We start from the raw sequence: 144,179 nt of genomic DNA on the forward strand, positions 1-144,179 counted from the left end.
TTTTTAAATTCAGTAATATTATAAAGATGATTTTGGCTTGTCTGGTGTAAAACTAATATTTAATTGATAAAGTCTATTATCAAATTTGATATTTTGAAATTGAATAATATACAAATTTGATTGGTTATTTATAATGAATAACTTTGATTGGTTGATTTGAAATAATGAACAATTTTGATTGGTTTCCTATTGGCAGCCATCTGATAGTGAAGATCCTGATTCCCGGACTTTGTTGGCAGCAGCTATTCGACATATGGATGATTTTACTCGTCTTATTTCCGCTGGATGTGACTCACTTGTCAGTCAACCCCAAGACTCCACCCACTGTATGTTTTCATTGGTTCATTTAACTTTAAAATAAACCTCCTACCATCCATGCTACTCAAACCTCATCATTCATTGGTTTATATTATTGATGACCTTTGATCTTGAAAATTTGAATTTTTTTCTTAATTTGATTGGATTTTTTAAATGATTGGAAAATTAAACTCATTAAAATTTTCACAAAGGTCAAGGTCACAATACTATCATTATTTCATTGGGTAGATCTAATTTTCTTAGATAAAGTTATATTTTTGCTTTTTGCTTAATTTACGCATCTAATTTTTATTTATTTTTTCATCCTTAACCAATGTTTACTTTGCTTAACTAGTTTATCTTATTCAAACTACTCTTTTGGTTTTCATTTTTGAAGAGTACCAATTTTTGTTTTTTACTTTTATTAAGACAAGAAAGAATTATTTTCTCTTTAATTTTTGTTCTCTTCTTTTTTTTTTTTTTGAGTTCATGTAGATATTGATTTTTTTGCAGTTACTTTATTTTTTTTTTTTATGAATATCCTTTTTGTGATTATTTTTTTTGCAATGGAATTATGGAGTTTAGTAGAAGGTGGTTTGGAGGACAAATTCCTTCAAAGTCACTTTATATTGAAAGTAGATTAATAAATATAATTGATAAAATCAAAAAGATTTCTCCTTACTAGAGAAGGATAGATTCCGCAAAAATACAACAGGGAAGTAAGACATGAAAATTTTGTGCCCTTGCATCCATTAAGGTTGCTAAAATCACTTCGCAATTTGCTAGATCATGAATTAACAGAAAAAAAAAAATCTTTTGAGGCGACTTTGATGGAATTGGAATTATGTCTGATATAATTATCTTAAGTATGTGCCCAATTAAAAGCCAATATTTGCATTTTAGATTAGATTTGAAGAATTTTCAAAATACATAATCGGTATAAACTTAGTGAATAGTTTCCACTAACAAACGCATGTTCGTGTTGTCCTACATTTTGAAAAATTTCTGTGTGAACATGAACGACAGATGTTGATGGAGTAAAATTTAGGAAAAATGTTGAGGAAAATTGTCCCAAATTTAGAAAAGCAGAATATGATATATTTATAAGTCAAGTTGTCCCATATTTAATCTTCCCATAGGATAGAAACTTGCACTTAAATCATGCTTTTAGGATTAGTCCCTTTATCCAAACTGCTTTTATTTTTTATTTGGCTTTTTTTTTTTTTAATTGCAAACAATTTATTATGAACTATTTAAGTGCAATTAAAGCTATGTGCAGTCTCTAAAAAGCACACAAACAAAGCACAGTAGTTTAAAATGTGTTATACAAGGCAAAGCTAGGCTTATAGTTTATACAAATCACTTATGTCAGTTACTGGTATCCTTGTTATCAGTCAGTTCTGTATTCTGACTGATTCTGTATCATGTCCTGTTGTCCTTTTCCCATTTTATATTAGCCCTGCTTGGAGTAAATTTTAATGATTTTTTGATAATTTTTGTAGCCAATAAAGGACCTGGTGTAAATGTGCCCATCCCAATGTCACAGTTGAAAGAAATGGCAGCAAAGATGAATAGCATATTAACAAATCTTTTGGTAAGTTAAGACTTTTTGGATTGATGTTAATGAGTAATGATAAGATAGAAATTGTGTATTATAACAGAAGTACAATACAAGATTTGCAGAAACTTTTAAGTTATCCAAATGTTTTAAGTTATGTATGATTTAATAGATTTCTATTAGAAAATCTTGCAGAAGCATGTCTTTTCTCTGCATAACTCCATGTTATTAACTCAAATTATATGTTTTTGGTATAAAACTCTCTTCCATTCGCTCAGTTATTAGGTATGAAACTTTGTTTTATGTATTGAGTATAAAATCTCTTCAATCAGCCCAGTTATATGAATTGGGTGTAAAACTCCATTAACTGTATTTCCAGTCTGCTGTGGGTAGTACTGAGGAAGAGAGAGATAAATTACGTGTGGAACTAAAAGCAGCCCAAGATCAACTGAATGTACTGCGAGAGATACAGCGTAGTGCTATGGCTGGTGAACAATGTTCTACCAGTAGACCAGCCAGTATGGTGTCTGTCGCTTCCTCTGTGTCAGAACATGGGGAGACAACTGAGGGTGAAACTGATGACGGTAAGTCACATGGGTCTTATTGGTATAAATGAATGCTCTCTGTAGAAAATCAGAAAATCTTTCACAGTAAAGTAAAAGTGAAAAAGGTATTCCTCCAGGGTTTAAAGCCATTTTAGTTGTTTGACTCTTCCAACAGAAACTGCTCTGGTCTCTTGCACAATAGTTGCTTTCTTGAATATAAGCACTCCATGCTTTGTGAGCGACAACTGCTTCTAGTGGAATTCTAAAAGATTTTGTAACTTCGATTTTTTAATTTGCAATTGTGTATTTTATATGTTGGTATTTCTTTGCTTCAGATACAGCCCAGGAGTCTGACCAGGAAATGATTGAACATCATCATGTGGATCTGATGGAAGCTGAGCAGCCTGATTCTGATCATGACCTTGACCCAGATCCAGACCCTGACCTTGAGAATCATGACACTGACAGCAAGCAGACTGGTAAAGATGATGACAGTTCAGAGGTGGACCCAGTGTATGAAAATGCTGTTGATAAAATAGAAGCAGATAAAATAGAAGCAGAAACAGTACAGAGTGTCAATTCTGCCCCAATAGATTCCAAAATGGAGGACAAGAAGGAGACACCTGATAAACAATCAAGTCATGTGACCAGTGATGGTCAGGTGATCAATCATGTGATGGAAAGTGAAAATGAGGTTGTTCTAGAACAGGTGACAATGAGTGAATCATGTGATTATGAAAATGACAAGATTCTTCCCAGCCAATCAGAATGTCTGGATAATTCCAGTAATGATGAAACTGTTGTCGAGGATTCAAATCAACCAGACATAAACTCTGAAAACCTTAAATCTACGAACTCAGAAAACCCACAAATAAATTCAATTGTTGATTCCATTGAAGGTGCTAATTTTTCTGATTCTGACTCAACTGTGACTCCTGTACCCTATTTCAGTGAAATGGGTGATTCCGAAATTGACAATATGGCAAAAAGTGATGCAACTCTTGTTGGTTCTATTAATTCCATTCTTTCCGATACAGACAGTACCCAAGACCCTCCAAATTCTTGTGATTTATCATGTGATTCACAAAGGACCAATGAAAATGAAGAGCAAGTTCAATCCGACCAATCAAATAAACCAAGTGGTGGAATTGAACTTTGACCTATGTATTAGCATCAAAGAGAAATTTTAGTACAAATCTGGTTTTATTGTTGCTAAGTGAAAATAATATATAACCTGCTCTCTAAGTGGTTAATATTAACTTCCATATAAGAATCAAGAGTTCTGTTCTTTGGTAGTTCAGATTAAAAGTGCTGAAAGATTCTAAATGGGTGTTGCCAAAACTTGGTGAATGCAAATGTAAAGTGCTATCATGACTTATGGTTGAAACGCCAAAAAAATATGGAAAGGTTCAAAGGCGACAAAATAAGGCTCTGTATGTCCATGTGATTGTCTGATATCTCTTATAATGATTCATATGTTGTACAGTAAAGAGGTCTCCGAAAATATCAACTGAGAACCTCATCATGTGACTTCTTTTACAACTATAATGTGATCCAAGGGATGGATGGATGTTGAATTTGCGGGCATTTCCCTATTCCATGAAATATTTTTCGTAAATCGTCCATATCTTTGAGCTAAATGCGAGGAATACCAGAAGGGAACCAACAGATCACAATAATTCCATTAACCTATAACTAAGTTTTAGATTTTTTTCGAATTGTCTGAATATCTGAATAAGGTCGTTTCCATTAAGTTTTATACAACCATATTTATTTCGAAGAGTAAAAAGAAGAATTGTATTAAAGCAATGGTAATTAACAGTTTTTATGCATATCATTAGTGGCCATATTAATTGAGGCATCTTCGTTTCAAATTACCTTTCTGGTTTTTAAGTTAATGGAATATAATTTACTTCATATTTCTGAATTATTATTTATCTTGAATTCATATGGTAATATTCAAAGTGAATTAATCTTATTGCTGCTGGATTTCATATTACATGTATTTAACACCCCTCAACCATTAAATGAACTTTTCTACTCATGCATGCATTTAATTAAAATGATACTGTCATGCATGTTTGGAAGAGTTTATTTGCAAAAAGGAAGGGTGACTGACATATTACCAACTTTGCCTATATAATATTGATTCAGGCTATATTCTTATTTCAAAATGGAAGATCTGACTCAAATTACTATTGACTATAACTTTTATCAAACAAGTTCTGTAATGTCATTGACCAAGTCTATAGGCAAGATTATCTGTGAAGAAAGTTGTTCAGCACGGCTATGACATCTGATTCTGTTTATTGATGAGAAATAGAGAAAATGTTAAGTAAATGTCAAGGTCAAAAGTTATGACATGTTTATTTGTTATTGTAATAACAGTATTAATTATACAGTGTTATTATATGACTTGACAAATGCTGGATATGTTTGGAATGGTTTGACTAGTATATGCAAAAAATGTTTTCGTACAGTCAGAACAAGAGTGAGCTTAAAAATGCTATCAGCTATTTTGATATATTTGTGGTCTTATTTCTGTTTCTTACTCTGACTACTGCCCCTACTTTTATGACCTCATATGCAAATTGTACAAAATGAAGTAAATCAATCAAAACCATAACCATTTTCAGTTATTATACTTCAATTTTTCCTTGTCATACATGATATATTCTTGGTTTTCTTAACTTTTTCTGAAATGTCTGTACTTTTTTAAATTGCCAATGAAATCAATTACATTTAACTTTTAAGTTTCTGTCCCCATGGTAACCTTGATTGGATTTGGTAGTTATATAATTAGTCAGATTTTGAAACTTATTTTGAAAGGAAAATATTTGCTGTAGTGATTTTAAAGTCATTATATTGAAGAACTAATGATAGCAGCAGTCCTTGTATGAATTTCCTCCCTGATGTTTAAACATGTATAAATGAAACTTTGTATGTGAAGTGTTTGCAGCAGTTTTCTTTTGCATTGCAAACCAAACATTAATATCAAGGGTGGGTAATGTTTCAAAATCTGCAAACCTTTTCAACCAATCATAAAAAAGGTCAAAGTGTAAATAGTTGCTATATATATATATATATATGGAAAATAAATATATATATATAATTATAAAAAAATGTATATATACAAAGCCTAATGTATAGTTTATATTCCTATTAGAGATGTGCAAATGCATTGAAATTATGCACTCTAGACATGTGCAAGATATAAGGTAGAACCTATGCACACCCCTATTTAATTTAATGTAGTTGCCTTGTGAATATGATTTTGATACAAATGTTATATTAGCTTTTTTATACCCAGGATATTCTCTTACTTTCTATTCTTGAAGAAATTTAACACCAAACTAGCAAAGTCCACGCTAGACTAGTAATCAATATTTTATATTCAATCATCAAATAAGTAAAAAACTTAGCATGCCTGTATACATTGATGAGATCTCAGTCAAGTTAGAAATTAGTAATAATCGTATGAACATTTTCAGAGTTATTGCCCTTGACTTAGTAAAAAGTGTAGTGATTCTTTAAGATGGAATTTGGAGCTATTTTTTGATCCTATAATAGTTTATTTTGTATAGCACTTGAAATAGATCCTCCCTTCATCAGGCTGAAAGAGATTGTCAATTCAATATTCCTGTGCAGTTTTCTACTTTTGAACACAGTGGATTTTTTGATGGAATATTTTCAATCATACTTCAAGAATAGAAGTAAAATGAATATAAAGGGGTATAAAATTGAAACATTGTTTTATAAATACACTAACAAGAAATGTAGTCTGTACAGATTTATTATTATTATTATTATTAATATGAAAAGATTTGTATCATAAACTGAAGACTTATCATATTATTTCATTATTTATAATCGGAATAAAAACTCAAATATGATTATTTTCCTTTAATTGTCCATGTTGTGAAGACAGATTATCATAATACAATTAACATTTTAGGTCTCTTGGGCATTTAATTGTCCATATGGGTGAAATATAATGTCACCATTCTTTATAATAAATGCAGCAGAACTTCACCACATCATAATACACAAATTCCCATACATGCAAACAACACAAAGACAAATACAACTGTATCAAGACCATTAAACAAGGAATGGAGGCTGGCTGTTGGCGTCCACTTTGTAGTACAATAGGCCGACTGAGACTGTTTCAAAGAAATGTTTGGTCTACAGTGTTAAAATAAAAATATCCTGCTGTCGAAATGTGTAAGATAAACCCATTCCAAGGACCAATCCTGTGATTGGGAAAAAAAATTTATCATGGAAAATAAAATAATCATGGCCATGAGTAAATTACCAATACCCTTCCTGATTGATTTGAAATAGACCTACACAGTGGCAGAGCAAAAGAGGGGAGCAGAGGTGGGGCCGCCCCCACTTGCAGTCCTGAATGCAAGTTTTTCGGGCATGACTATCATAACTAGGTTAAAAATTCGAGCAACCTCAGATTTTTAACCCCCCCTCAGACATCCAACCTGGCTCCGCCACTGGACCTACATTGTCCTTCAGGACCAGTAAATGCCCCTTCTTTTCCTATGTTAAGTTAATTTCAAAAATAAAAGTCGAAAACAAGATTTGATATCTAAAACTGATGAATGTGGACAGTATAAATAGTTGTTAATGAAGGTGAAAAGGCAAGACAGAAAAATAACCTACTAGAATTTTTTACATAAAGATATTGAAACACTCTTCTGTGTAAAATTCACATCAGAAACACTTTATACTGTGGTTTGTCAGATACATGCACTCCCCTTATTTCCAAATGGTAATATTTACTCTGCGCATTACACATGCGTATTATACACGAAAATGTACGGAATAGGGCAGCCTAAGAAATCAAAGGGAGATAATTATTGGTAACCGGAAGTAAACGAAAGTAGAAAAATCCAAGATGGTTGACGAAGCCACGAAGAAATCATTAGCACAAATTCCTTTGCTGAAAACTAAGGCAGGACCTCGAGATGGTGAATTATGGGTGACGAGATTGAAAGAGGAGTACCAAGCGCTTATAAAGGTATTAAATTTTTCGAGGATTTCCCCAAATTAATCGAGAAAATTACATATTTTGATGAACATCTGTTACTTCATTTTAGAAATTTAGAATGTGACAATTTTGTGATAACTTACAAGCCTATCTTTTATCCTGGTTATCATAATCTTTTTTAATAAATATTTCCATTGAAATCATTACAGTAAATGAAAAGAATTTTTTAAGAATTTGAATTTTTATCACCAACTATATCTTATATTTTTAAAAAACCTGAATCATCTTGTTGCAAGTAGAAAGTCTGAAAGTGAGCAGATGAGGATTATTGTTGACTTGTATTCATGGGTGAACCCATTTATGGTTTGATACATGGTGAAAGAACTATCCATATGCTTGAACATTATATTTTTTCTTAAACTATCTGAAGTCAATGTAGAATATCATCATTATTACAGTATGTACAGAATAACAAGGACAGTGATAACGACTGGTTTCGGTTAGAATCAAATAAAGAAGGTACCAGATGGTTTGGTAAATGTTGGTATGTTCATGAACTTCTCAAATATGAATTTGATCTGGAATTTGATGTAAGTATTAGATTCAATCAGTTCCGCAGAAAATTTGTTTCTTGTCACTGGACACTCAACCTCACTAATTCTTACAATTTTAATTTGAAAAGAATTTGATATTTGGAAACAGCCGAGAGTTGTATTTGAATCTGTAAAACGTTTCCTTTGGAATTCTCCTATTTGTTATAAAAAAAATTAATCAACCCTTTTTTTATTTAAAACTGTATTATATATCTGAATATTTTGAGGTTTGAATGGTGATGGTGTTTTCTTCTTTTTCCTCCAGATACCTATTACCTACCCTACCACAGCCCCTGAATTAGCACTTCCTGAATTAGACGGTAAAACAGCTAAAATGTACAGGTATGTATGTAAAGAGTGTACATGTATTACCAGTAAGAGGGATAAGAGGGATAGTCAGTAGCTGGTTGTATTTTCAGTTTACAGCTAGCTTTGAATAGTCATGAAGTGAAGACTTAGTCTGCATGTTATCAGCACAGTTTTTAAATCTCCTACTGTGATATTTTGATCTAGATGGATTTTTTGCATATAAATTATTGATATCACACAGCCACACCAAATGGTATTGTCCTATTATACTTCACTGCAGAATTGGGCAGTAAATGGCACCCCTGGTATTTACTTTTGGAATTTACCTGTAATTGCATGACGGTAAGGTAATGCAGAGTAACTTATCAATTTATTTATTTTAGGGGAGGAAAAATATGTCTGACAGATCATTTCAAACCTTTATGGGCCAGGAACGTACCTAAATTTGGAATTGCTCATGCATTATCTCTAGGGGTAAGTATTAAATACCTGGGTTTAAATAGAGCAATCATACAACCTTAAAAAGTTAATATCAGTTATTTGATGAAACTTACATACCATGACAAACACGGCACCTATGTACTTATTTTATAATGCATGAAATTTGGTTAGTGAAGATTGGAGCATAATATTTTGTATATAATGTGTATCTTGGTCATTGAGAGTGAGAAAATGATTTGTGAATCTAGAATGCTTTGGAGAGTTCACACTGGTATTTATATGCAATACAAGTGTTCCTGGTAGAGAACCTTCATCACTGACTGTTAATTAGTGCATTTAAAATACAATTTATTTTATGTTTCAGTTGGGACCATGGTTAGCTGTAGAAGTACCTGATTTAATACAGAAACAAATAATAACTCATAAAAGTGAACAGGCTGAAAAATGATGATCATTTCATTCTTAGAATCAAAACTTAAAGAACTTTTTCAATATACTGTGCTGATTTACTTCACAAATTTTACATCAAATGTTGAAATATGAATCATAAAGGCATCGTCATATACTTTTCCCTATAATCTGCTGATGCAACTAAGATTTAGTGTCCCGTGACCATTTTTCAGAATTACTAATCTGGCATCTAACTTGTGTGGTCAATACACAACAACAATGAAAAGTGACAACATTAAGATCAGATATTGGCTATATTTTATTTTCTTTCCTCATTATAGCAGTAAATCAGGAACTGGTTTTCCTGGACAGATCAAGAGGTTTAATGGCAAGAGAGATCCTATCCTGAAACTTTATAAAATTTTCTGTCTGGTTATTACCATTGTGTCATGTTTTTTCAATATATTTACTTAGTGAATTTTGCTAATTGTAATATTGGACTTATGCCAACATGCAAGCTGTATCATTCTTGGGTTTACTGATGTCATTTAGTCTAACAAGAAAAGAATATTAAGTCTGCTATGCCTGTTGTTACTTAGAAATAGCTTGAAATCAGGTTATAATCCAGATTTGACTCTGAAATATGGTCAATCAACCATATTTGTTGAGGTATAACTCATAAGTCTTGCATGCACATTTTCAATAACTATTTATTTAGCCTCAATTAGACTGCTCAAAGACTCTCAAAATGATCTTAGTACTAGGATATCCTAGGGTATTAACTTCTATCACTGTTTCTAGGATATCCTATCGCTAAGATCGTTTTGAGAATACATGTCCTGGTGTTTATGTGTTGTTCCCACATGTGCAGAATGTATTTGCTGGACAAAATCAGCAAAAAATATTATAAATAAATAAATTATTGTTTTATTATTGGTGGAGAGGGATTTTATTATTATTAAACTGTCTTCTTTATATATATTATTTTGACTGGCTTTTAATAGACTAATGCAAATGATGCCCCCTTTACACTACCTTTAACTCTTTCTGAAATAATCCAAAAAGTATTCACACCACATAATGGATTTTATTATCAATTTGGAGTTATAATTATATATTGATGTTATAACTGTGGTCTTTAATCAAGTAGTTTTCTTTCAAAATAAGAAGGAACTTGCATCATTTGTTTGGTCTTTCATTTCATTCTTTTACAGTGGTCTGGAACAGAAAAACAATATTATTTATCATTTAAATCAAACTGATAGATGTCATCCTGTAAGCTTTTATATATTTACATTTAATATGAGATTTGAATCATTTTGACTAACTGCTTACATTCAGTGAATACCATAATTTGCTAGTCTTTTGTATATTAGATGTCATCTAGTTGATGCCAGGGAGAAACCATGCCTTATTTAATATTCTTACTCAAGAAATATTGTATGGTTTCAATTACATATTTTTAGTTTTCAAAGAGATACAGGGAATATTGTTTTCAAATTTAACTCCATGGAATCTCTATAATTAGTGTTGTGCCAAGAAATGGTTTTCCCTTCGTTGAGGATATTTTTAACCTTTTTAAATATAATAAGTGAAATAAGGTTTCTCACCCTGAACATCGACAGGTATAGTCTTTAGTTTCTCTAACTCTTTCAATGGACAGTCTCTGATTAGCCAGTCGACAGCAAACAGTGATACCATCCAATATCACACTGGTAGGACTTGGACAAAGAGCACCCTGAAGACAGGCCCCTGTGATCTCTGAAGGATAGCAGTAATAAGGGTTTAATCAATTACCACCAAGGAAGAAACCGTCAGACTCAGTACTCAAAGGTGATAGCGGTCTTGGCTAATGTTCTCAATCTCAAACGAACCATCTAACTTACCCAGATTCTACCAGGACTACCTAGTCTCTCTCATTGTGACCAATCGTACAAACTAAATATATTATGATCGTCCCCACTAGAAATCAGATACTGACCCAGGTCACCCAAGAACTCCTGATTAGCACCAATAACCCTTTGATAAACTAGGCTATACCATACCTGGTTTCGGTGGTGGACACATCATTTCTGTACATTGTGAAATACCATTCATGCAGATACAGGAGTTGCAGTCAGCTTTGTAAGAGTCGCCGTTATTATACATGGTTCCATTGTATTCACACGTACCTTCAACAGAGATTAATATAATAAATCGACGGTACCAGTATATCGCGTGGAGTTATTGCTCCAACCTATTGATCTACGGCGGCTTAAAACATGGGATCTCTTGTTCTTTGTGTTAAAATCTTTCAAACTCCGAACAAAAACAAAAAGAGAGAGAGGAGCTCATTTAGGTAGGTAGATGACAAGTTAACGTCCGCAGATAAAAGGAAAACCACTTACCAGCCGGATTACAAGCCATCTTGGTACAGGACTGTATACCATTCTTACACCAACATGTATTACAGTCTATTTTATATACGTCCCCATCCATATGGACTACATCATTTACTTTGCAGTCTCCTGAAAGAGAGGATTTGTGGGGTAACGAGTCATTTATTGGGGCATTGGAAGCGTTAGTGATTGTGTAAGAATATGGCCTTTCATATTACAACCCAATCACTTACATGCTTAATGTGCCCGTGGTCCTCAAGATATAAGTTGAATAGTAACTACCTGTCAAGAATATATACCCATACATAAGATGAATACCTATCCAATCGAAACTTATACCTACTTTTAGATTTACAAGCCATTTTAGTACAGGCCTGAATCCCACCTGAGCACCAACATGTATTACACTCAACTTTGTAAACTTCGCCATTCTTGTGGACGGTACCGTTTACGACACACGTCTCTGCAAAAGAACATACAATAAGTTCCATTGCTCGGAGCTCCCTGGATGATATATTTGATCAATAAAGAGTCCGAGACAGTTCCGTCATTGTATCACGTTTTTCAAATGGCCTTCCAATGTGTTCAAATTGTGTTCTTCTTATCAAATTAAGATCACCAAGAAAGTATCAATTGGTTATCAGGAACATTTTTTCTAGAATTTTTAGAAAAAACTGCTGATGCATCAACACAATCCAAATTCGTTGACGTTAAAAACATATATTCTCAATACACGCTTTCCAGCCAAAAAATCTTCGTCCAGGGTAATATAGCATAAATTGTGCAAGTGCAACGCAAGATCAATTCGCCTACAGGATAACTGCAACTTTTCCTAATAGAATGAATGACTTACTCGAGGGTTGTGGAGGACAAGCCTTCAATGTACAAACAGATAAACCATTGTTACAAGAGCAGGTATTACAATCTATCTTAAATTTTTCACCTTCAGAATAGGATGTTCCATTATGGACACATTTTTCTGGAAACAAAATAGAAAAATATAATACAAGAACATCATTTAATGGGAGGTATATAAGTCAATTTTGAAAAGTCTTATGGAAGTTAAAGCGATATATAAGAGTGTTCTTACTTGGACAGATAAGATCAGTACATTGAAGATGTCCACTTCTACAGATACAGCTGTTGCAATCCATGTTAAACTGTTCACCTTCTTGATAAATCTGACTGTTATATCTACAGGTATCTAAACGACAAGTATGGTATATATTAGAAGATTTATGTTGTATATCAGAAACCTTCAACATCATTGAGAAAGCTCAATCTTTAAGATTTCAATGCGGTTTCCCCAGATCGGAGGCGCTGACATGTAAAAGGCGTTTAGTCCTTCGATGATTTGATCGATAACACTTCAAAAGTTCAAATCTCGATATACCTTTCTTACCTGATTTAGCACAGAATTGAGTGGTACAGATCGGTACACCATTTCTACATGTACAGTTATTACAATCCACCTTAAAGCTGGCTCCATTCTCAACTAATTCTCCATTGTGTTGACACCGTCCTACAAACAATTGATACATTGGAATCACAAAAGCACCTTATAAAGACACGCTTCTTTATTTGACAGTTTACCGCAATAAGGATCCAAGAGGCTAAGTCTACAAATATAGGCATAATTGTGTTCATAATGTGTCCGATGGATGGCTATAAACAGCACATACCTGTCATTCAATATTGAAAGGTAAATTTGCAATACCGGTTTCCCTTTCAAAAAGGAACAATTTCACTTTACTTTCTCAAGGTCAGGTGCGCGCAGGTACGTATCTGCCCACAATCGGATAATGTCGCCTCAGAACATCAGCTCTATGTTGAGGTCCTTACCTGGTTTACAAGCTCTATCGTTACATAGTATTTTACCATTTGAACATCGACATGAGTTACATCCCTTTGAAAACAATTGTCCATCAGTGTACCGTGCTCCATTATCTACACAATACGCTGTAAGATAAAGAGTGGGTCATTGGTTTTTATGCACGTACAGGAGCTTTACAAGCACACACAAGAGCAACCATGCAACTTTCTCTTGCAGTAGAATAGCTTATAAACATTCACTCATTATACCTCATTGTTTCAGACCGAACAAATCAAACATCTAGAATTGTACGTTTATCAGACTGACATTTTCCAGAGTTGATAACCAGGTGTCATTAGTTAAATAAGTGTTACCATTAGAACAAGTTTATATATTCATCAAACAGTTAACTTACGTTCACAGATACAGAGTCCAGGACAACCATCTAGAGCCAGTCCACTGGGAGAGCTGTACAGTTTACAACTGAAGGCACATATTGACTCACAGAGACTTTCAGACGATGCCGGTGTTTCTTGTAGAAAATTTTGACCTGGAATAAAATGCCAAAATTACTATTTTGAAGAGCAATTTTAAGATCATGTTTGGTTTCTGGCAGAAATCTCTGCTTGGTGAAAAACACTGCTATAAATTCTGCTTACCATTAACGGCAATGAAAAAGGCTAAAATGACAAGATATTTCATCTTTCGTGAATTGATTAATAAATTCCTCAGGTTTAAACTGTTACATTCGTTATTTTCTCTCGAACTAAGGACAGATTATAGAGTGTGGTAATGTTTTATAAGAAATACTGAGCAAACACAAGGAATAAAAGATAATTGGTAGTTTAACCACGAAAAATAGGGTGGCTCGTTTCACTGCAACAGGTCAAAAACGTGGGTTATTATTCATTTCATTTATATCAATATTTGAATTAACTCTTAATGGGCTTTATATCCGTCTTTAAAGGAGGAACTCCGCGGATTTTTAATCTGTTTTCAGATCGGTTCGACATTTATGTGGGAGTTACCAAACTATCATATCATGTTCCATCTAATCCTATAGCTGGCTACTCACCCTTATTCTAGCCGATGAACGTCTTACATACACATCAGAGGCTGATACTGATCAAAAGACTTAATTCCTAATGTCTAATGTCTACAAATGGTATCTGTTTTTCCTATGACAAAAGACTACTTTGTTGATTTTTTGAATTCTGAAAGAGGCTTTCCAGCTGTAAAAATAAAGAACTTTAGGCTTGGTGATACCTTTGAACTGTATATAATGTTAGATTTACTCTAGCAGACAAAGTACAATCTGAATTTTGGTTAAAATAATAATAAAGCTTACTCCTAACAAATACAGCATAATAGTACACAATTTAAAGGGCTTCAGAAGAGCTTTACCAGCTTTTGTATGAGTATCAGGGATATCAGTTACCATGACTCGGATTCCCTGTCTGATATCTGTGTTTTCTATAATTCCAGAAAAGCTATACAAGATTATAACGCCACTATTTCAAGCACCATGCGATATTGATGTCTGGGCCAAAAAGAAAAGAAGACAGGTTAGTTATCGAAATGGTGCAAATAGTCCCTGTCTGGCTTGTACACAAGATATCTCTTTTGAATCCCTTTAGACGAACACGTTCATCTTCGTATACGCTTTAATAATTGATACTCGTAGTTTTTAATGCACTTTTCCACAAATCCCTTTAAATATCAAATTGTCCTTGATCTACATAGCAGTTTATGTTACCACCACCAGGGTTTGCAGAGTTTGAATTGCTCAGAGATTACACATTGTATACAGTTGAAAATACTCTCACATCCATTGTTTTCTCAATGACCAGCTTCTCAGTGGAAACGTAGGGTGGAGGAGGGGGTTGACTCTTTGACTAGAATCTTGTTATTTGGGCGAGAAATATTAGGCTATGGATTTTAGCCTTGAATGAAATCGTAAATAGGCAGTTTGTAATGGATTACTGGACGCCCACGACGCTAAACGTCCAGGCTACTTGTTTATTTACTAATATAAGATAGACCTATACCCATCAGGGACGGACAAGAGTATTAAAATTATCACATTTTTCAACTCTGGGAGACAATACGATCTGTCATCGTGTCATGGTTTGATGAGTTAAATATTTTATAATTGAATGAAATTTCTGTATCGTCCTTGAAAAGTTTAGATTTGATAACAATTAACCCCCAAATTCGAACTGTTGAAAAATAGAGGTAAACACAGATTCGGGTGGTGCCGGAGAACATTGAGATCATTCTAACCACGGCAAATCACATTTAGATGTGATAAACGTCGTACACCAATAATTAATGAAGAAACGAGCAAGGTACCAAGCAATTGTTACCTCAGCAGTGCTGACCAGTATCATCCAACGCCTATTGTGCCTTCGCCTACAAACCTTCACACACCCTGCGTGGTACCAAGGCTAACTTGTCATACAAGGTAACAGGTATATTCACCCAATACGTATTGGGTGGTTTATTTGTATGGAATGGCTGGCTCTATAATGCAAAATATCACTCAAATAGAGGTAAAACTAGGATACTGGGAGATGCAATAAAAATTTCAAACAAAAATCATGTTCAGATGTTTAAGAAGAGTGAGTAAATTTCAGATTTCTTTCCTTGTGCGTGGTATCGTAAGGCACCAGATTCCAGTATTCATATAAAGGGTGCCAATAAGCAGGGCAAAATAAACAAAAAACAATTCATATATAATAACAGATTTATTGTATAACAACATCAACATCAATATGGTAGATATCTAGAAAATATTTACACCATTCAACAATGTAATTCATTACAATCAATTATAGCACTGGAGGATTCTAAACGAAAAAAATAGCACTTAGTCATTTAAACAATTCATATGGCACACAATCACAACTTGACACCAGTAGTAGAGAAGTGACGGGTGAGGTAGAATTGATTGGTCCTTTAACTGGTCCTGCGGGCTTCCACAAAGTCATAGCACTAATGACAATGCATCAAACACATACCACATGCCTATCACACGAGGATAGATTCGGACATGTAACCAGGTCCAACACCAATCAAAGAATTGTCTTCATCAGAGTCAATAATCTCATAAAAACCACTACTCTCACTTCCACCATCATAAGTGACGTCATCATCTGCTTCACGTCGTACCGGAAGTTCTGGAAGAGGTCTTCGTCTGATATCAGAGCGGCTTCTAAACAACTTGCGTTTCTTCTCTATATTTATACGGGAGTACAGCTGGCTAGATATTGGACTGCTGGTTGGAAGATCGTATTCTGCAAAACATCGTGGCAATACGGCGTATGAAGAGATGGCCGTAGCCTTACTGTAGATCGGGTCAATGGGTTGTGCATAACAGGAACAAAGTGAATCATTGGCTTTTTGGACTTGTGTGGAGCAATTTCTTCTACATGTTGGACATAAATCGACGTTGGACAAGTCTGTAACCAATTCCTGGGTAAGGGAGGTAATTTCTTTGGCTAAGTAGTACGTAGCGTATGACTCGGGACTGCAATCTGGAACCTCTTCGTAGTCATGATCGCTTAAACTGTCGTCTTCTAGCTCGAAATAAAATGGTGGCGTGACATCGGGATCGATGCAACTTCTACTTTTCTTGTTAGAACCGGAAGGAGCTGAGTTTCGTCTACAACGTTTCTTGAGCCAAGTAAGCATGATGGCGATTTCTGAAAAATTAAAAAAGGATAATGTTAAATGAATAATTCGAATGTAAACTAAATATTTAAAGATATTTGACCCGTTTGACTTTCATACTACATGTATGACCTTTTCGCGGTGAATAGTTGCTCATTTGGTCTTCCTTACTTATGTCGTGAAGAATAAGATGTTGTGAATCACGAACAATGTACAAACACATCTTAAAGCACATTTTCACATGGTGACACATAATATGTAGCGACCTATTTAGTCTTCCGAAGAACAACATAAGACTATTTGAATACAGTCGTTGGATGCTTTAATGTTGAAAAGAATAAGGTGTTGTCAAATCACGAACAAAACATATACAAAGTTGTTGAACAAACTTTAAATTTAAAGATCAGAGGGAAAATGACAAATGTACTTACCAACTAAGGGTGTGATATCAAACTTTGGTAAAAAATTGGAAAAAGATTATCGACAGTTTGCTAGATTGTTGAAGGAAGGACATACAAATGTGAATGATAGTTTGAAAATCTGAGGGGATTTTATATATCTAATATGACATTGTCACAGTTTACTCTTGTCATATTGGAGGAATTCAAATTGAGGCAAGGACATCGCCGTCATCGAGTGACAGGAGCTTAAAAAAACAGGGATTATTGCGATTATCCTTAATCGGATAATGATTAACTAAGATTAGTGCAATAATGAAGAATGGCACAATTTTATGACAAATTGACTAATTACGACAATTAATGTAACCTATAATGTACGTGGATTAATTAAAACAATAGTCTAAGCGAGACAAAGGGGAGGTAATGCTGTGATAAATGAATAATTAGATATTTCAAACTATTCAACTAATGGGTATTCAATTATCCTCTACTATGAACTGTTATGACTGCTAAAGAGGTTGAGACCTCACCATGCTAAAAGGTTTTTACGCCATACCCCAGATATCAGAAAACTATAGAATTGGTCATATTAATTAATAATGTCCTTGATTAACAAACAATGGTCAAATTGAGGATTTCAAATCCCTTAGGCCAACCATCAATCCAATTCTCAGTTTTATCGTTTTAGTATGATAATAAGAAATGTTTTATTCTTTTAAATGAAACGAATGGAGTTTTACGTCCAACGTTTTAATAATCAGAAGATTTAATGCAAATTACTATAACTCCGTATAAGTTCTCAAAACATTATCATCTTTAGTTCAATTACATTCACCACTGAAGTCTTTATACAGTATTAATTTCAAGTTGACTAAATGCTTTACAACGGCAATCACTATGGATTCATACGCTGTATCAAGATAATATCTACCGTTGCTAAAGGAACATGGCTGTATATAGCGTTTTACCGTGCTTTATTGTATTTTTAACAACTAAGAATTCGAAAATCTCGAGCTTTGAATAAATAAAGTTGTTCTTTTTAGAATTAATCAAATTGTACAATTCTGTTGGAAAAAAAATATCTCGGAAATGTAGTTTTCAATTTTAAAACTGACTGAATAATCTAATGTTTATTTAAGACAGCATCTTCGTAGCCTAATCGAATAATCGATTAATTAATCTGATTACTGATTAGATCCATCATTGATTGATTGAATTTATTGTTTATACAATCAACTGTCAGGTTTTGAGGAAGAGCCAAAAGTGACAAAGTAGGGATATAAAATGATGACTTTTGTGAACAGATGTCATCGAATATCGAGTTCCTTATCCAAAGCAATTACGTGAACTATCCTCAGATTTCTGAAATTAAAACAGTCAATATCAATCAAGGTGAGTACAAACATTGATATTGCTATGATATCATGTGAATGAAAGGGGCTGTTAAACAATAACACGGCAACAATGAATACATGTAGGCCCTATATAGTGTAATATTTCGAAGCCTTGTGCACAAAGACATCCAAGCACGATAAAATTGTGTTCGATGATTTATATCAGCCTAATTATATTACTTGTCCCTGAATTTGTTTTCCCGAAATAGTTGGATACTTTTGAAGTTTCTATACGAAACACGAACTAACTAGATTACTTATGCAGACAGCGTCAAAATATTTTATTAAGTTATATGGACAATTAGAACTTGCCAAGTCACTTGACAACATTTTGTGAAATATTTTCCATGTAAAACAAGTTTACTATATGGCTGGTTGGAAGTAAACTAGGTCTCAATGGTGGACTGGACTTTTATTTTGGATATTTTTCTATTTGTAAATATTCATTTGTTTTTTATAATTATATGCAATAATTTTGTTTGTAATGTATCACTGCTTAATTGACAATAATCAATTCCTTTGGAGCATTAATGCTTTTCTATTATTTGCTTTGTTAGCATATACTGTATAATAATATCCTAATGCCTATATCTTTGTTGTTGAATTGTTGTGGTGTCTTGATTTATAATTGGTGCCATCGATAAATTCACAGCAGACACCCAGAAGCATAAACACGTTTCGAATAATTAGATCACAAAAATCAATGAAGGCCTTCAATAATTCTTAGAAATAATGTTACAGACATACATAGTAACTTTACAATACAGCTCAATGGTATTTTATATATCAATGAGTTTCAGGATATATTCTTCCGCTAGTTACCCCGGTATCAAACAAGCGACTACACAACTGAGATACCACTTGCTCAAATTGGCGATGTGACGTCATATCCGACTCAATCGATAGGCTATAACTAACTATATTTTTGTTTCTTACAGATGTTTCGATGGATCAAGAAGAAATGTATCAAGAAATCACAATGTAAACATAACCACCCATTACAAGACTCCATCGCCTGTTCTGGTCTTTCATCTTCCCTCAACCAGACGCCAGAGAACACGGGGTTACTGGAAGAACATTACTACTGTCTCGGTGATCAAGACTATCACATTTACACAGAGATTCCTGAAACAGCCATTTGTCACAGGTTATCACGTGATCGTGTTGAGAACTCACCACTGACACCAAACGACTCCATTTTGTCAGAATTTCTTTCGAAATCGTCAGTGGAAAGCGATAATATCTCTCTATGTTCTGTTTGTAGAGTAACGGAAGCCCATCTATGTGATTGTACGACATCAGACTTGAATTTGACTTTAGAAATGGAAAACCTATGGTCAGAATATGCAGAAACTATTTTTCAATCGACACCGAATTCCAAGAGTTGCAGAAAATCATCAACACCAGATGGATACGAAATTGCTTCCAGATTTGTGATTTCCAAACTTGATATGAGTCGCAGACCCCTTCCGCCTATTCCAGGCACCGATGACACAACTTCCGGTGACGACAGCAGTGGGTTCTATGAACCAATGTATTCCGGAAGTTCCCTGACGCCAGAACGTTCTTAATATCATAGTGAGAGCCTTGATGACTTGTTGATTTTGTGTATTATAATTAATCACCTATTTATTGTAGATTAGTTGTGTTTATACTCTTTGTTATGTAATGTATTCACAGTGCTCAGTAAAATATCGAAACGTGCTATCCTTATTACAAATATGATTGACTTGAGATGGTGAACTATGTCCCCTATCACACACCTAGTTCAATGCAGCTCCATGAATATAGACCCTTATATAGTTTCTGTATCTGTATCTGGTTGCAACTTCTCTTGTTCAGTTTGAAAATAAGGCAAGATTCAAAAGAGGTGTATGGTGGTCAATAAGGGACATTTCTTCTCCAAAGCATAAAATGTGCTATTTATTGTAAATATAATGTTATTTATAATGTATTTATTAATATACAATAAATTAAAACGTCGAGTTTTTTTATCATTTATTATTTATTTAACACAATGTTTTCTACAGTCGGTCATCACTATTAACTCTGAAATTATATCGATTTGAAAGCAAATACATCGAGCCAAAATAACAAAGCATTGAATAAATATATTGATTCAATCGTTTTCTAGTTCAACTTAACGAGAATAATGAATGTTCGCTTTAATTTGCCATGGTTCCATTGTCCTGCAGTAGATACTTCAATTGTAGTCTGAGTATATCTTGTATTATCTCCCTTTACAAGTTTACCTTATTGATCGGCGTTATGTGTCTCGTGATTGTCAGACCTGCAGTGCTTTATCCAATACAAGAATGGGTCATAACGGTTAATTTAAGATGAATTCCAGAGAATTCCAGGAATATTTTGAGCATTTGGAAGAATAGTACTTTTATGGTAAGAATCGGGGTTTACTGGTTTTACCGTTTTAGGGGCTACATTGATTCTAATGAGGATATTGCAATTGATTTTGCCAGTAAATTTGCATTTTTTGTAAAATGCATGATGAATTCTGTTTCCTACGATATGTTAGTAATATGGTCAGTGGCATGGAATGTACTTTACACTTTACATATACATAGGCGATAGTGAACGTTTCTGAGGGTTTCGACTTGGTCCTTCGGCAATAGCATATTATTCGGGTATATTTTTGTGCTAATACTGTGGTTAACTATTGAATCCACCCGTTCACTCAATGATAAATGAAGATGATCATGATGCCGGCTTCTGTATTTCTTAAATAACAACGAGAAGCTCTTCCAACGTTAAGTCTTAGCTGCCAAATAACGACTTACCTGCCAAGTATTGTATTCCACGCCTTGAGGTCAAGCAATGTGGAAATAATGCTCGTTTAGGGACTAAGAGGGCAACAAGCTATAGACTGTAAATCTCTCCACCGTCGGAAAGGTAAAACATATTGCTGATGTAAAATCCATGGCACAATTTCCCTCATTGCACACTGCATGTCTACCCCTTTTCACGAGCTCAAAATATGAAGAAAAAAGTAAAACTAAATTTCAATATGCTTGTGGCGTCAGCAAAACAATATCATCGCGACCTAGCCAGTTAAACTCTGTAGGTTGGTGAATGATAAATTATCTTTTGTAATGCCAGACTATCGATTCTGTCTGTGTGTTACACATTGACTACTGCCGTATCTTACAGCAGGTCTAATGTTATTGGATTAGTATATTGGATATACGGAGTGGTATGATTAAATAACTCAGCAGGAATTTAGCATGATTGGTTCTGCATTATAATCAAATTAAACATGGATACAATAATCCAGATGCTGTTGTAGTTAACATACGACAGAAAAGTTGTTACGACATTACTATTAGGCCTACTATACTAATATGAATGTCAACTTGAACTTGATATCTCTCAGCTGAAAACAGTGCCATTTTGACGATTATCTCCCAAAGAAATCGTAAGAAATTCAATCAAGATACATCGTTTTAACTATCATATCTGTGGATTTGCTCATATATTTGTCTGTTGTTTTCCATTTAGAAATAGATTCCTGGCCATGGATCAACAGCAGGATAAATAGTGTACCAATAGTACTATCACCCTATTGTAGAATCTGTAGTTTACCAACCAACCATGATGGAACTTGAAGAAGAAGTAACATTGGTTTACGACCAGAGGACCTGTTGTCTGTGTCACAAGTTCTACACCAGACCAAAAGTCCTGCCTTGTCACCACTATTTCTGTGAAGTATGCTTATGTGACTACCTGAAGTCACGTTTAGATGCCTTCGAGAGAAGTTGCTTTCCTTGCCCTCTTTGCCAGACGATTTGCTCAGCACCTGATTTCAAACGACACCAGACGAAGTGGGCGAGTTGTTTCCCTTCTGTGGATGTGCATCACATCATTGTAGAAGCTCAACACGGAGTCTCATTCGGTAAGTTGATTCATCTTCTCAATGGATCTTCATTATGATTGCTCCTCTCCATCGTGTCCAAATCAAACCCCATTCGTCATACTTCATAAGAAAATGTCAAAACCCGTATTCGTGATACGATGCCTCCTCTCCTACTTCTGCCCAAAAGAGTGTATAGCCTACATTGTTATGAGTTTGAATACCTCAGAAGATAGCTACAGAATTTTCAGCTCTGCTCTTCTTTCAGATAACCGCGGAGAGTAGTGGAGATGCCGTCAGTATGAGTTGCATCCCGAGACATTAATTTGTCAGAAAAAACTAGGCCGAGAAAGCGACAGAGTCAGCATTTATTCAATGATTAACCTTTACAGAAGGGAAAAAAGAGCATCAATTCAGAAACCACCAAATATTTACCAATGCCTTTTGTTTTGCAGATTGCCAGAACTGTAAACATAAATACCAACGTCGACAGTCAGTAGCTGACAATGGAGTATGGTGCGACACCTGTAGGTTAACTCTTTGTTTAGATTGCGAAAGGGATCACAGACGACAATTTGAGGATCACGTGTTGCTGCCAGTCATTGATGGTTCTAATGCAAGAAATAAACTGAATTATCGCCGCGCTTGTGCAATACATCACGATAAATTTAACGACTACTATTGTGTCAAATGTCGGTTAGCTATCTGCTCAAACTGTATAGAATTGTCGCATTATCGCTGCGCGGAAATCGACATAATTCGTGAAGATTTGTCCGACATTCTCCCCAGTGAGACGAGTCAGTCTACAGTGTTCCCTAGTCGCACTCAGAGCCTATATTCCAGTCCTTACAAACATAGAGAAATCTATGAGACAAGTTCTCCGAAAAAGACGTCTACAGATCAAGACGTAACCCTTCGAAACGTCGTAAGATTAGACACAAAATTCTCAACAGACATTTCTCCATGCTTATGTGAAGATATTCTTGTGATAGAAACCGTTACCCTGGTAACGATAATTGTAGCAGACATCAATAACAACAGTTTAAAAGCATTTAGCAATAAAGTTGGAAAAGATGCAAATTCAGAACTGAAAATGCCAAGCAAACCTTACAGGATAGCGAACATTGGAAACGATCACATCGCGACGACTTTGCCATTGACCTCTAAAATATTGATCATCAAGGTTGCTTCAAATCTAGAGGTCAAGGCCACAGTAGACACAGAGAAACGCTACTGTGGAATTGTGGGCCTGAAAGGAAACAAACTTTTAGTTACAACAGCCTGGTCGACCCCGGTTACTATAGATATTATAAACAGTGCTGGCGAAATCCTCGTTTCCATGGCAGAGGATAAAATGGGTCATTCGTTACTATCAGCGTCCTTGACCTACATCAAACAACTTCCGTCGGGAGAAATACTTGTTTCTGATTGGAGTAAAGAGACAATTTTATGTCTTACTCCGGATTTGAAAACGGTAGTATGGAAATACCATGACACAGAGCACAGACTCGATCATCCATTAGGATTTGACTGTAATCGCCAAGGTCAAATATTTGTAGCCGATTTTGATGAAAATTGTATTACTGAGTTATCTTCTCATGGCAAATTTCAGCGTAAACTGATAACTGGAGTTGAGGAACCAAAGTCCGTTGCTATGGATAAACGGGGCAAAATGTACATAGCCACAGGTGATGGTAATATTAAAATTGTTTCGCTTGAAAAATAGGAATCTTTATATTACAATCTTTGTGGCATTTTGAAATAACACTCATATAATATAAACAATGTGCGTCTTGTATAAAGAGCGCATTGTGCTAAGCTATATATGTTTAATCATGAATGCCAGTTTCGTGGTGTTTTAGAAATAATTCAAAGATTTGTTGTAGAACCGATGTACCGGATAGAATATTGTTATGTTGTCATGAAGACAGAGACGCCCTATTTTGTTATCTTATTAACGTAATATATAAATACTTCATGCACAGTGGCGTTTCCAGTTGAAGGGCCTAGCAGAGACCACAAATCTTGAGAGGGGGTGGGGGAGGGGCAAACCCGTAGAAACGCCACTGTCCATGCATACTTGATTGATCTATGTATGTCTATGAACTTCATTGGTGCCCATCCAAATAGATTAAGTATAACTCGCACTATGGTATACAGTCTACATGGTGCGACCTCCAACCAACATTTTCCAGCTTATTTTAGTATCCACATAGATATAAACTCACATTCACTAATTGGTTAGTTTTCACTCAGATATTTGTTTGTAGGTTAGATCATTGACTTCCTTGAGTGGCATTTAGTAATTGATGATATTTTTTATCATGACTTGTATGAGTTTTCGATTATAGGCAACAACCCCGAGAAACATTCCTTTGAATTATAACAATGCAAATATCATTAGAAGCCTTACTCTTGTTTAGTACTGCACAGCTTCGACGTATATATTTAGATGTGCCTTTATTTGGAGAACTGATATGCATCTATCTTGCCTTTTATTTTATTTTTATCATTTATCCTCTGGGTCTTTATGCTAAGATATATATTTAAACCGGGTGGGCATGTATTACAAACCAGTGCTGCAATTCGAGAAATAAGTTGTTGATCTCGTTGAAAAGTTGTACGAAACATCTGCCTCTATTCCAGCCTGATAGCTATTTTGATAGTTTTTGGCCAGGCTGCTCCATTTGACAACCGTCTAGATATCAGAGGCTGAATAGAGTCAGATGTTTTGGACTAGCTGAAAAGAAACCCTGTTTTATGACTAATTATCTAAAGATGTGTTATATTGCATATACATAAACAATATTATAAGATTTGAACGACATATAGAAACGAGGAGCACATATAACAAAACACAGGACAATATTATGTCATTACATCTGATGACGACACGTGTATATTGTGTTGAAACGTTGTGTGCCGAACCTTATTAAAAAATGTGTTATATTCCATAATATTGTCTTGTGTTTTGTTATAAACAATATTGCCCAGTCGTAATCATATATACCAATTTATTTTTGCAAGGTGCGTCAATTTGCAGTATATTGGTTTGTAGAATCATCTTTGCTCAAAAAGTTACAAAAAGCATGTTGAAAGGGCTATACATAAAAGGGATTGTAAAGAGCTTTTTAACTTTTATGTGTACATAATATGTGAACACTGATAGCATCAATTTGCACTATTCTAATTTTTCAGTCGATTCTCGCAATTCCACTTAAACTAAGCTTAGTTTTTGTAGATTGCAAGAACTGCACGACGTAAAATTAGAATGGTGCAAATCGACAATATCAGTGTCCCCAATAAAACGTCTTTACAATACTTGTAAGTAAAATATTAGACCCAAATTTTAATCCATCCATTAATTTCAAACTCTCATTTTTGTTACAAAAACAAGCTTTATAGTTATATATTTTTATTTGCAAAGTTTCAATAAAATGATTTAGAAATTGTTTTTCTTTACTGATTTCCATATTTGTGTTTCCCAGTCAGTTCAGTCTAGCATGGAACGAAGACGGTTTTCCATGGACCATATTCACCATTAAGCAATATCTAATTTCCTCCATCATTCATTAGAACCAAAATTGACAAACAGAATGTAATTATCAGTAGAGAGAATGTAATTATCAGTAGAGAGAATGTAATTATCAGCAGAGAGAATGTAATTATCAGTAGAGAGAATGTAATTATCAGTAGAGAGAATGTAATTATCAGTAGAGAGAATGTAATTATAAGTAGAGAGAATGTAATTATCAGTAGACAGAATGTAATTATCAGTAGAAAGAATGTAATTATCAGTAGACAGAATGTAATTATCAGTAGACAGAATGTAATTATCAGTAGAAAGAATGTAATTATCAGTAGAAAGAATGTAATTATCAGTAGACAGAATGTAATTATCAGCAGAGAGAATGTAATTATGAGCAGAAAGAATGTAATTATCATTAGACAGAATGTAATTATCAGCAGAGAGAATGTAATTATCAATAGACAGAATGTAATTATCAGCAGACAGAATGTAATTATCAGTGGACAGAATGTAATTATCAGTAGAGAGAATGAGTTGATGATAAATGTCTGGATTAATTGATTAAGTGCAACTTAACAGTCATGTGCAACCACTTACAGGAATACAAAATTTCAGACACTGCTGAAAGAATAGCGACTTATTTTCATGCATTTTGTTCTAATGGCAAATGAAATGAAATGAATGGAGTTTTATGTTCTTCTGCTCTAATGGCACATCTATCAAAGGTTAACCAAGCAACCATATATAAAAAAGAAAACTCAATTATGTTTCCAAAATTATTACAGGCCAGTTCATTGGATAATAAAATAAATATGAAGCAATATGATTGGTTGATAAAATAAAAAAAATACTGGTAGTAAAATTGATAACTAAATAAAATGGAGATAACATTGATTTGTTAAGACTTTCATAATATCAAGGAAAGTAAGAAAAACAACATTGTTTTGTAAGGATATAACTTAGTTCTGGGATTATCGGTACACATTTACAGCTTGGTCAAACGGATTAATAAGGAAAGACAATTAATGCAAGGTGACCAAACTATCAAGGTTATGTATGTATAAGTGGAAGATTATTTTATGAATTTCATACAAGAATTTAAAATCTCTATTCCATGAAGCTCTCTTAATCTTTCTAAATGCCTGAAAAAACAAACAAAACAAGTTTGTTAAAACTTTTGTTTTTGGGCCCTATATCTGTGTGCTTTTTTAAGAGCTATTATTATGCAGATTTCCAGAGCCAATCTAACTGTTGAATTTGAATTTTACTGGAAAGGTGCAGGTCTTCATTATCAGAAACATAAAATGAACAAAGAATCAAGACATAATCGTTTTATTTGTACCCTTAGTATATGGAGGATAAGGTTGGGAGTAAAGGGTATCCCAAAGATGCCATAAAAATCTTTTTAATGGCCTAAGGCTTTCCAAATTGACCAGCATTGGGAGAAAACTGCAGCAATCACCAGACTATTCCTCAGACTGGAAAGCGAATAAATTGTGGAAATCATCTGGTAATTTCTCAACCAGAATGGATTGCAAAAGCAAAACCATCATTTCAGTTCCTGAGAGTTTCTATCACTTACCTTTTATCATTTTGAGCTAGTTTTCCCAGTAATATTGCACAGTTTTGTTTAACGTCAGTGTTTTTAACATCTTGTATAATAACTAATAAATCTTTTATGATGTCTGTTTTAGTCAGGGCTGCACCAGATTTCGGTACCTGTAGACAATGACTGAGACTTAATGCTGAGTTTCCTACAACTAATTCATCTTCGTGTTGTAGCAGTTTTACTAATATTCCTAGACCTGCAAAACAGAAAAGTTCTTAACACATTATTTACTTGGGATCTTTTTCTCAAAAGCTAAAAATAAATAGGGATACAGTAATGTGGTTAATATATCAAACTCAATTCTAGTAATTGACCAATAAGATGACTGGAACAATAAAGCTGTCAGATTGCAGTGCCTTTGCAAATGTTTTCATATTTTCTATTGACCTTTAGGGTTTTAAAAAATTGATCAAATGGTCCTTTGACAAGATTCTTCCCCATAATAGAATTTCAACCTACCTTTCTGGTTAACAATATAATCTCTGGCTTTATCATTACTCTGTGTACATGATGTTAGACATTTTACTCCTGTCTTAATATTCTCACTTTCATCTCCCTACAATAGATAACATATATATCAGGGTATCAGAAGAGGTATAAAGTTACTATATGTCAAGAAAGGCTCTTGATGTTCAAGCCTCAGTAAGATCTTAATTTATTTTTATTATTTATTGTTTCAATGAAGAATTTTCCAGTCAATTATCTTGTATTTTTATTTTCATCCACAATATTATTAAAGGTTCATTAGCAAAATGAAATCTTTCATGAAATCAAAAACTACAATACCTTGACAAAATTCATAAATAAAGAATACGCTTCATGATTACAAGCCCAGTTGACAGCTTCTGTAGACTTAGGTAAGATGTGACTCATCAGTTTCATGGAGTAGGTTTTCAGGTTGGAAGACTCGGGAAGGTCTGAACGGATGAAAATGAGACAATGTTGACAGATCTGGAGAGAGAATTTGTCCATGTGACTACAGTCATCTGTTGATAAGTTACACAATAATCCCACACAGGCTGTCAGTGTCTCACAACTTATACTGTCGGCCATATTGAATTTATGAGAGTTCTGAAATGGAAGAAGACAGAAGTTGCAGTGAAATGTAAATCAAAAATTTCTAGTTTTCAAAATTATGATTATTTACATTGTCTTTATTGCTCAGTAAACCATTGATTGTTGACTGTTGATTTGGCTCTAATTTCCAGACATGAACATGACCGGTAAGATACATCAAATGTCTGTTTTTGGCAAGGGTCTTGGCTGATCAAGATTACAATGACAACAATGAACAAAATACAAAATTTAATTATAATCATCTTTACACTCTTGGTCTTCTTTCCTTTCCGTCAATCATGTTCTACGTGTCATGTGTTACTTTTTTCTTTCAACTTTGCTGACAAATCATTATCAAAATATTATATTTGGTTTAAATTTAATGAAGAGAGCTATATTTTACAGAATCTTACCAGTATATTGTAACAAATTTCCCAGAGTTGTGGTCTGCTTGTGAGTTTCTTACGTATAATTTTATCAGCTGATAGGTTGGTCATAAACGTTAAACAGGTTGGAAGGACAGATGCATTACAGGAGTTGTCTTTCTAGAATAGATATTTATACATAGTTATAGTGACATCTGTAGTAAATCATTTAGTGAGTGGTGAGTGTCTGTTATAAACATTTAATATTGTTCATTTAAGAAACTTACAAATATGTTTTAGAAATATTTTTCAAATATTGATTTTGTTTGTATTGTATGTATTGAAAAATTTTCAGAGACTTTATACAAATGATGGTAGTAATAAATGAATTAATAAAGTAATAAAGTAATAAATGCTCAAACTGTGAATAAAAACTTACTATTAAAGTTTCAAATGAAGGAATGACTTGATCTTCTATAGTTTCTCTTATCCTAGCTTTAAACCTAGAATATAGAAAACATTCAGCTGATATATGGAAAATAAAGTTACTGTAAAAACATTGACCAAGGGCAACCAAGGGTATCTCAAGGATCTTCTATACTATCTGACATTTGGCCAAACCTCTTGACATTGATCTCTAATATTCCAAACAAATAAAGGATAATGTTTCTATCATAGTTCTAAATTTCTAATTCTATGACTATTTTCAGCTTACCTATTATCAAGAGCTATGTTGTTTATCAATGCTGCTGAGGTTCTGGCTGTAGTGGAATTACTTTTTATCTGATGGAAGATACAAGTTAATAGCCTGAAAATATAGAACATGATATACTGGCAATGATAATTCTGACAAAATATCCATCGATATCTAATGGACCAGTTCTTGGTAGGATGTATATTCTTTTCAGGATTTAAGTTAGTCATTGGTGTGAAAGAGAACCGATAATGTAACTCAATAATTGGCAATGAGAGAATCACTGAAATACACCAGGATTGCAAGTCAAACTGTCAACTGCCACCCATTTCCACCAGATTTTCAAAAACTTACTTGGACAAGTCCATCTGTGTAACTAACAATGTTTGTCCGATTTTACTGGTAGATATCACATGTAATAACTTGATATACGACCATTTTATATTACGACCTTGACCCTTAACCTTTGACTCTAAAAACTGTATCACACTCGATGGAAAATCTTTGGATTTTAACAGATCAGACTTGTTAGAATCTGAAAAAATGGGAATTCAAGATTTCTAAATAACATGGAATATGAATAGTAAAAATTAACATGAATATAAATTGAAAGTATATAGCTTCAGAAAACCTTGCCTTGTGCAATGAGGGAAATTTTGCCAGATTTTCATTTCTTACATTCCAACTTTTGACAAGAAACCGTAATTCAAATCAATAGCTAGGAAAAAGAGGAAATCTTTAAAACCACTAACTGACTCATCCACATTAAGATGTAAGGATGAGCTACTGTGAACAAGGGGGGTGGGGGTTGTCTTAAGAAACTAGAGCCCTACCATTATCAGTACAGGCTATAGTATACATATTAATACTGGAGTCTAACATATCTAGTTCTTCTCGGTTTAAACTCATGGGTGAGGCTGTTAAACATTTATGTAGACAATTGTGTGTTTGAATCAGCTGAATTCCACCTTGGGTTCTAAATAATGTTTTATCATTTTCTGAAAAAGTAAAACATTAACACTGTCATTTTAAAAACTTTACAAGCTAGATAGTAGTAAACCTTTTTCTCAAATAGGTCTACAGTTTTCTCACAATGCCAAATATCTGACTGACTAGGAGAAAAAAATTTAGTAAGATTGAATCCATCCCAAAAATGTATGAATGCAGACAAAAAAGACGGTGAACCCACAGTTGGTTTCATTTCAGAATACTATTCAATAACAGGAAGCACAAATAATTTTATTATAAACACAAGCATTAAAAGCATAACAGATTAGAATTTCAATGTTATCACGCCCTAACGCGCCCTTACCATTTGTTAACAAGGATCCAATAACTCTAAACCCTCCACTATAATATAGAGGTAGTTGATCAGGTTTTTTCACCTTCTCCAGTATCTCAACCAGACTCTGAGCTTCTTTATCTCCTGTTTCGAAGAGTTCCTTAGCCTTCACCTCCTGTTTGTCTCTTGTTTCTTCCAACTCAACATCAGCTAAATAGTCTGAAATAGATAAGAGAATCAATGAAGGGGTATATTGGAGTCTGGGAATGTCTCTAGCAATGTTTGCAAGCTTTGTCTGATTGCAGCCCAAAGTTCAACAAATACTTATAAATTTGTAAAATATTTTATCAATATTTCTTCAATCAACGAGTAAACTTAATTCATACAATGATAAATTTCTAAATAATGGTATCTTCAACTTACCATCAACTAGTTTCTGTTTTTTTAGATCTATTTTCAATATTTCATTGAAGCAATCTCGAGCTTTATCAAACTGTTTCAATCCTAGTTGAGCTCGTCCCATATGAACATGTGCTTTTATACAGTCTTTGTTTATCTAAAATAACACAGATAGTAATAAAAGGTATTTAGATAAAACATGGGGAAAAAGCATCCTGAACGCTGAAATCATCTTCTGCATGCATTGCTATTATAGAAAAGTGTTGGCAGATCATCAATCACCATGCTCAACTATTTTCTAGCAAGCAATATGTCGCTTTGTCCATCTGTATGCTGTACACTACTTCACACGATAATTGAGCAACTATAGACTAGCAGAGGGTGAGATATCAAATCCCCTTTTCTCAAAACATGTAACCATAAATTTTCAATGTTAGTGTAGTCTTACAAAGTAAATTTTTGATACATTTAAATAAATTATGAGTAACAGAGTCCAGATAATACCTACCCTTAGAGCCCAGATAATACCTATCCTTAGAGCCCAGATAATACCTACCCTTAGAGCCCAGATAATACCTACCCTTAGAGCCCAGATAATACCTATCCTTAGAGCCCAGATAATACCTATCCTTAGATCCCAGATAATACCTACCCTTAGAGCCCATTTAATACCTATCCTTAGAGCCCAGATAATACCTATCCTTAGAGCCCAGATAATACCTACCCTTAGAGCCCAGATAATACCTACTCTTAGAGTCCAGATATACCTACCCTTAGAGCCCAGATAATACCTATCCTTAGATCCCAGATAATACCTACCCTTAGAGCCCATTTAATACCTACCCTTAGAGCCCAGATAATACCTATCCTTAGAGCCCAGATAATACCTATCCTTAGACCCCAGATAATACCTATCCTTAGAGCCCAGATAATACCTACCCTTAGAGCCCAGATAATACCTACCCTTAGAACCCAGATAATACCTACCCTTAGAGCCCAGATAATACCTACCCTTAGAGCCCAGATAATACCTACCCTTAGAGCCCAGATAATACCTACCCTTAGAGCCCAGATAATACCTATCCTTAGAGCCCAGATAATACCTATCCTTAGAGCCCAGATAATACCTACCCTTAGAGCCCAGATAATACCTATCCTTAGAGCCCAGATAATACCTATCCTTAGATCCCAGATAATACCTACCCTTAGAGCCCAGATAATACCTACCCTTAGAGCCCAGACCTACCCTTAGAGCCCAGATAATACCTACCCTTAGAGCCCAGATAATACTTATCCTTAGATCCCAGATAATACCTACCCTTAGAGCCCAGATAATACCTATCCTTAGAGCCCAGATAATACCTATCCTTAGAGCCCAGACAATACCTATCCTTAGAACCCAGATAATACCTACCCTTAGAGCCCAGTCACAATCTGTTATAGCCTCTTTATACATGCTTAGTTTTATTTTAGTTTGAGCTCTATTTGTATAGATCACTGGATTATCTCGTATCTTATCCATTGCCTAAAATGAACAATAATATTTGTTTATAAAATCAGAAACAGAAAACTAGAATTTAAAACTCCATTTTTAAAGATCCATTATCTGCCATTTCATTTTGAGCACTGGGGTCTCTGTAGTCAGCAATACCAAACTTGTATTTCAAGGGACATTTAGCAGTAGCAACTGATTTATGGAGAAATGAATTTTCTTCTTTGGGATGACAAAAATGTCAGTGTTGAACGGTATACAATATATTGTAGTTCTTACCTGATTATAGAAGTCTAATGCTTTTTCAAAATTGTCATTTTTAAACTCAATATTTCCAAGCTCTTTCAATTTATCAGCTTCCTTTTGGTTGACTTTTCTTTTTTCAGATCTTTCTTTGGCATCTTGTTCCATTACCGCCATAAACCCAGCTGAAGTAATACAACATCAATCAATTTTTCTATGATTTAACACATTGTTGATCACTTAGATAACTTCCTTCAATAATTCAAAGTCATAAAACATTCACAATTATTTTCCTAACATCACTCTGGAGACAAAATTTGCTAGATGACTGGTGCACAGTAATACACTAATAAAGGATACAACATGATAAACAGGGCATAGAAATCAACAGAAATCATCAGAAAACCTCAATTCCATACCAAATCGGCATCAAAATTAAATTACAAAATTATTTTACCTTGATCAACTCCCTGTGTATCAACTGCAGATGGTGGTTGTGTTGAAGGTAGGGTATTAATAACTGTTTTGTTAAAACCAACTAAAATAGACATCATACATATAGAAATCAGCAGTCATTTTGTTTCCGAAAGTAACCAACAGCTGTTTGATTAGCAAAGATAACATGTTCCTATACCAGGCTAAGAATTTATGATGTAAGATCAGATCAGAACTGGCACATCTGATCTTCAAGTTTTATCCTACATTAATTGTTCATAAGGGACTTTGACACATCAAAAGCATTTGCAATTAGCCACACTTTCATATTTCATCTGGTGAAATATTCCTGGAGAAAAATTATGTCTTGTAAATGGGGAGAAAATCTGTAAAATGTTTTATGTAAAGCATTTAAAGTAGTATTTTATAGAAATCTTTGTCCTTTAAAATCATTAAAAGCTTTACAAGGCATGCTTGCTACAAACAATGTCTTTCATTATTGTCATAGACTTCCTTACCATTTTCCTCTTTTTTGTCATCTTTTATTTTTTGTTTCTCAAGATATTTATCTGCCTGTTCCTCTGCTACTTTCTGTTCTTCTTCTGTTGCTGAATTTAAACCTTTTATCAATGACTCTAGAATAGTAAAAGAAATAGGCTATTAGAGATGTATGATTGAACATCAAGCACAAGTAGACCCATATAACAAAAGCTAACTTATATAGATATCATTATTGAATACTGAAAATATGCCATAAAAAGAACAAATCGCTTAAATTGTTTTTTTTTTATCTACAAGTCCACTCCAAAGTCAAAGGCTGCAGCTAACACAGTGAATAAATTACAGAGGGACTGGACTAAGACACCTGATTGGATCATTATCTAACACAAGTGGGTTAATTCATTTTAATTTTAATGCAGCCTGTCACTGTCAGAGATTTCGGACTAATCTTTTTTGCCACGCTGGTAATTTAATGTAAACAAGTTTACGTTTAGGCCAATATTTAGTGATCGAATACTCATTTGGGGTGAGATCATATCACAAGTTGAAGACGGGTCATTTAAATGGCTACACAGTACATTTACCTATTTCATCCACTTTGGATAGAAATTTTTTGACATCTTTCTCATCTTTGGAAGAAGACATGTTTATTTGTTGATGGCAACCTGCCCAATATCCGGGGACTAGTTATTAGATATGATCTCTATCATTCAAAAAGCACCGAAATTTGTATTTGGAATACAAACACAAGATTTCTTTTTAATTCTATGTAAAATAAATACTCATTCACTTCAAATTGAATTCCAAAATAACAGTTTGAACTGAAGATCAATCATGAAATTTATAAAACAATTCACTATAGTAACTGGTCCCTGTTTATACGGAAGCGGAAGTTTTGCTCGCACCTGCGTAGTAATGACATACCAGAAAACAACAAATAAAGTTAAAAGTAAGTAATTAACAGAATCTAAGTCAATTAATGTAATTATGCGCTGAAACTTTGCTTGTTTGGTCAGAATAAATTGTTGATTACAAACACAGCTGTTTGTGGCAACTATAGACGTAAGAATTATTCACTTGCAAATAAACAACATATTTTTTCTGAAATTCCTAAATAGAAAAAGTATAAAAAAGTAGTCTGTAGAGGGCCGAGGATATTCGCCGAAAGAAACAATTATATCAAAAAGGCTGACATTTCATGAATTTTTAGAGATTTTTTCTGCCACCAGGATGGCGAATAGTCAAATGAATGGACGTGGACCCTGTAGAGTCTAGGCAGGGAAGGACGTAAAACTCCCATCATTTAGCACATCAGGCATAATCTTGTGATCTGAGGGCACTTACCAATTCCATATCAATCATCATGTAAACTAACCAATCCCAGAGTAATGTTTTTGCATAAATTGATGGTTTTCAAAAAATCAGACCATATTGCTTCCATTGACCTGATTTCCTGAAGAATAATTGATGAATGGCCTAAAATGAGGGATTCTGAATGTTTGAAGTAGAATATTAACAACCCTACACAAAGCAGGGTTTTTCAACATTAAGCAAGACAATTCGTTGAACACATAAATAGCTCTTTGTCAAATTGAAATTGTAAATATTTCTCATTGTTTTTTCTTGATTTCTAGATGTCTGAAGATAAAAAACGAGGGGGTGATGAAGCTGAGCATGGTGGACCAGGACAGTTTTATGAACCATTTGTACAGAATGAAGAGTTGATGGACAAACTTAATCTCTTAGACTGTGGCAAAGAATTTATTCGTAAAAATAATTTGAAACCAATCTCAAGGTACGATGTCTTTCACATCAGTTCTGTGCATTATGGTTACATGGCATTTTTAAATGCAATTTGTAAGAAATATTTGTGATGCCACAACTTATCTTTTGATTCTCAAACCAGTGTATGCTCTCTCCTACCTATCTCATAGAATTTGGCTTTTTGGAATTTGTGTTATTTAGAAATAAAAAAATATTCCTTTTTTTTTAAGATGATTTTACCTGACTGTCTATATGTTTTTTTTAGACATTATTTTGCCATAGCCACGAATCCAGGAGAACAGTTTTATTATTTTACCTCTATTGCTGCCTGGTTGTTAAGAAAATCTGGTAAATCATTTGAACAACCACAAGAGGTAAAGTGTGTTTTAATCATTTGAACACTCAGGTATATATCAAATGTTTATGTGGCCAGTAGAGTGGCTGATTGTGTTGAAATAGTAAATAGGTGGTACATTGGGGTAAAAAGTGAAAGCCCAATTATTATAAACAAGATGGCGTTTGCCATTTTTTAGTTTTAACAGTCCTATGAGTGAATTTGACGACAGGTAAAACTGTGACCATTGAGAACTGTCTCATTACAGTTTGAAATTAAACAGAGGCATCAATATACTGGAATTTATCTCTGAAGTGGGGAAAGCATATTTCACATGTGGGGTACAAGTGCCTTCAACACCTTGCTCCTTTCAACATTTAGAAAGATACAATTTTAATTACTTTCTTAGAATGGTACACTTCATAATGATATTTTGTTTGTCTAATTACAGTATGACGATCCAAATGCAACAATTTCAAGTATCTTAGATGAGGTCCGGAAATACGTAAGTCTTATTTTATTATCAACCATTCATTAGTTTCTCTAAACTTATATTTCATTATATGGACGGGTCAACAAATGTTTGCAAATTAAGTAAAATTGTGACTGGTGTTGAAAGAGAAATGAATATTTGAATTTACATTCAGTGCCATTTTTTTGTGATTATATTATTACTCTGATTTCCTGCTATTAAATTAAACTGAAAAATAATTTTTGTTTCAGAATTACACCATAGATTTTCCCCCATCTAAATTAAAACAGGGCTGTGGAGAACATTGTTTATATGTTTTACAGAGACTAGCTGATGAAGCTATCAAATATTCCAACTTTAAATGGCGCAAGTAAGAATATTATTTGTTATTCCTTTATAAGATTTGTATATCACACAAAAAGACCTGGCCTAAATTAATCTGGAATATATCAATAATATTTGATAATATCAACACCAAAATACCACTTTATATTTCTACCAATTTTCTAGGACAAATAGCATGCATATATGAAATTTTTATAATGAATTCTATTATGTTGAAATCTTACTCCTGTATTGGTAATTTCAGACCAGTGTACCCAGAAGAAGAAGCTGAAGAACAACATGTGATAGAAGATGATACAGAATTAACTTTAAATCGGGTTGATGATACACCAGGGGTTAGTAGTATTTCAGATATAAAACCCTCATCAGGACAGCTAGTGTTACAACCCTTATTTTTTCCTTTTAAACTAAGGCTGTGTTTGGTATAAATAACAATCAGTGACACAAAAAAAAACCGAATTCCAAAGGATCATTTTTTTGCAAATTGTCAAGAGGATATTTAAGGCAGTTTAATGTATATTTCAGAATATGTAATGGAATCTTATTGACCAGAGCTCTTATATGCTCTTGTACCTACTCCATGTCCAAGGACTATTGATCTTCAGATATTTGAACGGTCACATCCGTGAAATATAGCCAAAACAATGGTTTTGCAGACAACTGATTTTTGTAATTCATATTCAATGTGCTCATGATATTTTCACTGTAGTTTGATGATATTGATGAAGATTTTGAAGAAGAAGATGAACCTTTAATGGATTTAGAAGGAATGAAACATCTCAACAGAAGAAATGTAAGCCAAACATTTTTGTCTTAAGTTCCCAAAAACTGCAATAAGTTTGGTGAATCTTCATTTCGAGAAAAAAAGACTTCCAAGGTAGTAGTGATGTAATGGAGGCAAATGAGACAATGCCTCACTTATGAAACTATGAAATTATTGTATTGTAAATCCACCAAGATTCCCTTCTGCCTCATTTTAACTTGGATTGTGCTATAGCCAGATTTCAGTCATAATTTTACTTTCGCTCATATAATCATTTCCTTCGCTGTAGCAGATGGAATCATCTAAACCAGAAGAAATTCTGCAGTCTACAACTGATGCTGCAGATTGGAAACTGGAAGTAGAAAGAGTGATGCCACAGTTAAAAGTTACCATCAGAACAGATAATAAGGTATTTGAAATTGTTATGCTTTTGGTCTGAACTTGTTTTCTATATCTAAACCAGTATAATATGGGTTAGTTGATATCTGGAATAGTGTAGACAAGTGGTATTTGGATATATTTGAAAACATTGGACAATAGGATGCAGAGAAAAATAAATATCATACAGCATTAAGTAATTTTTTTTATTTTTTTACAATCTATAAACGAATTTAGGAATTGAGATTTTATTACTTTCATTTATTTGATTCTTTTTGTTCTCTATTTTTTGGTCATTGTCAGGAAATTAGTGAATACTCCAATCAAAGCTGAAGATTCTCAATATAAATCTATTTTTCAGGACTGGAGAGTTCATCTAGATCAGATGCATCAACATAAAGATGGTATAGAAACATCACTGACAGAAACTAAATCATATTTAGACAAGTTACATGATGAGATCAGCCGAACCTTGGAGAAAATTGGCAGCCGTGAGAAATATTTAAATAACCAATTAGAACATTTGTTACATGATTTCCGTAATGTCCAGGAACAGTTATCAGAATCTAAAGAAAAATATCGACAAGCTAGTGGTGGTGTTACAGAAAGATCTCGAATTTTAGCAGAGGTATGTTTAATTGTAGTTTTTTCATGAATATTGGAAGAATACCCCTCTAAGAATGAACATAAAATTGAAATTCTCAAACTTGGTCAATAAAACCATATTTTTCATCATTGGTTTAAATATCTCTTTTTTGGATCCTTTTAATGCTCTTAATCAGATATAAAATATTTACAAGATGTCATGATTTCAAGAACTAGAATGGAACTAACAGTCAAAGGAGTTCAGCTTAAATTTTTTATATTTCCTTATGAAATCAGGTGACAGAAGAATTAGAGAAGATTAAATCAGAAATGGAAGATAGGGGAAGCAGTATGACTGATGGAGGTAATTAACTTTTATAATTCTTTGTGAAGCTGTCTATTGGACTGGTGATGGCTCCAGAAATTCTGTCTTCCTTATAAGAGACTTCTAACCTAATGCTCTTGATTATTGCCAAAAACAATAACCTTTCATGCATACCAATAAAATTTGAATTTACAGATTTGCTAACTACTTTTTTCAGCCCCATTGGTTAAAATCAAGCAAGCTATCTCATCATTAAAGAAAGAGTCAACCCAGATGGACATCAGAATAGGAGTAGTGGAGCATGTTTTATTACAGGCTAAACTTAAAGACAAGGCTACCCAGAGCAAACAGACCCATGATATTTAGTTCTTATTGTTGTTTGTTAAAATTCATTATTTATTAGGAATCAACAAGGGTCTGTGGGGGATAAGTCAATAGGGGAAAGGTGAGGGGGCTGGGCGGATTTTATCACTATTGGTTTGGTGTAAATGTGAAAACAATATCAACATATAAGAATTTAGGCACTAATTCAACAGATATAAAGATATCAAAAGGCTACTTAATTGTACAGTTGCTGTAAGTCCAACTAAATGTATCAGGTATGCAAATTAATTGAATTTCTGATACAAGAAATGGTCAAATTTTCCATGATTTGATATGAAGTGGGGGATAATTAAAAAGTTTAAAACCAATATAAAATTGTACATTCCGTCCATTATATTTGTTTTGTATAGTATTTATTTACAGTCAGTATAAAATATTAATGTTATGTTTTATTCTTTTTTTTCTTTTACAATAACCTGATTTACGTTTTCATGAGTTCATATTCTCTGACTAAATTGATTAGAAACTAATTGGACCTATGTCAGGATTGAACCCTGATCCTTCAAGTCATTGAGCGACAGAGTCACCTGGAAAACTCTAAGAGATAGATGCCCTTATACACTCGGCTCAGATTAGAAGCACCCATTTAAAAAAACAAAAATCACACAAATTTTATAGTCAAGTTTAATAGCACTGTGAAATCTTTCAACATTTTAATTAGACAAGAAATTAATTGATTAATTTAACATGAAAAATTCATTCAATGACTCACTTCAACTGTAAAGTGAAATATTCTAAATTTGATAACCAGGATTCATTTGTTACACATGAGTACTTAGACTGAACAAAGTTAGTAACTTTCTCTAAATTTCCACAGTAACTTCCTTTATCTGTGGATGAACTCTCCATAATCAAAGTTTTAAGACTAGAAATCTGAGTCAGAACATTTATCATTTTAGTCAAATTAACAGCAGTTTCCTGGTCTGCAGAATTCAAAATCATTTTAGCTGTTGCTTCAATAAATGTTTTCAAATATGGCTGACATACGGCATCCTCTAACAAAGTATACAAAGATGATAAAGAACTTTCTACAGTTTTTTCTGTTGAAAATAAATTACATGCAAATGTAATTGTCAAGTCTGTGAAATCTTGAGAAATGTTTGAGGTTGGAAATTTTATCAAAACTGAAAGTAAGCACAACACAGTGTACAAATTGTTCTTTTTACGTTTTTCTAAAGAACTCCATACAACATCACTGACCAAGTCAGCATATGGTAGAAAATCTGCTTGTAAAATTTTGCAAATGAAAGTGTCAAGTGATAATTGTTTTTTCCAAAAGTGCTGTTCAATAACAGACCAATCAGTTACAGGTTTGCTTACATCGGAAACAATACCACTATGTTTAGGGCCAAGCATCACCAGCATTAAAAATCCTAACTGATCAGCGATGAGATCCAAATTTATCTTCTCACCAATTATTTTATTAAAACGTTCTTGCAACACTTGAATCAGATATTTTCCCTCTTCGAATTCCAAGCCTTCATGGTGGATCAAATTCACAAATAATTTCAACTGATTTTTTGTTAAAGCTGGTAACCAGTATAAAATTTCAATCATGGACTTTTTCAGAGGTTTGGAACTGGTTAAAAACACTCCAGTGTCAATGTTGTACACAAGGTCAATGTAACTTTGCCATTTTTTCAAAACCGGGGTAATATTTGAAGTCACAGCATTCTTTATAACTGACATTATCTTTGTAGAAATGGCATCATTTGACTGACCAACTTCCAAAAGCAAATCGGGCAACGAATCCAAAAATGAAATCAAAGGCCTATCAAGATCTGATCTACCCTCAGATTTAAATATAACTTTAGCAAAATAGTGGATAAACATTTGTTTTTCTTGAGATAGATGATGAGCTCTTTGATATCTGTAGACACAATCTTCAAATATTAACAGCTGATCATTGGGTCTCATTGCATAGATAAGAGAAGTTAAGACCTGTAGTAAATGTCTACGAATATCTAATGCTAAATCTGGTGTTTTAATGTTATACCGAATATATTTTAGAATTGGTTGAATCCAAGATTGCTGTTGAAAATCTGATGGAGTTTTGATGAATTTGGTCATTACACTACAAACTGCTAGGTTTAAATTTTCTGGAGAAATATTGACTTCAGCAACTTTCTGTTTCTTATTCTTATTCTTTTTGCCATGAAGTAGCTCAAAAGGGAAACTGGAAGTAAAATAGTTGACAAATGTTACCTCGAATTGTTCGGACAACCAGTTAGACCACAAAACATCCAAAGAATCAGAGTTTTTGGTACCATATTCTATTAATAGCAGGATGATGTCCAGAACAGTGGTTCTAATTGAAGTGGCTTCTGAATATAAGAGGCTGCCATCATTTTTCTCAGAATCATGAGCTTCCACCCAACACTGAATTAACAATGGAAACAGATTCAAGACTAGTTGTTTAATGCTTTGAATATCTGTTAGATCAACTGCAGAAGTTTGAACCATTCCTGGAGTTCTCACAGCAAAACCAGGCTGCAACCAATTCTTCTTCATAAAGTTTTGAAATGGCATAAAATGGTTTTCATTTTCAGTTACTCTTAAAACATTTTCTTGACTTTCAATCCCATTGTCTTCATCTTTCAAAACAATTGTAAGTAACTTTAATAGACGATTGAGAACTTTTGACTGCCATTTTTGAGCTGAACCTTGTCTGTTTGGTGCAATTGATAAACTTAATTTTGAAGAGTCTTTGGTAGAGGGTCCAAACCTCATGCCACTGCTAGAGTTCTTGAATTTTTGTTTAGAAATCTGCTCAACAAAGTTTGACAACAATTGGTTGGAGCTGTGGACAATCAGATCTGGATAAGCTTTTAACAAGAGGTCAAACAGCAGCAAGGAGTCTTGTTGGATCTCGGCATTGATGTGGGTCATGGCACAGCAAAGGTGAGCACATAACACTGGGAAGAAAGGGGTCATTCTCAGAGGTGAAACTGTGTTGAATAAAGGCTCAAATAATTTCAGTACTGCCTCTCGCACAGTATAATCCTTGTCAGTCATGAGAGACCCTGCTCTGTCAATGACTGTCCCTAAATTATCTATCAGCGGCTCTTCACTTACTGACAGCAATTCCTTCATGCCTTGAGCAGCCCCCAATCTGACAGTCATGTTGTAATGCATGCATTGTGACAGCAAATCTTTGATATTCAGTTTCCGCTTGGTAGTGGCTTGGTCCTGGTCTTTTTTCAACTGTTGAATGATCTGAATTGTTTTGGTTTTGAAACTGGTTTTGGTAGCATTTGCCGCTTTAGGTAGCTTTTTTCCAACCTTGACTTTCTTCTTCTGAAACGTTTTATCCGCTCCCTGGCGATTTTTCTTTTGTTTTCCCATTTTTATCTTCGAATTTATATTCTGACATGCATAAGAAACACGTGTGATTTCCAACCGGAAGTTTACAACTGGACGATTATTTCTGACTTCTTCACAGAAGATCACTAAAGCTAAGGGAGACAACTCAATAAAAACATAAAATTTAGGTTGTCTGAAGCTGCCTTACATCAAAAACGGTTTCTTTTGTTCAAAATCGAAAGTTCATAAAATAGCTAAATAAATTTGTGAACATTTATCACAGCAGAGAGAAGATGAAAGTTTGAAATATCTTGTTATAATGTCTAAAGCATCCACTACGACGTTTATTGAATCCATATTGGATTTTTGCAAATGTACGGAAGCCGAATTTTGTACGGTAACCTTGCTACGTTGCAAAAATTAAATTGTGGCTACTTTGTATGACGATCCATTCCACACTGCAAACTGGAGGAAGCCATTGATTAATCGAAGCCGGGCGAAATGACTTTTTTTCATTTTGGAAACTGCGTTGCTCTAGCATATATTCCTTATGCTATTGTTTACAAGTGTTCGGGACTGTAAGTATTCTTCTTTACTAATTCCCTCATAATTGGGTCGAACTATGGAATAGGTAAGGGTTGAAACGAATTGAGATGATGATGGAGGTCAAAACTGATATCTTAAAAAAAAAAGGGGGGGGGGGAGTGACTTACAATATAGTTACACTCTAGCATAGCATCATTAAAATGAAATATAGCCAGTGATTAGTATTGTATAATGTTAACTATTTATATTTTTCAGGTCAGAATACAATGCATTTTGGAAATGTGTGAAAGCTGGTGGAGCGTATTTATTTACTCAGTTATGTAAAATGATGGTGTTGGCTACATTTTTTCCTGCTACAGATTCTGGTGGTGATGGTTTAGATGTTACTGGGGTAGGTATTAACAATGTACCATATATTTTAGTTGAAATAAGACTAAGTCTAAGGGTTAACATATCGTAGGCATATATTTGTTGTTTCTTTAGTTATGTTATATATACCTTTGCTGACAATGGTACTATTTTTTTAAGGGAATTCTTATCAAATATAATTACATGTCCCTATTTCTATTTCGACAGGAATTTTTAAAATGTACAGTAGATTTGGCTGATTTGGTCGGGTTACATCTCATCATGACTAGGATAGCTGGTAAAAGTCAGTTGAAGTTTATGGTGGCTGGAATGGGCTGGGCTACTTCAGAACTGATCATGACTAGGTAAGCTGTTTAAGAGTAATTATTTTTTTTTTACATTAGTCTGATACCATAACTCTTGCATGGAACTTCAGTGGACAAAAATTCTCAATACTTAGGAATTTTCATGGACACAGGAGACATTGATGGGGGATAAATAAACTCCCCATCTTTATCCAGCAAACATAGCAACTGCACTTGAAGGATACAATAATTTCAGACTTTTGTTGCAATCTTTTAGTTGTTATTAATGATCATTCTGTCGTTATCAGCTTCCCTTTGGAACCAGGGTATAAAGTTTATCAATGGGTTAATTTTGGTTATTTTTAACATTATTTTAGAGTTATTCCACTGTGGGTAGGAGCTAGAGGTGTAGAGTTTGATTGGAAATATATCCAGATGAGTTTCGACTCTAATGTTAGTTTGGTAAGTATACTGTAAAATACAGTGGTACCACTAAAACAACTGCAGATAGAGATAACCAGCCAACTTGCAACCAATTTCACCTCTTTTCCACACCAAAAATGTTCAAATTTATATTTTTAAGCTGTGTATTACAGCCTAATCCATGCCACCTTAACCACTGTATTCACACCCCTCATCTACATATTGAACTCATCTACACAATATGCATATCTTAGGCGTTTTTGTGGGCCGATTCGATTAGGTAGATTAGCTATTTTGTGTGTTTGTGAGCCAGGACGATTAGGCTAATCGGTACATTTGTGAGCCAGTTTACCCCAGGAGGTGGTTAGGCGATTCGATTAGGCTTTTCCAAGATGGCGGCATGTGAAAGTTGCTAATGTAATCAGAATAGTGGTCTTTCATTGGTTGTCAGCAGAGGCAGCCATATTGCCAAACCGCCGATTTGAATTTCGCATTTGTCGACCACTACTAAACCCAATTGCACCAAATCGTACTACCTAATCGAATCGGCTCACAAAAACGCCTCTTGTATTGATATAAACTGTGTGGGTATTTAGAATAAGCTCATTAGTTAAATTAGAGGTGTTTGTTGTTGCCCGCAAACTATATCCAGCATTCACACTATGCTTAGTGTATCACTTTTGTTTTATTCTTTAGATTCACCACATCAGTACAGCTATGCTAGTGTGGCTATATAGCCGTAATGACCTTAATAAATCCATGTTACCAGTTGTTACTAGTTTATTATTGCTGGGTTGTTATAGACCTTTAATAGTAGAGTAAGTATGATAGTTATTTATGGATATTGATGTTGTGGTGACTTTGATTTGAAATGGCACACAGGAGAACTCTAACTCATTTTCCATGTTTGCCAATATATTTTGAAGCATCTGCACTTCATTGAACAGCAGATCTTAGATGTATTTGCCAGAACCAAACAAATTGAGTCTCTCCCTTGTGCTTCTTGTTTATTTTAAATATCCAAATATCCATTGTCAGTTGGTTATCAAAATAGTGCTCAATACGTCAATTGTAGGCTATATCGAAGTATTAAAACTGAAGCTAATAACATTATTATTTGTGTATTTTCAGGATTTTGATTCATGCTGTAGGTCTGGGATCCTGGATGTTATTATTAGCTAAAACATTATTTACATTATGTGTGGGACTAGTCACGTTACAGATGTACCTTAGAATTCCAGCCCAGTTACAGAATTCTTACTATTAAAAGTACACACTCTGAAGTATCAGAAAGATGGCATTCTTATTATAAAAAGCCTTCAATCTCATGGACTGTATCAAACCTATTCATTTCTTGTGTCATACATCTTATTCATTATTACTCCCAAATCGTATTAATATGGCAACTATTGAACTCTAAAATTTGATGTAAAAAAAATCATATTCATCATTCCTTCACAATTTTAATCTTATTGACCTAAAGGATTTGACACAAATATCCATAGATAACTGATAGTAATAGGGAGAGGGGAGGATGTGTGTCCAGGCTTAATTCTCTGAGGTTATGTTTATAGTTTTAATTTTAAAAAACTGTTTATGGAGCCTTGTTGAAAGGAAAGCAAAAACACCAATATCATATAGACTCTTGAAGGTCTAAAACACATCAGTCTGGCATTGGCATTTAAAATTTAATAATAGCCAGTGTTATCTGAGAGATTGTGTAAAGATTTATTGTTTGTATTTTGAATGTGTTTATGTAATTTAATAAATTTTATATTTATCTTACACAATAGTTTTACTACTCACTTTATAGCAGGTTGAATCATTACCTTAGCAATTGTATTATCTCATATGTCTCCATTAAGTCTTATAATGTCACAATCAAATCAAAACTCTTGATAAATATTTAGTTGACCAAAGAATATAATTTATAGATTCAAGCAAAGATATTTCGCTTATCTGGTTTTAAATCAAAATATAATCCTGAGTAGTCCACTGAATTTTTAGCAGAATAAATGGAAATTCAAACTTAACTTTAGTTGACTACTTGTGTTTATGATTTGAATTACACCCAGATTTCTGCAAGTTTCTGTGCTAGACTATTATAAAGGCATTCATAATAAAACCAGGACTATTGAGCACAATATGAGATCATTAAACACATAATTATGGACAGTTTTCACATTTTTTGGTAGAATAAGTACCTTATATTTACAAAGTAAATGTATACTGCATGACACTTTCCAAAGTGGTGGTGTACATTCTAGACAGTAGTAATTTTAAGAAGAAGACAGCATATAATATACTTTCTCTAATGTACACACATTTTAAATTCAAAATATTTAAAGTATTTATTTCTCTTCACAATATAAATAGTCAAACTATTTCAATACACACAATTATTTACATGTCAGGGGTTGGTTACCAGAAACATCTTAACATACAACTCTCTTTATCAGACTAATTCAAATCATGGATTGGTTGGAAAGAAAAAGTTTCCAAAACAGGCTAAACACAAGGTTTTCTTGTCTTAATGTTAGTCCAATCCTACAGAAATCTAATTACCTACCAATATATAGTTTGAATAATTTTTTAAGTTCCTCATCTTTGCAACAAGAACCCTTGAAATTAAAACAGTAGGAAATGTGGGCATTTTGCTACCCATAGGGGCCCGCTTGATTGGTTAGTTTTGCACATTGATGGAATCAACAGAACGTTCAATAAAACAAGTTGAAACAGAGTTCAGAACGCATTCCATGTGTGCCAAAAAATTAGTAGGAACAGACAGAATTTATAAAGTTGTACAAGAAAATAGATGGGAAAATTTTGAATGTGACATCTGCTTTCATACTGTTCGACTGGGGGTAGAATTGGAATAGAAAGGGGGATAACTCACAGTGACTATGGTAATATCTGTTCAATGTACAAAGCTTAATCTATCATTTACAAATTATCCTGACAATATCAAAAGATATGGTGCCAAAATTGATATACATGTTACAGAAAAATAATTTACATTTACATGCATTTTAATTATTTGGCAATATAATTCAAGGCATGGTTGTCTGATAAGAAAGATATACATGCATATATCTCAAAATACTTACATTTCAGAAAAATGTTAACTTTCCAAAAAAATACAGTATAGTATATGAACGCTAGAACAAAACACAGCAAATTTTTCTTTAAGTAAAATATTCTCTACAATAGAGAGAACCCTTCCACATATTAACAATGTTACTACGAACCTCACCTTATACCTTGACTTTAGTAATCACCTCGTATCACAGAATGCAGCAATTTGATTGGATTGTTCACCAGTGAATACCGCCAAATGGAGACCTTGACAGAGAGACTGATATTGTTTACAGACTTACTACCGAAAGCTTTCATTCACAGTATCAGCTGATGTGCAATCCAATGAAATCGCTGCATTTACATACTTCTGTGATACAAGAATAGTGGCTATTGCAGTCAAGGTATAAGACGACGTTCCTCATAGCTTGACATTGTGAAAATGGGTCTCCAAAGAGATAAAATATGACATGAATGATTTACATTAAGTATTGAAAATACCGTTTGATTCAAAAAATAAACACAAGCAGTTCACTATATTTACAGGAAGAATAAATAGTAATTGAATCTAATCTGACCAATATTATGAATATTAATTCTTACACAACTTAAAAATAAAGATGACTGCTTGTTTTTATTAGACTTTTACAAATATTTTGGTATTTTAATAAGATTTTAGGGAAATTTGTATTTCAAAATGATATAATGCAAGGTAAAGCTGCATTAAAAAACTTTAAACAATCAAATACATTTTTTTTTAAACTATCATCACAAAGCATCACTAAATAAATAAAATCATATTTTTCATTTTTTTTTCTACATAATATTTACATATTTTTACAATGAAAGCACTCATATTTATTGGGTTGAATTTGATAAGGGGGGTAACACTTTAATAAGTAGATCCACTATGTGGGTGGAAAATTAATTGAGAGGGTACTAAATTTTCCCAAAAATAATCAAAAAATCGTCTCTTGAATAAAGGGGATGAAAACTTATTGCTATTGCTGCCAAGACATGTTGAAAAGAACAAGAGAATTTCTTGGACAACAAAATAATTCGAAACGCAATCAAAAGAAAAAATTTGCTTCAAAACTTTTAGAAAATAAATTCACACTTCATATCAAATTTATCAGCAAGGATGTTTACAGTTATAAAAATCTCACTGATCACAGTAATACTACTCAAGCTTACTATTATCTAACTAGTTACGATATTTCACTTGATCATCACTGTCAATCATTTTATAGAGATCTACTCCTCTCTATATTCTCTAAATCTATTAGCCTATCTTAGTTTTAGCTTTCAAGAGCTCATTTCATTACTTTGGTTTCATCTAAATTGAATAAACAATAGAAAAACATACTGAATCGGTTGAATTTCATCTAAACAAGATAGATATTTCCATTCCTGTGATTTGGGTAGCTGAATTGAGCACAAATTGTGTAAATTTACATGAATATTTTTAAATATGTACTTAACAATTTGGCACAATTGAATTCAGAAAAAAATTGAGTTGAAATTTCACTCATAATCTAATACAGAGGGCCATCAAATTTTCAGAATTTTTCAAAAATTCCAAGCGAGAAGGCAACTGACAACTTAAAAAAATAGGAATTCAGACAGGTATGTCCCTTTAAAATGGAGCATATTGTATGTAATCCAAGTAAAGTGGACTATACAATTGCCAAGGAGAAGACTGTAAAGCAACCAGTTATGATGGAGCACATTGTAGCCTGTCAGCCTCATCTCCAGATTCTTCTTCACCTGACTCTATATTTTCACTGGAACTCGACACATCACCTCCTTCTTGACGCAACTAAAATTAAATAATGGTTTAAGGTCAAAGGTCACAGGTTAAGTTGGTTGTTAGGGGTTACGACTGGAGAGAAAGGAATGGAACCAGCAAACACTTGAATTAAACTGACCAAGGCATCAAATTTAGAATTTTTAATCCGAATCAGTTTCTAAATTCAAAATGTCTTCCTCACTGGAACTGGAAATATCATCATCAGCCTCTCCATTGCCACGCTAAAAACAAAATGGAGTCCAGTCAGAAACCACAACACTACATATTGTAATGAAATGATATTGTGACTATGATTTAATGAAAATATTCTGTTGTAGAAAATGCTCAACTGCTTTTTTTTTAGGTACAAGCTCAAGTTTTTTTTAAGATAAGGAATTGAAGTTTTTGCCTGGGTAAGCTGGCAAAGAAAATACTAGAGCCATGCAGGCTAGAAAACTTATTGTCTGAATAAATACAAGACAGAATCTCAAAATTTTCCTTCTTTAAGATTCAATTTAGCAGACAAAACTCTAGAAAATAAGCCTGATACCCAGCCACAAAACTTAGGGCTATCTGTCTTGATTTTCTAAGAAGATAACCTGATGAGAATACCCAACCAGAAATCATGGCAATTATAAAGTTAGTAAAAATGTTATTCACCCACCTGCCTACGAGCTGTACGTCTAAAATGATGCATAACCAGCCATAACATCTGTCCATCAATCATTTCTGGTTCTGAAGATCTCTCTTCTTCTCGTTCCTTACGATTTCTTCTAACTGACTGAATTACAAAATAAAAATAATCACAAAGCGTTCTCTTGCCACTAGGGCGACGCTCAAGGTGAGTTCTGAACAGGTTCCATCTGCTCCAATTCTGTCCTCAATCGAAACAGTACGGAAGCGGATATGTCAAAATTTTCCCATGTATTTCCTGCCATTTTGATTTCTGTAAGCACGTACTATTTTTTTGGCACACATGAACAACTTATTTTATTGAACATTCTGTTGATTCCATTAATCCCAAACTTGTAGACTCACCAATTGGGCAATTCCTTGCATTTCTTAGTCTACACAACCTTAATTATTTACTCTCTTTCCTAGTCCTTACCTTAACTTGACAGCATGAGAAAACGTCATTTTATGTAGCATCTGCAGCTACTGTCTGTAATCCCTTAACCTTAGTCACATTAACCGTTACACAAAACCCTTATCCTTCTCAAACTTTACCCTTAGAAACTAACCTTTTTGAGACCAGAGAGTCCAGTAGCATCCTCAGCAGTAGGAGACCAAATTTTAACATCGTGATCCAAACCACTTGTAGCTAATATTGGAGCAAATGGATGAGGTTCTAGAACATTTATCTGCAATAACAAAATTTAAGACTTTATATTATGAATCTTGAAAATATAAATCTCGAAATTTCACTGATAATTACATTCCTTAAAACATAATGAACATTTCAATTCATAGAAGTTGACAGATTCTATATTCCTTTTAAAACAGCTTTACACCTGGCTCAAAGACGTCTTTGTTTAGAATCTGTTTCCTAATTTTGCCCTTGATCAAATAGAAGCATAATAGAAACAACAACAAGAATTTGGGAATAGATGTAAGTTTTTTTCAGCAAACAATGTAACCTGGCAAGATCATGAGAGTTAGTTAAACATATACTTCATCAATCTTTCTCAAGCACATTTTGTTTTAAAGGATGCTTCAATAAAAATCTGTGAATGTTTGTAACCAATAAAAGGATATAACCCAAAAAGCTAATGTGTTATTGATGCATTGTCATATAAATGTCTACCTACCACTCCACCCTCATCTCCTTTCATAAACTGTACAATATTTTCTGTTTCTTTATCCCATAAAAATACATGACCACAATCACTACCACTGACTATAAACTCACTTCTCGGACCGTAAAAATTTACACCTTTTACTACAAAATAACAACAATAATATCAATTTTAGGAATTCATCTAAGAACAAGGAGAACATTTTTCAACCATACTACAGTTTATTTTAATTCATAATCTAGGGTTACATCATAACTTAAGATAATTGAAAACGTCTAGTTCTTAGGACTTTGATTAATTTCTACAGAGATATTATCTAAGGATATTTCTAGGAGATCTTTACAGGAATTGTAATCTACAAATATAAGTTTCAAGAATATTTTACAAAAAAGAAGTAAAGAAAGAATCTGAGTACATTATTTGAGAATATGCGGTTAATTTAATAATCACGTGTAAGCTATCTTTCGTTCAGTAATACTTGAATTCAATTTTTCGTTCAGTCATACCCCAATTGTATCATGGCTACGGTACACATCAAACATTTTCGCTATGATGATATGGAAAGGTAATTTATGATTATAAATTAATGAATCCTAATTCTAAGGAATGATATTGTTATTATCATGCTTTGATAGTGAAATAAAATGAAATATTATAAACAATCGGGGTTCTTCACAACGTATTGGCCCTATAAAGTACACACATGTCTATCACATGGTGCGTACGTGACAGGAAGGGATATAACTCTAGTTATGGATGGCATGTTTCAACTATCTTGATTTTCGTTAAACCGCACGATTTTATCGGCAACGGGAATTTGTGGATAAATGAGGCTCCACTGTATAAAAATTGGAAAATAGGGAACATATTAATTACAACTATCAGCATGTCTAAGGAATTTTACAACAAATAGTCAAACAGAAAGAAACGTTAAGGACAAAAAGAGCTCAGTTCTCACCTGTAGCATTATTGCGGTGACCTTTATATTTATGTATATATTCAGCACCATCTGAGTGTTTGTTATTAAATAAATATATATCTTCATCATTATACGACCCTAGTACCTCTACAAAAAGATAAACAATATCCTAATGTTAACATTTAAGGAGCTGAAGGTTGGGGCTTGTGCTGATTCGGGAGGATTCAAGTGAGAAATCCATTTTGAGTCAGAATGTTAAGGATCCAAAATTTTGAACATTAAATTTTGCATTCAACGAAATATTGATTTCAATAATGTTAATTTGTCAGTCACGTTATATCCAATCCAGATATATGTCTCAAAATTTACATACCTGTACCATTGTAATTATAACAAGCACAAGTTATATTGGCTTTAGTTGTACTATCAACCTGTAAATAGATATTAGAAATATTAACACAAAACATGAAATATATTGTCACTCAGTTGATGCAAGATAATTGAACCATGACAACATCCCTAGTTCCTACTGAATAGAAAAAACAAACGGATACATTATCATTATTCACCGCATTCCTAAGGCAGATGGGATTGCACACAGAAGCTATTTTACAAAATGGCCTGCAGAAAAACTATCCAAACTCCCTGGAAAATTTGTGGCCCTTGCTGGCCCTTCATCTAATGTTTCCTGGAAATGCCACTGGCCACTACGGAGCCCCTAAGGCGCAATTGTAAACATATTTATTTATCATTTCGTTTAAACGAAATAAATGATGTTATTTCGTTTAAAGGAATTAATTATACTGATTGTACATAACTCTTAAATAACTGTGAAATAAATAAATTGATACTTACCAAATGATGTGGACAATATTTCTTTAACACTCCATCTTCCTACAAACAAAAGAGAAGAAACTGTATTCTTTATCTATTAAGAAAATTTAATATCCTTATCTAAAGTATAAGAAAATAAATTCAAACATCCTATGTCAATTTTAGAAAAAACAAGTTTGTCTCTGTAATACTCGACTCCAAATTGAATAAATTTTGTCAGGCATTATTTCAAATTTTGTAAATGTGAATCGATTTTCAAACTATACTTTCCCTGACTTTAAACTTAAAAAAAGATTGTTACTACTTACTTCAGTTATCTTTCTTTTATCATAAATTCTGTAAAATAACATATGAATGAATTAGAATGCAGGGTCAAAAGAGTACTTAACAATAGAATGTTAAAGTAACTTACCAATCATTGAAGGATTGATATTTAGAAACATTTCTTTAATTTTAATAGTAAGGGGGAGGGAGAAACTTTCCAAAAAAATAAGAGAAAATTCTATAATTTTTGAATGGAGATAATTATTCAACCTTTGTGTTAACAAATATCGTGTCCTTTTTAATTTGAAAGAAGAATAACTCCATTTCTTTTTTCTGTCCACCAGGTGATCCTTGGCTAAATCGTTTAGTATGATCCATCCCCAGACCTATTCATAGCTGGTTGATTGCAATAATGAGGAAAAATGGCTTATTCACTTTCAATATAAAAACAAGTAATCAAGCCTTAAAGTTTAATGCCCCAACAGACAGTGCTACAGTAGCCTGACCCTCATCTAAGAGTTTAAAATTGAATAAATTCTACCTGATATAGTGATCACGTCCTCCGACACAAAATTCATATGAATTAACAGGATTAGAGTGAATAGAATATAATCCAACTTTCCTCTCATTTTCTTTAGTTATACATAATCTAGAATTGTATAAACATAGCATTAGTAAATTTTTCATGAAAACATATAGTGGGGCAAATGAGCCAAATCCTGGCTAAAAACACAGGTTCAAACGTAGCTTACATTCCATGTTGGTGGGCAAAAATCCAACGCTTAATAACTTCAGCTTTTCAATCATAGAAACAGCCTAATTTGACAAATAAAGAAAATCAATTGGCAAATAAATCTTGCTTTTTGATACATCTAATAACTGAAGCTGGCTTTTAAAACAAACTAATCATGTTTACAAACTTACTTATTTGGTTTTTCTTGACGTAAATCTATCTCGAAAGTAACAGCATCTTCACCACAACTGAGAAAGATATGTGGAGAGTCTAACTCTAGAGCTAACTGTAATAGAAAATAGCAATATTAAACATTAATGTCACAAAGCTTCAACAAATTGTTTTTTTATTAAACCTGGTAAATGATCTAGTTATCAAATACTTTGGTGAAATCAAAAAATGAAAATACGAGAAAAGTAATGAACACCTGAACAAAATAATTCCACAAAGATTCTGATATATGATTCCCAAAACACTTTACCTTATGTGCAGCACCTTTATGTTGTGCTAATTTCTTAGTTTCTTTACATCGACCAGTCAGTGATAATTCAGCTAATCTAACTTGACCATCTCGAGCACAACTAACCACATGACAATCTCCACTGTAGGGCATAAATTTAGCTTGAAAGACATTACTCCGATGACCACTGTCATACACCAAGGCTGGTTTATTCTGCACCCAGTTCCATAGAACTATATTTAAATCATCGGAACTACTCGCCAGTAGGGTACCTTTAATACACAAATATAATAACCTGAGAGTTTATGGATTGTATGATTTTCATGTTTGAAAGGGATTTGAACCTACGGCACCTAATTGCTAATAAGAAATTTACTCAGTTTGCAACTTAGCAATCTTAATCCAATTTGATATTTAGCCATCTCAATTTGTAACAACAAGAAATATACATGGAATATCAAAATACATATCCTTTTGGATGGGTAGCCTGAAGTTTCTAACAATTTCAGTGAAAAAAATTGGTATTTCATAAACCAAGTTATAAAAATCCCAACTTTTGTATGGAATCGTCAAGTATCGATACACGACATCCTGATCTGATATGCGTACTGTGGCATGTTGTATCGCAATACATTGATTCACCGATATAATTATCGTGCCAGTACTAGTAGCCAGAGTGCAATAACTTTAAATGACACCAAGGTGGTAAAGCTCAGTTGGTTAGATTTCGTTTACTAGGCAATTAGGATAGGGCCAGAAAAGTTCTGATGTTTGTACCCCCTAATACTAAGGTAAAAGGGTTAAATTCCTACCTATTCTATTAAAATTCAAGGCATTCACACATCCATCATGACACTCCATTCTGAACTGTAATTCCAATCTCTGTACCATAGAAACACTTCCTTGTACACGTTCTCGAAACAACGAGGGTGGGGTCTTATTAGAATGACCTAGTTCACGTTGACGCAAATCGTGTATTGCATGCCAAATTTCTTTCGGTTTACGAAGTTGAATTTCTGTTTCTCCGTCTGATGACTCTGAGGATTCTTTTTTCCCACTTTGATCATCCACTTCATTGTCACTATCACTATCACTATCTGTGTCACTGTCACTTTTTAGCAGTTGATTCCGAATTCGGCGTATGTAGCGCTTTCGTGATTCAGCACTTCGCAACAATGTCTCTGCATCATCGTCATCCTCATCTCCATCATCACCGTCATCTGCCTCCACATTTAATGCAGGACTGTCAGAACCTTCCTCCATTAATTCTGATGGAGAATCCACAGTTATTTCGATTTCACTCTTAGCCTCAGACACTACAGATTTGCCCTCATTTTTAGCCTCGGATGTTCCGGCACACATAGCACTGTCATTGAATATTGCACTTTCATTCCCATCTTCATCAGAGTTATCTTTCCCTCCTGCTAAGGGAGATAACTTCTCAATGGAAATTCCACTATCGTCCTTTTGCAAAGAACTTGCATCCAAATGATCCGAAGCAGTTGAACTCAAATCTGCTTCATCTATGTAACCATTATCCATGGACAGACAACTGTCGTTCTTATTAGGATTATCCCCCTTTTCATCCAAAAGATTTGAAGATGAGGTGAGGTCATCATTCATTTCTTCTGCACCTTCAGCCATATTTGTTTATCGAAATCTGATATCGGTTAATCAAATAAATGAACAGATTTATTTCTTAACAACCTTCATTTCCTGAAATAAAACCGTTCGAACGGTTAATGAAATAAGCAAAAATGAAATTCTATCTTGAACATATTTTTAACCATTATTTTCATGTAAATTGGAATTTCAATTTCAAAGAGTTTTGATTGTCCTTGAATCTCTTTGCATTGATGAAAATATAAACATGAGCACAAATTATCACTTTGATTTTTGGTTTTACAGAAGTATTACAAGAATAATATTGAGTTGAAGCACACTGATTTAAACTAATGATCAGAACTTGTCTTGAAGTACTTGTCAAATCTAGTACAGACACAAAATGAAATAGATCAGTTGTTTGAAGAGTATCACAACATGAAACTCTTTAGTAACAATGTGTTTCAGGTTATGTTTAAATATTTCTATTATGTTGAGTTTTACCAGCTACTTATGCAAATATTTAAACAAATATGTTTCCTTATGACTTATACAGCTATTATTATTTCTGATAGTGATAATTGGTTTTCCCGACGCTCAAATTTCAGACTAATTTGGGTACCAATACTGCAACATATAAATATGTATCGAATAGGCCTCCACAACCTATCTCTAGAACTGAGACCAGTGCTTTCGAGACTGTGGTTCTTATAGGCTTTCAATCCCAATCGACCCCGACCACAGTGTTAAGCTTTATGATTTGCAAAATATCAACTCCAGAAGCATACTGTTCTGTGTTCAGAATCTGGCATTTTTTTCAAAGACAGAAATTCTTTTAACTCTTGAGTTCACTAAGGTTGTTAGTAAATGGAGTCCATAGTTTTAAACCAATAAAATAGCACTGTAAGTTAGAGATATATTGCTGTAAACTCAAATAAATGAAATGAAGATACATAGGCAGCAGGTGCTTGATTTGTTTTGATTGCATGATGATGTCATTGTGAAATCAAAACAAACATTACGTCATAAAAAATACAGGACAAAAAGTAACACAAAAACATTGTAACTTTCACAAAAAGGGCATAGGGGCAGAATTATGTCATTGATTGGGGTGTAAAGCAATAGGATGTACAAATAAGTATGAGATCAATCATCAGATTACCATGCCAACGTACGCAAAGAAATTTTAAGGACGTCTACGAAACACTTCCAAGTACAGTTTGTTTTTATTTCCACTTGCCCGTATCACCTATTTGTGCAATTGTAGACGTTTGATTGGGTAAAAATCTTAAAGCAAATATTTTAACTGTGAAAAAAATAATTTGTGTGATTCTTTTTATCATTCTTTTTATCTTATCGTTCAATGAATTAAACTTTATTTTGGATAATATTTTTGTATACTTGGATTTGTGAGATTATATTAAATGAACGAGAAATTTGTGTTAATCAAAAGTTATTACTCCGACTTTAAATGAAATATTGTCAGAGAAATATTTTATCTGACGAATATTTAGATTATTCAATTTGCATTAAGAAAATGCGTTCAAAGATTTGCATTTGTGTTTGACATTCAGCAATATTATTTTCACGAAATCAAGGTGTGAATAGTCGATCATGCCAGATTTAGTGCGGATTTACAAAATGGCTGCTTGCAGACGAAATGAAATCTTGTTTTGGATAAAATTGAGAAAATAATTTGTAACAGCTGTCAAGATGTCGGCAGGAATGATGGAGGATCAGTCCTCAAGAATTCTGATCAATTTGATCAAAGAGCTACAAGGATTATGTCTGACAAATATGGAATATTTTCAATCAGGGACACAAAGTCAGCATGCCAAATTTCACGTCGAATTTTGTAATCTCTATGAATACCTCGACCTAGGAATCGAACCGTGTGTTATGGCTTTACTTCCTCGATTGAATGAATATGACTTTTCACCACAAACAAAGGGCCATGGCTATCGTAGTTTATTGAGGATTGTCCAGAAATGCTGCCTGTCGTTAATCCAGCTTTCGAGACACATCACTGTCAACAGAGATTCAATTTTATTTCGTAGAGCGTATTATTTAAAAGAATTGGAAGCATATGTTCAAACTGTCGGACAGCTGAGAGCATGTCTGTATTATGCTCAACAAGTCATGAATTATTGTCAAGAGGGGAGTTTGTTTGCTGATGAAGAGACCCTGGACCATCAAGTTGCTGATAAGCTTATGATGGAATTTGAGATGTTGAATCAAGATTGTTTTTATGGCAGATGTTTAGGTTTTCAGGTAAACACCATTGACTTGAATGTCACACTCATTGATTATTGCCCAAGATGTTTAAAAATGGGCCTGTAAAATGGCTGGGACTATGATCCATCTTATGATTTTCTTTAATACTATAGTGTTATCAATAAATTAATAATTCTCTCTTTCAGTTTTGTGAATCAATGCAGCGTCCACTTCAAATGGTAGCTATAGCAATGGCATCCTTTAGTGAAGGTTATCAAGAAACTTCTCAGTTTATGCAGCTGGCCAGTACAGTTTTTAACAGTGGGAAATACATAATGAATCCTGATCTCAGAGGGAAACAGGTAATTAGTTGACAAATTTAATGTTTTTATTGATTATGTTAACAACATTAACAAGATTTTTTTTTCTATGAATATTACACCATGAATGTCTAACATCTTCTGAAATATTCAAAATGCAGTGGTTATATTATAAAATTGTCTTAAAATTATGTTTTAAGATTTGAAAGTAAATGTATGCTAAAAAGTGTGTGACTTAGTAATGATTGTAATGAAAATAAGATAATCATCAGATTAAGGTTTTTTTCATATATTCAATGATTGTTATATATGTATCGATTCTTGAAACTTTTGTTCAGGTTGTGAATGTAACAAGATCAGCTGATGTCAAATTTTGTAAAGCGTTTTGGGGAATACCAGAAAGTGATTTACTACAGGTTAGTGCTTATTATTATTTTTCAGTGTATTATTTACTGATTTATGAAATTAACTTCTGCTTTGCATCTCTAGCTGGAACTTTAATTACATTAGGCTAGGTGACATTGATGCATTATTTAGTGTGTAATGTTTAGAAAATTTCACCCTCAGTAATTTTTCCCATTTAATAAACTCCTAAAAGCTGCCTCAAATGTTTTTACAGCAATTACCATCATGGGTGTGTCCTTATGTTGAAGTTGATGAAGTTTTACAACTCGGTCCAGATTCATTTGAGATGATGTTAGAAGATGGGACAGATACTGTAATGATAACACCACCTTGTGCCCATACTGGTCCTAGTTCAGTTAAAGTTCGATTGATCTCTTATAATCTTAGAGATGGGCAGGTACATGGAATTTCACATCTTTGTGCTTTCAGGAATCTGTATACTCTACATTAAGTCCATTTTAAGAAAAAGGTCTTCAAAAATCATGTATGAATTTAAAATAAAAAACACAAAGGAAGAATAATGGTATTACTCACCTCTTTAATAACAAAACACTTAACATTTCAACACAATTTACACTTGTTGTCATCAAATCAAAATTGTGTCAAACATTTTCTGGGAACTGTTGAGGAAGATATTCCCTGGGAACTGCTGTGGAAATGTGTTAAGATGCCATTCCATAGAGAATATTTCCTGTATAAAGTGAGCTGGTATATCATTTATGAATTATCTTTATAATTTTAGCAAGTTCATATGAAGCCAAACACTAAAAATAAATCAGGGAAGCCTCAGATAGCCAAACCTAAAAGTCCTGGTTTACTGATACACTGTCATGGTGGAGGTTTTGTTGCTCAATCTTCTAAATCACATGAGGTAAGTGGTTGTTAAATTACCCAACCATTCTGCGTGTCAGGGTTGAAAAACTTCTCTCATGAATTATTTCTAATGTTCTGTATTATTATTATGTTTTAATGATCCTGTTTTCTAATTACAGGTGTATCTACGTCACTGGGCTAGAGATATTGGTGTGCCTATTTTATCAATAGATTATTCTCTAGCACCAGAATTCCCCTTTCCTAGAGCTTTAGAAGAATGTTTTTATGCCTATTCCTGGGCGTTACAGAACTATGATAAACTTGGTAATAATTTATATTGCTTGTAGTAAAAGAGGCAAGATATGCCCTTGAAATATTGTCATCATTCAGCTGAATGAAAATTTGAATTTCGTTACATTTTAACTTATTTTAGTATATGTATTATATCTGGTTAACAGTTCTGGTATAACAAGATTTTAACTTTAACTTATATATTCAGACATTTGTGTTTTTTTGATCGGAGGAAAGTCTGAATATATAACACATGCTGGAACCTGAATAACTTAATTCTTGAAATTTCAGTCATTCGACCGCAAATTATTTTGAATGATTGTATTAATTTGAATTTTTTAGGGTCAACAGGAAAGACTATATTGTTGGCTGGGGACAGTGCTGGAGGTAATCTGATGATATCAACAGCTATGAGAGCAGCATCATTTGGTATCAGACCTCCTGATGGTTTATTAACAGTGTATCCAGTAGTTCTAGCTAGATACACTCCATCTCCAGCTCGACTCATGGCTTTAATGGACCCCTTATTACCTGTTGGTATACTATCTAGATGTCTAGCAGGTAATTTCTCATTTCTTTAGCATTAAGTATCTTAATTTTGCTTCTATAAATGGCAATGCCTACCTTAAGATAAGCTGGAATTGATTAAGAGAAAAATTTCAATCGGGCACACCTAAAAAAATGGCAAAATATATCATACAAAATAATCTCATTTTGTAAACCAAATTCTTGAGAACCCTGTTACATTTTTAAAAACCTCCCAGATTTATAATAGACCTCCCAGATGGGAAAATATGATTGAAATAAGACTAAATCGGTAAGAATCTTATTGTTTTTTCAGCTTACGCAGGAGTATCAGATGAGATGATAAATGGAATCGTAGATCCAGTGTTCAACAGTGACGCCCCCTACAAACTAGACGAAGATGAGGACTCGTCCGATACAGAATGGGTCGTGGTCTCTGATAAAAGTGGTAAAAAACAGCTGATCAAAGTCGAGAATGAAATATCACCTGATTTTTTCAGTTCACCCATGACAGGAAGTTCTTCAGACGACTTTGTTTCAGCACCAGAAACTCCGCTACACTCAGAAGATATTGTCATTGCAACAGACTCCATTTCACCCAACACTAATGATAACTGTGGAACAAATGTTGACCCTCAAAATGTAGAATCAGATTCAGCCACACGCTGTGATATTCAAATAAATTCTTTAGCTCAAAATTCAGCCATTCCTGATTCTGAATTACTTCCCTTTGATCACGTCAGTGATGATCCAAATATAGACATTTGTTTAGCAGACGACAAGATGTCAAAAGATGAAAATAAAGATGGAAATAACTGTGATAAAGCGACGTCAGAAACTTCTGGCCCTGAATGTTTAGAAAATGTTGATTTAGAAGATGATCATCGGTCATCATCAGGAGAAGAATTAGTTGTAATAGAGTTACCTGCCCTTAACTCTGAGGAGGAGCCGCCAATGTCTACCTCTGATTTGATTGGTTCATCTGATCAAATACCAAGTAGTCTTAGTTGCCCTGACTTAATAGATGTTCCACATAGTTACCTAAATAGCGCTGTATCAAAGTCCGAGACATCAAATATAACCAAAGTAAAGTCAAATTTAACATTACCGTTGCCCAGAACCAGATCAGTGCCATCATTTCAGGAAAATCGACCCCGTCCAGGTTCGATGTCACCTTCAGACTTCGCTCGGCACAGATCAATAAGTAACAGTCCATTAAAAGCTGTTAGAAGTATACCAATTGTAAAGAACCCCTACATGTCTCCATTACTGGCACCTGATGAACTGTTGAAAGGTTTACCGGACATATGTATAGTGGTAAGTAGGAATAATTTTTGTGCATTTATTTTATAAATTCTCTTACAGAAGCACTGACCTAGGTAACAAGTATTTGGTAAAAGGCTAAACTCATTTGGAGAATTTAAAAGACTGTTGGTTCAAAATATTTCATATGCATATAATGTATAGACTGGAGATTTTAAGAGCCTACAATTACACACTGTGTAATATCAGAGTGATATCAGGTGTTAGAGAAGGATAGGCCACCCTTTGAATTGATTTGGAAATGCACCTTAAAGATGGGTTCCCTTGTTTTCATTTATGAAAATGCTTATATGAATAGTATTCTAATGATTTGGAAAAATACCAGTATGTCTCACATTACAAGAGAATTACCAGCAGAATTCCAATGAGTGACCGATCAAGAAAGATCAAAAAATCTTTTTTTGTTTATCAAGACTGTACATACATGGACATTTATGATTGGTTAAGACTCTTTATCAATTGCAATAAGATTATAATGATATTATTAAGAACACATGATACTTCATTAGAAATACCAATTAATCAAAAAGTCGGCTTAATTTGAAAATAAGGAAACCCATCTTTAACAAAATATTTGCAGAATCATTATACCAAATACCATATTGATTTTCAGGGTTGTCATCTGGACCCACTACTAGACGATTCTGTGATGTTTGCCAAGAAACTAAAGAAATTAGGGAAGAAAGTTGAACTTGAGCTAATCGACGACCTACCACATGGTTTTCTGAATTTTTCAATGGCAAGTAAAGATGCCAAGAAAGCTTCAGATAATATCATAGTTAAACTTAGAGATATGTTTAAAATGGATTATATCACACCAAAGACAAACACCCCTGTTTAATGGGAATTGAGAAGGAGTTTTGTGTCCTACCCTATTTTATGAGAGTTAATTTATTAGTTCAAGTTTATAGTTTTCTATCTAATCATGAGTTGTAATTGATAGAAATTTTTCTATGATCAATCTATTTCATAATCCTTTATAACAAGAACTGAATCATCTGATAAAGTCATCTACTGTATCTATTCTATTAGTTTGTCATATTTTTTTTATGTTTTGTACCAAGAAAATATGTTTCTTTATTTTTCGATTTGATGAAATAATCATGCTATTGATATTATGGTGTCATCAGTAATGGATTAATAATCGCCTCCTATTAATATGCTTATATATCAAATATTTTAGTAGTCACATTTTATTTGCATTTGTTATTTTTATTGTTAATTTCATTCATCATTCAATCAAAGTTTAAATCAGGGTTCAGCTTGCTGTTATTTTTAATATCACCAGATCACAAAAATACATATTTTTCAATATTATAATTTATTTCCTGCCCATATGGTCTTTGTTTACACAATAATTCAAAAATATATTTTTCTAAGGTCTCTTGTATTTCATATCAGAGCTATCAGTTTTATTTTATATTTTGCAATAACAAAAGTTATTTATGTTTAATCATCACAATATGTTTTATCAGTGGAATGTTTCTTTCTTTGCAATAACTAGGTTCTTCACTCTGAATTGATAGTGAATGGTATGTAGTTTGTTATTTGTACCATGTGGTTTGTTTTATGTCACAAATTTATAGTAAAATTTTATGCTAAGACTAATTCTAGATTTTTGAATAGGCCTAAGATATTCATTAAAAATAAGATTTTTCTGGTCTCCAGCCTCAAATCTTGAAGTTTTCCTGTTTGATTGAAGAATCTTTGTAAAAATCAAAATTGTAACATAAATGGCGTATCAGAGAAAGGGAAGATTTTTATAAACTGTAAAAGTGATTTGATAATGGCCAGCGGAAACCTGAATATTAAAGAATGGTTGCCAAAACCTAGTTTCTTGATAAAGCTCAATAGTTATTGATATTTATGCTTCTTATGAAAATGTTTGCTTTACTTGTTTTATATAAAGATTTTATTTGAAATATGTATATTACAGAGGTATTTTAGGTCACGAGAATACAATATTTATTTTGTTTTTATTTATGTAAGAAAAAAGTATATATAATTCGCCATAATATTATCATTATTTATAGTCATTATTTAATATACAGTAATTATGCATGTCCCAATAAGATATAGAATATAGGCATGAGCTGTCCACTTTATATTTAATTAGTTGGTTGAAGTATTAATGTACACAATATAAGTTATGGTTACTATTTATGTTAATGTTTGTACATATTGTTGAAAGACTATAGATAAATTATCATACATTTGGTTGATAATAGAACAAAGACTTAGCTGGACTAAGTTAAGATTTTTATAACACAATATAAGACTTTTACTTTTACTTTTACCAAAGTTGCTAATAATATATAAGGGCCTTTGCGATAGCTTCATCAGAAAATACTTGGTTGTAGAGAAATTGCTTGACCAATTTAAGTCTGACTATCTACCTGCTATCAGTGTCCCTGATTATGATAAAAGGTTTAGAAAATCTCTTCTCAACATGACATTGAGTACAGGACAATTCAGGTTGATTTACCTCTATTCTTGTGAAATAAGAATAATACTTGTCTGATTCTCAATAATCAAGTCATAATAATTATTTTGTTATTCTAATGTTATGTTTTTAATATTTTGCCATAACAAATCTATTTGTTAGTTTGATTTTTCTAAAAGAATCAGGTTGTGAAAAGTTCAGCATTTTAAAAATTAGTATGAGAATGATGTGGCATACAATAACCTGTAATAATATGCTATTTTATGAAGAAGTTCTGGATATAAAAGTCCCCTGGCCAACATTTGACAGCAAAACAGTTATCAATAGCCAGATAATTGTTACCGGTTGATTAGAGCGTTGGTTCTTTACAGAACGTCATTTGCATGGTTACGCCAAGAAAGTGGTGGAAGTGGCTTCTGATCGGCATGTGAAAGTCCCATGATCTAGAATATTACACACATATGTCCAGTTGACCCAGTTGTAAATGGGTATGGATAATTTGGGAAAGATCAATGTCAAGATGTTTGGCCAAGGACCAGCTGGAAATAAGGATCATTAACTGTGAACCTAAGTCGCTATTCTTGTAAAATATAGTTGTTTCTTTCTTTCAAGGTCTACACTACAGTAATGTGCTTTCACTATGAGTACATTTTAAAAATTATTTAGAAAAATCAAACTATATAACTGGGTGAGAGTTGAAATATATTTTAATAATGGTGGAAAGTTTTATATTTGTTATTTTTGTAAAATTCTTGTGTAAAGATCGGAATTATGATTTGTTTTTACTGTGATTGTAAATATTGTATTTTCTAATTCTTGAAAAGTTAAGTTACAACAATTGTGGTTAACTTTCATATGCTAATTATCTAATACTACAAGCTACTGTTAACGGAAATGTCTAAAATGAATGAATAGAGTCCTAAATTATATCAGATGCAATTTAATTTATCAAGAGATTAGATTTGGTATATAAATTATGTTTATCAGGTACTCATACTATGATATAAAAGAGATAACTTTTTGATATCAATTCAAAAAGATATTTTCATATATATATATATATATATAAAGAATTGTTTTGGCCATACTGAGTTGATAAACAGTAAGGGGCTGAGCAGGGGCCACAGAATTATCAGAGGGGGGTTCACAGAAAATTCTTTCCCCATGTAAAAAAAAAGAAAGTGGAGGGGGCACCTGTAGAAATGCCACTTGTAATCAGATATACCCAATCATAGAATGTTTTCTTGTTGCCATGAAGTGTACCCAGCCACAGTTTTAAAATAATGTTCAAGCTGCTATCAGGTTTTTCCTATTAAATAATGAGATGATTATCTTGATTGTTGTTAAACATGTTAATGTTTGAGCAATAAAAATGTTTTCTTAGAATCTGTTGCTGTTCTTATTGCAATTATAATGTAAATACACTGTAAATATATACTGTAAATTAGTGTGTGCCAAGTATTACATCTTCAAAGATAAATTCAGATATATATGCACATTATGGGACAATTGAATATTGATGTACTTGGGTCTCACACATTATTAATTAAAAACTTGCAAGAAAACCTTTACCCGATTTACCCAGTAATTTTAAAAGCAGCATGAATGAAAACTGCAAAACTTTCAAAAAATATTCAAAAGTGGTCTTCTGTGTTGGAAAAGTATGAATAAGAAGTGAAAGAGTATTTGAATATAAAGAATTTTATTCTGTATAAAATCAACAAAAAAATCAACAATTTCATTCTTGTTTTTATTTACACAATCTTATTCACCAATATACTATACTGAAACCATAGATTTTAGAGACAGAATTTTAATGTTGAGGCAGAATTTACTGATTTTCTAAAGCCATGGATGTTGGAGCCAGAATTTACTGATTATCTAAAGCCATGGATGTTGGAGCCGGAATTTACTGATTTTCTAAAGCCATAGATGTTGGGAGCCATAATTTACTGATTTTCTCAAGCCAGAATTTACTGAGTATAAAAAGAATTTGGAGAATTAAAGCCGTTGTTCAAATACCAGGGTCCTAGAAATGCAATGTCTTGATCAAAGGTAACTACCTAAAGTTTAGAGACCGTATTAACTTATAAGGTCATCCCATCTATGATTTTAAATGAAAACTTAAAACAGAACACTTTTAATTGTGTGAACACATGATTTTACCCTACCCTGCTATCACCAGAGAACATTAAATCAAATGAACAATAATGAATAAAGACACCTAATTGATTCTTTAAAACATTTTGTTAAGTGATGATAAAGTGTATCCTTTTGCGAGATTTTGTCCATTCTCTGAACACAGTTGATTTAAATGTCATATAGCAGATGATCCGCAAAATAATATTAAAGTATTCAAAATACACCTTATTTTGATAAAAATAAACAAATTCCATTAAAATAACAATCACAGCCAGGCTTCTTGCAGCTGTAACCAGACATAACTGGCAAATACAGTCAAATCAACAACCCTCACATACCCTAAGCCACTATCACATTTAGAAGTTTCACCGAGTTGAAATTACATCTTAATTTAAAACAGGAATACATCAACTGTTTTCAGATTCTGTAGTAACTGTATCAGTTGTCTCTGATTTTGGCACCGTAACCATGGAACCAGACGAGTCTAGAACTATTCCTGATGCAGTGGTACCTATCACCTGACCATTATATGATACTATGGAAACAGGAACACCTGCCATTGACATTGGTACTGACACTGAAAGATTAAGTACACAATTTTAATTTTAGACATTTGAAACAATGACATAACCAACATCTTTCTGAAACTGTCTAAAAGAAAGGAAGAAAAAAAAACCATAATTTTATACAAGGATAAGAACTTATGATAAACCTCTTGGCATTGATCTTTCCTGGAGTACACATTTGAAAATAATGTAGTTATATTATATTGATTGAAAATTAGTAATTTTCTTACCAGAACCAACTTCAGGATGGGATTGTATTTGAGGATGCGTTTGAATTTGAGTCGTTTCTGATTCTGTTTGAAGTTCAGGTTGAGTGTGTATTGAAGTTGAAATTTCATCATCTGGTTTGTTTTCTATTGTTATGTCACTGCCAGGAAGCTGGGGTTGAATATTAGCAATACTTTCAGGCCAGAATCGTTGTTTTGGTTGTTGGGTTGGCGTTTGTTTTTTCTTGGCTTTTTGTTCAGGATTACCAGCATCCATCATTGGTTGAAGAATTCTTCTTCTTGCATTGATAAACCTGGTGGAAAAAAATTTTCTATCTTCATTGTGTCATATATTATTTAAGAAATGGGAATAGTAATAATATAATTCAGATAAATACACAGTAAATATTTCTTTTATTTCAGTCATATAATTTTTATCAATTTCTATAGTCATGCTCCTAATTCTTTATCCAACGTATATGCAATATGCCCAACATGATGAACTCTTGTAATAGATAAAGATATTTCTGCCACAATTTGGTGAAGCCAAGAGTAGGCATTTGACATCCGTGACTTTATTAAGCCGTTTTCATAAGAGAATGGAAATCTTACCAGTTGTTCACTTGTAGTAGTGTTAAATTTGTTTGTGATGCGATAGTTTTCTTCTCATCTTCTGTAGGGTAGGGATGCTGCAAATATATTATACCAATAAAATTGGACACAAGGCAATATAATATTAACCCTTTCAACCCTAGCGGCTGGTTTCCCGGGCAAACACTTACGCAATATATACCCGAGCAGCCGGTATACCGTCCGTTGCTAAGTAACGTCATAGAACGTTAACGTCATACGCTTTTACTTTTATTACTTAGGGTTCAGGGTATATGACGTTATATTTCATTTACACTCAGGGTTTAAAGGGTTAAGCTATGGGCAATTTTTGATAGAAACAGCCACATCATTTTCTTAAGTGCTTTTGATAACATTCAAAACATTTTCAAAAACAACATATGACTATTTGTATTTTTGCTTGTGCTCTGCATTTGGCACAGAACACTTACACCTTCCATGCAAACCAAACCTGGCTTGTCTTTCATCTTGAATGATCCAAGATAAGTATTGGACTATTATCATATCTATTTAATTTTTATTTAATTTGGTTGTCTTGTGGATTTGACTTATAAATTTAATTCTGAATAGAGATATGTGAGTTATCCTCCTACAGATTGAAAAGTTTGTCTGAATACTCACCACAATATGTTGAAATAACCAAGATTTCATAACTTGTGTAGCTTGTTTGGGTAAAACACCACGTTTATTTTTATTTTTACCTCCTCGGTCGTCATCATCGAAAAATGATAAATTATGTGCTGAGGGAGTCTGAGGAGTTGTTGGTGCTGTAAGGAAAATAAAATATTTAAGGACTAAAGACTTCAAAGTCTAATTTCTGTAGTGGTTGCAAAGCCAGGCTGACATACAAAAAACACTGACCATAGCATCCAAAATTTCCTACTTCCAAATCAATACACCTAATTGCTTGCAGATGACTATTCAAAAATGTCAAATATTGACTCTAAAGCAAATCTTTCCTCAAATATTTAACTTAAGAAATAATTCAGATTTCAGAAGCTCCATTAGCTGGTCAATAAAACTTATCTTTTTAGTGGATGGATAGTAAGAAAAGTGTAGAAACTATTTGAACTTCAATGTCATGTACATCTTTGTATTCTTATTCTCTACCAGGCTTAAAGATGGATTTTCTTATTTTTTAGTGTCAAATTAAGCAAACTATTTGATTAACTGGTGTTTCTAATAAATTATCATGTATTCTTAATCATATCATTATATTCTTATTGCATATAATTAAGAGTTTTAACCAATCATAAATGTCAATGTACATACAGCCTGGTTAACCAAAAAAACACTATTTGACCTTTCTTGATCGGTCACTCACTGGAATTCTGCTGGTAATTCTCTTCTAATTTAGCTAATTGTGAATTAATTATGGCCATGTGAGACAAACTAGTATTTTCCACGTCATTAGAACACCTCTACTTTCTATTCATATAAGTATTAGCATTTTCATTTTCATAAATGAAAATAAGGGAACCCATCTTTAAACTGGCCTTGTAAGTTACCTGATTGAGAGTGTGAAGTCTGTAATTGTTGTGCTATAACGGGTGAATTCATCATACCAATCTGTGACAGACCTGTTGGTGTATTCTGTATTACAGGACTTGATAACTGGGGTGTCATTGGGGTTGTCTGTATCTAAATCAATAATCAAATAAAACTACTAAATATAGTTATATCACATGTAAAACGACGGCTTTAAGATGTGTATTTGTGACATTTTGCAGACTCTACCCAAGATATCCCAGGAATTGGTAACTTGTTGTCATTTGGGTTGTCAGTGAGGCAGCTAAGACAATCACTAAATGCACAATTCTTATGAAAATATGATCTTTGCCACCTCACTTTGTATCTTAAATTATCAAAGACATGAAAATAATCACCATAAGTAAGTCACATATAAAAGTATACAGAGACATTTATTTATTTTCTTACCTAGAGATAAATCAAATTTAATTAAAATCGGTTTAAAAATGTGATAAAAAAAGGATACTTATATAAAATTATGCTTTCGTTAAATAAATATTTTTATTCAATAAATTGAAAATTAAACCCCTTAAAGTTTGAAATTTTATTAAAGATTACCTGAATGGGTTGAGCTACAATTCCTTGTGGTGTCTGAACCATTTGATACACAGTATTTCCCGATACTATCTGACCTTGACTGATGGTTGCCATGGAGAGCGCCGAGGGTTGGACTGCAGGTTGCATGACGATGTTACCATTAACAACCTGTGCTACCATTTGTTGATTCGATAAAGGATTTTGGACTTGGTTCATTCCGACAGGCGAGACTGGGTCATCTTCGTCAGAATCATACAAGTCCACTTTTAATAATGACTCACTCTGAAGTTTTCCCTTTAGACAACCAATGTATCTGTTACAGAAATCCTGACACAAGTCTGTCACCTTCTCCATTTCTAACAAATGAATTCTTAACACTTGAATTGATTTCACCATCTGAAAAATAGAAGAGGAACTTGTCAAAACTCACTCTTTAAACACTGGAGTGAATAATACTATTTGAATTTCATGCTGGCTCTTTGAAGCAAAAATTAAACTAAGTATCATACTTTAACTGATCTGTGATATTAAAACATCAAGACTGTATCAAAAGTTATCTCCCTTAGGAAAGAAGTGGAAATGACCTGAATAGTGAATGGAGGAAGCTAATCTTGCTTTTGCTCTGTATTTAATTCTAAGACAAAGGGCCAACCAGCAGTTTAATAGTTTAATATAGTTCTTCCCCAAAAATCCTTTTGACAATCTTATCAATAAGGTACTCATTTTTATCTTATGTGTTGACAAAGCCATGGTAACTCTAAACTTACCAAATTATCAAGTTCCAGATCACCACTAAATATATTTTTATTTTCCTGTTTCTGCAGTTCTAGGAAGGCCTGGATATCAGAGTCAAATAATTTACTGTCAGGAAAATTAGACGAGTGAGTAGCTTGTTCACATTTCTCAAATAACAACGCCATCAGTGGAAACAGTGGATGTCTGAAAAGGAAGAGAAGGGAATGAAATAGTGTTTTACATCCTACATTATCTCTGCCGATAGGGCAAATAAGAATTGGCAACAGCCTTTGCCGATATTCAACTTTTTAAGGATCATAGGACCTTGGTTTATTTTCTTACAATCGAACCCCTGGAGACTGCTGCATCAGCATGCAATAGTTTATTGAGCCAGATAGCAGGACTACCGATAATATATATCATGTAAATTCCAAAGCAGCATTCATATATAAGGGAATAAGTTAATCAGAAGGATATCGCTGGCAGACTTACTTGTAAATATTTTGTTTATAATTTTCTATCATGGCCTGTTCTTCTTCAGTCTGTTCTACAACTGTTACATGGACATCATCATTCCTGCAAACAAATTATTTAATAATATTAATTTTAAACATGAGTCTGGTCTTTGTTTTTCAAAATATCGTTCATTAAAAGTAGCCTATGAAAATGAAATGAAATGAATGGAGTTTTACATCCTACACTTCTGCACCTTGTGGGCTAATGAAGACGGGCAACGCCATGCAGGGTGCCATGAGGGAAATTTTGCCAAGACAGCGGCATTAGCCTGCTCTTTTTCTATTTCCAACTGTCAAGGGATCTTTAACGTGCACAGCCTGTAGCACACGAGGCCTCGGTTTATTGTCCCATCCGAACGACTAGACGCTTTTACCATGTCAGCCCCTCTTACCTGCATCACTGACAGGGGGAAACTGGGTTGAAAAATCCGAAGGTATTATCTCGACCTATGCCGGGATTGAACCCTGGACCTTCAGGTTAGCGAGCAAGCATCTAACTCACTGAGCCACCGCGGCTCCCTAAAAGTAGCCTATGTCTTCAGTATATTATTGTTTCAGAAAAAGAGTTACGTGAGGTACCGTATTTGTCAAGGTCTAGATCTTTTTCATAGGGTCAGACAGACACTCAAAAATGAGGTGAATGCTACTCTTCAGGAACGATTGGCTAAAGAAGATTGGCTATGCCATGCAGTGTGCAATAAGGCAATTTTTTCCAGGACTGTGACATAAGTCTACTCTTTTTCAATATCCAACTGTGATCTTCAGAACATATCTTTCTTTAAAATGAAATTTCCAAGGTAGAAAGCATCATGACAGAAACCTACCCTTCCTCTCCAGTGATCCCTTGACCTTCCTGTTGATAGGGAGGAGGTTGACCTTGTGATAAAACAGACATTTTTATGGGGTTTCTTCTCACCACCTGAAAAAAAAGGGTTTTGTTTAAGAATGTTGACAATAACTATATTTGTGTGGTAAACGAAAAAAATGTGGAAGTTATTTTTCTGCATCAGCTTGAGCTGAAATGGGACAACATTCAGTATGCAATGTTTGAAATTTTGCCAGGATAGCAGCATTAGTTTGCACCTTTTAAGAATCCAAATGCCATTTATGTCCACAAGTGTCATTGTTGCATCAAAACAATTGGACATTTTTTTCCATTTAAATTCTCCAGATATATTTTTGTCAGATTTAAATTCTGAAGAAAGGTCAAGTTAATTTTAGTTGGTAAAGCCAATATGATATACCATTGAATGACTTTTTTTTTCAAAGTTAAGAAGTTTGTGGCTTGCCATTGTTTCTATTATGAGAATATTTATATATAATTATAAAGTGAGTGCAATAGAGTTAACAAGATCAGCATGACTTAGCATAGTGACACGCACACTGCCACAGTATTAACTTCAGCAGTTTAAGAAACTGAGTCTAAGAAACCTGATCTGAATCAGACCAATGTAAATAATGGATCCATCTCTGCAAAAGCTCATACTAACTTGCATTCATTGGCAGAATTTATTTAGCCTATATTGAGACATTATAATATCTTATATTAAAGTAGAATAAATAGGCCACTATCTATAGCTATCATCATAAACCATGTCACGTGATTTAAATAGCTCAATTAAAATCTGTAAAATTGTGCCACTAAACTCCATTTTAAATTCCATTCAAAATCAATAAAGCCTGCTTCAAAACTCACAATGTTTTTGTTTTTATTTGGTACCACGTGCGTTGGTGGAAACCAAATTGACTGACAGCAATCAATTACATTTGTCATGTGTCAAACTAAGAAATCATTTTCCAAGGCGGGACTCGAAATATGTCAGTCTTGGCTCTGAACTGTAGAGAGATGAAAACACGGGTCATGTTGCACTCAGTCCAGACAACAAAATTTATCGCTAGCATGCTGGAACATATCTCACGTTATCCTGAACGTTCTCACAAATGTTCATTAGTAACATTCACTAATTATGCTAATTAAAAAATCTGATCAATCGACTGACGAGTTTTTAAATCGTCAACAAACCAGATCGGATGGTAATTGGTTTCCTACCTGAAAACTAGACAGCGTCACTCTTCGTCAAAATGGCGGGCGTCATTCACTCGCTCCAGCCCCCAATATCATGTGATGTCTGACGTCATACGCACGGATTAAGGTCGAAGGGCAGTATTTATCAGTCAGAGTTAAAGACCATTATTTTTTTGTTATTTCAACCGTATGCAATTATTTCGAGAATTTTAAGATGTTAATTGATTTTATTACACTTTGCATGCACGAAAGTTGCAAGTTTGGCGACATTTATGACTGGGCGACTGGTTCTTTGTTACAAATTGCGACCATAATCCCTCAAGATTCTATCAAGCTCGAGGAAGTCACGGTCTAATTGACATGTGCCATCGTGCAGATCATGCACGTGATCACGCCCATTTCTTAGTGACAGGTTTGAATGATTTAGATGTCTTGTGTTAATTCCCCCTCCCACCTCGCAGACACAGAACTAATCAATCGGTCAACCCTGATTGGAGAATAGAAATTGTAACAGATAAGCTACCTTTATTGATTCCATATTTACTGCAGTAATTCGTAAAAACCATTCTTAAAAGAGGAGTATACGCTAGCTTCACAACAAGAATTCAATAAAAAAAAAAAACATGTCTACCTTTATCATTTTGTGTAGATCTGGGCCTAACGGATAACACATATATTTACTAGTCTTGGTTAATCATTTTTATAAAGTCCATAATATGCTCATTATACTAATAACTTCTAAATTAACTTTTAAAATTACATCTTTTTAACGCTTTGGTGTTTAATTGAACACATTGGTTGATTCTAGGTATCGAAAGTTATAAACTTTGTACTTGTCGAAGTCTTGTAAAACAAACACAATCTGAAGTAAGTGAAAGAGTAAGCACATCCTGTATAAAATACTGCATATTATTAACAGTAATGTCACGATGCAGTAATCCAGGCGCATTATGTGCTGCAAAAGTTATTGATGTGACTCATTTAACGTACTCTTTGAAGGGAAACAAACTTAGTTGTAGTTTGTAGTCCCTGTCGCAGTTTTAATAAATGTAGTTACCTCCCTTACACAACAAATCGGACTTTGGTGGATTATAACATAAAAACTAAATATATAACTGCTTAAGTTATGTGATTATAATGACTACAATTCCATTTGTATGGTTCAGATTGTGGCAGACGGTTTATCATAGGGTATTGGGGAGGGGCAGAATAGAAAATAAAATCCAATAGTTTAAATAGTTTATCTTAATAAATAGAAATGAATTTCAGAAAAAAATAGCTATAGTTATTTTATTCATTGCTTCTAAGCTACCTTGATGCATGTAAGAAAGAATAATTTTTTACATGGATAACAACATAGGTTCACATAGGATCCTTTCTACCAGCTGGCCTTGGTCAAACCTCTTGGCAGTAATATTTCCTGGATAATCCATCGTGGGGCAAGATGGATAATCAGTGTCAGTAGGCCTACATTTGCACACGCCGACCGAGATACAACCCACGACCACCCTTCGTTTGTAACCTAGTCTGTATTATGTACTTTCTTGCGATCTCAAGCGAAATTATTGTATCCAACTAGATTTAAGATTGTTAATTGTGCTTGGCACTATGATAGTGTTTTGTGGCCAGATTCATGCAATCTTGGATGCCTATCCGAAGTATCTCGATCCATAGACTACACAAGAAATCATCAAGCAAGCGATATGAACAACAGGAGTTTAGGAAGTAAAGAATTCCTACAAAATCACAGAATCAAGGTAACTGGATTTTTTATCAATGAACTAAGGCCTTGGTCCAAATATCGTTGATTGTCTCTTTGCAATCCCTCGGATTCGAATTTGTGGATGTTAGTTTTGAAACCTGATTCATTTTCGATGTCGAGTTGGCATATGTTGGAGTTTGGAACACTTTCGGACTGATTTAAAGTTAATGCTGATATCGGGATATCACATGGATTCGGATTGGATCCATTTTGATTCAAATGATTAGGATAGGTGCACACTTCGTTGGAGTCATTATCTGATGTATTTGGATTGTTTTTGATGGACATTAGGGAATTAAAAGGGTTGACAGTATTATGCCTATCTTGAGTACTATACATATTGTTTGTCATGGAAACAGTTCGACTAACATTACGGCGCACATCAGCGTCCAGAGCAAATGAGACTCTTTTCCTAGAACTTCTATCACCTCGTACAGTTGCGGCCCATGGAATTTTATGAGTGTCAATGCTTGACGAACGTTTCTTCAAAGGCGAATTCACAACACTGTTATTAAGTTGACGATTAACTCGTTCAGTAGCTTTGTTTACGATTGGCTGGACCTCTGAAAGTGGGACTTCCGGTTCGAGCACAATGTCCTCATATATTTGTTCCGGATCATCGTAGGGAACTGGGACTGTCCAAACCTCCGCCTGAGAATTGGAATGTGAGACCGGAGTATGGAAGAGATTTTGGACTGGTGGCAGATAGGGAGCTACAGAGTTGGATTGAAAGTTTTTGGTTTTACCACTAAGAAAATGTTTTGGCAGAGTGGAGAATTTTTCAGGTATTGAAAGTTTTCGTCGATGTGTTTTCTTTAAGCAAGATTTAGGTTTTTGGCACTGAAGGGGTTTAGGTAAGGGCAAGGGATGGATGACATCGTAATAGTGGTCAGAGGATGTGTTATAGTCACTATCGGAAAGCTCATAGTCTGTGTATTTATCAGAGGCACTACCGGACGCGTAATCCTCATCAGTCGGACTTTCCAATATCGCTTGTGTTGGTTCTGGAGCTTTTGGCTGTGGACATTTTGATAACACTGGAACTTGAAGAGGCCGTGGATAACCACGAATATCATTATGAATTTCTACGACACCGATTTCATTTTCATCCAAATCATCGCTAGTATCAGCTCCATCATGATTCACCAGCACCATCTGATCACCGTCTTCCAGAAGTTCCGGTAATGCAATCTCCTTCGGATAAAAATGATCCCATTCATTCACTTTAGGTTTGTTCTTCACGTGTGACAAATAGCAACTGCCGACTAGACTATCGTCATAGAAATCTGGCAGAACTGGACGCTGTTTGGAACTTTGGAAATTTCCTGGCTGCAACGATAAGAATTTGTTGGCAAACGTTGGTCGACCTTTTATAAGGTTTCGTTTAGTTCTCAGAGTAAAGTTTGGCGCTGAATATTTCACAGGCGCAGGAATGCAACCAGGGATACGTCTTTGTGACTGCCCCTGAAGCTCTAGTCGGAGGTTCTCATTACAGCATGGTAACCCACAAGTATGACCAGGAGGATCGTGAGCATACCTCGAATAATCCGAGTAGAGTAAAGCGTTTGGTTCTCGATGCTTTAACTTGAAGAATTGAAGCTGAAAAAGATATGAAACGAAGTTATTTGATGGTTTCAGCAACTTTGTACATCAATTATCAGAAAAACTCAAAGAAGCTGTTTCCATGACCTCAATGGTAAGTTGTATATCAGAAGAGTAACTGGAAACGTTTTGCCAAGATTTAATATTGGAATTTTGAATCTTGTCCACAAACCATGGATAAATGTGAATAGTGTTTGAAAGTTAACATTTTTAACTTGATCTGAAAATAAAAGCAAACACCTCTTTCAGTAACAGTTTATTTGAGCTTTTCTTGATTTGAAGTATTATTCAAAGCAACCCGCACAGCACAGCATATCTAAATAAAGAATTGTTCATGCAATATATTGATGGTTGTTCATTGAATTAATAACTGAATATATTCACTCAAGAACGCTTCTAGGACAATATATTCCAAATATTGGTACATAAATAGTGCCAAATTGACTTCTCTAATTAGTCTAACTGACGTCATATCTTGACTATCCTTGGTTCTGTTCGACAAGGCGACAACTGTTGAGAATATCAAACCACTCCTTTTTGGATAACCAGAGACATGATTGAAAAATATGAATTTTGAAAATGGATGGGATTCATGCATCATGCAAACAAAAACACACACGAAAATACAAAGAATTTACATTGAGTGATGGTTGATGGTATTGCTGGTTGTACACATCTGTTGATTAAGTAGCTCAGTTGGTGCAGGTCTTCTTGTATCTTGAATCTTCTCTTTTCAAATATGAGACTCAAAATCCACTTGATGTGAGTTTGATGGAATTAAATTTCAATGTATCATGTTTAATGTTGAAGGACATTGATGATATTATTCTCTTATGTTGGGAAATGTTATGCTAGTAAGCTAGCTTTGGGTTTTGCAGCTTATCACCTGGAAGAACTGTTTGTAGAAAAAGATCGGGACTATACATAATCCAGTGGCCCTGATGAAGGTATATACGATCATGAAGGTAGATTGTTTGGGGGTCATGTTACAGAGCCATCTTACCACCTTAGAACACCTAAGAAATTCCAGATTCAACTTTTCATCTCAAGTAAAAAACTTTGTGCTCAGGATATCGCATACCATTTTGTAAATGAATGTATCCAACCATAATACTCAGGGAAACTTTTAATGTGAATTCTCAAGAATATATCAAAATGACACATATTGGTGCTGTCTCAAAGTCAATTCTCATTTACTCAAAATAATGAAAAAATTAAATTATTTTGTATTATTTTATTTCTTTATATGGAAATTTTAGTTTTTTTTTTCACATGAAATACAAAAAATATGAATTTACAGATTTTACATTTACTCATTCACACTGTCCAACATGCTGGTAATTTTCTTAAATAACTATTATGCTTCATACCTTGAAAAACTTCAGTTTTCTTTTAACAAAACACCTGAATCCGACAATACTTTAAAATTACTTTTAACAGTTTCCAAATTTAACAGGAAGGTTTTCATTAATAACATTGAATGAAATGCTAAGACAAATTTAATATTTCTATGACTGATAGGACATAATCTTAATTTTTCTTTCACTTTTACATGTATGGAAGGCTATGAAATAAGTCCTACTAGCAATAAAGATATCAAATAAATCAGGACATTCACCAAACACAGGTTATTAAGCTTATAGATAAATTAGTCTTGACATTAAATACATTTCTTTTAAGATAATTTATTTCAAATCTTGATTCGAAAGATGTTCTTGTCACACTTTATCATGCATCTCACATCACACTAATACAGTCACGCATCACACACAATAATATCAGAAATTCGAATAACAAAAATAACAAATTTCTAATTTTCATTTTAAAAACAATTTGACTAACAAGACGTCACACTCATGCATTTATAATAATGTTATGGTATTTTTTATATATAACAGGAAAATTTGTCACCAAAATAATTAAAGCACATTTTCGATATTTTTTTTTCTTTCAGATTTTATTGTAATTTACAATTTTTGCTTAAAAGACAGAAACTGGTCCATGAATAAATTAAGTTTCATTTGCATTTCCAAACAACTTAATTTGAAATATGAAAATCACATTTAATTTCAACAAAACAGTATAGAAATAAGAGCCTTTTTTGAGTGATTGAAACATAGGTGCGCATTATATAAGGGTGCGCATTGTACTCAGAAATATATGGTTACTTATTAACATCTGAATTCTTAATTTGTGCTTATTATTTTGTTGCAGAATTTTCCATGATTTCTTAAATTGAATATGAAAAGGTTAATTTACAAATGAAATTCAGGTTAATGATTTTTATATTTACAAATTTACATTTTTAAAACAATTTAAGGTGAATATAATTATGATGTGAAATCAACTTGATTTTTCAAAGATCATACTAATATGACATTTTCCAGAAAATAGCATGTCATTTTGTGAGGCACCTATTGATGTTATGTAACATTTCAACACAGTGACTCGTTCAGCAAATAACTACCAAAATGCTTTTAAACTTTTATAAATAGCAGGCAGTCTTGTGTTTTCATATTTAGAAATTGTGAAAGTGAATTTGCTTTTGATTAACTAAATGAAAATGAAAATTGCAGCTTTAAGCAGCCTTCAGCATGGCATAGCTAAATGTATAACTAATTTTAAGAACCAGATATTAAGAAATAAATTAAGATAAATTATTAATTTTAGCTAAAAATCTAAGAAAATGTACAGGATTATGTCCCCTTGTTAAAATTTTACAGGTAGCCTTAATAATATTCATAAATAATTGCACTCAAATATGTTGATTTTAAAATAATTATTCTACTGATATACTCTTTATTGGTTATTGCTTTATTGGGCTTATTAGCATAATGTGAAACACCCTTTTCAACAAATGAAATACTCTAGTAGTCACCACAAATTTGGAATTTTTTTTAACGGAAGATTATACCTACCCTGCCATTGAGGAGTAGAAGTAACTCTTAATCATACAAAAGGCAGTGTGACCATTTCAATATTGCAGTGATTCATTTCTTAAAACCCAAATTACTGAATGATGATGAATAAAAGCTAATGAATTTTGGATGGATTTGTAATCTTGATTTGAAAGTCAACTTAAGGCTAGAAAAATGGACTTTTATCAATGTAAATGAATCATAATATATAATCATTTGCATCTCATTTGCATAAACTGTTTGTGGATGGAAGTCATTTACATATTTATCAAGGCATCAAATATTTTATTATATTTTTCTCAATAGTATGATGTAAGTATTGAAGGGTGTCAACAACTTTAATTTGGATTTCAATTCTCTTTAAAAACCATTCAATTAAACACTTTATCAATGAATTTAGATTATTTCAAAAAAGATTAAGGAATATTGAATATATGACTGTTTTCACTTTTAACTATATTCTTGTGTGGGTGTTTAAGAACAATTCATAACCAAAATATGGTGCATAGAATATCAAAATATCAATAAGGAATATATACATGGACATAATGAGCACCTTTATTTGCTGTAGAAATGTCTGTCAAATCAGGATTTCTCAGGAATAGTGGAATGGTTCCACTTCTTCCTGAAAATATTTGTGGACCTTCGAAAGGCATAATTGAATAACTTAAAATTCAGTCTTTGGTGATGTCCAGTTGCTTTGCACAAAGTGTCCTTCCACAAATATTCTGTCATACTACTTGCAGCAATTCTTATGATGTAACAAGTCATTTGATTGGATGACAGAAATACATAAACAGCTCTCCACCAACAGAAACACAGTACACATCCAAAATTACGAATCAAAATCACAATATTGAAATAAAATAGTGCATCATGGGATAGAACTGTGCAGAACATGGAGATTGAACACATTTCCTTTTAAAACAAAATATCTAACGGAAAGGCGCAAATAGGTCAAAGTTCATGCATGGACATCACCGTACAAATACATAACGTTTTTCATTGGACGAAAAATTCACAAATAGGAAGCACATTTAATCGCGTCAAATTTTTGGTTTTGCTTTCAGCAGTCAAAAATATCACATGATCTTATAGTCTTGTAGAGTTCGTCACTCATTCCTCCTAATTTCAAACCTTGATTCCACGTCTGGAATTCCGAAATCTCGGCTTTCACAAATTTAAATCTCAGTTGTTTCTTTTGATCACTTATGTCATAACGCTGATCACATGACAATGAGGTCAAAGTTCATATGATAGGTCAATGTTCAAGGACAATTAGATCAAACAAGAGATCAGAGAATTGTTTTAAGGAAAGCAACATAAAACAGAGTAAAACGAGACTCAGACTACAACTTCATAAATAACCTTTTTTGGTTTGGCGGGATCTGGCGTGGAATAGCCACTTTCAGGATTACTCGGGAGGCTGCCATCTTTTTTCTCTTCCAAATCTAAATACTGATCTTTTGGTTTTGTGTTGGGCATTCCATGGAAGTGCAGGTCTGGAAAAATTTTAAGAAATAATAGGATAAGAAAATTGTCTAAAAGATGACCTTATAATTTTCAAAGTAATAAGGAGAAGGTAAAAGACAAAATTTTGTAGTCTTAGTGCTTAAACAGCTAAGAAGCTTTTAAGATGAGTTTATGATATTACAAGAGAGAAGTTGAAAACATTCTGAATGATAAAAATACAATTCTTACCTCCACCTTGCCTGTTATTATAGTCTACTCTTGTAGAATCTAAAATTATAACACAGACAACATATAATGTATATTCTTAAATATGCTATTCTAAAAAACATTAGTTTTGAATTTTAATGTCTGATTCGGCCCATTCACTTGTCTGCTTAGTTGTATGAAGAAAGAGCCAAGAAAGAGCCAACACTTTAGAAAAGGTTATCTATGTACATTTAAACAATAAATTCTATCATTTTCTTTCAAGTTATTTTGAAGCCTTATATACATACAGTGGTGACTATTTTCACTATAAAAATTGTGAAATGGTCAATAAATATATATATATTTTCAACAAAATGTATACAATATAATAAAAGCATGCAGATATAAAAGAAAGGTGTGCAGTGACACATAGAAACTAGAAACACATCTGAGAAATCATTTTAAAATGGATACCATATCTTCTTGCTCTATGATGTTTCAATCAGTTTAATATGACAATTATATTTGAAGCTTTGTTTGCTGAAATTTACTGACATGAAACACAAAAAATACACCTTTAGAAGGCTTTTTGTTAAGCTGCTACAGTGGCCAAACTATAGCCAAATGTCATTTTATAAATAAATTTTTACCTGAATATAAAGGTACTAATATTTAAATGATAGAATTTTGACTATTTAATGATTTCTGAGAATCAAAGTATTGAAACATGCAGATGAAAGGAGACTGAATGAAGAATGAATAAAAAGATAAAAGTTGCTGAAGATATGAAGATAATTTTAGGAAACCCCTTCACCAGAAACTAGAGTAGAAACAGTAGAAGATAATTGCAGTATGTTAAAGCATCAATGTATATTTGAGAAGTGTTATATTCCCTTGCAGAGATTTTCCCATTGTTGGTTTTGAGCTATGCAGACAATAAGAGCAGTCAATTGAATTACTAACTAGATATGGATTGAAATAAACCAAAGTTACATCTTCTGGCAAACTAGGCTAGTCAAATACATGTATGAAATATTTTCTGAATCAAGCAACAATTGCAGAATGGCAAGATGCATGTTCATCAAATATTGACATTACTCTTTACGTGGCGTCTTGCAGAATTTCAAGGACTGAATTTTTCTATATTCAAAATTTGTAATAAGGAACTTAATAACTGCTGCAGAAGTGCATAGCCCAAAACCAAGATACATGGATTTTTAAGCATTTACTTTTGGATGTTGACTTACACTCATTTCGTCGATTCATTTCATTTTCAAAAACTCTTTTATCAATTTGGGAATCATAGGAGGTATCATGTCCTCCGTGGGGGATACTTCCATTTCCTGTCACATGACCGTTGGCAAGGTGACCGTTTCCATGGTTAAGTTTTAAATCCAGGGGACCATCTGTAGAACAAAGTATGATAATATTATGGGATGTGAAGTTATTATGATGTTTGAAGTTGATATTATATGAAGCAACTGAAAGAAGATTGGTCATCAAAATCCCATTGCAAAATACATCTAAATTAAATCAAGTAGGCCTATTCAGACTTGAAAAATTATGATCTTTCTTACACATGCTTGAAATGTTTGAGGAAGCTCCAAACATAGTAGTTAATGTGTATGACAATTTTTGAAATTGCAACCTATCCCTAGACCCACATATGTAAATGTAACTACAATATAAATTTGTTAGTGAATATGTGTTAACAGTGTTGAATGAAGGATGGTACTAAAATGGTATTGTTAATTGGACGTGTTAGATTAAATTTGTGAAAATTGTCATCCAATAGCCTTCATAAGACCTGGTAGAGAAATTTTTTGAAGAAATGTAGAGATAAAGGACATTAAAAAATAGTGGCTTTGTGCAAACATTGAAACATTTCAAGAAGGAAAAGGATTTCGGGAGCCCTGTCCAAGGAACAAAATTCTAAAACAGTACAAAATGCAGGTCATTCTCTGAAATTGTTAAAGAACATTATATCATAAACAAGTGCTGAAACTAAGACAACCTTTTACTCAATCTGTTAGTGCCAATTTCCCCAAAACTCTTTTCACAGGCACAGGCCATATAGCTAGCCCAGATCCCAGTGGGGACGAAATTTTTTTAACTATAGCAACTAAATTTTTCAGTGGGGGCCAATATTTTGATAGGGGGACCTGGCCCTCCTTTAGCTACAGGCCTACACAGGCAAAAGAACTTACCGGTCATTTTCAGCTTTGAGTGATTAATCAATAGCCTTGTTATAGTATTCGAAATCAACGTCAATCTAGATAGTTTTATGTTTGACGGAGACATGTGTCAATCCATCCCAAAATGTCCCTAAAATATGCAATACCAGTCACTGTATTTTAAATAGGTTTAGTTCAACCAACGTCTTGAATAGTTTCAATTGCTATAAGGTCTCCCTAAAAAGAACAGTGGACTGTTTGTATTGGTTTTTTGAATCTTCCCAGGTGGTGACAAGATTCCTGCAATCAGATTGAGTAAAAAGTTGTGAGTGAAAGATTAGTGAGAACGACATGCTAACAAATACTTACAACTAGTAGAGAAATTATGATTAGTGTTATTAGAATTAGAGTCTGGATAGGAAAGACTATAAACATTCGTAGAGGACGGAGGTACTGGATCATCCAAGTCTACTCCTGGCAGATAACTCATACCTTGGTTTTCATAGACCTGTGGTTTTTTATTCGGAGATGAAACTCCATTAACTGGCTGAGCTCTAAGCCTGAAAACATTGCAATGAAATATTTGAATATGAATGAATATGAACAAGAAATGGATATTGCTGATTTATCCTTTGCGCTTGTATGTTTCAAAGATAACGGTCAAGAATGCAGGTGAAAAAATTCTTGAAAACCCGCAAGCGAAAGTAAAATAGTATATAACAGTGAATTATTTCTACTCAAGTTGAGATTTTACATCTGATGTGAGCCCTGTGGTTTTTGAGATACCCTTCTTAAGCACTTTCCACAATTTACAAATGATCTGTGTTATATACTCTAGCATATGAATAATTCATTTAGACATTAATACTTTCATATTGTAACAAAAACATAAGAAACTTACTCAGTGGCTGTTTTGTTTTCTTCGTATTTTGCTGAAAAATCAAAATCACATTCATTAAAACCTTTCATAATAAATCACAAACATACCTCATATAGACCAAGAAGTCTAAATATATAAGCAAAACCTTGAAAATCAAAAAGAAAATAAATAGAAATAGGAACACAAATATAACTTGACACATACCAAATTTAGGTTTCTGAGCCATATTTTGATATCCAAAAATATAAAGACAAATTGACTTCCAAACAACAAAATCAATTCTTCCAACTTCACATTTATTTCTTAATTTAACAATGGCCTTTGTTTAGAAATTGTCAGCTTTTAAAACGAAATTTGATCAGAATTCTTATTTTTGATTGGACGAAATCAAATTCTAGGCCAGGTTAGTTTGTATATTTTCTCCACAAAGGGACACAACTTCATCAATAATTGCATAGGTATTAAGTCTTTAATCCTTTTGTTGACAAAACTTGTCGTAAACAAACAACCATATTGACAGCAATGAACAGGGCCGCAATCATTTCCATGGAAACAATATTGAGAATCAAGAAAGAGTGGCGTTAAATGCCGAGCCCAGACAAATAGTCTCCGTAAAAAATCTCCACACAAAAAGTTCAATGGATTTTGGAAATTTTTTTGTTGTAAAAAAATTGCCAGTAATGTTTGGAAAAGAGCAAGAGAAATTGGATGTAAACAAAAGTATCTATTCTGAGAGAAAATAACAGAAATAGTCAGACCACTATTTTTTGAATTTGAAACAGCAGTTAGAGAAAGGTGACTTGTATTGAGACAATTTTGACATTTTTATATCAAAATACTTGAAAATTCAATGTACAGGCAAATAATTTAAAATCTGATCCAGAAAACTGAAACTTAATGTTTTTTTTTTTAAATATTTTGATATTGTAAATAGTTACATAGATGTATAGTATATCAAAATAAAAATAGGCCTTCTAGGATGATATAATATATACAGATTTATTAGGTTAATGATAAAAATTAGGTTACCTTGGTTACGTCGTCTGCGACATATAAATATAACAAGAATAATTAACAAAGTAACAATAATAACACCACAGACACTGGCAATGATGTAGACATCTTGTTCTGTTAGAGTAGTCTCCCCTTCTTCACCTGAAATATACAAATAAACAAACATAAATTTCTTTTTATCGCCTAATTGGTCTAATGAAGTTGGGAAGAGGTTTGTCCTACAACTTCATTGTGCATTATTTAAACTAGAACTGAAATGATATGAATATCTAAACCATACACTTTCATGGGTACATTCTTAGATTTTTATGCATCAGTTAGAATCCTATTTTGAGTCACTAAATAAAAGCAATTACCCAAATACATAGATGTGTATTTTCGTTACATACTAGTTCTACTTTCACACATGACTCATATTTCATTTCATTAGAAAAACTAAAAGAATTGTGTTTAATCTAGGTATATTATAAAAGTATATCTATGGTCAGTATAGTTCTTATACTGTATATAAGAGACCAGGTGGGTCCACTCAGTGTCCACTTCAGACCATCTTTAAATCTGGTGTTTACAGAAAGATGGACGTTAAACATCTTGTTTTACTAGGGCTTTATTTGGTTTACACAAGTTGATTGGCTAGCAAGAAGGTAGTCAAAAGTTGCAGTAGAAAGAAAGGAGAGATATATTTGCTAACATGTAGACGGCTACCTTTTGCACTCTCAAAATTAAAGTCAATCTTTCCAAAACATTTAGTTCTTTAAAACTGAAGATGAAAGCTTGGAGATCAGATTTGAAAGCGTGATGCAAATTTTAATGATTTGAATGATGATTTATAATCAGTTTCAACTATGAATCTAAATCAAAATCAACCAATTCTGACAAAAACAGAAAATAAAACAGTATTTTTTTTCTTTAATCATGTAGTTCTGACATTTTTATGCCTCAATAAATGTTATTATAAGCACAGACTTGAATCCTGGCCAACCAAAACCAAGAACTAATTCCGCACCAAAAACATGCCACGTTCTCTAACATCAGAGAAGATTTTGATTAAAATTCTGCCAGAAATTTGTACAAAGTAGCGTCTGTTTTACTTCGTGCAGAAATCAGATGTTTGCTGTTACTACAGTAATCATAAGAGTATGTTTCTGTTACCCAGGGAAATTGGCGGGAAGTTAGAACCAGACGCCAGAATGTGGACTAGAGGTGATTATTAAAGTTCATGATTTCTTTCCTTCATACAGAACAATTTTCTGAGAAATGGCAAGGGAACTACTATATAATTACGTTGGGTCAAAGATGTATTTAATGCTTCAAACATTGCCATTGGTTTTTGTTGCTTTGAAGAGTGAAACAGTTTGGTCAATCCAAACATCAGGAAAATTATTTGAGAGAATTATCTCCTTACAAAGAAATATTATGATATGATTTTCAACATGTGATCGATGAACCATGTTGAAAGAGAAATGTCCTTTGTACAATTCTGATGCAAGTCTCTGATAGAGTCAGAATAATATTGTGTTATTAATTCAGCCCATGGTGTTGTGTTTTTTATTCATCCCTTGGTAGGGCATATGGTGGAATATCAGCACAAAAAAAGCTTATTATCAGTAGTGTCACAATAGAAATTTTCCAATTTCTATGCTAACATGCTTTTTCTACATTTCATTAATCAAGTTCTAACAGAATTATGAAGAAATGAAAGGATGAAAAGTGATATAATTTCAAAACAACTCCATGTGCTTTTTGATGTATTCCCCAGCAATTGCCAGAATACCACTTTATGGTAATTACCTTATTTTTAGCTGGACCAACAAATTTATTAGAAGTTAGTCAAAGGCAGACATCTTCCATATAGAATCTGAATTAGAGTACAGCAAAATCCATCTGGCACAAAGCTAACATGAATGCATGCAAATTTTGCTGCTAAAATTGAGTATTGTATCACTAAGGATCAAACGACTGAGCTTTGAATATCAAAACCATTTACATAGAAAATAAAGTATAAAGATTTTAACAGTGGTTAGATATACTGCAATAATATATCAGTCTCAGAATACAAGTAGCAAGGTCTGCTATTGAAATTATCAAAAAAAAATAGAAGGAAGAGAGTCAAAACATTACATAATTCAAATACAATATCAACATTTCTGAAGAAATAACAAAACAAAACTAAAAATGGATCCAATTTCTAAAAATGTTCCCATGAAAAAATAATTTTAAGCTAAATTTGTGACAAACTGAACTCATTTCAACTGTCAACTTATGAAAATAGAGAGCACAAATATAAAACAAACAAAAATACCCCTGAAAAACTGTACATTTCTCAGCATGAAGTCAAACTTCTAATTTGTTTGGCCGGGTGAAAGGAAAACGTGTCAGTTTTGTCATGATCACAAAACATTGAAGAAAACATCTCACATTTTTACTACAGGAGTGTGAAGATCTGATATTATTTGTGGTTTATACCAGCTCAGGAATAGGTCACATTTCACTTTTGGGTACATGTAGAAGCTCTTTGTGTACGCTCAATAGAGAAACATATGTGTGTTTAGTTTTTATCCAAGAAGCCTCAAATTTCAATCTGATATAAGAGTACTATTGGTTGTTTTTGTGATTTTGACCAGCTTAGGAAAAGGTTACATTTTGGGTACATGTAGATGCATTTTGAGAAATTTCATTAGGAAAACATGAATTTGTTGAGATTTTTGTCCCAAGGAGCATTAGCTTTCAATTTTGAAGCATACTTCTTTCTTTTAAGAGATTAGTAAAGGTAAAATATTATAAAACTTTTTGTTGTTTTTTGTCTCCTGTCAATATATAACAGACCTTCTTTTTATGTCAAATAGGCAAATCAATACATTAAAAGTCCTTCAACAGTGGCCTTATTTTTGAAAACTTTTATCTTAGTGTTCCAGTCATTTGAATGATCAATAATTAAAATTGCTTTTAAATTTAGTTTGTTATCCAATCATATTACTGTATTTCTTAAAATTTGTATTTTATTCAAGTTAAGTTTTTGAGAATAAGGCCCCAGGAAACAAACAATAAAATAATGTTTGGAGAGTTTTAGCAGTTATTAGTTCACCTAAGGAAGACGACTTCAAAATGTTTGTAACTCTGACACATTCTATTCATCAGTTTCTAAAAATAGTTTCAAAAATGTCATTCTTAGATTAATATTCAATTAAGGTCTTAGTGACCTAACTTTACAATACACCCATCAAAAACTTGAAGATCCTCAGTGAATAACAATGAGAAAGGACCGTGAATGGAGGCAGGTACTTCAATCATACTGTGTATTCTGAACATCAAACAATTGTCAGATTCTGATATAATCAGATTACATGGACAAGGTGTTCAAGGGTTATTCAACATCTGTTACTCACAGTGGAGAGGCTCTTCAAATACCAGCAAAATCCTCAATAGGATTATAAAGTATCTTGATACAGAAACCATTTAAATACTTAAGTCATTTCACAGCATGGTTACAAGCAAAATTGTGGCTTATGATTAAAGTCAAGATTTTATGTAGCCTAAAAGGTAAAACATTAGTTCAAGAGAGAGAAAAATTAGTAAATCTAAAAAATGTATTCGTGAATTGAAATCTTCCCTTGACAAATGACAAAATGGTGACCTTAAAGTAATTCTTTGTCCCAGAAATTTGTTCAACAAATGGAGTAAAAAGGAGTTTTTAAAAACTAAAAGTAAGCTTATATAACAAAAAAATTAATCAAAACTAAACTTCATGATCAGCAGCATTTATTTTTGATTTGAGCATTTCAATGATTATGGCTTGGAGCAATAATGTTTATCAATTTGTCCGTCAGTAATTGGAAAGATGAAGAGGCCTTGAAATTTTAGCCGATCAATCAATTAATTAATCAATTTCGTAATTAATGACAGACAAATTAATCATCAATAATCTTAACAGCCAATTTCAAGGCTTTTTTCCAGTTTGACCTAAATCTTTGATTCAAAATTTTGAAACAAACTCAAGGAAAAGGTAGGGTTTTGCTGTATAATTTACATGTTTCATGCACAAGCTTCAAGGAACAATAGATCTTTAACCTCTAAAATGTTATCTATAATAAAGAAATTATTCCATCTTTTTAACACATGTTAAAGTAATGAAACTTAATCTAACCCTTCACTAACCCAAGACATAAAACATTGCAATACTTATCAAGTACACATTTTATTGAAACCATATGTTTGAACCTCACGATTTTCAAATTATTTACAATTTCAAGCCAAAATGATCAAAGATTTTCTTAATTTGTAGAAGATTTTTCACGATTTTCTCTGGTCTCAAGATCGTCACCAGGTGAAAACAATTGAATCTGTGAGAAAATGATTCAAAATTAAATTCACAGGCGAAAACAAATGTACTGGCTTCAAGGGACACTTTGATATCCTTCAACAATAAGATTCCAGAAATTCAGATTTCGTGTTGAGAATAAAACTTAAATTTTAAATCTCTTCATGTTGCTGGAACCTTGACATCAAAGTCAATTATATATTGTCTAATGTAAATATGTTGCACCATGTCCAAGATGCTCTAGAAGTATAATATACTTATCTGAATATTGATTCAGAGGTGTGTCTTTACATTTACAACTTGTCAAAAATCAACTTGATTGCTTTTCCATCTTTCAAGTTGACAATATAAGTTTTATACATCTGTTGTAAATCTTGTCAAAAATCAGGATTTATTGCCCTTGTTCATATACAACATGTATAGAAGCCAATATAGATATAATTCAAATTCTCAATGAAATGTTGATGGTGAAGAATATGATAAGTTGTCAAAACCAGATGAAGATTAATTTACAACAGTCTGTGTCCATTTATCATCTTACAAGTCATCATCGTTTATCATATTTTAACTCATGATGGATATGACACAATCTGAGGTGTGAAAACATTTGATATATCAGAATCTTTCTTAGACCTATTTAACAAAGTACAGATATATCACTGGTAAAAAAAACTCAACATGTTAAACATAAAGTTTATAGTTTCATAAAGGTGACAGGTTCTAAACCAGAAAGTAATTTCGGACTGAACAATTATCTGATAATTTAATTCAGAAAACCAAAAGAGCCATTCATTTCAAATTTATTATATTCCAGACAGAGTAATTGGTATTGCTGAAGTATCATATAGGATTATAGTAATCGCAGAACCATGGAATTCCATTAGTCACCTGGTACCATTCAGTCAAATTAAAAGGAATTATTCTGCTGGAACAATCAAATTGGACAAAGGCATCTGGACAAATGAAACAGAAAAGTAATCTGGAATAGTTATTTTGTTTTTATCTAATTAAAAGGGTTGACTATAAAACCGAATGAACCTGTATCTGCAAAAAACACAAAAGGACACAAGCATAATATCTGCACATAACGAACATAGACATCAACAAAAATACTGCACAATAGAATCATCTATTATTCAAATGAAATGAAAACCAGATTCCATTCAAATGGATTGACTATTCATCAGAATGTCACCAAAACAGAACATCAATAAATAACTGCTCAAAGGGCTGCCATTGGAAATAAAAAGGTAATATAAATTCAGGCTTATTACAAGAAGGATTTATATTAATTAATAATGCTTTGAAATGGAACATAGGTTGAATAGACCTGTATAATATAGTGTTACCATGGAAACAGATATAAACAATATTGGGTGTGGCACTCACTTGAAATATTACCAACATTCCTTTCATTTTCATGGAAAATTTTAAATAAATTCTCAAATATTTTCAGAATAATGTTTGTTTTCCATTTTCAAAGAATTCTTGTTGATGTTACAGGTGTATTTTTCATTTCAGCAAGAGAATACTACTGTGTATAACTACCAGATCAAATCTACAATTATTTTTAACAGTCCACTTGCCTCTAATGAAAGGTTCATAATCATCACTCATTGGAATGGAATCAGTTTTACTTGTAAGCTTACATCCACCTTTTCTTTGACTTCTTAAGCTCCCGATAAGAGATATATTTTTCAAATTTTATTGATAACACTATTCTGTATTCTTATTTTAAATAATGAAACCTTTGGTATATCAATTTTACATCAAGAAACACCCACGTCCAAATTTAATTGGGAAACAAGGTCCTATTCATTAATGGGTTATCAGTAAGCCATTTTACAGTTAGACTTATTACTACTTACTTAGTATTTCAACCTTGTTTGATACTCTGGCCATCGATTGTTTTTTTTTGTCAATGAGATGTCAAAGGGTATAAAAAAATGTTTATAAGATACCTTGTATTTCAGTCTTGATGTTTGATATCATTCTGTCAAAAGCACATATATTGATAATCTGCCGATCAATTAAGTATTCAAAATGGTGAATACATATAAAACTATTTTTTTGCAAGCGTATCGTTTATAACTAATAATAACTAGTATTTTATGTTTGATATGTTGTTGACAGTGTGTATATATTGATATTAATATGACTAAGATTGAGTCAATAAATGACACCCTGGGGTCGTTACGAGTTGAAATAAAAACGTGGAAGATTGAACGATGATGATAAGCATGTATGACCATGATTTTGTCCCCAGGCTGTGATTTGAAAACAAGTGCAGTTTGATGAATTTGTAGCTCTGCTACCAAAGTTTAATATGATGCAGTGGTGGTGGCCAGTAAAGACATATTTGCTCTTGTAAATTACCATTGTATGAAGCTCTTAGAAAATGATAGTAACAAAAAAGAACATATGAAAACTTTGAGGAATTTGAAGCTATATCATTATGTCCACAGGGTCACGATGAAAAGAGTCTCAAAAGTTACTATCTATGCTGATGATTCCAACTTGTTTAATATGATAAAAAATACTAACAAGGTGTTAAAATACGATCAAGAATGCAATTGAACAGTATCCAAATTATACACCAAATCTTGCCAAATATAATACCAATATTCACAGACTGTTGATACAATATTGTGATATCTAATTCACTGTATACAAATCTTGTTTGAATTATTCATCTGTATTGTTTCATAAAATTGGCAGTATTATTATGTAGGAATTGATGTGAATTTAAACATAAACTCAGATCATGCCAAAAATTATCAGAGTTGGCATATTGTTTTGTTAGTCCAAGTCTGAGATCACTTCACTGGACTTTGTTTGGTATCAAATACATCTATTTTCAGAGCCCATTCCGGTACCTGCCCACATAGGTTTTGATTACAAAATCATGAAAGCTGGCTTGAGAATGGAGACATAGTTTCAAATAATATTAGAACTTTGAGATTATGAGCACAGACTATGTGTTTCAGTCTAACTATATAAAGCCAAATCATCAACCATGGTTTAATGTTCACTCCCAGAGCCAAAAGTATTCTGGTCTCAGAAGAGATATCATCTACAATGTCAGATGCCTATCACATGCCAAAATATCTGGAGAAACTTCAGAAACCTGTAGAGCTCTCCATCAAACTAGAATTCCTGATATTGATACAAGACAATACCTGGAACTGATATCTTGAATGGCTGCCTGGAGTAATATCAAATTCTGGTACATTACCTACAGATTTCAGTTCTACCTATACTATTTGTGTTCGTCTCAATTTCCAGTATGTCTGAATGTAGCCAACTCTCAATAAATATGAATTTTAGCTGGTTGCATTCTTTCTAATTTATGAAACTTCTATTTTTAGTATAACTATATCTGTATGTTCACAATCTGATTGTTATCATATTTTTAGCAGGTGTGTCTTTTCCCACTTTTGACAATTTGAGTTCCACAATATCTGTATTTAGACAAATCTGATTGTATAGACATTTGTAGCAGACACATCTTACAGGTGGTTGTTTTCATATATTGTGCCAAAATATAATTAACATGATGATATTTTTAGCATGTATCTGGCAACAAAAAACCTTTGAGATACAGTCATTAATAAAATACCAGTCAAAACAAAAGTTATGCGTTGATTACGAGTAGGCGAGTAGGTGTAGTAGATAAAGCGTAGTAGATGTGGGTTTGTGATAGAGAAAATACTGGATTTTATCAGTTCAGCCCAAAATTATTGTTGGGCTTATTGTTGGATATTACATTGCTTTTTTACAGATTACACCCATTAATGCTTTGGACTCATGTTAGGCTTAATTTTAAGATTGATCATGTAGAAATAATTGCAGCCATGTTTTTTTCTCAGAACCAACAATGCGACTTTCACAAATATGAAAGTACAAGTTGTGGCTATGAATTATAGTTAGAAGCTTATCAGATCTGGCCAATCTGTTTTCATTATACTATTTATACTGTAATATACTTCACAGGTTGATTTCTGTCTTGATAATTTCTCAGTAGTTTAGTCTGATTGCTTTGATTCAACCCAGTTTTTCTTTTGGTTCATGAATGATCAGAGAAAATCAAACATCCAAACCCAAATCAAATATATTGGATTTGAGAGAGATTTTGAATTTCAGATTAAAAAGCTAGTTGTATGATTTGGATGCCTTAAGAAAACCATTGTACAGTCAAACTTATTATAATTCAAAAGGCCAATGCTATGATCTGGCATCAAAAACCTCAATCGCATATGGATACAAATGACCTTTAACTCCTTCTGAAGAGAACCTAAAAACAGTCGCTTAGTTGATAAACCTACTCACATGAGAATTTCAGAGGCTATAGTGTTTGAACCTAATTCAATCAATGAGCTTGATTGGTTTTGAACAATAAAGAAATCTTTGTTGCCAAAAACATGTGAAAACATCTGCATGTTATATTTGAATCACAGGGCTACCAGTAATTAGCTAAAATTCTATATTTTCTTAGAAACTGAATCTGGTAAACTAAACCCTCAACAATCCTTGTATTGTTTTCTTAATTAGAAAAATCTCTGCCTTTAACTTGTGAAGTTTTTGTTATTAGTAAGACTGTATACTAAATATCAATTTAACCTTCCAAAATAACTCAACACTCAACTCTAGTCTGGTATGTTAATATGGTAATTACATTTATTTATGTACAACATATAATTAATATGCGCATAATTAGAGTGTCTAAATTTACCAGCTGTTAGAAATTTGATGTGAATAACATACACTTGAACTCAGAAAATCTTTTTAGCATAAATATTTTGAAAGATTTAACCATGATGAAAATGAACATAACCTCCATTATTATTCCCCAACATAAAGCCAAAGTTCTGATATTTTTACCTGTAAGTCTATTACAGTTATCTTGTCTGATTTCTATTTAACTTTCACTTTATTTACTTTTCATTTACCTCTACTTAGTACACCTAGTTTAAATTACTAACGACCTTTTGAACTTTCACCTGCTTCACCTTGAAGGTTGTTACATGTGTTAATATGTAAATTTTAAGTTTACTGTATTTTGATGCACTGCAGAACAAATGTTTGTTATAGCTTCATTACTCTCAATATAGATAATACTTCTTCGATATCGTTGATTATTAAATCTTTTGTGTACCAAATTTCTTCTTTTAAGTGCCTGAGTTGTGTTTCTGGGTTAACAGTCTGGGTTGTCCTACTGGTATCTTTGGGATGTCTTTTGAAAGATATCATACACCCTCTAGGTAGACTTACAGTTATCTTTACTATCACCCATTCCAACGTTCTTACTACAGCCTTTTTCTTAATCATTACATGCCCTAACAATGGCCTTAAAAAATGTTCTTTTCTTCCAATAGGTGACAAATATGTAAAAACCCTATCAAGACATTAACCCTACAGGGGGTGTAGTTTTAATGTATTCTAAATAAGTCAACAAACAGACAAGATATCCTAGACCCTAGGGGTAAAATTTATATCTTTACATCAAATCAACTATCTGTTCAAGGGGCAGGCTATTATTTTAGAGATTTGTGTTCAATAGATCAAAGGCTATAACTCTCCATTGAAGTCTCTTGTCCTTGGAAATAGTTTGTATGTATCAATGAAATTGAGTTTGAAGTCAGTAAAAAAACTCATTAGATGTTTTCAACAAGGTTTTGAAAGTGAGAAGCATCTTTAAAAAATAACCTACATCTCAGTAGAATTTCAGTTTTGTTCAGATAAATTACCTTGCCACTCAGTTGTAGACTCTTTCACTTATTCATTTTTACCTTTAACTTTAAGGATTCATTCAGTCCAGATAAATTACTAGATCCACTTGTAATTCATTCAATCATTCGTTCATCCATTCTTTTGTTCATTCATTTGTTCATTCATTCTTTTATATTTGTCCTTCATCACCATGACCATTCATTCATTCTACCATCTTTTTCACTCCTTGTAAATATATTCATATTAGACTATTCATCCCTTTCTCTCTTTATTTTCCTTTCATCCATTTAATTCTTTCTATTTACTGCTATAATGCTTTAATAAGCTCAAAAATATAATTTCAAAGGAAAATTAAATCAGAGAAAATAACTATCTTTATCCCTCATCCCTGAGAAAATCCATTTTCTTTCAAATCAAATAGAACAAATCAACAAAAAATCTACTTCATATTTCATTGAAGTTTTTAAATTATAGGCTAACTTATAGAAACTAGAAATTGAATTTTTTATGAAAAACTTTGAACTGATTCAACTTTATATTGACAATAACTGTCAGTAAAATATATAGTCAAGGCTCACTGGGTTCATATTTTCCTCCAGGCTGTCGTTTATTCAATGAGGCACATCCAGACTTTATCTTCAAACTTTCTGAAGCAAGGAAAAAGGGGAAAATTTGATAAACATCTTCAACTAATTGGTCCTCATTTGTTGTTCATTTTCTTCGCATTAGAAAGTCATTTCAGTGAATTTTTTTTCAAGATAAAGATTGGAGGTAAAAGTATGTTAACAGCGCGTTCGAATGTGAGAATTATTATGGTTGTTGCTAGAAACCAATTTACACCTCATTACAAGTGCACATTATTGTTGTAAAAATATGTAGTAATGAGCAAGAAATGCAGAACTTAAGATGGCTGCATAGATTGAGCTATTATTTTTCCAGGTACTTCGTTAAATATTTAGAGATTTTAATCTGAAAAAATATCATCCAGCTATATTAAGAAAAACTAATGGACAATTTTGGGATTGTCAGAACTTTCTCTCCCTCCTTTGTAGAGAGCACAGGTCTAATAAACAAAAATAGCTTTAAAAATAGTTTCAGCTTTTACAAAACCTAACCTAGTGAAAATAGTACATTCTATTATCCAAACCCTTAAATTTTACCCTTTATATTACACACTTTTAAAACCTCAGTAAATCTTATTCTCAACTATTGAAGGGTAATTTACGTTAAATAGAGAATTGGTGTAATACTATTGAGAAAGGTCCAAGTTCAGAGTTTATTCAATTTGATATAATAGTTAAATAGAATTTATTTACTGCGGACCAGTTCAATATAGTACAATTCAATATAATAAATTCTATTATACATTACTTTTTCAAGATCACCAATAGAGGCGAAAGTGTAATATTATTGACACAATCTATTGAATATAGCACTGGGCCAATATTGCTTATAAAAATTAACAAATACAGTATTGAATTAGCACTGTCTTATTATCTATATGTATATATCAATATTGTCAATTGAATTCATTTAATAAGCACAGAAAGGGATCGAAATCAGAGTTATTCAGTTAATTGGAGTTGCTAATTGGACAAATATTCTTGAATTTGTACATAATGCCAAAAGATAGAGAGAATCAATGTTGTTTATCAAATGAACAAACATAGGCAATCGAAGTTGGTCTGATTTAAAAAATCTTTCCCACTATATATACTCAAAATCAGACAGAAATAAATAGACCAATGAATTCATAAATAGGGTATTTGAGTCAATATAGAATATAGAAATTCACATTATATTTGATCTAATGCTTATCAATAACTTCAAAAATAGAACAATACAAAGCAAAATCTAACACACAAGAATACAAGTTTATTCAAAAAACATTCAAAAACTAGCCGAGTTATCAGAACACAACTAATCCAACATGACAAGGATCAAAAGTTCCAAACAATAAATCATCTCAATAATATATAGATTTCAAAACATAACAAAGTAAACAAAAAACTGAAAAGATGGCTGATTGATTTTCAGTAAGTTTTATTGATATGTTGCGTCAATTATTTTCATAAAACGTAAGTTGCTAAGGGATTGATTGAGAAAATTATAATGTTTCACGTTTGAATGTAAAAAATCAATGTCCTAAATAGAGATATTAACATTAAATTGTATACAATGCCATTATGTCAATATATTCAAATAATACAGAAAACCTTATAATACCACCAGCTGGCTGGATATCGAAAATCAAAGGCTGAAGTTTTTTGTGATATCATGCTTTATTTATTGAGAGCGAGGTATGATTTCCAGGTAGAATGGATAATGCTGAGATTAATAGTTTGCAATGTTAGGCTAGAATGCATGAGAGAAAAACAATAAGTTTTCTAAAAGAATATATTGGCTAAAAAAATTGGGGAGAGTAATGTTTATATCCTCTAGAGTGGCTTTACTATAATAATTCAGATTTGATTTCTCATATTGTACTTTGTCCCTTACACTCTCTCAATTTCTTAACTGTTTTTTTTTTCACAACAAAACATTACAGCCTCTAGGTTGACTGACTTTCTCTCAATTTCTTAACTGTTTTTTTTTTCACCACAAAACATTACAGCCTCTAGGTTGACTGACTTTACCTTCTATACATCTGACCAAAATAACCAACATGTCTGGCAATTAAAAGTTATAAACTTGTACAGGTTTCACCAAATTTTAACTTGCATCATTCATGTCCTCCCAAATAAATTTTCCCATCCATTTCAACTGACTTTAACTTTCTAATTTCATTAAATGGCTGTTTTAATCACTCTAAATCTTTTCAACTCCACCAAAAACATGGCAATAAATCAGTTGACCCTAATTAACCTTAAAATATTTTCATTTCAAAACCAGGTCAACTTGTTTTCTTCCCAAAAATTGAAATTTTAGACTCAACATTAATTGTTTCAACATGTTTTAGCTTACATCTTTAATTTTAATTTTCAAATTATTTTCAAAATGAGATCATATTTCAGGCAGGTTTATTATAAAAACAAGAAAAACATGTATTAGAATACTGTCTTTAAAATTGTATGATTACTGTTTTAAATCTCAAATGTTGGTTACAGACAACAGATATTTCAAGAAATATGATATTTATAAAGTAAAGACTCTCATGATGCTATGCTGTTTGATAAAACTAAGATATTCCTCTTGACAACATGTGAACAATCCTGAAATGGCAGACAGCAATTGCAAATAATTTTTTTTAGACATATGCAAGAAATTTTTTTTTTTATGAAACTATGATGTGCTTTTTGCCAAAATAGATCTTGTAAAGAATTCTTGTGTAGGGTTCATAGAAAGGCAATAACTGGTGTTCAAATAGTCTAGCTAGGCTTACTCTTTCAGAAAACTCGACACCTTTCTACCACTAAGTTTGTCTACTCTTACAGAGAGTCTAATAGGCTGGTGTTTATTTCATAATTCTTTTTCTCATTCACAAAGGCTTCTTTTACAATTTTAACTTTCACAATACATTGATGTTATGATAAAATCCTCTATAATGAGATTAAATCAAGTTAAATAATGTTCACTATATTCATAGTAAATCATCCAATTATAATTCAACTCAGTAATTGGTAGGATCAGCTTGTGACTGGCACAAAATGTCACTTTTAGATTGCATCTGAATATAGTTTTAATTTCTTAAAATGTCTCTTTATTGTTTTTCACTTGTTGGCAGCCCCAGAAAGAATGGTGCTGGGGCTCAGAATTTGTACTCATTTCTGACTTTTTTGAGCTGCCAAAAACTTTTCAAAAACTGTATCTTTTTTATTATGTACAAATTCACTGTAAATGAATCAATCTCTGCTGAACTGAAGAAAGTTTTGCTGGGGCTTAATTCTCACTTGCTGGGGCCCATCCTCTACGGACCCCACCCTAACGACTGGGCTGCATATTGGAGAGCTTATTACCTATTTAATGTTGCTTGAAGCCTTGGTAAAGGAAGATACTCAAAAAAAAAAGCACAAAAAGCTGATCTTTCTTTCTACACAGATCTCTGGATCTCTCCAAACTTATACCTCTGTAATCTATATAGAGGAACTAGCCATGGGAAATATTTACATGACTATTCAATTATAAACCTGATCTTCACCCACTTAGACTTCTGATTGTTCAAGGGTCAGACTTGTCCTTAACATGTCAAAAAACATCCAAGTAAATCTGTAATTTGGACTAGAGTAAACAAAAATATCAAATTTCGTCCTTTGTTACACATTGGTTTAGATACCAGTAAAGTACAGGGCAATATCTCTTATATTTACTGGTTTACAAGGGCAATATTGCTTATATTCACCAGTTACAAGGGTGTTTTTGCTTATATTCACCAGTTACAAGGGCATAATTGCTTATATTCACCAGTTATAAGTTTATTATTGCTTTTATTCACCAGTTACAAGAGAGTTTCTGTTTATATTCACCAGTTACAAGGGCATAATTGCTTATATTCACCAGTTATAAGTTTTTTATTGCTTTTATTTACCAGTTACAAGGACATAATTGCTTATATTCACCAATTATAAGTTTGTTATGGCTTATAGTCACCAATTATAAGGGCATTATTGTTTATGTAATATCAATATAAGGTCAAACATAATTTTTGAATGGCATCACTTCTACCATATTTTTTAAAAGCCATTTATTATTATTTCAATATGGAGAGAAAATAAATATAGAGTAGACTATAGAATGAGTAATAATATCACCACGGTTACTAATGTACTGATATACCTATAAGTTATTAATCATAGACAATATTATCAATTAATATTACATCTATATCTAGCTCTCCGGTGGCTTACTTGTGATTGTTTGGAGCTGTCATTATCTATTATTGGTCATATTGAATCTGTTAAAATTGAGAACAAATTTAAGCTTCATTTACTCTTTATTAAGCTACATGGTGCTTGCTTTGTTAATTTGTTTAATGTCTAAAATATTAGACTTTTTAAAAGCATCAATATCAAAATGAATCTTGTTTAACTCTGCATCCTATGTTTCCTGACAAAGTTTGATGCTTTCCTAAAGGGGAAACCAGATTAAAGATTTTAAAGGGCATGACCTTATTTGAATTACATCTAGATTTTTAAACTGTACAATAAGGGAAATACATTGACATAAACCAATCCAAACATGAGCTTTGAATTGAATTTAACATCAGTTTAACACGAGATCAGCATCCAGTAGGCAGAAACCAAACTTAAGCTAGAATTGACCTGGTTGCTGACAATAATCCTATTGTTCAAATAACAGATTACATCTCTCACTGGGGGGCTTTATCTTGTTTTGATGGAATTACAACTTATACAAGATTTTATTACAAACAATTATCTTATCTAGAATATGCTTATTTTCTGTTTTCAGCAAACATTATACTGGCTTCAAGGCTGTGAGCTAGAATTTGCTGAAACCTTTCAATTCAAGCCATGATATAACTACATTGGTCCCAATGCTACAAAACATGTCTATGTGAGTGAATTTTTCAGCAACATAGTTTCAAAAACTGCCAGAATCTGGTATACAAGCCCACAGATGTACACCATGTCCAAAAAGATGGTACCTATACCAGACCACCCTTGATTCGGTCAATTCCTAGTAATAATAAACAAGACATATTTCTCTTGTTATTTTTAGAATATAGAAAACTAACATCTCCTTATCTCCGTTATTTTCACCTGTTTCTCATGTCAACAAACAAAAACTTTTCTTCTGAACAGAACTGGACCATTTTTTTTATAACTGTTTCTGCCGTTTTGATTCAGTGAGTAATTGCTTAGTTCTCATTAAATGGCATAGAGCCTGCTGCATCTCACTACAAGGCTCTCTTTTAGAACTCTGGGAAAGGTTCAACTAATGTTGCCAACCAAATGAGATCCAAATTCACCTCAATTAACCTCTCTTTCAGAACTGTTGGAAAATTTGAATCAGTACTACATTTTTTATACCAGGCAATTAGGATCCAATGTTTCGAATCCACCTCATGACAAAAAGCATTTCAGAACTGATAGAATGCCACTGTCAATTTGAAATGTGCCTTAAAAATGCTCGACCTAAATTAAATAGAAACTTTTCAGCCCTGTGGTGTTAGAGATGCCATAGGAATAATGACAATTTGATACCTGCCAATCTAATCATAGAACCAGTGATTATATAACTCTACACCCAATGCTGTTAATTAGTGCCTGCGCTAATTACCCTAAATTAATTACTGAGGGTCACATGACAGATAAAGATGGTGTGTGATTGGTTATAATGATAAGATATATGTAATAGGAACCATGCCTTGTCTAAATGGCTGAGATAAACAATGTATTAATTTGTTTCTTTCTCTGGTTTGTTAATTAGTCTGTTCTAATTAGTAACTGAAAACTTTTTTTGATATGGTGAGATATATGTGTCAATTTGAAACCATTCTTATAGGATACTACGCAAATAAATATGGAACGAAGTAAAACCTACATTTCATCTGCATTTTAATTTTACTGAAAACCATAAATATTGTCATAAATACATAAATCCTTTTTGCATTTAGACTAAATAAAACAATTTGATTTGATTGTTAGTTGCCACAGGATGCAACAGAGGAGAATATTCAAACTCCTGGATATCAATCAACGTGTCTTTCTTTTATGACATAAAAATTTCAAATTTTCTTACCCGACATTTTGAACTATTATGCTGGCTTCTGACTGTTATAACAATACTCCACATGTACTGTAGACCTTACTGCCTTTGATATCTACTCCAATTAACAATTATTAATGAATACCTGATAGCTTAATTAATTCATAACTCATTAGTCATATTGAATAATCCAATTTGTCCAGCAGAAAATAAAGAATTTCAGATATATTGCACTAATTATGATAAAACTGAAATTTCACACAAATATTAAAAATGTTTTCATTAAAACAACATTAATATCCATAAAAAGGTTTAAAACTCCATTAAAAATCCTAAAAAATAATGTCTCAGAATAGGCCTAATCCTCATAAAAACAAAAGCCACATAAAAACTGAATGAGTGTGTACCACAAGAGTTATGGCTCATCTATGACAAAGACATGAAACATGTAGAAAACTTGGTATTGGTTGTGGCCAGGATACAGTTAATTCACAGACTGAGAGTTTCACTTCTACTACCAGATTCAAGCATAAACCCTTTAAAATATTCAGAATAAGGCGTCCTTTATCAATATAAACACATTAAATACGTCACAGAAATAAAATCCTTGCTCTCCCTTCATAACATTGATGTCTGACCCACTTCTGAGGGTTTTAGTTTGTGTTTGCCTCAAGCTGTGTTCAACCCTGGCTTGATTGACTGACGGTTGTTAATATTGTATACACCTACTCCACCCTTTAAACTACAATAGACTGATCTTACTGACACTATGACTATAGAACAGGTATGGTAGAATCTATTATTTTAAGGGATGTTTTGATTGTCAATACAGGTGTGTTAAAGTTCAAGAAATATGATTACTCATTGTAAATTCTCAGGTAAATAGAAGAAAAATCAACATCTAAGCCTCCTACAACAAATCTCTGATTAATTCTCAATAAAATTCACCTAATTAGTTAAATTCTTAACGAGTTTTCACCTGTAGTTTACCTGTAATCAATAATAATCGTTAATAAAGCTCATTTTGGTTGTCTGAATGAAAACCATTCAGTTTATAAGGAAAGGTGTCACAAAGAGATACAGTCACTTAGTTTTCCTCTAGTTTCTTTCAAGAAATTACAAGATGTGGAAGTGCATTACTGAATGTCAGAAGTGTATTGAAACCAGGGCAGCAAGAACTGTTCAAATGAAGCAAAGTTTTGTTGTCAAAGTTCAAAGCAGGCAGAATAATTCAACAAAATACTTCCCACTATTTCTGTGAGTAACCTTTTGATATCCACTCACTCCCTAGCCCCGATGGGTTCTGAGAAGAAAACCTTTTGAATCTTCCATATCACTCAAATAAGCCCAAGCCTCAGCCCCATTGTAGCTTAAGATAGGATTTTATTTCTGAACTAAATAAAGAAAGCAAAACTTTCTGATTGTTACAGTAACCACAACTGGACAAGACACCATTTTATTTACCATTTTGTGATTTTCTCTTCCATCTCTAAATCTCAAAACTAAATTTTTCACTTCTTTAAAGTACGTACAAATACCATGTTTTAATTTGACAGAAATTGTGAAAAATTCACACGTCTAGTGTTAACAGATTAACTCGATAGATCAACAGACATTTTTGAAATCTACTGGGCTAGTTTAAAATACCCACAGTGACAAAATGCCCCAGTTTCCCCCTACTTGGCTGTAGCAAAGGACAAGTTTCCTAGAATTTTATAATAGCTTTTCGTAGTAGATAAAATAATAAAGATACAGTATCAGAACATAAACCTATTAAGATTGTTTTCCTCAGCCTATGATGCATTGTTATATAGAATTCATCAAAACACAGAGTTTTACACCAACCCAAGTCTGTGTCGTTTTTGACAATTTAAAATGAAGACATACAATATTAGCACACCTAACAGATTCTACCTCTAAAACAAAAGAGTTCTTATTGTCGTGTTCTTGTGAAATTTCACAACCTTGTGAACTGTAGAAAAAATGTTGTTAAGCACAATCAATGGCTGGGAAACCTAAATATTGAGATTCCTCATTGAAAGGTTGTACTTTTAATTCAATGTTTTATTTTTAATGTGAGCAAGTACTATGAAAACTGTTAATGCTTTAAAGTGGGCAATCACTTGATTATTTGCTCAGACTCTGCAATTTTGTCATTTACCATATGCTTTATGCCTTTTGAGAAGGCTTATTTATGGTCCCTTTATATACTTTGTCAATGCAAATAGCTGTTCTATTCTCAAAAACCATCTAAATGATTTACAAATTGTTCTTAGAATTCATTTTAATCTTTCAATTGACTTAATCCATATTAAAATTTCACTCTTTACAAATAATTTGACCTTGAACTCTTGAAACTGACCTTGAAACAGTTGGTGCTATTTTCCTCAATTTAATCAAAATGACTTTCTTATTCAGATTCTTAAACTTGATTAAATTTGTTTCTTCACAAGTTTGTGTCAGGTCAGAAAAGTTCAAACTTCTTTCAAGTCCCCGCTTTCTATCAAATCTTGACCAAATTTCCAATATGTCCATCACAATTTTAATTTGCATGTATGTGAGAAATGACCAGAAATCCATTTTCCATTATTTTTTTGGATATTTTCTTGTATTTCAAATAAATGTTACAATTTAATCCAAAGCATTTAATGACAATCCCTGCAAATTTTATTTCCATAAGAATTTAAATTTGAAATTATTATTTGCCTCAAAGTCATATCAATATAGATTTGTCTTAAGATTTTTATTTAGTGATGATAGTGTAGAAAATGGACAAAAATGGACGTGGTCATACAATTGAAACAATCCGCAAGAGAATAACATTGTGAATTTGCAATCTTTTAAAAGAATGAGGACAGACAAAATCATACTTTTACATTAGCACATTTATCCACTAATGGACAAAAAATCTACTTTAAGTATGTGTGATACATTAATAACGGACAAAACAGCAGTTTTGAGATCAAAAATATTAATATTTTAAGTTGAAATGAAGGGACTGGATCATTATTAATGTAAAACAGTGAAATGTAATCTATATAATGGAAGGAAGTTTTTTATATCAAAATCTTGATAGTTCTGGTTCGTGGATCATAGAGAAAGTAATAACCACTAGTTATAAAATTTTCATTTCCGTTAATTTTAAAGGTGAGTAAAACTAGGTGATGGACATTTATTTTTACTTTTGGCCTATAGTTTATAGTTTTGAGGAGTGAAATTTGGTGGAATAAGGATAAGTTAACATTTTTCAATCTTTGTATAATTCATTTCAAACCCTGGGCCAATCCCAACTCAACAATTTATAATATTTTCACACTAAAAGACAATGTGATGTTGATTTCATTTAGACTTTCTTTTACAGTTCAATATTTTCGCAATAAAATTCAAGGTTAATGGTCTTAAATTTTTACAAATTTTATCATCAATTTCTGCTGTTATGCCTTTTTGTCTAAAATTTATGATACATTTTTCTCATTTAGTTCTAATGAAATCAAATTAGCATTTCCATTAATGATTTTACAAATGATAAAATATTAATCACAATTAGTAGCCTATTTTCATTGATGGTTTAACAAAATGACAAAAACCACTTTATCATAGATATTATTGTAGTGTGAATTCGGTTTTGTTTTGTACAAAATACAAAGCTTTTAATAAAATAATAAATATGTCCACTTGCTATAGATAATTCATTTCGATGGATATTTATTTGTTAATGGCCGAATCGAAAACAAAAACTATTATCTTGATTGACCAGTCACGTTGAATGAAAATTTGCCGCCAGGCCCCACACATTAATAATTGATCGTGGGTAATTTCCTGATATTGTTTACATTTACGAAGCGTGGACGTTTTAATGAATCATATCAATTTATATCTGATCATCCAGTCCCTCAGCTACATTAATAATTGATCTACTGTATAGTCACGTTTAAACAATATGTAGTCAATATCGACTAGTCTCTTATCATTCCCTTTCATTGATAAACTGGATAAACATATCTAAAATGGCTTTTAACAGGAATTTTTTATTTCGATGCTGCTGGCATTTTGTTCATACTTTTGTTCATTCACTTTTGTTTATGAAGATTATTCTTTGAATTGTTTGCAAGATTTTTTTTTTTTAATATTAGCTGGGCATTCAAGACTATAGTCTGGTGTCCCTTAATGCTTGCATGTCCAGAAAAGTTAGTCAATAATTGAGACAGACATTAATTCCTATTAAATAGTCATGTGGTGGGTTTCCATAAGTGGACAGACTGAGAAATGGTCGCTAATCATAGACTGAAACTCACAATAGCTTATTAAGTTTTAGTCATTGCTTTGGGCATCAACATTCAGCCCCAGTTTAAAAAGTAAAAAAAAGATATTCTGAATAAATAAATATTATCTTGTAGTCTGACCTATGACAAAATCATTTGAGCATGTCCCCCAAATAAAATTCTCGAAGGGCTTGAATATTGCTTGCTAGTTTGGTAAGCCTAGTTTTCAAGAGTAGACTGCCTAAAAAAACAGATGACTCAGATTTGAATTAATTCAAAATTTGTATTGAGAAAAGACCCAACTAATACAGTATTAGGACAAAAACAGAGTCACTTGAGGCGGAGGTGTTACTAATTCAACCCTAGTGTTAAAATGGATATAAAATTTGACACCCCTATAACTTCCTAACCTGACCTGAGATATAGCCTGTTTTATTATATTTTAATAGATGTACCTTGTGTATAAACAGGGCAATAAAACATAGAATAGGGCAATTATTGGATTATCTTAACCCCTGTATATAGGACCCTATATTAATAAAGTTTCATAGCTTGTACCCTCTATCTACTCTACCAAAACAAATTACAGGTTCACTTATTTCATTTCAGATATATCATATTTTCCCTTATCTTATATCAAAATTTAATGATTCATCACTAAATATGTTGAAAAGTGCATTTTCTCAGGGCAAAGGATGCTTATCTGACAAACGTTTTATAAGGGCAATGTTTCTCAAAATCTCTGATGATAAAATTTGTTGCAATTTCAATTTTTTGCATGTTTAATTTGACACAACCAATCTTAATGGTTGTAGAATATTTTTTGATGAAACAAGCAAAGTGTAACAAGAATAACAAGTTCTTCTTAAAGGGTATTTCTAGGTATTTCTGTAAGAAGTTTTATACAATATTTCTAAGAGGCTTAAATGAGAGTAATCTATATTGTTGGTTAATCTAATTTGATCTCATCTCAGGCTTATTATTTATATTTCAAGCTATTGTTAGCACGAATGATAGGCTTAAGAAATAATCCAGTGGTATTTCAAAATGAAATATCAGGGTCTTCCAGTTCATAAATAGTATTCAAAGCTCTGTAGTTTTTAAGGAGTTAGGTATACAGTTATCATTGATGATTGCTATTTTCAGGAAGGAAAGATAACCTGCTAGCTAACATCTGAGCTACATCATCACTGTGGCAGTGCCTACTTTTTAGTCAGAATGCATAAAAATTTAACAGTTTTTTGGGAAACACCAAAAAAGATTGCCCAAACTACAATTGTTTCCATTTAGCCATAACAATTATGGGGTTTGAAACAAGGTGAACTGATATGCCCTATCTTATTTCTTTTGATAATACATGACCTGGTCATTTAGTTCATGGTGCTGATTACCTGGATTTAAGAGATAAAGGGATTATCATTGGTTTAAGTTTGGCTTTGAGTAGATAACTGATAATTTTGGACACTTTCTTAGTTTTACAGGTGATATGCCAGACTTGAATAAGTGCATGATGTCTTGTAGTGTTATAAAAAAAAGGGCAAATCCCAGTTTGGTCTGATTTCAAGAGACGAGCAAACCTTTATTGAAGATGTACAAATCATTATGTCAAAAGGGACAGCATGAGACATAATTTAGCAGTTCCAATTAAATTTTCAATTTGAGAAAAATGTGAAATTGCTCATAATGCTCATTCATTTATGCACTGCCTGGCACAGATCAGTGCCATCAACATTTGACTTGAGGGTAGCCTGTCAGTGTAAACATCAATTCAGTCAAACTATAATTGGACAAGCTAATCACTGTAAACGAGGGATGACCATATCTTGTCCATCTCCTGCCTTCACAATCTGTACAAATATTGGTCTTGTCTTACTGAAAATTAACTCTGGAAATACATGACTCAATGTTTGTCTTGACATTGAAGACTACATATTTGTCATTCTCAAATAACTAGAGGTTAAATATGAATCCACAAAGTCTTGCTTGTCAAGCCTTGCAAGAAAAGTTTCATATACTATATAATTACTGTGAATATCCAACATTGTCCAAGTCTACAATATTGAATGTCCAAAATGACTGGAAAATCAAAAGTTTAAGGTTAAGCAATGAATGTCCAGGCTGTCCGAACGTGTAAAATGTAGGTATTTACACCCAATCTAGCTGAGGTGAAAAAGCAAACATCTTATCGCAGTGTTGAGGAAAGTTTAATCACCAAAACTGGACATGTCACTTTGGAAAGTAAACATTTAAATTGAAATAAGGGCTGTCGAGTGACCAGCAAGGATTATTTAAAGCTTTCACACCTCAAGTACATTGTTTAAGGGTCAAAATGTTATTCATTAATAGTCAAATGTTTCAATCAAATTTGCATAAAATGAAACTAAGGCTTGATCAATCCAGATTGTCACCAGATTTATCTGTCAAAACTGTCATTTATAAAATAATAAATACTGACATGCTGTTTGATCTATTTTGTGATAAGTGATTAAGTCAAGTTGGGGAGTGGGGAGATTGTATGGATGCATTCCTAAAAGGAAATTTATTGAAATAAATTAAAGAAATTTACATTTATGATTATAAAATTACAGATATCACTTCAATATAAGGAAATCTGCATTTTTCCTCATCTTTGCCCATACAATAGTATAGAGACTGATTCTTCTATTTTCTTCAATTTACTCAATATCATATATAATATGGTTAAACTCATAACTTGTAATCATTATAGTTTGATAACTTTTCAGTATTACTTTTGCTTATGTCTCTTCTCCTTTGTTTTCACTTTGGATTGACAGTTAGGAACAGTCTCTTACCATTTGAATTATTGATATGCTTGTTGTGGACGGTTATGTTTCAGGAAATCTAAATGACTAGACTTCATCTTATGTTGCCGATACCTGCTTCAGATACAAAATCTACTTTAGGATAGCTAGATATTGAAATATTGGATTTTAGCTGAATGAAGTCTTCAGAAATATAATCAAAATCATTAATGTGTTATTTATGGTAATTGAAGAATCCATTTAAATCAAGGTGTGGCTGAAAATATTGATTTCTATCATCAGTTAAGTCAAAACTTCAAATTAATTCAAGAACGCTCTAGTGCTGTCATAACTGTGCCTACAAGTCTGAATTCCCCCAAATCTATCCCCTACCCCTTCTCCCAGACCACCAGTTTGTGGCATACTTCTACAATATCCTAAATAGATTAAACAATTTGAGATAAAATGCATCAAGAGCAGCCAACCGTTTTACTCTTGTGAAAGTTCATATCCCAACAAGAGGCATGATTTGCATGATTCAATTGCCCAAAAGGTGAAGATTAGTTAGTGAGTATCTAAAATAAAAGCCAGAAATAAAATGGACATTATGAACAATGAAGCACGAGCTGTTATTGTTAAATTATAACATTAAAGAGATTTATGATGGGCTAACTATAGTCCAGCTAGTATTAACTGTTTCTTCACATGCCTTAATGTTCTATAGGTCAGTCATGTTGTTTTGTTAATGTTCAGGGCCAGCTGTTAATGGGCATTCAGCATGTTAATATCCTATTCCTTTCACTTTCAATTTCCTTCACTTTGTCAAAGTGTCAATTAGATTATTAGGATTTTGAATTATTGAATTTGAGCGATATTCTGGAAAATTATTCAATATCAAGTCATCTACTTTCGTCCATTGTAAATAGTCTGACTTTTTTGTCAACATAGTAATCCAGGCTTGAAACATGAACATAAGCAAAAATACTTATGAAATTTGCAATTCAATCTGACTCAATATGTCTTCTGTTAAGTTCATGGACATCAGGCTTATGTTTTCCATGTTTTGTGTGAACAGACTAATTTTGTGTTCGTATTGTATTCCTTTTTATCCTTTTTTTATGAAAAACTACAAAATCATATTTCCATGTTTACATTCCCACCTTAATGAGTATACATAAACAAAATCCATATTTTTTGAAGTGCAGTAGGACAAAGGAACAATGGTTTGAGAGCTAGATACAAATATTAGGGTGGAGAGATTTCAAGATCTCTCAATGATTTGACTATTATTAAAATCTAACAATAGAGCATGGTGGAGTGCACATGCTTTACATATCCTAGAGGTCAACTAGAGGTCGTCCATTCATTGTCTAGCCATGTCAATATATAATCATATGGATCTGATCATTTTAATAATTTCCTGAAGTGTTGACATATTTGGTCCTCACAGCTCATTATCTTCCATTATCACATAAAATTAACGTCCAAGTTTGTCTTTTGTTTGAATGGAGGTTTTGATGTGGTTGTTTTGTAATAAATCCCATACATAAATTTGTATTACAAAATTATAATTTTGTAATCTTATTTTGTTGAAAATTTAGATAACTGGCCATCAAAAGTTTCAATTTCCCACTAAAAGTTTTCAAAAGGGAAATTAAAATACAAAGTTTCAAATTGTAACATAATAAATTGCATAGTTACAAGTTGCCAATACCAAAATGGACGTCTAATTTATTTCCAAACTAATTAATTTGATAAAAAGTTGACATTCTGAATATCAGATTAACCTTAGATTAAATTTTGTTGACATTTTTCTGTTATTTCAAGATTCAACCAAGATATGATTTCATCTGACCTTCATTTAACCTTGAGCTAGGGTGAAGATGTGGGGGGTTGTCCCTGAGTAAATATCCTGTATCAATAAAGGGGTTAGGGGATTTTACAAGAAACAGGGCCAGAGTAAACAAAGCCATTATATAAAGTCAACAGGACCAAACTGTCGGGCGTGGTGGGTTACTTTTGATCTGTTACCCTAGCGATCAAAATATTTTGAATTAATTTTAGACTTATATAATTGTGACATTTCTGCTTGTGATTTTCTCAAATGTCTGCAAACTGAATCATTGAGGTGAATACAATGACACAAATAATGCATATTTCCCCAGGACATTAAAACATGGCTATCTTATAGACCGTTCATTGAATCAAACTCTAGGTATAAGCATAAGTGTTTTTTAAAATGATACAATGTATACTTCCACAGCATGTTAAAATATGGGTATCGAGAATCAAGGTCAAAGGTTTTAGAAGCAAAAATGTTTTTGAATATCCCAAAACTTTGTACAAGAGAAAGAGAATTACTTTCAGAAAGGATTTAATTTGCTCCAATCATTTCCAGTAAATAGCTTAAGCTAAAAAGAAGAGAAACAGAAACTTTAATCTGACCAGAATCTTTTTTAAACATAAAAAACAGTTTCAATAATACAGTTAAATTTGACCTGATTTTTTGGAGCAACTGGCATAAAGAAGGAGGCTGACATTTTGTAAAGTTTCTTTCTATAAACCAGTTTAATTTGACCTGAAGGAACTAGAGTAAGTGAATTCTAGAGTAGAATGATAACATCTAGTTTGAAACTAAATCTAAATGTTTTAAAATTGAACCTATCAGATTTCAGACTTGTCATGGTTTCTGCCATCATCTTCACAAACCAGAGATTCAAAATGTTTTCAACAAAAGATAAAATCTTAGGGAAACAAAGTGGGTTACAATTATGACCACTGGACTGAACACTACAGTCATAAGCAGACACTCCTGAAACACATGTGGTTATTAAGATTCATAGCTTAAACTCGCATTGTATTTTCAAAGAGGGGAGAGGTATTAAACAATTCAGATTCTTCAAATCTATCAATTTTCCAGGCAAGGTAATCAAAAATAATATAGTTGAAAATATTACAGAGTAATCAATCTAACAACCATCATTAATAATGCATTCTAAGTTACTAATACTGAAATGGATTGTAGTTAGTGAATAACCTTTGACCTGTGTAGATACTGACGACCAGACACCAGAATTTCATCTGCATGATTTAAAGAACTGGAATGTTGACTTTAAACTTTTAAAACATAAATTCACCAGACTTTCACAAATAAAATAAACAACTCACAATATAGATTGTAAAATATGGGACAGATGACAGAATGACTTCAAAAATTGGCAACTTTTTCATACAAAACATAGTCCCACTGTATGTTATGTATGATATGATAACAAAATGTTTTCTTTATGAAGTCTTTATACAAAGCACATGTACTCTGGTCTAGCACAAGATACCTGTTCAAAACCAACTTTCAATATCACCTTTTATTTTATGCATTTGAGTTACTCGGACACTCCCCGTTATCTGACATGTTTTTACAGTCCTGGTGCATGTCGGATTATACAGAGTAGACTTATAATTTCATCCTCTAAGCCTACTACATGATAAATTATGTTTTAACAAAAGATTACTCTACCTTGTAGACTGAGCTTCTTTAATTCCATGTTTTCATTAAATTCAACCTTGACGTCCAAAGGGCCTTCACTTTTGAGAATTGTTTCTTTGTTCAGATCTATACCATAAATTACTATTGGAATTCAAAATTTACAGGTTACAATTTAAGGCAGAATCACTGATAATACCAAAATATTTCCAGTGTAACATCAAAATTGAAAAGTAGTTCTAGGTTCAGGTTAATATCTAAAATAGCTGTGAGTTGGGAAGAAACTTCAAAATGATCCACATACACCAACTTAAAACAGACAGCAGCACATCTAAACTGATCTAGTCTTCCTAAATTTATAACTTAAACCTTTTTTTACAAGATTTAAAACAAACACCCAACACCTTGTTAATCAATAGATCAAACAATATAGGTCTTATTTACACCACAGTCTGCTAATTAGACAGGTTCGTTAAAATCCCTAACTAATTACCAAGTCAAAAATCACCATTTAACACCAAATATCAAGGTAATGTGTTTCAGTATTTTCTTCAGAAGAAAACCCAATCAATTTTCACTTATAAATCAGGTACTTTTTAAGGGTACTAAGCTGATTTGCTTATATCAGGAATTAGCACTCCCAGAGTTTAAAAGGGTTTTATAAGGGTGTTACATTAGGATATATAGAGTGAAATCTGCCACTGGAATTGAAAAGTTGATCAAAAAGAGATTAAGTATTTCATCTTCAATAGATCTGAGATAGAAGTGTAGTTAATCCCAAGTGATAGATGTTAAAAATCTTGACATTGAGTATGGAAGTTTTGTCTTTCAATCTGAATGTCTCATTTTATACATCTTTGATGTTTGAGAGATAAGTACTCAGGATAATCCATGGTTGAAAAAAGTCTTGTCAGGTTTTTAGAAAGGATAAACAGACATGCACTATTTAATCCTTACAAAGCACAAAAGAGACAATTTCAAGACTGAAACAAATTCTTCAAACAAAATGAAGCTTTAATGAAGTTGTGAGCTGCCATCAGATATTCTATAAAATTGTTAAATCATACTAGTTTCAGATATGATGTCCTTCATCAGGTCAGCTTGTTTTGAACAGCAGTAAAAGTTTTGAAAAATATATGGGCAAAGTAAGGCAACAATATGAAGACCATTTTGTCACTTTACCTGCACAAATCAATTTGCTGAATGAAATATTAATACATGTACAAACATGCAGGCAAAATACATAATATATTGTTTTGATCACTGAACTGAGTTACTGAACTAGCTAGGTCAGGTTAACCACAACTCAATGAAAAGAAAGAAAAATCCATAATTTCAAAGGATTTTCACTTTTTTGCACTTGGCATTAATCTGTCCTGGATTATAAAACCAATTTACATCAACTTCAATAATGAATACAAATGATTTCCCTAGATTTTTGCTTGTTTGTTGAGATAAAAACCCACTAAGTGAATGATTCCAAACCAAAGCTGAAGTATAATATTTTTGCAACCATAATTAGTAAGTTGAATGTAATAGGGCTTTCAGTTCTAGGTTATTAGACCGTTTATAACTTGTGTTTTCGGTCAAAAAACAATATTTTACTTATTACATGAATATACTATTCCTTATCCCTTTCCATCTCGCCTACCAAATTCTAGTAAGATACCAATATATGAATATAACACTAAACAAAACTTTATAACCTCAAAATCCATACATCTATTTTACACTGAACAGATGGTTTGGTTAATGATTAAATACATCATGCATATACTACATTCAATTCAATAATTTGTGAAATTCTGATATTAAAATAAAAGCACCTGTTACAATGAGAGAGTTATAAAACTTATTAACTATTATCACAGGTAGTTCAACAGGTGTCCAGGTTCATTCATATCTCTATAGGTGATGGTATGATTTTATGACCAGCTGAACTTTGAAATTATGCGTTTTGAAGGTGTAAAAATGCTCTTTGTGACAATGAAATTGCTCTTGGTAGTATACAATTATATGTTTAATGTCATGATTAAGGTTTAAATAGTATGTTTGTGTTTACAATGTTTGAATTTTTGTAGGTTTTGTTCAATATCTGTATTTTAAGGATCTTCAATGCATTGGGTAACTGGAATGAATTATAACATTGTAACATCTATTGTAAAAGTGATATTGGAATGTGGTTATAGGTATAAATTAGGTGCAGAACCTTAAATCTTAATAGTGATGCTAGAGTTACCTCCCATATGTTTTTGTTTTATTTTAAAAAAAATGGAACTTACTTAATTTGGCAGAGATTGGACCACCACACACGTCTTGACGATCCTTCAAACACACAGAAATATTTAACGCTGCAATATTCGACTCTTGTAACTCCACAGATTTTCCAAGGAATTCTAAACACTGATAAATCACATCCCAGTTATTCCCCTTGTTTTTGTATCTCACAGACACACGCAAACAATAATTAGCAGTCACTTCCTGTTCGATGTCTAAAACTCCTGACTGGACGTTAAAGTCTATGGATGGTCCAACTGATGGAATGCTTAAGGCTGTAAAAGAATTTCAAATTAGTAGATTTTCTGAGAAATTGTTTTAATTAAAGGACTTTCTGCAATTGAAGGCCTGAATTTACTGGTCAAACTGGAGGCTTAATTTATATTCCAAAAAAAAAACTATTACCCTCTAGTATGCGGAGTAGGAGAATCAAAACTAAGTAATTATATAATGTAATAGGGAAAAGATGAAAGGCTAAAAGACGTATTTTATGAATAAATGTGCCAATAAAATATCACTGAAAATAAATAATACTTCACTTACAATTAAGACATCTTACAATGCTAATTAGAAATGGTGCATCACTACTTAGCAGCACACACTTACCTGATGTTTTGACTTTTAAAGGTTTTGATAATTCTCCATTACCAAGACGATTTTTACCAAAAACAACAATTGAATAAGTTGTATCTGGACGCAATTCTGAAAAATAGACGTACCTACTATCAAATTGACATCAGAGATAGCTTGAACACATCTGTTATTACTGTACATAATTAATACAATGTAAAGATTGCTGCCAATATCACTATATGACAAAAGGGAAATAACTGCCTTTTTCAAAGTCTTTAAAAAAAAAGTTGCTTTTTCTTTTGGCTGACAAAAAGTTTATGAAAAAGCATTCATGGTACCAATTCAAGGTAGCTTTTGTTCATGTGGCTATTCAATGAAAGGGAAATAACTCCATTTTTGAATCGTGAGAAACTAATCAAGTCGTGTAACTTACTAGTTAGATTATAAGTAGTTGAAGTTGGAGGGGAGACAACTTGTGTTTTATCTTCGCCTCTGGTTGAATATTGTAACATATATTGTTGATTGAATCCTCCATCGAAACCTGCATCCCACTGTAACATCACAGAATCCCATCGCTGGTCTATTGATCGTAATAGTACTGGAGCTTCTGGTACAGCTAAAATCATACAAAAGTTATGTCAATTTAATTGTCCAGATGAACTAAAATATGGACTGGTATCTGCAAATGATGTAGGAGTCTAAGATTATCTGCTATTATAGACCAACTAAAACTTTGGCTTACAATAAACATTCAGATAAAATAGGATTAGTCAGACTTCTAATCAAATCAAATCAACAAAATTAGTTATGTGAAAATTCCAAAAGAGATGCCAAGTTGATTAACAGAGTCTTAGAGTTGCATCAGGTGTTCTGATAGGGTGAACATGCCTCACATTGCTTGCTTTAAGATTTTACCAACTAGGTATATTTATTCAGTAAAAATGTACTTACTTTTAACAGTGAGATGTACAGTTTGAGAAACATTACCCAGGTTGTTTGATACAAAGCAATTATAGAATCCTAAATCAGCCTGGATAACAGAGTCTATTGTTAATACACTGGAATATTTTGATATTCCTGCTATCTTAGCCTCCTGTAAGTACAAAACAAAATGTAAAACTTTTAGCATATAATTTGATTATTAGGATAATATGATAATCAGATGTAAGGCTGTAGAACAGTCTGTAACATTGTTAAATTTCACAACATTTGTTTGGTTTCGCTGACAAAATGGTGGTTATGGGTTCTCATCTCAGTCAACATGGAAGGATACATACATCATTGTCAAGAGGTTGTGGGTGTTTCTTTCGTTTTTAACTTAAAAAATACTTTTACTTAAAGTTTCAACAATAGGTACCAAAATTTTTCAATTTTAGGCGTTCATTTTGCCTAGCTCATAGTGTGAGGACCTATTTCAAAATTGAAATGCATTCACTTGCAAAAGATATTTACCTCTACAGTGTATCTTGCTTGACTATCAAATATTTCTGTGCCTTTATAATACCATTGAAATGTGGGTTTAGGGAAGGCTTGAGCTGTACAAGGAAGACTAGCAGGAGAGCTCAGATTAACAGCTGTTCTTACTTGGTTTGTAGACACTTTAGGTTGAACTGGAATAAGAGTAAAACAAAATTAAGCATAAACCAAAATTCTTTTAGTTACCTTCCTAAAAAATTTGATGGGTTGTTAAGAAAAAATTCACCTAAAAAAAGCTGGATGTATATATTGATATTTCATATTTGGCTCACAGAAGCTTTGTCCCTAAATGAATGAATGGAGGCCATCAACGTCAAATAAATTGAAATGCGTACAAAATGAAAAACTTAAGAGATATTACAGAAGAATCTCTCATAATTCGCAAATTATAGATACATGATAAAATAGTATTCAAACTGAGGAAAAATAGACCAGTGATGTTTTTAATTAAGATAGTTTGAGTAAAGGGAAACAACTCCATGGAGACTAAAGGGAGATAATTATTATACTTACACTGTAAATTAAGAGTTTGGGAAGCTTTGATTGGTTCAGTATAAACAGCTGACATAACTCGACAATGATAAACACCCATATCCTCAATACGTAATGCTGTTTCTCGCCCTTCATCACTTTTACGACCTTGACCTTTAACAAAAAATTATTTACAATTAATGTTCAATTTCCGACACGTTATGAATTTTACTTCAAACCTCTATTTCTCATCTCCAAACATTTCATAAAAAATCCTGTTACGTTTGAAAAAAAGACCAATTTTTTATTGGATGGTGTCAAATGTGAACTATACTGTGCTAAAACATTTAGAAATGGAATTAGTAAGATTATACCTTTAAACTGTAGAGTACTGGAGACTTCAGTGCTGTATTTTTCAAATGTGACATCTTTAGTTGTAATGGCGTAATAGGCGGAGTCTGTTTGAGTGACAGGCGTGTCCGAATCATCTTTGAACCAATGAATGACTGGCGGTGGTCTGCCCCTTGCTTTGCAACTAATGGTAACCATCTGCTTCTGGGTGATCGCTAAGGTAATGGCAGTGGCTGGTTTAGCAATGATTTTTGGTGGTTCTAAAAAGTATGAAATATAAAGATCAGGCTGAATATGAACAAACAGTGAGCATTAGGTTAGATTCACCAACAAAATACATATTCTTGGGAACTGAATCTTTTTCAGGGAACATGATTTGAGACTAAAATCCTAGATTTTAGAATCTGGTGAATCTGAACAATAGGAGTGTACCGTGTTATAGAAGATATTCTCAAATAGAAGCACTAACCATGGTCATAAAGAAAGAACATATCTCTTTTACATCAAGTATCAATTGAGTAATAAAGATTTAAATGTAATTCGCTGCATGTAAAGAGAAATGTAACAATGTAAATTTTGAAATGACTGAAATTCTACACAATGCTTACAAGAATGAAATCTGAACTGAAATGTGGAATGCCTTACCATTAACTTTGATGTTAATCTGATTTGATTTCCCTCTTGACACTGTGTTTTCTGGTGTGCAGGTATACAGACCATTATCACTCAACTCAGCGCTGCTTATCTTATAGGTTGAACTTGTCTGTTGTAATATAGAGTTATCTTTCTTCCATTCATAGGTGGCAGCAGGGTATCCTGAAATAAAGTATACGATATGATAAGTGATTTAGTATGATATTAGTCAAGGATCTGCATGTTCCTTGAGCAATTGTGTAGACTATTATGTGATAAACTTCATTATTCTGGTATCTACCACCCACCACAACTTAGACACCCTCTCAGACTTCACACAGAAAATATTTCCTACTAATATTCCTAAAGATCTTACCATCTGGTCTTGCTGAACATTTTATTTCCAATGGTTTTCCAACTTCTACATCACTGACAGGGGAGATAAATGCTTCACCAGGTCCGACTGAAAAATAGCAAAATGCAATTACAACAACAATGAAACAAATTTGTTGAAATGATTGTTGATCATGGTCGACTTTATAAATTGTAAACCTTCTTATGGTGCTTTAGGGAGAAGAGGCTGTGATCCACACGAAATGAGGTTAAATATGAACAGGTTTATTAATTGAATGTTATTTAATTGTTTTTTTTTTTAGGTATAAGAGGTCATATAGTTAAATCTCCAGCCTTGCTAGGTTAAATAAGATCACAAAATTACAAAATGAACTTACATTGTATATGTATATAGGTATACGCCTGTCGTACCATCGGCTGATTACTCTGACCAGATACGCGCAGCTGACTGAAAGCTTTACAAGTATAATTCCCTGCATCCTGCCGTGTTGCTCTGTTGATTACCAGTCTTGAACCCTGTGGTATATTAGTGCTCTGATTACCACTGACTTTCTCCCACTGTATCTGGTAGGGCTCTGGATTGGCATCCACTACACATTCTATGTTGATCTCATCTCCTTCACGATATGTCTTACTTCCAGGAACTTGGATTTTTGGTGGATCTAAAAAAAAAAAAACCCAGATTTTTTTTATGTAAACAATATTTTATTCACAAATATATTTAATTATTTATAATTTGAATTGTAGTCTTCACAGTACTGATAAAAATGTGCCAAAACGTATTTTTAGCTATGCAGACTATCTAAAATTGATGCAGATTTGAAAAATCTAACAGTCAATTCTCATGAATTACCAAAAAAAGCTAAAAAAACACTAAAGCAAGGCTCCAACATAACCCAAAAATACTCCAATTTAAGGGCAATTACTCCAATATAAAATACTTACAAACTGCATTGAGTGTGACTATTTTTTGTTTTGGTCCACCAATACCATTATTAGCTGTACATGTGTAATTACCAGAGTCTGACTTTCTGACAGGGTTAAAGGTCAACTTGACATTTCGATCTGGAAAATGAGATTAAGAATTGAATAACATTCCAATATTGTTGGTGACTTCCCAATTTTTTTTGCAGTCACTAGGATCATAACAAAATAAATGATTATCTTCTGTATGCTCTAATTGAGAAGATTAATAAGCAGTACAGGCAACAATATCACATGTCATAATCAATGCTTCTGAAAGTTGGCATTGAAACTATCCCCACATAGTTAATTTTCAAATTCCTTAGCAGTTGCTTTAGAGAGTGAGATGTCCTGACACATTAGGGAATAGTTCTGTAATCTTTATAAGATATGAAGAAACAGGCATACAGAGATATATGGATTACTTTTCAATTTATCAACTCAACCATTGGCATGCTAATAAATGAATACTTACTTGGTAAATTTTGACCATTATGTAACCAGTTAACTGAGCTGACTGGAGGGTTGGAATCAACTGTACATTCTAACTGAGCGTTTTGACCCAATAAAATATTATACGGATTGTATGGAGCAAAGGTAATGAAGGGAGAATCTGAAATTCATAAAAACATTGTATCAGTTGAAAAAATTTTAACCCACATATGGGGGAGCTTTAGTCAGTCAAAAACAATCCTCAGAAATCAATAGCCTTCATCAATAAAGCACTTTAAGGTTTTTGAATGGCATTTAGCAATTGTGTGTATGATATATAGACACAGCTTTACAACAATCACTGGATAAAGTTTTATGCAACTTTTCAACGTGTTTTCCCCCGTCGTCCTCAGGCACATAATGATAAGAAGTGATGGGCAAACTATATATAAAGCACATTAATGATTCAATCATGACCATCTATCTTTATCAGAATATATTTATGTTGCTCTGGAGGTGCAAATATTTGACAGTTGGCAAAGGTATTCAAATGGGGCCCAAAACAATTCTTTCTGCTTTACTGAACTTGCTTGCATAAAGAATATAATATAGATAAATGAAAGTTGCTACTTACATTGCACTTGTAAAACTGTGGAAGCTGTGACAGGATTATTTTCATTGGCTGCATTATAAACTATACAGGAATAATTTGCCTGATGGTCGGAGGAATCTAATGTTGCTATGGTATCACAATATGAGGTTTCACCAATCGACGATGCTGGCCTATAATCTACATTCACTATCTCTTGTCCGTTTTTAAACCATTTCATTGTCGGAACTGGATTGCCCCCCTTTGACTCACAGGTGAATTTTACAACCTGATTTTCTCGATAAGGATTTCCACTTACATTTCGACTGATCACAGGTGGCTCTGGGGGCACTGGAATGAAAAATATATTTCAATATCACATGCATCTTAATATGGAAGCATCTATCTTTAATGACCGAATATCAGTGGATATAGATAAGGTTTGTTTTCTAAGCGTAACCAAAGATGCAGTGAAGCCTGCTGAAGCAATTTGGTAAACTGTAAGGAGTGAAAAGTAAAAAATTAACATACAGATTCATTCACTTTTTTGTCATCTATTCAGCATTTGTATCTATATTTATATGAAACTTGATAATGGTCTTATAAAGGGAATCATTAAGCAAACTAAAGGGACAGATGGGCCATTTTGTGGGGTTGATTTTAGTCTTGAATATTATGTAAATAGTCTTCAGAAGTATTAGAAATGTACGAAAATCAAATAATTTCTTTAGAAATACCTCAACTAGGAATTTTACTCACTATTTCTATATTATGTCTTTTCTATGTATCACAGAGTATCTTAAATTGGCAAGTCGTCATTTTAACATTCAAACACAGATAATTCTGGACACACATGGATTTGAAGGCTTAAATTTAGACGGTGAGCTTTAACCACTATTACTGATTAGCTCAGCTGAAAAATTCCAGTTTCTAAGACTAAAGTATGATTGGTCAAAAAAAAGGTCTACCTGTCCCTTATTTGCCAAAATCACATAATTTACAATTAGTTGTAAATAAATAATGTTAATTATGAACTTACATAAGACAGTGAGTGTAGCTGACACAGCACCAAGATTGAAAACATTACACGTAAATGATTCATTATCTTCCTCCTGCACATTGTCAATCACCAAGTTGAACTCTCCCACGATTGAATACCGACTGAAAGCATTCTGGACTTGACTGTTCGAGGAAATAGCCTTCGTTCCTCGATTCCAGACCACTGATGCTCCATTCCTTTCGTTAATCTCACAATAAAATGTTACTCTTCCACCTTTAGCCACAGACTTGCTGACTGGTTTTCTTTTCCATGACAAGGCCTCAGCTTCTGAAAAATACAAAATAAATTCACATGAAAATTTAAGAAAGATAATTTACATTCATATCATTAAGAGTTTATTATAAATCCCCTTGTGATATATTAATATAGTAAGAAGAATTAATGTACTAGTTGTGGTCTGAATCTACTAGTCAAGATAATTGAGTTATTTCCCTTGGACTTTTGCTGACACACAAATCTCTATAGTGTAGCAGAAGTCTCTCTCCTATAAATTGTTTGAGGACATTTTGATGGTCATTAAAGAAAGAATATAGACATTTCACCATGAAAAAAACTGTATTTACATTTATTTAGCACATCTGAATTTATTTGCAGTGAAAAACAAGAGAGACTCTTTGTTTAAAACAACTAAATGGAACTTTTTCAGAAGAATGGGCCTATTTCAACTCATAGAATTCAGAGGCAAAAAAACAACTTATCTACTAAATCTACAAAATCATGAGGGCAGTTGCTGGATCCAGAAACAACCTACACTAAAGGTATTTCTACTTTTCAATAGTTTTGTTGTAACTAGATCTAATTAACTGACCCTTCTTACAAGCATTTGAATAATTTACACTCTCAAAAAACAACTCTAAAACAAACAATGACAAAAAACTTCATTGAAAATTTCATTTAAAATTAAAACAATCTCTTTCTACAATGAAAAGAAAGTCACGAAAACAAAAAAAAATTGATTTCAAGTTATAAATTATTAATTACAACCTGTCTCACAATAGCTGATCAGATCATTCAATATGTAAAAGTGTGTTCAGGTATTGTGCTGAGGTCAGACATGGCGACCCTACATGACCTTTGAGGTGACACATGTTGTTACTCTACCCTTGCAATCAATTCTTGATTTCAATGAAAAAAAGACAACCAGTGCTACAGACTGTTCATGTAAAAGATCTCTCATAAATTGAATATAAAGTGGGTAAATTTACCTAATTACATACTGCATGACATTGCCTGTTATCATTAGCCCAAACAGGTGCCAAACAAATTGGATGAGAAATTTAATTTCATTTCAATACAATACAAAACTGCAAAGTATTCCTACATATATTGTTGTTTACTCAACTATGGCATAAGGTTTGTTCTACTGGTCAGAATAGGTCCCCATTACACTGTCTTGAAAACAAAGCACAAGATCTAAAAAAAATCTGTGTAATTCCCCTCCTAATAGGCCTAAAAAAAGTTACATTTCATAACAAATTGAGACATTCCCAGAATGAATTCATCAAGATTTTAGATCTTGTTATACAACTTTCCATTTTGAACAGCAAATTTACTTTTTCAAAGCAAGTCTGAATAGGAATTTGGCATTTTTTTTCCATAGGAAGCCTAGAATTGTTGTTTTATTTAAAACTGTAAATGTAATATTTGTTACAATGGGTACATTATTAATATATTCATTGCTTGAACTATTCACCATTTTATTGTCCACTGATAACCCAGGTGTAAAATATATTCAGAGGTTTACGGTTAATCTGTAATTTATGAAAATTAAACTGAGGAAGATAAGGGATCAGAAATGATACATTAATCCTAGTTGTTAATCTAAAATCAAATCTTCTATAAAAAATCTACCATTACTGACCATTTCTATGAAGTTGATATATGACAAAATGGAGAAAAAAAAATTTCTGTATTGAAATTGATATAGAATTCCAAGCCATTAATATCAAAAAGCTCTTAAGCTAAGACTACCCTAACACCTACCTACCCTAAATAGATTTTCAATGACATGGACTTGAATTCCCTGAAAGAAAGGAGAAATTCCTTATGCCATGGCCATTGCTTTTGTCAGACACCTGCGGTCTCTCAGTACAATAGCACGATCGAAAACAATGACATTAACCAATTTTCTAGCCATTAATTCATATGTGACTTACAAAAAAGGAAAAAAAAATACCACAAAACCTACATTTGCCTACATCCAGAGAAAATAAGCTCATTACATTTTTTCTGTCATTGTCACGAAAATGTTCTGCAAATTAAATTTTAATGCCTTTTAAATAGAGAAAACCAACAAAAAATTGTTTTCCCAAATCATAAAATGCACAAAAACTAAAAACAATAAATAGAAAATCTGTATTTTATGGCAGAATAATTCGGCAGCCATATCAAAATAATAAAATAAAAGTAGAAATCTGATTGTTTTATTTCTCCAGCTGTGAAGATCAAAATTCATCTCCAAATAAACTTCTACAAATTTTATGATTTTTGGTCATTTGAATATTTTTCTCAGGAGAAGTTTGTGTAAATAACTATCACTCATAATTTTCACAGTTTTGATTTTTTTTAAACCTGGCATGCCCAATTGCCCATATTATTGATAGAAGTTGAAATGGTAAAAAAAAACCAAGGTCAAATGAAATGAGGGACATTTTGTCTAGACAATTTATCTATTATAGGGCACTAAAAAAACAAACATTGAATAAAAACAAGGAATTGTTCGATTTACTGGACTGGTTTGCGATCATCATTTCAAATAAACCAGAATTTAACATGGTTCAATTAATATATAGACACAGCTTTATGGAACAATGCTTATTATTAAGAACATACAAGAGATAAATGGTTTATTGATACATTACATTAAATTTAATTAAAACCAATAAAATGGCATATTCTATTTCAAGGTAATCTTTCAATATCTGCTCATTTTTTTTTTAAAGTTATATTTGGATTTTTTTCTTTAACAATAATTTGTTAATTTTTTCACAGTCAATGCCAAATTAACTAAGACAATATTTGCGGACAATTAAACTGAGTTTTGAGTCCAGGTGAACAGAAGAATTGTTTACAAATTGTCCATTGTTTGAGATGTAATATTGTTTGATGTCTGATGATGGTAGAAGAGTTTTTATGTCCTGTCAAACAAGTACCTGTTTGAGGTGAGGGCATTATTGAAATATTTGGCCTATATCAATTAACCAAGAGAATCATATTCCATACTTAGAAAACTATTAAAGTACATAACACCCATATTAAAACATAACAATACAGTAATAATTTTATTATTAATTAATAGTTTGTATGTGATGCAATATTGCTTTATGTCTGAAGATTGGAAAAGTACCTGTTTGAGATGAGTTCAATATTGAAATATTTGGCCGATAAACCTAGAAGAAACATACACCCCGTTTAGAAAACTATTACACTACACAACTCCTATATTAATACATAACAATAGGGCAATAATTTTATTATTAATTTTGATTGACATAAAGTCGATAAGCGTTGACAGTCTTCATTGGTTTTCTATACTTGACTTTATTATTTCTTTCAAACTCAGCCATACTGGAGATTAGTTTTTTTGATTTATGAATAAGAACTTTATAAGTTCGAACTTTACCTTAACCGTTTTACAGTTTGGATGGTTCTATTAAACATGTGAAACAAACTTCAAGGGATCAATTAAATACATGATCTGTACCAGCTGATAGTGCTTTTTTCCGCATTTTGTATTTTCTATCATAAATGTGTTATAAAAGGCTGCAGATAAGCTCTATCAGCTGCTAAATTTTGACATACATATCCCTTTGAAGAACATACAATTTGTGTCCTTATACCATTGTGATTCATTTTAAGGACTTAAACTGAATTCAATCCATGTCATTAGAAAATTAAGACACTTCCAGTAGAACTAAAACTGAAATCACAAGTTGGTAAGGTGCTTAATGAAAGGATATTATTTTCCCACCATGTAGGTAAAACCCATATTTTTTTCATTTGGACTAGCCGGTTGCGAATTTAGAAACTAAACACACCTACTTTCCTTTTCCTGCTCATTCCCACTCTATTCATATCAACTGTTTGTTATGTAAATGTTTGTTTTCTTATTCAATACAATAATATCTAATTCATGATTAGTCCAACAATATATCAATATTTTGTATTTTGCCCCTTTTGTGATTGAATAAATGAATGAATCAATGTTACAATTATATAAAAGAATGAATGATTTACTACAGAAATGAATGAATAAATTTTAGAAGTTTATTGACATAAAAAATTTGTCGAAACAATGAATTGAACAAACGACCATTTTTAACTTTAAGGTGCATGAATGAAATTTTACTAGAAGTTTTGTTTATATTACTATTTCAATGTAGGTTTACTCAAACAAATATTGAATAAATAGATGACTCAAGTAGATTTGTGCATAATTTAGTGTAAGTTGTGGCAGTGTTTAAACTGTGTTAAAAGAAAACAAGAAAATAACGTCAGATTATAATATAGTAATAACTTATTCATTTGAATCTTATGAAAATTCAGATATTTCCCCAATGAAAAACTCTCATGTGATATAGGCTATGGCAGTGTTTGTTTTTACTAATATGAGATACAAGGATTTGAATAAAAATCATATAATAGCAATAACTTATTCATTAAAACTTTGATTTATTTTAAAGATATTTCCTCAATGAATCACTGTGTGTTATGAGCTATGGCAGTGTTTGTTGGTACTGTTAACATGACATACACAGAACTATAATAAAGTCATAACATAATAACAACCCCTCATAAATCAACTGTTAACAATAGTTAGAGTCAAAACATGTTATTATTCCTATTCCAGCCTAGTATTATTGTCATTATCATAATAACTAAGTCATGTAGGTGTTAATTTCGCAAAATAGTTGATTATCATTGATTATATGATACCATAAAAAACTCACGAAACGCCAGTCAAGGCATCAAAACATGTTGCCCTTCTAACGCATGAAACTTTTACACAAAATTGTTTGTACATCTTTGACTATGTATTTCCATTTAATCATTATCTCAAAAAGCTTGAGTCTGTTAGGTTTTTGTAGTAAATCTAAGTATATTGTGGTTATTCTGTTCCAACTTAATACTTATCAATAATGCTTAGAACTGTCATTATAAACTAATAATAGTGTGTAATGAGACGGGTCTCGATGAAAGCACTGGCCTAGGTCACATAGCAATATATAAGCTTATGAATTATATGAAAATAAGTTAGTCAACTAGTGAAATTGGTAAAATTCTGTAACATGTGAATTACTTTTTGAAGAAGTATGCACTAAAGTTGATAATACACAGTGCTTCTCAGAAGCACTGGCTGTGGGATATCATTATTTCATTATCTGTCCATGGATATCTATCATACGATCACCTTTTTTAAATTCATTGAAACCTATAGAGATTCATCTTCCCATAAAATATAAGATATTATTCAAAATCAAGTTATCTAAACTAAAAAAAAAATTTGCCTTTTTTTACATCTAATTTGGTCCTTAATTACACTTTGAAGTCACTAAACCTGAAATTTTGTGGTTGATTGGTTTATTAAGGAGATATCAATGGTTTATAATTTTCCCACTCACAAATTTTTAAAATGATTTCAAAAAACTAATATCATTGATCAACATTTTATTGTGTTAGAGTTTCTCATTGAAATTACTATAAAGAGTGTGAGATAGTTCTAGTTTTTGAATAGAGTATATTTAGTTCATGAAAACTCTTCACACGTGGGGACTCTCAAACAAGTGAATTCACAAGAAACCTTGATCTATGCTCGTATAAACCTGACAAATAAAGTATGAATTTTTCAGTACAGGAAGAATCAAACTATACCTATGATTAGAAAATGTTTTTTTGTACCCCCGCTTTGTTTCTAACAAATCTAGAAATATGATTTTTATATGTTTTTGCCCCAAAATATGTGTTATAAGACAGCAAATCAATTCTATTTTCCCCAAAAATGTTCATGTTTAAGAACTCTCTCAGATCCTCTTCAACAGGCTTGTGCCTATGTGCTTCACTGCCGCAATTTGAACCTAGAAAGTTGTCCTTCATCAAGTCAGACTGGTCGCTATTTGCACCCCTATTCTTGAGAATTGCTCTTATTTGTACCCCCAATATTGGGCATTGCTCCCATAGTATCCATACTACCTTGGCTTTGGCTTATTTGTCTGTACTCAAAATTTGTAATTAAACCTAGTGCCTTTCTGTTTATTTTTATGTCATATCAGCAATGAACCAAGTTCACAGAAGTAACAAGAGAAATATGAATCAATATAAGAATTATCTCAAAACGTCCTGAACAATACAAAGTTTTAAATATTAATCTTCTCTAATCATTAAGATCTTATGTGAAACAGTTTACAATATACAAAATAAAGATAACAAATAAACTCTAGTATTTCAGGAAATTATTTCTTTCAAGATTTTTACTAATTCATGACTATTAGACAAAATGATGATGAAACAATTTAAACACAAGCTGTAGACAAAATGTGTAAAAAAAAAAAAATCAAAAAAAGTAATATGAATATATTATTGAGAAATGAATAGAGTTTTACACTCAACAGATTTACAACCAACTGATTCAGTTTGATGATATAGTACATTAGTTAAAATGAAGAATTCAGTTTATAATGAAAATGATGAAAGATGGCACTTTTTAAAAAATAAAAATCAAATTTATGAGATATTCCAATGATGTCATTATCTATATGTATGTACATAATAACAAATCTAAAAAAAAAAACAATGCATAACAATAGTTGAATTGTTTGATAAATATTTAACAAAATAGTAGATGAATAATTCTTTTGATCAAATTATGAGATTTTACAATATAAAACAAGAAAAGGAAATTCAAATCTTATTTTATTCTGATGCATAAATCGATTGTACAAAATTGAATGTTTCTTCTGTGTTTGATTATTCATGCATATCAAAACTCAATAAATTACAAATGTACCAAAAACATTTCATTTTGAAACAATGACTATTTTTGCATTAATTTTAGTAAAATTTTTCATGGATTATAATTGCAAAAGTGTAGGCGTTACTTCCTATAATTATGTAATAAGTATTTTTTGACAAGTTTTCCATGCTTTAAACTTTTTATTCATGTATTTATAAAATTTGAAAAATAACATATGTTTCTCAAACCTCAATGGACCATAAATTTGGCGACATAATGCTAAATATCATATGCTAGGCCTTGAATTAAACTTTAACAAAGTTTTTGATCCATAATGAACAAAGACTCATTATAACAAAAGTATATGAATAGATGTTCATAATAAGATAGGTCTCAGTACATCTCCTTGAGCAACCCCTTTTTGAATTAAATTTTTTGAATTTGAAAATTAGATAATTATCTCTTACAAAGTCGTTACAATTTCAAATTATCACCTGAAATTGACCTGGTGAGGCATGAAAAACTCAGGTAACTGGAAAATACAAACTAGCCAAGTGTGAAGAAAACAGAAAATTAACAAAAAACACAATCTTAAACTGTCAAGGCTTGGACAATGAAGCGAACAATATCTCGCTCAGTGATATCAGATTACTAGGCATCATGGGATGTTATCTGATCCCCTTATTTGGGCGTAAATAGACTGTTAAAAATTAATATCTTTTTTAAGAGTGGACTAAACTGCCCTATTGCCCAGTGGGATATTGAAAAGTGAGCACACTGTATTTCTCATAAAGCATATGATTACAATAACTGCTTAGATAAGTTCAATTCAGGGACAATATTTGTCTTTCAAAACACAATCTCTACCGAATCATTAATAATTTGCTGAATTTCTCTCTGGGCATTTACGTGAAACCATCTCTAAAAGGCTCACAGTCTATGTTTTTCTTGAAAGGTATTCAACCCTAACAAAAGACAGTTTTGTATTTTTTTTAAAGAAATAACTATACTTAGTTTCAATTTAGACTCAGTAAATCTTCTCATTGAAACCGAGATATTGGGGGATTTTGTTTGTCTGAAGTGACCCGATTTGGAAATCCCTTAAAATCAAAAGCAAGATATATATTTCATACTTTTCAAAAGGTCTTAATATCACCAAGAGTAGGCCTGAATATAACTGTCAAAATTCAAATTTAGAAGACAATAGTCCAAACTATTATATCAGCTATTAGCACAACCCATAGTAATGTGATGCTTTTTTCCAGCTTTGAATTCAGATTTTTTGAAATCATTCATTTAGATTTCTTCTGGTAGATTGAATATTTTTTGTAATGTAACTCAAAATAAAGAAGAGAGGTAATTAATGGAAAACAACCATAGTTCTGTAAGATCTTGTATATCAGCACATCCTTAACCAAACATCAATAATGTAATTTGGATTACCCATGCCTAAACAGAAGACATAAGTGCAACTTGAGCAAGGGGACTCATTCATTCAAGGTCACCAACATTTTGCACTTTAATAATGGTATCCTTTGTATATGAGATCAGGTACATCAGAGTGACCAAACAATCGAGGCTAATTATAATCTAATAAAGATCATCCAGTCATTCAGCCAATACAGCAGTTATTTGAACAGTTGCTGAACGAACAAATTGACTGACCTGGGTTGAAAGAACGTGTGACCTCAGTCTAGTCGGAATTTAGTTTTAATCTGGGAAGAAAGGGAAGTAAAAAGGGGCCAACGTTTGTTTATAGTCGGACATGTTGAAAATAAAGAAATCGCGACAACTCAAGGATAATGAGAGAAAAATATGTCTCTGATTCGCCCAATTAGAGTGAATTAATTTTAGGAATTTTGTGATTCTACAACTTGCACCTGACTTTGACTGGATGCACCTGACTTCAACTGGACAATCAAGCCTAAACAAACATAAATTAGAAGGCTACTGGTAGATCAAAGCTTTTGTTTTCATTGCAGACAGGATGGATTGACAAAGTGGTTATTCAAGGCCTGATCATTTAGTGCCATTCATAAGAGACCTTATGTTCAAGACTGAATGATTTCTGCTCAATAAATGTATCACCTGTTTCAATACACCGATGTAGTTACGAACATAGTAACAAACGCACGTCTGTCCGTGGACAGTTGCCATGTAAACAGTTGTCATGGTCATGTTATATTTTATTTCCTAATCCTTTCTGATTAACGAACTATTGTCATAGCAACCATACCTCTACAGTGGCTCCACAACGAAACTAGTTTTTTCTTCGCCGAAATATTTCTACACCCTCGTGTAAATTGTTGTCGCTTCAAAAAGTCATGGGTGACATCAGGGACGAACATGTCGGCTTTTAAAAATCTAATTTGAAGAAAGTTTAGCACCTTTGGCTGAAAGATTTTCATCAAACAGTTCTTTTAAATCAGCGGCCATCTTGACTCAGACATGGATATTCTCATGTTTCTGTGTTGGTTTTAGATATTCCTTAAATCTACTGCCATTTCTTAAAGAAGGAAGTCAATTTTTTTTCAATTTGAAGATGGTTTTGACTATGATGCAAACTTTGATCTTCGAAGTCAACCATCTTGGTAATATTTTACAGATGAGAGTACGGCTTTGAAATTTTCATGAATGACAAGCTTCAGCAGGTTCGGATTTCTGATCCAATTGCTCCATCCAGCCATCCTTTTAGATTTTCTACACTGTTTTCTGAAAGTTTGAGATAATAAAAATTTGTACCAGCATTCCAGCAAGATAATTCCGTTAATCAAAATCTTGTCTAAAGCATGGCAATTCGAGAGCAAAAGTAGAATAGCAGTTCCTCCAAAGATCTTACTTTTTGCATCTGATTGGTTAATGAAAATGGTTAGCGCCATTTGGTTGCAATGAAGGAACCCTAGTTATGAAGTAGTACCATGCTTAGTGTTCTATGATCTCTAGGTTAGCGCTAAAGTGTTCGTTATCCATCATTGCTTCAGAAAGAATATGTATATAAGCCTATAGACATGTTTACCTAAGGGCAATTTAACTTTGCATCAAATCAATAAAACAATCAAGGAAAATAAAAATTCCCATCAAAATTTCATTATTAAACCCCCAGGTTGCATTAAAACCATTTGAATCTCTGTGTGATCTTTTACTATCGCATCTTTTATTCAAAATGTGATGAGCTTTTCATAAGAAAAAGACTAACGAGATATTAATGCATTGCATGTCTTTGCCAATTAAGAATACTGCATCAGTTAGAATGTTATTTGATCAAGACTGTCCATTTCTTTTAAAAACTGAGGCAGGCATGCTTACTTCTTTCAAAACACCCAACATCATCTAACCACATTTAAGATACCCTCAGTAAAATCTGATGTTTGGTTTGTCGAAATAAAAACCTACAAATGTCCCAAACTCTATTTCTAGTACCCTTCAATAGGAATCCAATTCTTTTCTTCACCAAGACAGAAAACCAGTAATTTGACAGAAAATCTATGGTAAGAAAATTTATGATGTTGTTGAGTAGAAATCTAATTATTACTTGTATTATAGTAATCTACAGGTAAATCAATACCTGGTCAACTCGTTAGATCAGGTGTAGACAACTTTCATAGAAATATAGACTAGATTATTTCACTTTGAAACTTTTGAGAAAGCAACTTGAATACCCTTTCACTATTAACATTTTTTGTTTTTTGCAACTTTGAAAGACTATCTTATAATTTGCAACAAATGCAACTATTCAAGAACACTATAGAATTTGATAGAGTATGAATTGAAAACTATTTAAGTGTTTATCAATATCTCAGATTGAGTCAGGCATGACCAGCAAAACTAACTGACTACTCTGTAGAGCAGAGACATGACTGGCAGAGTTTGAGTATAATTTATAAATGAATTAATTATATAAGACTGTTTGAGTTTTAGTCAGACATGACAGGTAAATATGTAAAAATGTTTGGAGTATATTGAAAACTAGTTACAGGTATATGAACTGTTCAGATTTTGTCAGACATGACTGGTAAATACAACTTAACCAACAGCCCTGTAGAGTTTGAAATGGTATATGTTGAAACTAATTAAATGAATCCACAGCCATAAAGTATATTAAAACTTATTAATGATAGGTTGATAGTTACCAATATTGTAAATGACTGGCATGACCAGCAAACTTTGACAACAAGCATGAAGAGTTTGATAGAGTATATTGAAAACTAATTAAAAGGTAAATGTAGAAGACCACACCTCCAGAGTAAACAATAATCACCTACTGTTTCTATAACTAATGTCTATATTACCTGATAGAATATTGATGGTGTATAACCAACAGGTGAGACAGACACGCTTAGAAATATTACAAAAATTCTGAAATTCACTAGACTACAGAAATTCTTTTAATAGTTTTCTTTTACTAGGCCTGACGACATTTCTATTATGCATGGAGTTTGGGGTAAGTCTGGTATGGAGTTGGAATAATGAAAAACATTTTATGGATAATTGGAATGGTGTAAATAGATAATATAAGCATCCCAATACACATAATAAGGTTAGAAAACCTCCTTTAACAGCAGTCAGAAATGGAAGTTTTATTGTTTTTTCAAGGGAATAATTTGATGACTCTGTATTTTTAATGATTTTAATTTGGAAACATATACAGATGCTATATTTCTATCTGTGATTCACTCAAATAAGAAAAAAATACATCATTTATTTTAGTGATTTCCTGAATGTTGCGTTGTTGATCATTATCTAACAATAAATACAATCAATTTTATATAATAACATGTTAGACATAAAAAAAGAGGAAGTCTCAAAAAGTGTCATAGAAAAAAGAAAAATCTATAAACTAACACACTAAAGTCTGTTAAAAATGAGTACGTGGATAAATCTAGTTCAAATTAAAATTTAGTTCATAAAAATCAGTTTATTATCCTGTTCAAACTCAATTTATTTTTCTTAAACTAATAAACCAATATTTAAAAATTGGGTGACCAATATTTAGCTTTACAATCGATAAAAGGTCATCTTCATTAGTACAAATCCATTGCAGAAAGGTAGGTTCATTTCCAGTGCACACAAGAAAGCAGATTATTCTTTTAAAAAATATCAGGCCCTGTAGGTTATTTCAAGAATTGGCCAGTGTTACCCTCATCCCTTCATATATAACAAAAGAAGATCTTAGAAATTTTTGCTCAATTGTAGAAATTTGTTCTGAATTTCTGAATATTACAGCTTCTATTTAAAGTGCACCCATTTTTGCTGCTGTACTGTTGTTTTATACTGCAGTCCTGATGTTACTGAACTGAAGGTTTTTGAACCAGAAGTTTCTTAACATGTAAATCTGTGTGTTTTAAACATGTTAATATTTAATATTTGATATTGGCCAGAGAAAGAAGATACAGTCAACAGTCCGCATTTTTACCATCAATTTTCATGAAGTTCTTTAAATAGACAATTTTTATTTCAAGTCCATTCAAATTTACTTGTTAAAAACTTCACAAATTTCACAAATCTTTGCATAGGTTGAAAAAGTGATTGAATTTGTTTGAAGGCTGTTTACCGAACATAATACATAAATTTGGGCAGAAATAAGAGGTCATTATGCAAAATTAAAATGTTTATTAAAATCCCTTTTGGATAAGTCTGCTTTATAAGATTAAATTTTTTTATTTTTAACCAAACCTTTATATCTGTATAACCATCAAAGCAAGCTAATCAGTCAGTTTCCAGATTGTTTGATCAACTCCTCTTTGATGTCTTGATCACCCAGACTTCTGAAGTTCACAGGAATAAAAGGAAATTTAAAATCTGAGGAGCAACAAATAGATTATAATTAATGCCCTTGACACACAATCTCCACGGCATGTTAATTCAGTAGAAAAATGGCCTCATTGTTTTAAGATATTGACCAATCTGTTCTCTTTAAAAAATTTCACTTTGACTCGTGTGAAAAATTTTGACTTCTGATGGGAGAATGTCAAATATCTTCAGCTTGATTTTGAAATTTTGTTTACTCAAAAATTTGACCTTTGACATAGAATTAATTTGAGTAGATACAGATTATTTTTGATGAATTTATGTGACTTCGTATTCTACTATTCTCAGATCAGATGATTTGACACCTTTTTGTCCATGATAAATATTCTGCGGATTTAAATTTTCTTTTTTTAAATCTTGTTTTGTATTTTAAATTTTTTTTTGTATTTTGGTTTCTTGTTAATTCTTTTGTATGCCCTAAGGATGCCTTTAACAAATGCATATGGACTAAATATTTTGTTCCTTTCTTCGACTAAGAGCTCAATTGAGGTTTAGTTTAGGAATCATGTTGAACTGATAATAGAAACTTGAAACTTACACAGCTCTCATAAAATACTTTCGAATGGTGTCATACAGCTGAATTTCAGCTTAAAAAACTAATTTTGGTAGAACAACAAACAATACCATTTTCAAATATTACAGATAGTAATCTTTATTGTAAAAAATTTAAAAGGATATGCCATAAAATGAACATATATTAATACATGAATAATACACTTCAAATAGACAAAAGCTACCTTCTTTAAAACTATAATCCTCAACTCATAAAATTTTTATAAGAAAGGGAAACTTTATCTTCACAATAAAAAGGACTTAAAATTTGAATTTTTGATATATTTCATATTTGCTTATGAAATTTTAAAACGTATTGACTTAATGTAGGGCCATTATTTCAGTCAGGTTTCCTCTGTGATTAAATAAAGTGCATGAATCAGAGAAATTTGAGATTTGTTTGTGGAAGGGTTGATATGAAAATAAGACAAACATGTGATAAAATGCTAATGTTTGGTTTATTGACAGAAAAATGACACAGAACAAACTTTCCTTTATTTAATACACACCTTTTGAGATAGGAGACATTTCCTTAAGAGTTTTACTTTCAATGAGTAATCTGCATTAATTTAAAGTGTAAAAACTTACTGAAAACTCTGTTGTTATCGTTTGTCGTTCCTCAACAATACTTCAACAGACCGGTCCATAAATTTAATGATATTTCCTTAATTGTTTCAGGTGTTTTAAGGGGAAGATTCCCTTTTCTGTAGTTTTGACTTTTTCCATCAAAACTACACTGTAATTAATCAAAAAAATCAACCATGCACTAAAGTTTCTTTCAGATAAGCAAAAAACTGTTATAAAAAATTAAATTTACAGTGAACCACATCCTAGAGGGTGCAGTTTATTTGGTTTATTTATCTTGATCTAAAATTCACAAGTTTGATTGAAATGTTTGGTTTAGAATTTAAATGTAAACTTAACTTTTTAACAAAATTTACTGTTTAATGTGAAAAAAGAGACACAAAATAACTCTTTGCCAGTATCTGGTATGTTACTTTTGACATCCTTAAGCACTAGTGAACAATATTTGATTGTAAGAAGAGAGAAAGGAACAATTTTGTTTACAAGGAAAAGAGCTTAGGTTTCTGTCTGCCATTTTTCTTCTGTTGACTTGAATTATGAGGAAAGATGATGTAATCAAGGTCACCAGTTTTTTGGGAAAATATGATACAGCAATGATTGCTCTTAAATACAACACACATCAATAATTTATTAACTTTCAGCCAACAAATTTAATAAGTGTTATCTGCGGAAGTCTTTCTATTATAAACAGTTTACAATAATTTCCCAGATTTATCACGTCCATGAGAAAAAGGTGAGCGAGAAAAAGTGACTGATTTTGCCGACAATTCAAAACAACATACTAGATCACAACAACCAATCAAATCAATAACATAGATGAAAAGATATCGAGGGTATATCACAAATTATGTCGAGCGAATCTCAGAGATAAAATCTGGATTCAGACCACCACTATCAATATATCATCAATGATATCATCTGGACCTAGGCTACAATTTTCACTGTATGAACAGTGATTATAGCCCTTATCAATACGGATACAGGCCACAATTAATTCTTTATCAGATCTCAGCTCAGTTGATCGTGACTATTGATAGGTCTACATTATTTATTTGACTCGCATGATTTCATCAACCAAAATTACTTCAAAAAGTAAATACAATTATCTGCCCATTTTCATCTGAATATTCACAACAAATGTCTTTTCATCGTGTTTGTTGGTTTCTTAATTAAGTTGAATAATTAATTAGATTATATTCATTAGTGGACAACAAAAATCAAAATGGCTAGACTAATTATTGAATCAAATTTTAATGTGGAAAGTTTATTGGCTTTGTCTCGCGTAATCATTAAAAAGTTCAAGTAAAATTTAATTAATTTTGACATTTTTTCTAAATTAGTATGTTCTATAGATGAAAGTTAAAACTTTTGACCAAATTGCTACCAAATGCAGATATATTTCCATTTTTTCAAACTTAAATCACAAAGCTTTCAGAAGCTAGGATCTTCTTCAAAGAGTGCAAGATCTGAAAACATACAAGAAGTATTCTGCAGAACATAGTGAGAAAGTCTTAAAAGATATAGTCTGAGCACTGAAACCACTTGTTTAAGTTCAAAGAAATGCATGATCAAAGTGATCAATTTGTAAAAAAACAGTGATTATTCTTTGCACTAATCCACTTGTTTGAAAACAAACACTTCAAAAAATCAAATCCGAAAAAATTTGAATTGCAAATTATTTTGACTAGTTCATCAAAATTCGTCTCTGCATCTCTACTCTCCATAATAATCTCTAGCTAGTTTTCACACTGTAACTTGATCAAAAACAAGTGCACCATTTAACTCTCGAATCTCCCTGTATCAACATTTACTTTTACTTATGTTTTATTTGAACTTTTTTTTAACTTTTTAAATCCTTGAAGGTGTTTTGCATTTAAAATGTTTAGCAAATAGAGCTGTATTAGCTGTTTAAAGCGAGTTTTAGTTAACATTTTCACTTGCAGAGCGTCATCAGGGTCAGCACTCCTCTCTTGCAGCACATAGGCAATAGATAGGCATCTATAACGTCGAATTCTATTGACAACTCTTTATCAAAATTTTAATTGAAGTGGCACACTACAGTACAGTTCACAGTAGCATACAGCATTCAAAAAGTGCAAACATGCACCATAGTGCAAGATGTCTGCCATGCCAGAAATAATCCATTTTGCTTCTTACCTGCAGTAAAGACAATCATATCTGCAGTAAAGACAATCATACCTGGTACCTGCAGTAAAGACAATCATACTTGCAGTAAAGACAATCATACCTGCAGTAAAGACAATAATACCCGGTACCTGCAGTAAAGGCAATCATACCTGCAGTAAAGACAATCATACCTGCAGTAAAGACAATAATACCCGGTACCTGCAGTAAAGGCAATCATACCTGCAGTAAAGACAATCATACCTGCAGTAAAAACAATCATACCTGCAGTAAAGACAATAATACCGGTACCTGCAGTAAAGGCAATCATACCTGCAGTAAAGACAATAATACCCGGTACCTGCAATAAAGACAATCATACCTGCAGTAAAGACAATCATACCCGGTACCTGCAGTAAAGACAATCATACCTGCAGTAAAGACAATCATACCCGGTACCTGCAGTAAAGACAATCATACCTGCAGTAAAGACAATCATACCTGGTACCTGCAGTAAAGACAATCATACCTGCAGTAAAGACAATCATACCCAGTACCTGCAATAAAGACAATCATACCTGCAGTAAAGACAATAATACCCGGTACCTGCAATAAAGACAATCATACCTGCAGTAAAGACAATAATACCTGGTACCTGCAATAAAGACAATCATACCTGCAGTAAAGACAATCATACCCGGTACCTGCAGTAAAGACAATCATACCTGCAGTAAAGACAATCATACCTGCAGTAAAGACAATCATACCTGCAGTAAAGACAATCATACCTGGTACCTGCAGTAAAGACAATCATACCTGCAGTAAAGACAATCATACCCGGTACCTGCAATAAAGACAATCATACCTGCAGTAAAGACAATAATACCTGGTACCTGCAATAAAGACAATCATACCTGCAGTAAAGACAATCATACCCGGTACCTGCAGTAAAGACAATCATACCTGCAGTAAAGACAATCATACCCAGTAAAAAACAGTACAAGGGCAGAATGCAATTAAAATGTCAAATTAATACCTTGAAGGAGCAATATTTCATTTTGAATTTCTACAACCAAAATTACTTTAAACCTTCCTCCTCAATTTTCTTCTAAATTAGCCTCATAATTTTTCTGAAAATTGGCTTCATTTTTTAACCAAAAACTAATTTTTCACTCAAATCTATATTTTTTGACATAAGCCATAAATTGTAAGATTGGCCAGTGATATACAGATAGTTATAATAATCCTATTTTTCATGTCAAACTTCTCCTTAGTTCAGAATTCATCCTTCATCTTTATGGAATGATACATTTCTGTGATAAACAAGATGAAATAGATTTAGATTGAAAACTAGAAAACTGGTGATAAGTTTTTCAAATTTTGTTAAGTAATTTATAGTTTATAATTATAGACAAAAGTAGAAGGGTTGATATGAGCCCATTAGCAAGTTATCTACAGCGTAAGCACAAATAAGGCTCAATATTAAATAACAGAACACAATTTTATGGTATTCTACTCCTTAGTTTTATTACGACGTTTCAACAATCTACATTGTCATCTTCAGGTGTGAGCAAAGAGCACAAAATATTATAAGCCAAATATTGAATTTGTTTCAAAATTCACGAATTTTCAATGCTTGACTAATGATTACTCATCCATTATTCATTAATAACAGTCAGTTGTAATCAAATTTTGCATTTGACCGAAATTGAAAGGCAAACATTGGCAAACATATTCTTGATGTTGGGTAGAGGCTTTCCATTCTCAAAACATTTAATAATCTAGGTAAAATATACATCAATGCCTTATCATTGCTTAGAGTACAAATGGTAAAAAGAACAAATTATGCTCCAAAAAATTCTTGTTCAATATATAGGGCTATCAACCAGACACTTTTTCCACTTCAATCCTGGATTTAACAATATTTGGTAAAATATACTTCAGGTCAAAATGGTGTCTTGATCAAAAATTATTTTCAGACCCAGTCTGGAATTCAACAATCTATCTCAGGTGAAATATTCTTCGGGGTCAGCATAGTATCTTTGATCTAAAACTCAATCCCTAGTGTTGGTAAAAATGATAAGTATATAATATGGTAACATATTTAACAGGTCTGTTTAGAATAAAGATACAAATTGATTAGAAAAACAAGTTGTGATGAAAATTAACATATTCTACAGCTGTTCACAAAGACATGAGATATTCATTAAAATATATCACATACCATAACAAAATATTTCCACTGTTAAATATTGCCCAATATATCTATCAATTGTAGGGGGATATGGAAAATTTTTCTAAAATACATCATATATTATGCAGGTTCAAACTCCATATACATAGAGATTCTTTCATATGGGTGAAAATTCAAACCCAATAAGAAACCAAGACATGAGATATTCATATGAAATATATCATGTTATATACAGGTTAAAAAATCAATATAGGCCTCCATATAGATTCTTTCATATGGGTGAAAATTCAAACCGAAAAAGAAGAAAATTTCATAAATCTTTTCAGTTCCAACACATAGGGGTTTACAGATTGTATCAAGAAGGCCAGATTTAACTTGAAATGTTAAGTTTTTGACAATATTGTGAACAGACACAAGTCCCTGTGGTGTGGTTTATCTCAGTCAGGTGTCTATCCAGTTATCATATATTACTTTTAATGAGATATTTATAACATTAAGGTGCAAATCCCCCAGTCTCCTGCTGTCTGGACTTGTCCTATTTTTTAAGCCCTTACACTGTACAATGATTCAGTTGATTTGATATGAAGGATTGTGGTCAGTAGGCAAGAGTTATATATGTAGAGTTGATATCCATTTAGGGGATGATTGGGAAATGATACTACCTCTCTCCCCATCTATATGTTTATTAGCATATTTTCAAACTATAAACTGGAGGTTTTAGTATTTTTGTGCATCTTTTCTGTTCATAATCCAAGATGAAGGGTTTAAGCAAATATAAGTTTTAAGACATTATTTCTAATGCATGGTTCAGATAGTATAACTACTTTACACATAAAATATAACTCAACAATATAAGTAAAGTTTCTGAAACAAATCACAGTTTATGATAATCTATCATCCAAAATATCACATGATTTCAAATGTATAACATGTCCACAAGAATAGTGTCTGCATAGAAATATATTGTCAAACGAAAAAAGTCCTGCATTCAGACTTACTCCACCCATTCAATCATCTCTGCTTAAAGCTAACCACAATCAAAACCCCACTATAAAACACTTTTCCTCAAATTAGTCAAAACTTCTTACTGGAGTCTCATTCTTCTCTCAAGTCTCCTTCAAACATCAAACTTTTATTCTTGTCAATCTCAAACCCTCTCCATCATTATTTTACAATTCTTTGTCGATTTTTCACCCACCATCGTGTGGTTAATGATCAAACATGATAAATATGAGGAGGTTTGGTAGTAGAATAATTATATTCGGCTAATTTTCAGCTTATTCATAAATAATTAGAAAAATAGGATAATTTTGTCACAATAAACTATGAATTCTTGAAGGAAAAAACATTATCCTGTTAAAAACAAGAATATTTTGCTGTGGTATACTGCTCTCAATATGGCCCTCAATTTACTATAGTTGACCAAGCAATTTTTACCAGTCTCACCATTAATTTTAAATGGCCCTATATAGATCATAAGTATTTGCCATGGCATTTGCTGCTCATTATAATACACATAGCCATGCATAATGTTATTGGCCATGCATTAGCCATGGCATATGACCCTCAGTATACCACACTTGGCCATGAGAGACGACATATGATCCCGCAAATGCCATATTTGGCCATGCATTTGTCAATAATATAATACAATCTATACAACACTTGGCCATGCATTTGCCATGGTATATCACCCTCAGTATACCACACTTGGCCATGATATACTACATACAACTCCACATATACTACACTTGGCCATGAGATACGATATATGACCCCCAATATACCATACTTATCTCCAAGGTAAACAGTGGATCTAAGTACTTAGAGCATCATTGAAAATGTTTGCTTTATTACAGTAAACACTATTTCACTGCGATACTCCTTGAAACGACGGCAAACACTAGTTTACCTTGATACTTCTTCAAACTTTATATAAATACAGTTAACAATACGGAGTAGCGTACCTATAGTAGTTCTTTTTACACCCAGACAAGTTCGTTAAACAAGTTCGTTAAAAAAGATAAAAGACTAACGAGATTTCAGGTAAAATCCTGGTATTGTTCTGAGCCAAAACATGAGATCAATCAAGACTTTTACCTGAATCTTCGTGACAAGACTGTACAAGTCATACGACACCATGTTTTTTTACCGTTTGATGCGGTGACAGTTTTCACGATAATGTGAGATTCTTTACAAATCATTGTTCACTTCATGTTTCTGCTGATTCATAAATTGTCGAACAACAACAATTTCCAGAAATTTGATAAATTATAAAAATAAATTTTGAGAATATATTTGTTGGAACATCTGTTATGTTTAGGGTAATTAATTCAACATCAGGGCTAGGGGTTGAAAAAGGGTTGAACACAGAGGCTTTCTTTATTCAAATTTAATGTGACATGTCATTTTCAAACTGAAGAGAACATATGCTATTTTGGCATCACTGTGGTTCATCTATTCAAATTAATTTATTTCTAAACTACCAGTACTGTCATCTAAATTATTCTTTCCCTTTTTCCCCTCTAGGAGGGCTAATTTGTTATTATATATCAATAAATCCTACATACTATCGTACTGTTATATTCGCAGTGATCCTTTTTACCCTCCAAGTAGGCTTGTCTTTTAATGCTTGTATCTAACGGGACCAATTTCTCAGTACTTAGATAAACAACAAATTGGAGTTTTTGCACTCAATTGTGCCAATGTCATGTATTCAATATTCAAATTTGTGTGCCTTTAAAAGTCATCATTATAACTTTTTTCTAAAATTCTTAACTTTTTCACAAGTTATATTTTTCTGCCAAGCTTCTGACATCTGGACTATGATATCTAATAATATTGACATGAAAAACATAAAAATCTTTAAACATGCACCAACTAAATATACTGTGTTTTTCTTTAAATCCTGCCAAATATCACTTAACACCTCCACACCGGTTTTCTTCATGTTTGTTTCTTGGCAAAACAGATTTGGGGATTCCTCAAGTTTTTGAGTACATTAGGAGCTCTATTGGAATGAAACAAATGCAGAGCAATGGCCATTAATGTGTCATCGAGAGTGGAAATCTCTAGAATTAAAATGTCTACTAGCAATCAGACGCAGTTGAATAATGAAATGCAAAATTTCTTTTCATTCTTAAAAAACGAAGAAAACAAATTGTTATATTTCATTGTGCATTTACAACTCCTGATGCCTTATGTAATTTTAAATACCACTGAAAGATTTAAAACTTCCTTTCCGAAAAAAACACGCCATTCTGCATTAACTTTTAAAGAGTAAATACCAACTGTATGGTAAACTATGCAACTTGAAACGTTAGTCTCCAAACATTTTCACAGATTTGAAACAAAAACATCAGTCAATCTCAAGGACAATTTTAGAAACTGTAATGTGCAGTTACAGAACAAATTTAACTTTTTAACTGTCTAAAAGCCAAACCATGTATGTTTTAAACTTTGTTAAGTGACAATTAAAAACTATAAACTTTACTTCAAGTAAATAAACAGGTGTGGAAAAACTTTTAAAATCAGTGATTGGTGAAAAAAATTTCTTTTAAATGTAAACTAACATCTACTTGACTTAACCAAAGAAACTTTAAAATGGTTAAACATAAAATATCACCAAATACAGGTAAAATGTATTTAACAGTTTTTAAATCTAAGATACAAAATTTATTTAGAAAGTTTTGCATCTTGTGGTTTAGAACAGTTTTGTTGTGTTTTGATGAAAAATTGTTGCTTCGTCCCTCAAACGTCACATTCTATAAATGTTGAATCTTTAGAAAGTTTGCCACAAAAAGAAAACTGTTTGAACACATCAAATTAACTTCACTTCATCTGAAGATGACGATGTAGATTGTTGAAATGTAGTGTGTAATAAAACTAAGGAGTAGTAGAAGATGACAATGTAGATTGTTGAAACGTAGTGTGTAATAAAACTAAGGAGTAGTATACCATACAATCGTGTCCGTTATTTAATCAAATTAACTGTGTCTGCGAGAATAATCACATTTAAACTGAAGGATAAGCATGTCATGCCACACAGCTCACTGATACCATACAGCATACATTTCAAAAATATAAATTTCAAAATTATGTTTGTTTTTTGGGTCTAACGGTAAAAATCTATCACTTCAATTTTTTTTTTAGCTTAAAAGTTAAAATGTTCATTAAAGGTGTGAAATTTACGGCATTTTAACTGAACGACTCAGTGGTTTCACACTCTTCAATCTAGGAAGGTAAATACAGTCTAAATTAACTCCTGAATAGTTGGCAATGTTAACGTTAGTGAACTTAAAGTTCAATTTATGTCTCCCAATATTA

At 32.6% G+C, this 144,179-nt stretch overlaps 15 protein-coding genes across 15 annotated transcripts; 7 read left to right on the forward strand and 8 right to left on the reverse strand.

Annotated features, from left to right (window-relative positions):
- Positions 1-7,297: 7,297 nt before the first annotated feature.
- LOTGIDRAFT_213091 (hypothetical protein) lies at positions 7,298-10,118 on the forward strand. The gene is made up of 5 exons (XM_009051120.1): positions 7,298-7,432; positions 7,861-7,992; positions 8,261-8,337; positions 8,688-8,778; positions 9,110-10,118. The coding sequence occupies exons 1-5, from the start codon at positions 7,310-7,312 to the stop codon at positions 9,191-9,193; spliced, it is 507 nt and encodes a 168-aa protein (XP_009049368.1). The 5' UTR covers positions 7,298-7,309; the 3' UTR covers positions 9,194-10,118.
- An 85-nt stretch (positions 10,119-10,203) lies between these two features.
- Positions 10,204-14,087, reverse strand: LOTGIDRAFT_230866 (hypothetical protein). Its single transcript, XM_009051121.1, has 11 exons — positions 13,986-14,087; positions 13,742-13,876; positions 13,356-13,472; positions 12,916-13,035; positions 12,604-12,717; positions 12,367-12,492; positions 11,857-11,976; positions 11,523-11,642; positions 11,181-11,306; positions 10,746-10,896; positions 10,204-10,353 (listed from the first exon to the last, which is right to left on the reverse strand). Exons 1-11 carry the CDS (start codon positions 14,026-14,028, stop codon positions 10,344-10,346), a joined length of 1,182 nt encoding a protein of 393 aa, XP_009049369.1. The 5' UTR covers positions 14,029-14,087; the 3' UTR covers positions 10,204-10,343.
- Positions 14,088-16,356: 2,269 nt separating this feature from the next.
- Positions 16,357-17,233, reverse strand: LOTGIDRAFT_158090 (hypothetical protein; the record flags this gene model as incomplete). Its single annotated transcript, XM_009051122.1, has 2 exons — positions 16,357-17,030; positions 17,170-17,233. The coding sequence occupies 2 exons, from the start codon at positions 17,231-17,233 to the stop codon at positions 16,357-16,359; spliced, it is 738 nt and encodes a 245-aa protein (XP_009049370.1).
- Positions 17,234-19,525: 2,292 nt separating this feature from the next.
- Positions 19,526-20,364, forward strand: LOTGIDRAFT_158091 (hypothetical protein; the record flags this gene model as incomplete). Its single annotated transcript, XM_009051123.1, has 2 exons — positions 19,526-19,567; positions 19,732-20,364. 2 exons carry the CDS (start codon positions 19,526-19,528, stop codon positions 20,362-20,364), a joined length of 675 nt encoding a protein of 224 aa, XP_009049371.1.
- Positions 20,365-22,402: 2,038 nt separating this feature from the next.
- On the forward strand, positions 22,403-24,384 carry LOTGIDRAFT_158092 (hypothetical protein; the record flags this gene model as incomplete). The annotated part of the gene is made up of 2 exons (XM_009051124.1): positions 22,403-22,700; positions 23,114-24,384. The coding sequence occupies 2 exons, from the start codon at positions 22,403-22,405 to the stop codon at positions 24,382-24,384; spliced, it is 1,569 nt and encodes a 522-aa protein (XP_009049372.1).
- Positions 24,385-27,259: 2,875 nt separating this feature from the next.
- LOTGIDRAFT_113177 (hypothetical protein) lies at positions 27,260-27,972 on the reverse strand (the record flags this gene model as incomplete). The annotated part of the gene is made up of 2 exons (XM_009051125.1): positions 27,260-27,329; positions 27,770-27,972. Coding segments are annotated over 2 exons (273 nt in total), but the record flags the coding sequence as incomplete, so codon positions are not given.
- A 7,925-nt stretch (positions 27,973-35,897) lies between these two features.
- LOTGIDRAFT_113043 (hypothetical protein) lies at positions 35,898-39,595 on the forward strand (the record flags this gene model as incomplete). Its single annotated transcript, XM_009051126.1, has 9 exons — positions 35,898-36,058; positions 36,293-36,401; positions 36,813-36,866; positions 37,085-37,203; positions 37,423-37,555; positions 38,231-38,350; positions 38,681-38,947; positions 39,202-39,268; positions 39,447-39,595. 9 exons carry the CDS (start codon positions 35,898-35,900, stop codon positions 39,593-39,595), a joined length of 1,179 nt encoding a protein of 392 aa, XP_009049374.1.
- A 626-nt stretch (positions 39,596-40,221) lies between these two features.
- On the reverse strand, positions 40,222-42,983 carry LOTGIDRAFT_230870 (hypothetical protein). Its single transcript, XM_009051127.1, has one exon. It carries the CDS (start codon positions 42,956-42,958, stop codon positions 40,322-40,324), a length of 2,637 nt encoding a protein of 878 aa, XP_009049375.1. The 5' UTR covers positions 42,959-42,983; the 3' UTR covers positions 40,222-40,321.
- Positions 42,984-43,362: 379 nt separating this feature from the next.
- On the forward strand, positions 43,363-46,323 carry LOTGIDRAFT_186468 (hypothetical protein). Its single transcript, XM_009051128.1, has 6 exons — positions 43,363-43,494; positions 43,718-43,853; positions 44,039-44,175; positions 44,493-44,577; positions 45,235-45,356; positions 45,670-46,323. Exons 1-6 carry the CDS (start codon positions 43,418-43,420, stop codon positions 45,803-45,805), a joined length of 693 nt encoding a protein of 230 aa, XP_009049376.1. The 5' UTR covers positions 43,363-43,417; the 3' UTR covers positions 45,806-46,323.
- A 2,647-nt stretch (positions 46,324-48,970) lies between these two features.
- On the reverse strand, positions 48,971-55,407 carry LOTGIDRAFT_186470 (hypothetical protein). The gene is made up of 12 exons (XM_009051129.1): positions 55,221-55,407; positions 54,430-54,680; positions 54,140-54,234; positions 53,757-53,864; positions 53,253-53,287; positions 52,973-53,007; positions 52,491-52,548; positions 52,157-52,264; positions 51,211-51,341; positions 50,644-50,763; positions 50,067-50,183; positions 48,971-49,432 (listed from the first exon to the last, which is right to left on the reverse strand). Exons 1-12 carry the CDS (start codon positions 55,297-55,299, stop codon positions 49,328-49,330), a joined length of 1,242 nt encoding a protein of 413 aa, XP_009049377.1. The 5' UTR covers positions 55,300-55,407; the 3' UTR covers positions 48,971-49,327.
- A 2,400-nt stretch (positions 55,408-57,807) lies between these two features.
- On the forward strand, positions 57,808-62,742 carry LOTGIDRAFT_113239 (hypothetical protein; the record flags this gene model as incomplete). The annotated part of the gene is made up of 9 exons (XM_009051130.1): positions 57,808-58,281; positions 58,431-58,586; positions 58,883-58,960; positions 59,164-59,368; positions 59,696-59,820; positions 59,942-60,086; positions 60,396-60,614; positions 61,603-61,895; positions 62,515-62,742. The coding sequence occupies 9 exons, from the start codon at positions 57,808-57,810 to the stop codon at positions 62,740-62,742; spliced, it is 1,923 nt and encodes a 640-aa protein (XP_009049378.1).
- A 4,151-nt stretch (positions 62,743-66,893) lies between these two features.
- Positions 66,894-67,535, reverse strand: LOTGIDRAFT_158100 (hypothetical protein; the record flags this gene model as incomplete). The annotated part of the gene is made up of 2 exons (XM_009051131.1): positions 66,894-67,063; positions 67,283-67,535. The coding sequence occupies 2 exons, from the start codon at positions 67,533-67,535 to the stop codon at positions 66,894-66,896; spliced, it is 423 nt and encodes a 140-aa protein (XP_009049379.1).
- A 331-nt stretch (positions 67,536-67,866) lies between these two features.
- Positions 67,867-70,875, reverse strand: LOTGIDRAFT_178004 (hypothetical protein; the record flags this gene model as incomplete). Its single annotated transcript, XM_009051132.1, has 3 exons — positions 67,867-67,947; positions 69,977-70,351; positions 70,723-70,875. The coding sequence occupies 3 exons, from the start codon at positions 70,873-70,875 to the stop codon at positions 67,867-67,869; spliced, it is 609 nt and encodes a 202-aa protein (XP_009049380.1).
- Positions 70,876-74,975: 4,100 nt separating this feature from the next.
- Positions 74,976-94,851, reverse strand: LOTGIDRAFT_158102 (hypothetical protein; the record flags this gene model as incomplete). Its single annotated transcript, XM_009051133.1, has 8 exons — positions 74,976-76,592; positions 80,882-81,015; positions 81,215-81,253; positions 82,420-82,578; positions 83,716-83,906; positions 84,248-84,278; positions 85,256-85,381; positions 94,830-94,851. 8 exons carry the CDS (start codon positions 94,849-94,851, stop codon positions 74,976-74,978), a joined length of 2,319 nt encoding a protein of 772 aa, XP_009049381.1.
- Positions 94,852-137,739: 42,888 nt separating this feature from the next.
- Positions 137,740-138,463, forward strand: LOTGIDRAFT_113187 (hypothetical protein; the record flags this gene model as incomplete). The annotated part of the gene is made up of 3 exons (XM_009051134.1): positions 137,740-137,807; positions 137,888-138,016; positions 138,370-138,463. Coding segments are annotated over 3 exons (291 nt in total), but the record flags the coding sequence as incomplete, so codon positions are not given.
- Positions 138,464-144,179: the final 5,716 nt, after the last annotated feature.

The sequence above is a fragment of the Lottia gigantea genome (assembly GCF_000327385.1).
Source record: "Lottia gigantea unplaced genomic scaffold LOTGIsca_16, whole genome shotgun sequence".
NCBI lineage: Eukaryota > Metazoa > Mollusca > Gastropoda > Lottiidae > Lottia > Lottia gigantea.

Bases quoted from the DNA above. Each gene is read 5' to 3' on its own strand.
- LOTGIDRAFT_186468 (XM_009051128.1), top strand. From the start codon at position 43,418: ATGACTTTTTTTCATTTTGGAAACTGCGTTGCTCTAGCATATATTCCT. The intron at 43,854-44,038 runs GTAGGTATTAAC...CTATTTCGACAG, and splicing joins ATGGTTTAGATGTTACTGGG to GAATTTTTAAAATGTACAGT. The intron at 45,357-45,669 runs GTAAGTATGATA...GTGTATTTTCAG, and splicing joins TATAGACCTTTAATAGTAGA to GATTTTGATTCATGCTGTAG.
- LOTGIDRAFT_213091 (XM_009051120.1), top strand. From the start codon at position 7,310: ATGGTTGACGAAGCCACGAAGAAATCATTAGCACAAATTCCTTTGCTG. The intron at 8,338-8,687 runs GTATGTATGTAA...TATTTATTTTAG, and splicing joins AAAACAGCTAAAATGTACAG to GGGAGGAAAAATATGTCTGA. The intron at 8,779-9,109 runs GTAAGTATTAAA...TTTATGTTTCAG, and splicing joins CTCATGCATTATCTCTAGGG to TTGGGACCATGGTTAGCTGT.
- LOTGIDRAFT_230870 (XM_009051127.1), bottom strand. From the start codon at position 42,958: ATGGGAAAACAAAAGAAAAATCGCCAGGGAGCGGATAAAACGTTTCAG.
- LOTGIDRAFT_186470 (XM_009051129.1), bottom strand. From the start codon at position 55,299: ATGGTACAGAGATTGGAATTACAGTTCAGAATGGAGTGTCATGATGGA. The intron at 54,681-55,220 runs GTAGGAATTTAA...TGTGTATTAAAG, and splicing joins CTTGAATTTTAATAGAATAG to GTACCCTACTGGCGAGTAGT. The intron at 53,865-54,139 runs GTAAGTTTGTAA...ATACAATTCTAG, and splicing joins CGTCAAGAAAAACCAAATAA to ATTATGTATAACTAAAGAAA.
- LOTGIDRAFT_230866 (XM_009051121.1), bottom strand. From the start codon at position 14,028: ATGAAATATCTTGTCATTTTAGCCTTTTTCATTGCCGTTAATG. The intron at 13,036-13,355 runs GTAAGGACCTCA...AATTGTTTGTAG, and splicing joins CGATAGAGCTTGTAAACCAG to GACGGTGTCAACACAATGGA. The intron at 11,307-11,522 runs GTAAGTGGTTTT...TCTCTGTTGAAG, and splicing joins GATGGCTTGTAATCCGGCTG to GTACGTGTGAATACAATGGA.